This window comes from Sinohyriopsis cumingii, chromosome 17, assembly GCF_028554795.1.
Source record: "Sinohyriopsis cumingii isolate HCF-2022 chromosome 17, ASM2855479v2, whole genome shotgun sequence".
Lineage (NCBI taxonomy): Eukaryota > Metazoa > Mollusca > Bivalvia > Unionida > Unionidae > Sinohyriopsis > Sinohyriopsis cumingii.
In genome coordinates, this window is record NC_142977.1 from 94,516,661 (window position 1) to 94,660,839 (window position 144,179).

Consider the following 144,179-nt stretch of genomic DNA (forward strand, 5'->3'; position numbering starts at 1 on the left):
AGGCGGACGCTCTAACCACTAGGCCACCGTAGCGCTACAGAGAGAGAGAGAGAGAGAGAAGAAGAAGAAGAGGAAAGAACAAGTATTTTGCATAAATGTTTATATCTTATGTACATTTTGTTATATTTAATACGAACATATAGGTACGGAGACTGTTCTAGCAAAGTAAATTGTCTCTTTACTGTATATGTGCTGTACTGTGCAATTTAAGGAACGCAATAATAAGAATGTAAACGTTTTAAAACAAATAACGGACTTTTACAGAATTTTTTTAAATAGATCGGTACGTTCATTGTTTACTTTTATCAGGCCACATTTTGCCCAGCACCACAATCGCCTAGTAATACTGGTTTGTACATCTCGCGCGAGGTCATCCTTTAGTATAAAGGTGCATTTGCATCTCTCATAGGGGACCACTATATTGAATAATGAAATATGGTATACGACTGAAGCCGCCTTACAAAAGTAACAGCCTTATAACGAGATTCATTATGATGAGGTGTAACTAACTTGTAGATACAAGCACATAAATCTTGTTGCTGTGTTATATTTTGCCTATTATTGAATCCCGTCGCACCCTACCCACAGGTGCTCGTTACCTAGAAAATTAGCAGTATCAATGAATCGAGGGCTGAAAATTCAACGATTGTTCGCCTATTTTAACGCATTCAGATACTCTTGTATTTCACCACTGACCGAAAGGTAAGATCCGATCAACCTCTAATCTAAACTTCTTGCGGTCAGTGGTGGAATCCAAGACTATCCGAATCCGAACAGCATTGCCGCCCCAGTTCTTGTACAGACGTACAAATCGGCAAACAATTTCTTAAATTTCTCCAATATGTCACTAACGGACCTGCCTGTGTCGAGCTATTTCGAAAATTGAACTATTCTAGATTACGTCTGGCTTAAATTGGAAATTAGCAGACGAAATTAGGACAAACTAGTTGGAACTACCGATGGGTGCAGACTCGTGTCTTCCCTTGTGTTATATTTGTTCAGGTTGGACCCCTCAGCCATCGATTCATGGGCAGATACTCTTAATTTTCTTTGTAACGAGAACCCGTGCCCTACATGGAGATGTCCTCTATAGTCTATAGCATGCAAATATTGGACTCTTGAGTAACTAATACCATCGTTTCGACAATGCAAAATATGTAAACTGCACCGTGGAAAGTTAGTACAGATAATAGTCTCACGTATAAATTACTTCATATTCCATACGCTCTTGTTTTTCGTGCGCCGGATACTAACGACATTGACGGGATATATTCAGTGGACACACTGATAAGCTTCATTTTCCTAGCTGTCAATCATTAGATTTATTTGTTTTGCCTGCAAACCGCAGGCGAGACCTAGGGATGGATTTCTGGCTGTGCAATTTTTGTGTTGTTTTCATAGGAGTCAACATTTAGTTTATTAATTTAGCTCAGCTGGGTTCTAACACCTTTGTATGTACAGTCATGAAACCTGCTGAGTGTATTAATCTTGGTTGGTACTATTAACCTCTGTCAAAAAATGTGTTCTGGTGACCTCCTTTTCACATTCACGTGACTTCATTAATTTTTTGCATTTTTTAAGTTTTTTTCTGCATTACTGAGGGTGTTCCTCTTAGAGAGTGCAACTCACCTTGGTAAAATTAGGTCACACTGACATACTTTTCAACTATCTAAGATCATGTTAATATTTTGCATGTAGCTTTATTCGTTGGTGTGTGTACTGGCATCAGATTCGATTGGTGTATGATTCGCTTTATGGAAAAGATGATAAGCTCATGCATATTATGATACGCTTATGGGTAACTTGACACGCTTATGAATAAGATGATACACTTTATGAGTAAAATGATACGCTCTATGGATAAGATAATACGCTTATGGGTAAGATGATATCCTGTATGGGTAAGATAATATGTTTATATGTATGATGATACGTTTATGGGTACGATGATACGCTTTGGTAAGATGATACCCTTTATGGGTAAGACAATACGCTTATGGATATGATGATACGCTTTATTTGTGGGATGATACACGCATACTTATGATGATACGCCTGTGTTTATACTGATACGCTTTATGGGTAATATGATACTGAATCTTACAGTTCTGTGTTATTTCTGACAAATGTATATTGTCGCTACCTGATCCTTTAAAATTATTAGCACGTGAAAAATCTGGTTTACTTGGATACCTCCAAGGAATTGGTTACCAAATGTGCTGGATACATATATGCCTATATATAGATAAAATATGAAACACGCACCACTTTTAAATAGATGCAACAATTTAATTTTAGTAAGTTGCATTGAAAATTACAAGGAGGGTCCTTTCTATTAGATTTTGCTCACTCGTCTACCACACATCCATTCCTGGCCCATAACAATAGTGGGAGTGGACTTGATCTGCCACTGGCAGAGCTTTAAAACTTACATAAACAATGTCACCTGACATCCAGTATAGTTGTATCTTGTGACCACATCACATCTCCTGGAAACGTGTTAATAGTTAGGGTCCACGATGAAACATCTTCTGACCACTAGATAGTATCAAGTAGCCACATCATATTATTTAGTGGCCACAACATAACATCTCCTAGACACGAGATATTATCTAGTGGCAACATCATACCATCTCCTAGACACTAGATAGTATCTAGTGGCAACATCATAGTATTTAGTGGCCACAACATAACATCTCCTAGACACGAGATATTATCTAGTGGCAACATCATAACATCTCCTAGACACTAGATAGTATCTAGTGGCAACATCATAGTATTTAGTGGCCACAACATAACATCTCCTAGACACGAGATATTATCTAGTGGCAATATCATAACATCTCCTGGCCACGAAAAAATGTCTAGTGGCCATATCATAACATCTAGACACGAGATACTTAGTGGCCACAACATAGCATCTCCTGGCCACGAGATAATATCTAGTGGCCATAGCGTATATCTAGGCCACGAAACAATATCTAGTGGCAACAACATATATATTGGCCACGAGACAATAATAACTAGCGGCCACATCATAACATTTCCTGGCCACGTGGAAAACAAGATTGTCGCCACGAGATAATTCTATCTTACCGATCCTTACTCCCATGCTTCCGTGTAGTCATCATTGATGACCATAGGAAACAAAACCACAAATTTTCTTTTAAACAAAAGGATAATAAACCGGATACGTTAACAAATTCAGCCTTTGTAACAGCAGAGGAGGCCACGTCTGTCCGAGATCTACATATCGCTGACATCTACCTATAAGCTTAATGAAAAAACAGTGGGCTAGTAAATTTCAATGCATAAAATTCTTTTTGACATGTAAATTTTCTTGTATCTTTTTTATAATTGCAGCCATTTTTGGAATTAAATCATTTGTTCAGTCATCAAATGCCTTCTCTCAGGATGATTTATGTGGTATTCATTAAATTTTTATCATCGGCTTTTGAGAACGAGTCTTGTATTTTATGCAACAACTGGCATATCTGAATATTGAATCAGCATCACTTGTGCAAACTCGTAAGACCTTCAAGCCAGGACGAGTTTTATCATATTGGTGATCTTGAAGAAAATTCTGTTTAATAGTTTTTGAGAAGAATTATTGTAAAAAAGGCCGTTAACAGCTTTTAATATTTCTAGTAAGTCGACCGTATTTAATAGCATCTACAAGTGTAAAATCCTTGAAGCTATGGTGTTTTTCGCGATTTTTGAGAAAATGATGTACCAACTTGAAAAGTCATGTAAAGTCTTTTAAATATAAATTTATGTTTTATAATCTCGGTCATATATGACGATCTATCAATATCATTTGCATAAATTCAAAACGCTTTAAGACATATTGTTATAAATCTGTTATTTATGAAGTTAATTTGTGTTTTTTTTTTCTTCTTCGTTTCTGTAATGGAGACCATATGCGATTGCAGGTGGGCCACAGCTGGACAAAATTTAGAAGACCTTAATGCGATGATGAAGTTTTACCAAAATTAGTCCAATTATATTCTACGATACTGAGAAATCATTTAAGATTAGTTTCCATTATAGTAACAACGGCCAGACTTCATTATGAATATTCATCACTTGTACAGAACTGAAAGTGTTTTCTTTTAATATCAAAACGTACAGACTTCATTATGAATATTCATCACTTGTACAGAACTGAAAGTGTTTTCTTTTAATATCAAAACGTACAGACTTCATTATGAATATTCACCATTTGTACAGAACTGAAAGTGTTTTCTTTTAATATCAAAACGTACAGACTTCATTATGAATATTCGTCATTTGTATAGAACTGAAAGTGTTTTCTTTTAATATCAAAACTCTTTCAAATTTAGTCAAATTCCATTGAACTGTCTCTGAATTGACATCATATCATTTTTATTAATTTGATGGCAGGTCGGCATCATTTGTGCAAATGTGAGGTTTTTTATTTAAGGTTGCTTTCTATCAAGTTTGGTTAAATTATATTACTCGTTTCTGGAGAAAAAGTCATGCAATGTTAGCTTAAAAGCGGGGGTGGGGGTAATTATAGCGATGGCCGCCATATTTGTTCATGAATCCATGCAAATTTGAAAGATTGTTACTTTTTTTTGTGAAAAATTTCAAACAAATTTGTGTGTTATGTCGATTGCACCTTTCTCACAAAAAGGTGCATCAACATCCATGGGCACTTTTCCCCCGGAAAAAACCCCATTACAATCTTCAAGAAATGTTACACATTTTCACCAGAACGTACCTTTACATATGCAAGTCTTTAACAAAAGAGAAAATGATTGATTAATTTTTCATGTAGATTGAGGATTGATCTAAATAAATATTTTTCGTGAAACAAAGGCTCACATTTGATATATTCCTCTAGGTTATACATTTTTACGTGAAAAATTTATCATTTTCTTGTGAAGATTTCAACAGCGTTGGTTTCACAAATTATCTCCTAATACGTTTTTAGTTCTACCAACCAACAATTTTAATTAACCAATTTTATTACACAAAACAAATATTAACAATTCTTAATGTTATTAAACAAATTAACATTTTGTGTTATTAAACAAAAATTATTAAATATTATTAAAGAATATTACACAATATTATTAAACAAAATTAACTTTAATAAACCAATAAAACTTTAAACATTCACTTTCCTCAAATTTTTTTGGTGGTGAAATCTTTCAGTATATCTTGGAAGTCTTTTTGCAAGACGTCTTATTCAGTGGCCATAATGGCACGTGCGTTCAGTCGTTCTTGTGTCATTGAAGATCAATGACAACTTTTTAGCAGTTTTAACTTCGAAAAGGTTCGTTCACCAGTAGCGTTCGTGATCATGAGACACCTATAAATTCTTAACGATGTCATAACATTTGGGAACGTTAATTGCACCCACAGAAGTCTGACGTTTTATCAATAAAGTACGGCGAAATCTCTGACAACATGAAATCACCTTATCAGTAATATAAATGAACACAAGGAGTGCAACGGTAACCACAAACCTCCGCTCGATCTGACTTTTATCACGCGTCTTTTATCGCTTCAGAATCGCAAGGAGACTGAAAAACTACACATATACATTCAAAAGACAGTGATGGACCAACGTATAACTCTCGGACGACCATGTCATTAATCCAGTCCTGCGAAATTAACAATTATTTTCACCACTGCGGTCACAATCATGGTGTTTGCATAGGTTTACTATGGGAACTGAATTAGTACTTGAGTCCTACTCTGCCTATTTGGTAATTCGGCACGCTCTTGTGTTGGATTTAATTTCATCCAGTAAAAATCATGTCTGTGCTGTTACCAGTGATATTAAACGTACATTCTAATCGTAGGTTTTGAAACCAATTTCATTGGACTGTACACTTAATTATCTTTGCTGGTATCGTTTCTTTTTTCTTTCTTTCTTTCTTCTGCAGGTTTTGGGTTTTCTGGATCGTTTATTTTCATGGTGAATTGTATCACTATATTCGAGAGTAACATGTACAAAGATTATAAATCACAGTCCGTCCAAAGTTCCTTCAAAGCAAATCAAAATTTTGCCGAAACATTGTACAAACGTGTATTACCTGTATAGTCACAGATGCTCGACGCGAGCTTGATGCTGAGAATTTTTTTCGCGAAAATCGCACGTTTCGGAGCCCGTAACTTCAGTTTGGTACAACGCAGAACAGTAAATAATGGCTTGATGAATATAAAAATATCTCTGGAGTAAAACAAGCCATATAGTATGGTCGTGTTCCTTTAAAAACGGAAATAGCAGAAGGAAATTGGGGGTCGTGGGTGGAACGAAGCATTTGGAAGTTCCGTACCTTCTCTCTTATATATTATGATAGAGAGGGTCCTATGTCAGAACGGATCATGGGGGTAATCTAAAGTATTTTTGTCACTCTGTATGATTTTATTCCTTCAGATTATTGTGTATTTTTTTTCTTCTCAACATCAAGCTCGCGTCGAGCACCTATGTGTATAGTTGGGTTCTTTTAAAATATGTACACTATTTTGGGATGGGTTTAACTCTGAAACTCTCAAAACTATTTGGCTTTCATTTGCTCCTACCGGACCTCGCGTCAACTAATTAAGCCAAGAGGTTTTAGCTCAGCTATTTTTATCATCTTCAAAATGACGTCAGCTTCAGAAGCGATTTTTTTGAAGGGGGCTAAAATGGGGAATTTTCCTTCAAATGGGGTCAAGTGGTGTTCAACTCCATCATCGTTATAATGTCCCACAAGACTAAACTTCAAACGTGATTACTCCAAAAGAGAAAGAGTCAAACGTGATTACACCAACAGAGTAAGAAAGAAAAGCAGGATTATCTATTTTGTATCTGGAAATATGAAACAAGCGTTGCAGTACCCCACCGTTTGCCCCCTTTCCCTCCATTTTACATCGAAAGGAAATAATATACACTCTCAAGACGTGCTGTAAGTTAATATCGCTCTTAACCTCTCGCACAACAGCAGCCACAGAGCGGAAACATACGAGGCTTTGTTTTGGGAATAATGGTCCAGGAAGCCTGCTTCGTTTTGGTAGCCGTAGTACGTCAGAGTCCTCTCTCTCTCTCACTCTCTCTCTCTCTCATCTGTTGATATTGATACTCTGGTCTTTCTTATTAGGTCTTTCTTATTATATTTAAGTCATCCTTTCTTAAGTCGAATCCCCATGAGTAAATTTCTTCTTAAAATCTAATATCCTGTGCGCCACTCATTACAAAGTATTTATAAGTTTTCTCTCAGTTAATCTTCAGTTATATCAAAAGGTACTAAAGATGTGTTTTTATTTTATTTTATCTGCTGTTTCTTTCTTCTCGATCCATGGTAACTGAGGCGTGTCTTCTTTTATTAAAAACTTCTGTGCACTGGCATATATTTAAATTCAAGCTATGTATTTGAAACGTAATGGACTTCGAAAAGATCGAAGATTAGAGGTATGCAAAGTTGTAGAAGCCTAATCCGAAACGCGTCCAACAAATCGCATACACGTAGTAAGTATTCACCGTCAAATCCAATAAGTATATGTGAATGGAGGTCAAAAGATGGTTACGTACATTTAATCAAGCGGCCATTTGAGAAAGAAAAAAAAAAAAAAAAGAGCGTGAGGGCCATGCCATTCAGACTTAACCTTAGTTCAAAGGGAGATTTCTCCATTTCTATGTGAACTGCAGGATCAAGCGAAATACATATATTACACATGTCAAGCTGAACGATATTTCATGACTAATGTATGTTCACTTGATTCAGGTACACAATCGGTATCATGGCGGCTGAGCTTGCTTGTTAGTGTTATGCAGAGGCCAGAGGGGCTGATATGGGGGATCTGGGCCCGCTAGGCGTAAGTTAGTACTATTTTAACCCATCTATAGGGGGTGGGGAGGGAAAGGGAGGCACCTGGACTGACAGGATATGGATAGTCAGATTCTTGTGGTTCTTTTTAAAAAGTAGTCCAAGCCTTCAACTTAATCAAAATTCTCATTCATCTAGATAGTAATTAAACCATGTTACAGCTAAAAACACAAAAATCCGCATTCTTTACCGTAACGACAAAAAAAAAAAAAAATGCAAAACTTCTTTCTATAAACGGTTTGAAATCATGTTTGACATTTTGCACAATTTACGTACACAACCAAGCTGATCAGAAAGTGTTCAATTCTATGAGTAAGAAGTTGAAATTTATTTGTATTTTACAGCTATATATATATATATATATATATATATATATATATATATATATATATATATATATATATATATAGTATTGGGTTACCAAACTGAGCTTACAAAAAAAAAAAAATGACCAAATTTTGTGTCAGGACTGTTTGCTACTGTGTATGGGGACTTCCTTTGCATATGTCATATTGGATTGGGCTAGATTTCTGACGATGAAGTTTACAGAAATATGTACACAAACCTTATATCAATCGAACTCATCCAAATGACATTTTAGATATAGCACGCCACAATCAGCCCGTATCGATTATCATAAATATTTATTGTACGTTGATAATTATCGCTCATATCGCCCGTGGTTGCACATGATTTCGGGACAAATCTGTTCAGGAATTTATACTGAAGGAAAGCCATATAAATTTAAAATCATTCTGTTCTCGCTTATCAGATTCATTAAAATTTGCAGGATCAACCCGATACCGGATAAATAACCATTATCAATTTCGGACAACACGAAACTGGAGATATTTATCTCCTACAGTTACTGTAACACTGCTAAATATACGTCAAGCTCATTTTTTTTTCTGGTCATACTTTATCCATTTGGATTATCTTCGGCTATTACGCATTTATAAACACACTTAGCCCATTCCAATAACTGGTCGTGATATTTGCATGCAAGTGCAAGTAAATAACCCCGTTACATTTTCAGTAGTAAATTATCGGATACGCCTTAGTTTTGTCTTTTTAAAAAAATGACATAGTGTAAGGACAGAGTATCTTTCATCTACGAATTTCCTCTCATTTAAATTGCTGGTAAACATTACCACCCACCCACCCCAAAAAATGTACACAGGGTAGAAAATCCATCCCCAAACTTAAGATTTCCTGCAAAATTTTCAATTTGGGCAAAGTCATGCAGAAAATAAGAATTGTGTGCATTTTCTATCGTGAAGTATGCACAGTTTCTTTTTATAAAAATAATTTAATGTAAAAATTCGGGTTGTCACTCAGCATATATGTTGTCCTAGTGTATGAAATACGTCACGTACTTCCTGTGTGTCATATATTCAATTCTGATTGGATACTTTTATTTTTTTTAAAACCGGCTAGAACACATGCTTGATACCGAGACTAGCTTGGCGGGACAAAACCAGATAAAACTCAGACACATTTTCATTATTTTATGAGCAATACTTTTTAATAGCTGGCAGAGTGTAAATTTTTGCGTCAATCAGCGCATAACAGTGAAGAAACAAAATTCTCAAGCTTATCACATATCAGACGATGGTAATGATAATTTTGCTTAAAGATGGCGGAGCTGAAACGGAGGATCTGTCTAACTACGGTGATTCGTTTTCTAAAATATATATATATATATATATATATATATATATATATATATATATATATATATATATATATATATATATATATATATATATATATATATATAGAACATCTTGAAACTTTTGGCAATATGCTGAAAAAGCTTCGGGTGTGAATAATACCCGACTGCTCCATTAGTGTCCCGTCAACGAAGTATGGGTACTGATATTAATACTAAACGTGTATCCAACGTCAAGAAAAGAGGAGAAAAAAAACCCAATATTCATTTAATTCTGACTTGATAAACATGTATTTCGTGTTATGCTGAAATATACAGAATACACGATATGTATTTCGTGTTATACAGAACACACGATATGTACTTCGTGTTATGCTGAAATATAGAGAACACATGATGTGTTTTTACTGCTATTCTGTAACATCCATAACACATTAATTTATATGTATTACGTGTTACGGTACTCTTTAATATACAGTACACATGATATGCATTTCATACACTTATTGTAATTGTTTCTTATTGTTCTGTTTGCAACTTTTGAATTTTTTAAACCTCACCGGAAGGCCTCTCTGACCACTTCGTTGCCCCCCGCCCCTTTTTTTTCAGATTCATTTTTGGCAAGTGACTATATTTACCAAATCCACTCTGCACCATAGTCTCTAAATAAGTGACTGCTGTCTGGCGATTTACTATGCAATGTTGGATCTTATCCCTGCCCCGACCAACCCTGAGGTCACATATCTATGTTAAGAGCAACAAGTTAGTTCCAAACACGTGGTCCCATTACTTTTTTTTATTTATTTCATGACTTACTGAAGTCAGTCTAACACATTTCTATGAAATAATTGTAAAGTAATCACAATTCTTTTAAAAGGTGTGTTAATATGTTTTTGTAAAATTTTTCAATTTTGGAGTTAAGTAAATCTTGCTTGTAGTTCGCAATCCTAAAATGCCAAAATACAAGTGATCGATTGAAAAAAAACGGCGCTTACGAAGTTTGTTAACAAATCATAAATGCTACCTGCAGTGCTGTGTAGAACGTATGACGGGACGATTTAACCGTGTTAAATGACACGCTAAGTATTTGATTAATCAGATGGCCAGTTTGTGAAATCTCCGATTGGTCTCGGGAGAACATGGAGAGAGCCATCTTGGTGATATCCTTGTGGTAAATATATTTCGACCAATATCTTGATTACCTGGTTAATAAAAATGTTGCAGTTGCTACAGGTGCTTCGAAATTAATGAGAATTAGTATTGTGATTACAAGATTGAAGGCCAGATTTTTTTCTCCTTTAAATATATATTTTGTCATACAGTGGATTACAAAATGATCGAAAGCAAGTTCGTTCAACTTAACACGTCTTCTCTAATATACTGTTATAATTAATGGCAAAATGTATGCATTTAGAACATACTATAAAATGCATAGAAGATAGTGAACTAGAAAGTAGAGAGACGGAGGTAATGCAGATGGTCATTCACGCAGGTAATACACACTTTAGCGAATTAAAATCGGTTGTAACGGTAGACATTATTGAAAAACCGGCTGTATTTTTTATGTTAAACTAAACCATATATAGAGGTATTTGTATAGCCATGAAACTTTCTTTTCTTCCCCTTTGTTTTGTATTTGGAAGCCATCTGATTTTCACTTATTTCTGCAGGAATATCTGTTAAAAGTGTCAATTCGAATGCATTACTTTATGTGTTAAAAGTGTCGAATTCGAATGCATTACTTTGTGTTAAAAGTGTCGATTTCGAATGAATTACTCTATGTTCTCCGCAGCCATAAGAGAGCGACAACAAGAACTTAAACTGAACAAGAGTTACTTTCCTTAGACCGTAAAGTTTTTTTTAGCCTTTTTTATTTTTTTTAGACTCTTATGTTTACAATTTTTACTTCCTAAACTTGCTGAATTCTGTACAATCATTTTCTCCCTAATTAATTTTTTCCCCACGATCACAGCCAATCAGTAAAGAGAATAATGCACAATAATGTCATGGGCTTATTTGGACCAATCAGAATCACATAAAGTGATATCAAAAATATGAATCTGCAGACTGTATATGCAAAGTATACCGACTATGTGATAACTATTAATTATTTTCAGTTTTCAATTTATTTATTCATTTATTGTTCCTTATGATGTTTGTGGATAATCACTAACCCCAGTAGGGTTCTTGATTAGAAGTAAAATTGTTAACTGTTGAATCTTGTCTATTTATATTCCGAGCAACGATTCAGTGAATAAGAAAACAACAAAACCAATACAAATATTAGGAAGTAACAGCAACAACAAAAAGTAAAAAAGCCGTTGCCGTCATGAAGATGGCCATTAATAACCATAGCTTGACAGAGTTAATTTGGTGGATTTCAAACAAGGATATAGTTTATTATACATACGTAATCATACCCACACTTGGCAGAGGTATTTACATTTCCTCTCTGCTCGTGTTTACGGCAAGTTTGAAAGGTTATAAAAGAGATTACATTTAACAAAAATATAGCTAACAAAACATATGAAAACGTGGAGGTAACGTAAACTCCCCACAACTGAATTAATTAAATAACTGATTGGCAAAGAAAAGAAAACGAAAGACATAATATTCGCTATAACATGGGGCGTATTTTCATCAGTGTCTGAAAGATAAGGTACTCGCGTAAATATTCATTTGTTCAAAATATATATACGAATAGCTTGTTAAAAATGCATAATGAAATTTGGGTGTAAACAACGCATAGGTTTTGGAATGGTTTTGGTGTTTTACACTGGAGCAATAAAATAGGTTATTTAATGCCGAGGCAACTGGAATACAGTAACTAGCCGAAGGACACACTAAGATAGTCGACCAGCGATACTAGGATTCGAACCGGTACCCTTCCGGTCGTGAGTTTTATACGCATTAACAACTGAACTACCGTACTAATGTACAAGTAAGCCTTACATTAATTTCTATTAAGAAAACCCCAGTTAAAATGACATGCATATGTCTTCTGTAACATAATGCATCTAGAGATCTGATGAAAAGATGTTTAATTATTTAGTAACACAGATACACAATAATCTTCAACATTTCTACCTCTTTAATCTTAGTCAATTTTCATATTTTATGTTTAATTCATTAAAAATATACTATAAAATATTGCGATCACGTAAGTAGATATTTGTGGCAAATGTTGAGATTTAAGTGCTAGGAGGTGCGAAGGTTTTGAATTGTACCCTGTAACAATGCCGTCCACCACCGCTAAAGTCAACATACTCCACTTATCGTTAATAACAGAAGGCCCTTCACAGTCAATTCTTCCCACTGGGAACGATTCTAATAGGATATACGGTAGTCGTCTTGATCGATTATATTTTCCATTTCTCTTACGCACCAATTTGTGTATTTGATCGATTTTTTTCGCCGCATCCCTAACCTCTAACTTGTCAAGTATACTCGTAAAAGTACTACGTTCGACAAAATGATTTTAACCATTAAAAAAAAAAATCTTTTCGCAAGGTCGTCTGAAAGTTGTCCGCAGAGTTTGCAGACCATTGAACTCTAGCTTGGCAATTCTTATTATATAAGCCAATCCCCATTGTATGTATGTATGTATGTATGTATGTATGTATGTATGTATGTATGTATGTATGTACGCATGCATGTATGTGCACGTCCGTCCGTACATTCGTGCATACTGCACTCTATAATATTGGACACTCCTTCTATTTCTTCTAATATTTTCTGGCAATAGTTTTTTTAAGATGTTCTACAGACAAAAACAAAACTCAGTGAGATTGTTTAAGACGACTGTCGCCAATTTGTCATTCAGACCCCAACTTGATATAAGTTATATCAAGGACGCTGATTAGATACAGTTTGCAAATGTTGACCATTTCACAGAGGTGTAAGCTTGTGCAGGTGTGTGTGTGTGTGTGTGTGTGTGATTTGGATTTTTAACGTAGTTGTAATAAATTTTCAGTCATATCGCTACGATGTCTGCAATGTTGCAGTTGATAGTGATGTCTAGTACTGTGGCATCATACAGCAGACATGCAGCGTCATGTCCCACCCAGTCACATTATCCTGACACCAGTCCTAACATTAACCTCATAATACTGAGCGCGAATCGAGGCAGCGGTTAGTACCATTTTTATAACTCTTTGATATGACTCGGCCGGGGTTCGAATCCGCGACTTCCCGGTTCCGAGGCGGATGCTCTAACCACTAAGCCACCGGAGCGGTCGAGGTGCAATCTTTGTTTATTAAAATGACTGAGCAAATGAATACATGCCTCTATCAGTCTCTCCGTTTGAGTATCATAATGTCAGTATGTTTACATATCTGAATTATTTTTGTGTTTCAGATCGGCTCTGTGTTGGCCAGAGGCCCTTGCTTCAGATTCTACGGCAATGGTTCCCTAGTGTTTGAAGATAATCTTGACATTGCGAGTAGGTATGTTCTCGTTTGAATGAAGGCTATCTCACATGTGTATTGAACATACTACGAATAGTTTTGTTCTCGTTTGAGTGAAGCCTGTGTCACACATATATTGCGTCATTTTTTGAAACTTTCCATCGCTGTCTCTGCATTTTTTAAACGTACATTCGCTTGTAAAGGTTTTTTTTTTTGCATCTATTCCGTTCCACATCGACCCGTGGCATACGTATCTAGCTGAAACGGTATCTACAGCTCTAACATATAATTGGATGCAGCTGAAAAAAAACTAATCCAATCAGATCCATTGTTACATTTACCTTGAGACATAGCTAGGAATAACTACAGTGGTCTCAGCGGGTAACGACACATTTTACATGAAAGTTTCTCAAATTGAAATATTTCTCAAAGGTTTTTATTTCAGTTAGTACATCATGGACATCTTAGTGGATACCTAACAGATCACGTAACGAGCTCTCTCATTGGTCAGTTGATTTCGCTTGCTACAGTCAGTAGCTCTTATTCGCAAGAGGGCTCTTGTTCAAAAAACTGTTTCCGCTAACTGCTAGTGCCAAGAGAGATAAGAAATGGAGTGGATTTACAACATTTGGCTAGCGAAGAGGCATTTAGGGAGGAATGTCTTCATAAAATAATTTTGTTAACAATCTCGTGACAGATATGTCATCTCGTGACAGATATTTATGAAATATTTACATGGAATATATTCGGACAATCGTCGTCATTTTCCAAAACATTATGTACTTGTTGCAGGCATACTTCGCTAAATAGGATGAAAGTGACGAAAATAGTTTCAAACTTTTGCAAAATAACAAATAATTATGCCAATATGATTAACGCAAAATGCAAGCCTTTAGGCAATTAAAAGATCTGAGAGATACAGGTGATCATCACTCATTCTTTCGCAACTTTATTCCAGGGCCTCATTTGAATTTGAGTTTGAAACTATGAACGATGGAGGACTAATTTACTATGCGGAAGGATTGTACCAGAAGGAAATCGCATATGACTTTGAGGGGGTATTCTTAAGCGATGGAATACTGCACTACTTCCTGTTCAATCCCACGGAATATGGAGTGGGTTCAACTTTCGGATTTCATGGCAGAAGCCACGAAAAGCTGAATGATGGAAAATGGCACAAGGTACGTGATGGACGATAATGAGAATATGTTGAAACTTGAGCACATGTAGCTGGATGACTAATTCAAAGTTACCCGATGGATTGGATTTGCAACCTAATCAACAACAAGAATAGAAAGATACTAATCACTAGATTTACAAGCACGATATAAACCACCCTATTTATTAAGTTATATCAACTAAAACAAGAATCATTCTCAAGTCTAAGCAATTTTGATATACTTTTACTTACTGCAAACGTAACTTGCATTTTAGCATTTAAACAAATGCAACTTTAGAAAGACAAATAGCCAACTTATTCAGAATTTCTTCATCATCTGTGATAGTTGGCTTTATCATACGGTCTTTAAAGTTGTCTTTGCAGGCGAACTTTGACTGGTCAGCGGAAGTTTAAATAAGTACTAAATTGCGGAAACACAGTCTAATATACTGAAATTTGATTTCCAGTATTGTCGCCACCGCAACTATATTGAAAATCTTCTTATCATTACTGCTCCTACACGTATGGTCGTATCTGCATAGGGTTCCCGCTAAAAGACTTCCTATGATATCTGGATGATCCTAACTGAAAACGGTACTGATCTGAAGTCCAATATGGCCGCCGTCTTGCAAATCTTGTTATGGCCGCTAACATCATAGAGTTTTCACTAAAAGACTTCTTATGATATCTAGCTCGTTCTAGAAAACAGAGCCGCTATGACATCAATGTGGAAGCCATCTTAAATTTCTTGTCATCACAACTCAACTTCTCGAGAAAGTCATTTTGACGTGGGGGTTTTATCAAAAGACTTCTTATACCGTTAAGTTGATTTTAAATGAAAATGGTGCTGATCTGACCTCCAGTAAGGCCCCCATGTCAGTCATATTGAAAGTTTTGTTATTGCTTCTCCTCTTGAAAGGAAAGTCATATCTTTAAAATAATTTATCTCGACTCCTCTCCAAATGATTTATTTTAGCAATAGACTTATTATGATACGTAGTTGGCCCTAATTGAAAATGGTGCTAGGCGAATATTAACTATGGTTGCTATGACGACTGTCTTAAAAGTCGTGTTGTTACCACTCTCCCAGAATGGATAGTCATGATGACATATGGTTTTCATAAAAATATTTCTAATGATATCCACTTTCTGCAAATGAAAATGGTGCCAAGCTGACATCCATTATATTTACCACAGCAGCTAATTTTTAAATTCTTGTTATTACTGAAGAATATCAAAGGTGATTTCAGTACTTTACAGATAAAAGGAAGAAATGGTCTAATCTTCAATTCCCGGAAATTTTGTTCGCCCAAGAGAGTGTCGATCCCTTCGAGGGACTCTTGTTCTAATTGTTATTCGGGCTGCTCATGGATCACAACTTCGTCTTAATTGAATTAAATATATATTTAGACTCTCTCCCAGCTATTATTGGGGTTGGGGTACGGACGAACGGACACACACACACACACACACACACACACACGCACACACACACTTGGTTTTACATCCATTCGGAACATATTATATCTTTAATATTTAACAGAACTTTTAGTTCAACACAAATTCGTATTTTTCGCCTGCTCACATGCTTGTGTAAAATGATATAAAAAGTGACAGTGTTGTCTTTAATAATGAAAATTATATTTATGAATTATTTTGCAAGGTAAAATACATTTTCAGTGGCATGGTATTGTGTGATCGGAATGAAAAAAGAAATGTTTCAGTCACTCCTTCATCAGAGCAGAAGAGGGAATTTCAGCCGGTTGTACATTTTGTGGGGAGGGGTTGTGTCTTCATTTGTCAAAATACAATTAAGTAAGGAAATATTTATCAGAAAACTCTGTTGATACAAGGCAAATGAAGAAAAGGCAATAAAGGTCATAATTTGCTAATATCTGTCCGTTGTTAATTTTAATTTTTGAGAAACATTTAATATGAAAAAAAAAAAGATCCTGAATGCGAAGTTGTAGATTTGCAGAGCTAGATCTTATTATGTGATACAGGCAGGAATAAAATGCATTAACAAGAAAGAATTGTTTGTTTCCAAAAAAGAAAATTATCACTACTTTCTCCCACAGTTTTTGGTCCTGGATGTTTTTGTGTTGTACATAATTAGTCTGTTTCTTCTTTTGAATATAATTTTAATTAGATGGCGTATGTCAAGTCCAGTTCATCTGTCCGTTTCGATTTGATGCTAAATAACAACGCTACCATGTCAACATTTTCACCATGGCGTAAAATGTAAGGGAAGATAACTTGCATTTCGTAAATTATGTTCCATTACCGTATTTCGCTGTGGAGTTTTTCGAAAAGGTCTTAACATATCACTTTTCTCAGTTTAATTTAATTAAATCTTCTGGTCGTTATCTCAAAACAAAATTACAGATATTATAATATCCCTGTTACGTGCATTTTTACTAAAGTCCAAAATCTGCGGGAAGAAAATAGGAGGTGGGGATATGCTTTTCATGTCTGTAAATATAACAAATTTTGTTTGGCTGCTTTTCACTGATCTTTTCCCATAGAAACGTTTCCATGCAGAGTTTTAGGAAAATCGCACTTACATATGAACAGTGTAATTTGTTCTTAAGAGAATGTCTTTATTCCTTGCAGGTGAGATTTTTCCGGAATATCGAAATGGAGGAAGACGTGCATGGAAAGAAAACTACAGTACCTGTGACCGGACTAGCGGTTGATGACGTCATCGTTGCCAAGGATGCACGTGAGAGGCGCTTGCTTGATCTTGGGAATACTCTGTGGATTGGTGGCAATAGTCAGCTGCAGGAACGGATGGTAAGAATGAGTGTTTGAAGTTACTAAATGGTAAAGCAATAGGAACTTATTACGGTAGACCAAGATGAGACGCATTTTTGGAAAATATATTTGAAGCCTTTGGTCTCCTTATCTGAGTATATGAGGTTACAACCTTGACAAGAGAAGGGTCGAAAGTGCATAGCGAAACAAAGTAGTAAATCGTTGACCGCTTACAGTGCCGGATTAGCGCCTTCCAGTGCGCTAAGCACTGAAAATATTATGGTTCCCCCCTGCTATAAAATGTGAAACTTAAAAGCTAAAAAGGTGGGAAAATATTAGTTTTGCCATCATTCCAAATCAAAATACTCGTACAGACAGATCGAAATAATCATATATAATTTATTCACTTTTATCATCAACAATTAATTTTATTTTTGTCTGTTGCACCTCTTGGTCAGGTGCCCTAAGCACGTGCTTACTTTGCTTTATGGGTAATCTGGCACTGACCGCTTGAGTAAGACTAGGAATTACCGTATTTAATTGATCAAAAACCGGTACAAGGTCCTTCTATAATTTGAGGCTATGCAGGCCAACATTAGATCAATTTTTATTTTATGCCTTCTTTATTAAAAAGGCGGATTTAAAAATATTTAGATTAAAGTTTGAATTGCAAATAAAATATAAATGCTTAAGTATAGCGTGTTAAGCATTATCACAACTTAGAGTTAAACGATTTCATATCGGACAACGAAAACTATCTGCATTTTAATTTTGTCTCAACATATTTGACATCATTCTAAATAATTCAAAATTTTTATTTTCTCAGAAATCGGAATTTTATATTTGTTATATATTGCATATGGATCTTTTCTACTGTATTAAATCAGTTAGAACTGCAATTATTTTTTTACTTTGATGTAAAAGCAATCTTAACTTTAACAATCATCTAAATTTTTCTCAAGAGTTGTTCCTTAATTATATATCTTGCTTGGATAGCGAAGCTGTAATGTGCGCTCTTCGTGCTCCTGCCGTCCCAGTTGCGTCACAGTGATGTCCCATCAAAGACCGGTAGTTTTTACTCGATATTCTCTGTTCTGTAATGAACAACGTATTACACTAAGCCTAAATCTTAGCTGTGGAGTTCGCTTTTTAAGGCGAAGTCTTAGGTATGAAAAGCGCGTCGTAAACGTTGTAAAAATATGTGTCGTCATGCAAGCGTGATCTTAGCCGTGCAGAGCGGGTCGTATACGTTGCTAGACAGTGCTGTTTTGTACTTGATTCAGTGTGTATATGTTTGTTGTGTATATGTGTGATTACATTTATAAACAAAAAGAAAAACACTTATAAATAATATTTCATTTTTTAGGGAAATGGAATCGGTGGATTCAAAGGGAAGATAAGGAACTTCATTGAGACAAGACTGAATCACGTGTTCGAAACAAGCAGCAGAAATATAGACGTGAAGCGGTGTACCGACTGATCTAAAATAGTGACAAACTATATTTTTATTTACATATATACATTTGTAACTGTAAATGCTGGTTGATTTATGGCCTGTTCTTTTTAAAAAACCAGAAATGCCCATTTATATAAAGTGAAGTAAATATATGTAGTGTAGTGACCTCAGCTATTACTTAGCTAAAAGTAGGAACTGGCTCTGCGTGTGTGTGTGTGATTTGGATTTTTTAGCATAGCTTAATTTTTCAGTCATATCGCTACGATGTCTAGAGCTAGGGCATCGTGCCGCAGACATGTAGCATCATGTCCCACCCAGTCACTTTATCCTGACACCAGGTCGACCAGTCCAAACACTAACCTCAAGACGCTGAGCGCCTAGTGAGTCAGCTGTTAGTACTATTTTTAATAGTCTCTGGTATGACTCGGCCGGGGTTCGAGGCTGACGCTCTAACCACTAGGCCACCAGAGCGGTCAGGAACTGTCTAATTAGAACGATTATTCATACACAGGCAAAGTCAGTTTTGAGACATCAAGTCACGTGTGAGGATACCATGATCCAGTCAGATACCGAAAGACTGCCGCGAATATTAAAAAGTGGCGCCATGTTTTTTCCAATAGTACCAAAAGTTAATCATGCATATATATATATATATATATATATATATATATATATATATATATATATATATATATATATATATATATATATATATATATATATATATGTGTGTGTGTGTGTGTGTGTGTGTGTGTGTGTGTGTGTGGTTTGGATTTTTAACGTAGCTTCTAACAATTTTTCAGTCATATCGCTACGATGTCTGCAGTGTGACAGTTTAAAGTGATGCCTAGCACTGCGGCATCATGCCGCAGACATGTAGCATGATGTCCCACCCAGTCACATTATCCTGACACCAGTCCGACCAGTCCTAACACTAACCTCTTAATGCTGAGTGCCAACCGAGGCAGCTGTTAGCACAATTTTTGTAAATCTTTGGTATGACTCATTCGGGGATCTAACCCACGACCTCCCGCTTCCGAGGCGGACACTCTAACCACTAGGCCACTGGAGTGGTGTGTGCGTGCGTGCATACGTGCGTGTATGTGTGTGTGTTCAGCCTGAATCGCTAAGGATTGATTTCAGTTATTATTTACAGAGACTGCACATTGAGAACCAGACGTGGATCCCCTTTACTAATTACTGTGTAGACAATGTGTACATTATTATGTAAATGTGTTATATTGCATGTTCATCAGTATTTTAATCACACATTGTTCTGTCAAACATAACTGTGTATTTGAAATCCAAACAAAACAGTCATTCATTGTACGTAATGATAGTATTTGTGTCTTGGTTATTTTTTACTTGCCTGATGGCATTTTTAGCTTCTTTACATATAGATAATACCATATAAACCAATCCATCTTATTCAAGAGTAAAACGTCATAAATATGTGTGTGTGTGGTTTTCGGAAAGATTATTTACAGTGAAGATGTTAAAATACAACTAACATGACTTGTTACACAAGCTGACCCTAGATATGATTCATTGTACAATATGGCTCTAGATGTGATTCATATTACAATATCACACTAGATGTGATTCATATTACAATATGACCCTAGATGTGATTCATATTACAATATCACACTAGATGTGATTCATATTACAATATCACACTAGATGTGATTCATATTACAATATGACCCTAGATGTGATTCATATTACAATATCACACTAGATGTGATTCATATTACAATATCACACTAGATGTGATTCATATTACAATATGACCCTAGAGATTAGATTCATCTTACAATATGACCCTAGATGTGATTCATATTACAATATGACCCTAGAGATTAGATTCATCTTACAATATGACCCTAGATGTGATTCATATTACAATATGACCCAAGTTTGCATTCATTTGATATTATGACTCTAGAGGTGATTCATTTTACAATATGACCCCATTGTTTTTACATTATGACTCAAGATGTGAGTTGCATTACAATATGACCTTAGATGTGATTAATATTACAGTATGACCCTAACTTTCATTCATTTTACATTATGACTCTAGATGTGATTTGCATTACTATATGACCCTAGATGTGATTTGCATTACAGTATGACCTTAGATGTGATTAATATTACAATATGACATTAGATATGATTCATATTATAATATGACATTAGATCTGATTCATATTAAATTATGACCCTAGATGTGATTCATATTACAGTATGACCCTAACTTTCATTCATTTTGCATTATGACTCTAGATGTGAATTGCATTACTATATGACCCTAGATGCGATTCATATTACGATATGACCTTTAATGTGATTCATTTTACAATATGACCATTGTGGGGGCTGGTTGTGTTGGTGAGGTTGATTGGCGGATTGTACCTTCTTACAAGGTGTCCAGTTTTTTTAATTATCGTTATCTAGACGGTGATCGCCCTCGGAGTTGTTGCCCGGATTGAGTAAATATTAATATGAAGTGTGAAATTATAGATGGAATAAATAGAGATCTGAGCAGATATATCGAACAGAATGACACGAGACCCCGTACGTGAAATACAACAATTTAACCAATTACATAAACAACTGTGATAATACGTTACATCAGGAAGATAAACGTCTCTTTTGAAATAAATAATTTCAAACACAAATATGCTTATATAAATAGCCGATCTGTCTTAAATGATAGAATTGGTTAATAATACAATCGAGTGGACAATAGAAGTCATTGCCTTGTTCAACTTCGTAACCTGGTTTTTTTTTTCCCGGTCCACTCCAGTTCACTGTGGCTGTTTTTCTTCGTCTTTTCGCTATTGTCTTCTCCAAACTCTCTATTGTCTCGCCTATTTTGGCCCTCAAACCTTGTGTAGGTAGGTGGCTAAGATTGACGCAAATACCTTGTGCTTTCAAGCTTTGCTCACTTCTACCGCCAGAATTGTGTCCGTGACTTTCCAGACATCCGGTCCTTCGGATAAATATTTGACGGGAGAATTTCTTATAAATTCAATCTCAGGGTGCCCTAGACTGATTAAATTTTTGCGATGGTGCATATTAAAACCAAGACATTTCGTGTGGGGAAACACGCCCCTTATTTAGCGTAACCAGGATTAAATAAATCTACCGCCTTTTATAACTTGACGCCAAAATTGTGGCGAGCTTGACTTCTAGATTTCCAAATATGTATGACCCTAGATGTGATTTATATTGCAACATGACCCTAGTTGTGAATTATATTGCAATATTTGCAATGTGGCCATAGATGTGATTAATATTCCCATGTGGTACTAGATGCGATTTATTTTGCAATGTGGCTATACATGGAATTTATATAAAACCATGACCTTTGATGTGATTTATATTACAATGTGGCTATATATGTGATTTATATTGCAATATGGCCATGGATATGAATTATATAGCAATATGACTCTAGATGTATTATAATTATTTTCATATTCTATATTAACAACATACAGGGTATGAATAACAACATGCAGGGTATGAATAACAACATGCATGGTATGAATAACAACATGCAGGGTATGAATAACAACATGCTGGGTATGAATAACAACATAATAATATGAATAACAACATGCAGGGTATGAATAACAACATGCAGGGTATGAATAACAACATGCAGGGTATGAATAACAACATACAGAATATGAATAACAACATGTAGGGTATGAATAACAACATGCAGGGAATGAATAACAACATACAGGGTATGAATAACAACATACAGAATATGAATAACAACATGCAGGGTATGAATAACAACATACAGGGTGTGAATAACAACATACAGGGTATGAATAACAACATACAGGGTGTGAATAACAACATGCAGGGTATGAATAACAACATACAGGGTGTGAATAACAACATGCAGGGTATAAATAACAACATACAGAATATGAATAACAACATGCAGGGTATGAATAACAACATACAGGGTGTGAATAAGAACATGCAGGGTATGAATAACAACATACAGGGTGTGAATAACAACATGCAGGGTATGAATAAGAACATACAGAATATGAATAACAACATGCAGGGTATAAATAACAACATGCAGACTGTGAATAACAACATGCAGGGTATGAATAACATGCAGAATATGAATAACAACATGCAGGGTATGAATAACAACATGCAGTGTATGAATAACAACATACAGAATATGAATAACAGCATACAGAATATGAATAACAACATGCATGGTATGAATAACAACATGCATTGTATAAATAACAATATACAGGGTTGAATAACATTATCCTGACACCAAGCCGATAATAAGTTCTTAATGCTGAGAACCTTGCGAGGCAGTTGTTAATACCATTTTTAGACGTTTTTGGTATGACTCGGCCGGCGTTCGAACACACGACCTCTCGCAACAGGGTATGAATAACGACATACAGGATATGTATAACGCCATGCAGGATATGAAAATGCCATGCAGAGCATGAATAACAACATAAAGGGTATGAATAATAACATACAGGGTGTGAATAACGACATAAAGGGTATGAATAATAACATACAGGGTGTGAATAACGACATAAAGGGTATGAATAATAACATACAGGGTGTGAATAACGACATACAGGGATACACTGAGTAGGAACAATGTTGTATACTGGAATTTTTATTTGATAAAGTTGCATAATACACATAAAGATCGGCATAATTTTTAATGAGGCAACAAAAGTTTTAGCAGCAAAATATGTATATAATTAAGTCTTGCATGCATACAACATGGATACATCGAACATATGAGATGTCTCTTATGTAGAAAATATTATTTTAGCATACGTTGAAACAATAGATCGGTCATTATGTTATCACAGAGTACATGTAAAACGTAATTAAAAATATACATGATGAAAATGTAAAAGAAAACCATAGCACATATACTGCTATAGAGAATGTCACTACTGTAAATAGTATTGACACTAATAGTGCTTCTACTGCAACTAATACTATTACTACAACTACTAAAATAATAATACTATACAACCACATGTATCATCCAACTGGATAATAATCAATAATACTAAGAACAAAAATCACTAATAATTTAATCAACAGCAGCAACAAATGTACATTTATTTAAAGCTCCCATCCAGAAAAACGAAAGGATGTTGATATTATACTGATTCATGCTGAAGCATTCCGAATAGGCGTCTACTGGCATACAACTGTTATAAAACGTTCATAAATGTATTTAGTATCTAACGGGCATGTATTGGTTTTCTAAGAAATGCTCCAATATAAAAAGAATAGATAAACGTGCATATAACAAAGGGATATATATATATATATATATATATATATATATATATATATATATATATATATATATATATATATATATATATATATATATATATATATATATATATATATATATATGTGTGTGTGTGTGTGTGTGTATTGTACATAAGACATGTACAAGTGCTTCTTTGTAATCATCACTGAAGTTAGATAAATTAGCTTAATTGGTTCAACAGCAAGCTAGACTTCATTTATGTGTATTTTCAAAGACACGAGCATACACTGCGACCTTTATTAATGTGTATTTTCGAAGACACGTGTAAAGACTGCAGTGTTTATTAAAGTGCATTTTACAAGACACAATCTAAGGTTGCGGCTGCAAGGCAGCAGATTACACAGATATCAAGAATCATTTTGCATCTGTTAGGTGATGGTTTATAACGTGCGGAGAGAAGATCCGTGTCTACATGCCTCAAAATGGACGAAGGGGATAATTATCCCTATTTTGTTTATCGGTCAATTGAAACTAACCTAGCATGGGAACCACTTGTGACCAAAGGAAGACTAAAAAGTGGTACAGCTAGTGATAACTTTACACAAATTTTACACTAATTGTATCACATAAATGTTGGAATTTTAACATAGAACAGTCGGATGTGACAAAAAATTATCTACCTTCATCGTAATACAAGTCAGCACAAAGTCGATGGGAAGGATAATTATCATCGCATGTTACATGTAGATCGATATTATCTTTAAACTAAATGTCATCAGGTCGAGGTGTAAATAGTAAGATATTGTTCCTCTTCAAAGAATATAATTTATGCGAATAGAGTTTTAAAAGGAATGCTATTAACTGGCCTACTATTGGTACTAGTGTACTCTCTGTACTAGTGAGAGTGTTCGCAAATAATATTGCATCAGAATTTATTTAGCTCTGCTGAGAAATCTCTCGGTTTTCATTGCTTCAATTGTTAGGTAAAGAATCCCAAGGCATAGTTTAACGCTGCATTTTTATTAGGTCTGTTTGTGTATTATTAACCAATGAATACACATCTTTTTTAACACTTTGAACTACAAAAATAATACATTTATCACAGATATGCTTCATAATTTACTGCAAAAATCATGACATGCTTTCACAAAACAGAAAAAATAAATAATATGTTTTGTTTTTAGACAATGCTCAGGCACCAAATTTAGTTAGCTGGACATCCATCGACAGGCAAACTCTACATGGAATAAGTCCAACTGCCAATGCTATCACTGTAGCCAACCACAACTGACAAGTCCATTTTCATTTGCCAAATACAACTACAATTCATCATATGCCCAACACTTCACTCTTCTGTGAAGAAGATACACGATGAAGCCGTCTCAGTTTTATTTTGCTACTGATCACGTGTGCGATCTTTATTTGATGTGCGTTTTCGTCGGGAAAAAATAGGTTTCAATGCAGTTTTCATGAATTATGTCAAGTTTCCAGAAACGGACCAATATTTATCTTATATATATATATATATATATATATATATATATATATATATATATATATATATATATATATATATATATATATATATAGTTACAGATATTTTGCCTCAAACTGACGTCTCTTCAATTAATGAACTGGTTTGATCCAAGCATTTTAAAATGGTGGTTCTTTATTTCACTGTTTGCTGGTAATCTTTACGTCCTTTGATTTCTTTTCTATAACGATTATTAGGTGATAATATATTTCATAAAGTTGTTAGTGCATCCATTTCAGTGTGTGCAGTTTCCACAACACAGGTTTCGTGTCGTTCCTTAGGATCTTGTAACTCCTGCTCTATCGTGCTGTCCTTACTGTGTTTACCTTTGATTACGCTTTCACTAATTTATATTTCCACATTTTTTTTTAGCAAGCTTGATGATATTTTATAGGTTCACTCAATATACTTCTGTCCTCATCATTGGGATCACTCTCCTTCACCATTATCTGGGAAATTACAGACGACCCAGAGTTTATTTGATCTTCTGATTGGAATCCTATCTTGAAATGATCTTTCTCCATCTCATCCTGTGTTGTCGAATGTTCAATTCCTTCAGCTTTCGATTTCTTCGTAGAGATGGAGACAGTGTGATCAAAGTTCAAAGATTCGGGTTTCACATGTGACTCTTTATCATTCTGTCTCCACTCAGGGATTTCATTGTCAGATCTACTGTCTCTTCCCATTTCACTTTCGATGACTTCTGGAGATTCTTCTGTTATCTTTACCGCCAAGATATTTTCTTCACCAAGAAGCTTTTGAGTTTGATTATCCTCTCCAGTGTCTTTTACTGCCGTCCTTTCGTGTTCCTTTGATACTGAGGGTTCCTTTATTCCTTTTGACTTTTCGTACTGTCCTTCATTTGTGTCGGGATCTTGGACTGTGCTTTCTGGAGTACCAATTCTTCTTTCAGCACCAATATTTGAAATATTTGTAGAATCCATGGGTTTTGTCTCAGCGTCAGTTTCCGAATATGTACTCAGAGTCAACACCGACTCCTGATTCAAGTTAATAGTCTCTTTTTCCTTTCTTAAAGGTTCGTCAGTTTCATTTTGCAAGTTCAGTTTTGCTTGAGTCTCGCTATAAACCGTGTCTTTACCGGAAACATTTCCACTCTCAGATCCCAGGGAGCGTTCTTCAGCTATTTCCTCTACTAATTCTTCTGACTTTTCCTCTTGCCATTCTGTCTTCTCCAGCTTATTAATATTCACGATATCTGCATCTTGTAATATTCCAACGTTTACACCAGTTCCAGTTTCTTTCGGAAGTTCCATTTGTGTAGTTTGCTCTTCAGTTTCAGGTCTTTTGCGAGTTTCTGAATCTTTAATTGAATGCGGTTTTGTCTCAATGTCAGTTTCTTTACTCGCAGTCAACACCGACTCCTGATTCAACTTAATGGTCTTCTTTTCCTTTCTTAAAGGTTCGCCAGTTTCATCTTGCAAGTTCATGCTCGCTTGGGTATCGCTATCAGAAACATTTCCATTTTCAAGTCCCAGGGAGTGTTCTTCAGCTATTTCCTCTACAAATTCTTCTAACTTTTCCTCTTGCCATTCTTGCTTCTCCAGCTTTTTAACATTCATGATATTTGACTCCTCGTCTGCATCTTGTAATACACCAACCGTTGCATCAGTTGTAGTTTCTTTTGGAAGTTCCCCATCGGCAGTTTGATCTTCAGTTTCAGGACTTTTTTGAGTTTCTGAATCTTTAATTGAATGCGATTCGAGTTCGGTTTTCTGCTCTAGTGGTAGCTCTTTCTCGCATTTCTCCGGAATTTTATGGTTGAACTGAACACTTTCAACTTCATTATGGTGTTCCGTCTCCATGGTAATGTCTCTGTCATTTGTATCATCTACTAATATTTCAGGTTCATGCATAATGTCATTCATCTGTTTATTAGGTATGTCGTCAACATTGGGCTTTACATGCTCGTTTTCTGGTTGTATACTTGTAACATTTTCTACGTTATTTGTGCGCGGTTCTTCAACCGGTGTGTTGTTGTCAAGCTTTCCACCACGAGGTTTTCCAATATTCTCTGTCTGTCCTCCATTCTCATCCGATACATTTCCTTCTGATGCATCGTCTTCACTAGAACTCATCTCACTGTATACGTCCTCACTTGAATCAATTACAGAGGAAGTAACAGTAGTAAGAACTTTTACTTGTTCTGTCTCAGAAGACGGCCTGTTATTCACTTCTGTAGCTGTTAAATCTGTTTTGTTGGTGTCATCGTTTGACAGCGCCAAACTGTGCAGTTTAGGATCAGCTAAACTTGATAACGAATCTTGTCTTAATCCAGATGAAATATGTTGTTCTGTGACTGTTTCATTTCGTTCAGTGTCTGAAATACTGATCTCATGTTTTAAAGTCCGGCTCCAATTAGATGTCTCATTTGCATAATGTTTAGAAGGGATACTGTCTTCTGCTTCCAGTAATTCGACTTCATGATTTTCGACCTCAGTTAATTTCTCCGACATATTATCTTGAGAATGTTTCGGATAGTTATATTCCTCTTTGATGCTTTTTTCACCATCCTTTCCATTGTTCTTTTCAATTGTTACATCAGTTTCTTGTTTAGCTTCTTTAATTTCATCAACATCCCGTATCACACTTCCTTCCAATGATATATTTTCTTGTTGCTGCTCCTTTACGTCACTAAAACTGTTCCAGTGTTCATCTTCATATTTATTCATTGGATTCTTTTCTTTTTCTATGGTATTATTTAGACTAATTTCAGCAAAACCATCAGAGTTTGATTTTGTTTCTCTTTGTTCCTCTCCGGTCGCGTCAACCTTTGTTGAAGCTACAACATCCGATTTCTCGTTCTTAATGAGTCTTTTATCCGTACAAGCTGTGTTCCTTTGAGAAATTTCAGCATATCTCAGAGTTTTTGGTGGTTTAATAATTTCCTGCATTTCGTCTGTCTTTTGTGAGTTCTCTTGGTGGATAGAGGTTGTTTCTTCTACGTTTTGATTTGCATCCTTCATGTCGGTAATCTCACCTTCTTGTTCATTTCCTTCTTGTTTTGTGCCTCCGTGTGTCACGTTATTTTCAACTTCTGTGAGGGAGACAAAATCCAGTTTCTTCGTCTCAGCATCGTAAAATGTCGTACGCACATTTCCAGTTTTGTCAGCAAAATAATCATTTCGGCTGATTGGAGTTGAAGTTCTCTCATCTTTGGGTGCTTCTGACACCGTAATTTGTCTGATATTCGAATGCTTTTCTTCCTTTAGAATATTTGCCGATGTTGATGATTCCAGCAAACAGTTGGACAGTTCAGGACCAGTGTTGGCATTTACATTAAAGTTACTGTGTTCATTATAGTCTCTGGGCATCTTGTTTTCTTGGTCGTGCTTATCGTCGACCCGTTTAGGATATAGTCTCTCTTTTTCCCGCAATACGCACTTCCTTGATTTAATTTTTCCATTTATGCTTTGCATGTCTAATTTTGTAACATTCTTTTGGTAACCATTTAAGTCATTTGATAAAGATATGTCTATTTCTTTCATTTCTCGCTTGTCTTTGCATGAGTTAAATCTCTTTTGAGCCGGCGAGAGAGGTCTTGATGGTACATGATCGCTTCTGCCACTACTGGAAAACTCGGATATGGTGGTGGAGTCCAGAGACCGTTTGGAGGGAGGTGATTTATTGTGTGATGGTAATTCCCTGCTCATCCTTGTCTTTGTCCTTCAAATCAAAGAGGAAATATATCATATAATCCATTCTTTGAGATACTGTTTAACTACCCTTTAAATCGATTTTTCGTTGGAAAAATGCTTTGAATTTCATTAGAACGCTTGATTTTATATTTTCTTTTAAAACCAAGAATCAGTCTTTAAGATCAGGAAGGTGATATTCTAAATAACGACACTTTGCATATTGCATACTTTTATAATTAAAAAAAAAACGTGTAAGTATACATGACTTCCCCCTCCCCCACGCCATAAAACGAGAAAAAACAAACACACCAAATGAAACTCACACAAAACAAGATCAAATAACTATATCGATCTCTAAGGCAATGGAACGAGGAAGTTCACGCATACCAGACATCTGAACTAGGAAGTTTTCAGCAACAATAACGTGACCCATACGTCTATTGTCGCGACAATTTCATTCCCAAACACTGCCATACGCAGTATTGTATACGAATGCTTGTTCATAATCTTGTGTAAAAGACTGTCTAAACATAAAATGAGGTTGATGAAAATATCAATGCTCTTTAGGGTTGTTAGTCACCTGCGTCCTGTGTGGTCTGCTTGGAATAAGTACACGGCACAAATCTAGTTACTGTTTTATTTTTTGAAATCGAGGAGTCCTGCAATATTGAACAAATTTATAGGAACAGTTAATATTCTTTCAAGATATAAGCTGTACAAGATGACCAGACAAATTCGTCCATCAACAAAATGGTAAGGATTATATGCCTATTTATCCTTAGAGCGTACTGACCTGTCATATCAGAAAGGATTCTATACGTTCTTATCCTCAGAGTATACAGACCTGTCAGTTCATAGAGGATTCTATTCTTTCTTATCCATATACCACAATGACCTGTCAGTTCAGAGCGGATTCTATGCGTTCTTATCCTTATAGCATAATGACCTGTCAATTCAAGGATGATTCAATACTTTTTTTATCCCCTGAGCGTACTGACTGTCAGTTCAGAGAGAATTCTATGCTAACTTATCCTTAGAGCATAATGACCTGTCAGTTCAGGGAGGATTCTATACTTTTTTATCCCTGGAGCGTACTGACTGTCATTTCAGAGAGGATTCTATGCTTTCTTATCCTTATACCACAATGACCTGTCAGTTTGTAGAGGATTATATGCTTTCTTATTCTTATACCATAATGACCTGTCAGTTCAGTGAGGATTCCATGCTTACTTATGCTTGGAGCATACTTACCTGTCAGTTCAGGGAGGATTCTATAGTTTCTTGTCCTCAGAGTATACGGACCTGTCAGTTCATATAGGATTCTATGCTTTCTTATCCTTATACCACAATGACCTGTCAGTTCAGAGAGGATTCTATGCTTTTTTATCCTTAGAGCGTACTGACCTGTCAGTTCAGAGAGGATTCTATGATTACTTATCCTTAGAGCATACTGACTTGTCACTTCAGAGATATTTTCACTTTGAAGAACATGATTATCTGGCACTTACAGTCTGGGCCAAATAAATATGTATTGGTTTTGAAGGAACATTGTGTGATGTTAAAATATACCAGGTCGTCAAAATAGGATTTAATCAGAAATGAAACAATAAATGGTTTAGAGTATTAGTAAACCCATATTATTATCATTTCTTTAACAAATAGATAAAGTACATTACGGTATATGTTACCCTATTTGAAGAGTTAAACAAACCTTCCTTTTATTTTAAAATACAGAAGATTAGAATTCACCACGAATAAATGTTACAGTCAAGGTGGAAGCAAACTCAGATTATTTACATACAAGGGTTATTTATATTTAATCAAATTAAAGACTGCATCGTAGTATGTCAAATTAAAAATAAAGGTATGGTGAACAATTCACTGTCATAAAGTTACCACCTCCTCCTCCTCCGCATGCTATATATACCTCCCTCCTCAAAGGATGGAGATGAGGCTATAATACAGATTCAATTGAAAAAACAGCAATTACAAAAGGCAATCAGGTTTACAACAGTCATAAACGCACATTGATTGGTTAGTAAGCATATATTACCGTGATGATCATGTAATAAGTAACAGGAATATCTACCACTAACTGAACGACTACTATGAGTTGACACGATTCTGTTATATATTGCACCCAACTGTATATAAAGTACAAGAAAAATCCCTCCATTGGTCAACATACGCAACTGTTGACGGTGACTAACAAGTGCAGAACATAACACTCACGACACTGAAATCTGCAATTACTAGCACAAAGAATGTCATTCACTACACCCAGTTGTAATTATAAAAATAAGAATAATTCTTACAAAAATTGCGATAGAACAGCGATTTGTTAATATGCATATCTTCAAACGACTATTTTTATTACCATGGTTACCGCGATTTATCAAAAAGTGCAAGGCAATTTGAATTCACAAGATTTTGTCATATATTCCATTAAGCTTCAAGACAGTAAGGGCAATAACTCTAACACAAAGTCTGGAGGCGCATTAGTTTATAGATTTGCGCATTTTTAACATGATGGACCAAACCGTGCATTAAAGTTTATCGGGGATCCAGGCTAGCCGAGAGGTCAAAGGCTCTCGTCTTTACAGATCACTCCACCATCACACCTCTGTCAGCGTGAATTTGAGTCTCGGCTTGACCAAAATGGGTATGTGAGAAATCATGCCAGTAGATTCCTGTTTTGTGGATGGTTCTTTCCAGTATTTCCCAGGTTCTTACTCCACGAATACACTGGCGGCCATGTACAGAATTTCATGTGCTAAAAATGGCATTAAAACCTACATAACTAAACCAGTGGCCATCCACCGAAAACTGAGACGGTTGTGTTCACGAGATTTTGTCATTCGCTACAGCTATTTCCGAGTTAAAGAAGTAAATAAATCTAAACAAGTTTCATGAAGAACATTCTCAAAAATTGAAAAGCAGAGACAGAGGTTGGATGATGTGAAAGTGGTACAGTCCATCAAATGAAAGACAGAAACGTACACTGGATAGGTAATATGCACGGAAAAATAAAATGGAAGTGTAACCTTTCTTTGTGTTCTGAATTTTTCTATTTGAAAATTACATCGAATCATAGACAAACTACTTCAAAGAAAGAGTACAATCTCTTATATAAAAATGCATGTTCCTGGCAAGTTACTAAGGAGAACTTTATTTAGGCAGGTACCTGTTGTGTTTTCGTTTTCTGCTCTAAATTTTGTGTGTATATATATATATATATATATATATATATATATATATATATATATATATATATATATATATATCAGAAGTCAACGTGGTAAAGCGGATAAATAGTTTCCCTACATTGTGACCTAAAGCAAGATTTCCCTGTGGGTAGCAAGCCAATTAAATAACACATACAGACACATTTCTAGCAAATCGGGTTATATAGTGCGCCATCTGTAGCTGTGCATTATTTTGTATCCTTGGGTTGGAAAACATTAAAATAACACACACACGTGCACATTTCTAGTAGATCGGGTTACACAGGGCGCCATCTGCAGCTTTTTTTTTCTTTGGGTAGCAAAGCAATATAATAACACACCCATGCACATTGCTAGATAATAAAGTTATATAGAGCGCCATCTGTAGCTGTGTATTATTTATATCTTTGTGAAGCAAAATAATAAAATACACACGTACACAAACACACGGCGACATTTTTAGAACAATCAATATATACATTTTGGCACATAGAAGCAATGTCATCCAGCATAATGAAGAGGTCTAACCTAAAGATAATAACACAATAGCAGAAAAAGAACTATATGTATAAAATGGGACACATATTGAACAAAGGCGAGCAATTCTGGATCGAGCTTGCTAGCTGCACAATAGCGCTATAGTGCTTGGTATAACCTAGTTATCTACGCCATTTTTAGCAGATCGAGTTACTTAGAGCGCCATCTGAAGATGCGTATTAATCTTAGTTTTCAACTTAAGATCTCGGATATAATTTTGTTTACGAGGAAAAGAAAATATATTAATGCATTTATTATTTATATTACAAGGAAAGATACTGTTACTACAACTACCACCACTACTACTACTACTACTACTACTAATAATAATAATAATAAATGCATTATTTTGCCAAGCCTATCATATAGTATGAATATCTTCGAATACAAACAAAGCCACTTTAACATACTCAAAGTTTTTAAAGCAGAAACAGTGGTTGGATTAAATATCCACGGAAAAGTAAAATTGAAGTGTATCCTACATTTTTATTTCGAAAATTTCTGTATAAAAGACAAATTCGATCATTGACAAAATACTTCAAGAAACGAGTGCCATTTCTTACATGAAAGTACACCTTTCTGGCAAATTTCTAATGAGAGCTTTACTTAACCAGGGACCGCTGTGTTTCCATTATCTGTTCAAATTCTAAAATTTATATTCAGTTGCTTCCAGTTATAAATTCAGATAACTTTTTCATTCAACATTAAATGGACATTAGAAAATATTAGCTGAGTTTTGGTTCAGAGGTGCTCAATTCTTATTTATTTTAATTTTACTGCAAGTATTCGAAATATCAAAACGTGCAAAGAACACTATTTTATTTATTCGCATGTTTTATAAATTATGTAAAAAAAAAATACAAAAATCCTGAACAGGCATGACTGAAGCCATAGCGAAGCAAGTAAGAATGAGAGAAATGTGCCAATTAATACGCATCTGAGAAGCTGACGTTAAAAGCTTTTTCACCAAAATTGTGCTGTAACCAAACCATCATAACTAGCATAACCTGATCGCAGCCTCTGTTTTCATTAAGAAAAAATGTGTCAAAACCAACAAAGTCGTTCAAACCTAAAGCATAAAAATACAACACTGTCTTTTCCAGTCAAACTGAATTTTTTTTTATTAACAGATGAAACATCGACCTCATAAAAGGTAATCTTATAAGGAGAAAAAGGTATTTAGATTGCCCTATGCTCAGCCCATGCTGATTTCGCAAAGACGAGAATTTATGCTGTAAAAATACCATAGGGACCACACAATGTATAACAGATAACTCAAACAACTCTTGAATCTTGTCTTCATATAAAAAAATTAGGTTTAAGAGTCTGATTCTTCAATTATAATATTTTAAAAACCAACAGTCATTTAATTTTCCAATATAGATACTGTAGTTGGAAGGATACAGATTTAACCAGTAGTCTATAGACAGATAGAAAATAGTTTCTCCTAATGCTTTTGCACAATCGCAACATTACAATTAATTCTTAGGAATTTTCCGATCCAAGCCCTTGATCGTGTCTCATATATATATATATATATATATGCTTAGGATTTAAGTAAATAAAATTACAACATTTTCCTTTCCATACCATTCTCTGACTCAAAGTATCAAGGCTTATTCCAAATAATAAAAGAGGTCAACAGATCATATTAGGCCCGGCTGTAGAGTGATGTGACGTTGCGTTTGTGCTCGAATCGTTGCTCTGAAAACGTATGGAGAGAACCAGTAGTACTGAGCATGCTACAGCATACAAGACATAGGATATTTAGGAACTGGTTAGCACGATAGGACAGAAAAGCTGCGAGGACATCATAATCGACCTTGACCACTCACCGATATAATCCCAGCTCAAAACCAGTATGTCTGGGTATAGCAATGTCTGTTTTAGATCGCTCCATTTTCTCCCTTGGCGAGGCGGTAATGCAACGAAATTTCTAAATGAAGTGCAAATTTCAACAGTTTGAGGATATGTATCAACTAGCAAATATCAAAATAATTTCAGTGAATTTCTATAGCACTGTTATTGTTCTGTAGTTACGGGTCCATTTAATCGGTACAGTGTAAAATTATTCCTTATTAAGGTTGAAATTTCTACATTAACAACACTTGTATTATACGTTTCCGAAATTAAGCTTGATATCTCTTCTTTGAATTCTTGCAACATGTTCGCCCGTGGTTATTCGTTAACGAATAAATCTCAGCTCTTCTCTGCGCCAAAAACGTGCAGATGGCTGTAGTCATGAACAGGGGCTAACAGCCTAACTTATTCTCATTAAAGGCATCGATGTTCCTGCTTCTAAAATTGGGACAGTCATCAAATGCTCGGCTGTAATGTGGAATCGTGCATGCCTTGTCAATTACAATACAATGTTTCTTAAACAATTCTTTTAAAGGAGACTAGAAATCAAAATTTTCCTTTTACGTATGTAATTCTCTACAGATTTTAATTCGACTGCAATGTTTATAAATTAAATATCGTAAGCGGGTAGTGATTATATTGCGTGGAAGATACCACGATTCCGTAAATTGCCGAGTTTTTCCGAGTTTTGATGAGACGACAGATCACGTGGTACCGTGACGCTATACTAGCTAGTCCTGGAATACAAACATAAACATTGGCGAGCGAGGCACACAGGAGACCACATTTGGGTTGCACATTCAACAGTTGAATCTGAAATCTGATATAATAGTTTATGTACTGTACTTATAAGTGCTAAAAGAAATGTGTTAGGCACAGGCCCCGGGCTGGTGACTTAAATAAACTAAAGTCCTGAATGAAATTCCACAAGCCCGGAAAGTTCATACCTGTCAACTCTCAAGCCGGGAGAAAAACCTCCCGATTTGGGGGGTATTTCCTCTTCTACCTCCCGATCTCGTCATATCTCTCAATTTTGCGCAGCGAAGTCCCGATTATTACATTATGTCTGTCAATTTTCATTTGTCAGAAGAAAAGAAACCAACCCGAAACCATTTTTAAATATAACGTATGCAATCCATAGTCTAAACTGCCACACTGCAGACATCGTAGCGATATGACTGAAAAATTGTTTAAGCTACGTTAAAAATTCGAATCACAAGCACACACGTCTAAACCGGCACTGGACGAAATAATTAATATCATACAACAGTTTTTTCTTCTTTTTTTTCTTCTTCAGTAAATAGAACGTGAAGATTAAACATTATTCAAGTAAATTTCAGATTTTTTTAAACAACTACAACAGTACTATAGTATTAAAAAATATTAAAAGAATAAAATTGTCACCAATTAGCTTAAATGAATGATCACTTCGAAATTTTCTCTGCAAACAAAATCGCATCTCCATTTCCGCCAAAGAAACTCGGCCAGTTAACACCTGACATTCCTCTACCGTATATGAAAAGTTTAATTATCATGATTAAATTACAAGAAATAAAACAAAATATACCATGCAGTATATGTGGCCATAAAGAACTAATTCTGAATAAATATTTTATTCAGCAAACAGTGTTACATGCATTAAGACTTATACCTAAGGAAATAAGATGGGGCATAAAACGTGAGAAAAACAGTTGCCACAAGTACGGTAACTTGTGACTGCAGATTTGAACTGTTAAAATTAAGTCCATGGCATCGTAAGTAACAACAAAACAGGCATCGTTTATTTGGTAATCAAGTGCTGGTGCTTACGCACACACACACACTGTCGAACATGGTTTCTTTGAAGTATGTCCGAAGGGCAATCTTTTTCACAAAATCAATGCAAGGATAAGGATTATGTTCATTAGTCACACCGGCTTTATCGTTTGCGTACTTAAATCAAAACTTTAGCTATTTTGCAATTTAGCCAGAACTGACCAGAATATGCAAAAGGGGCTTGTCATGGGGGAATAATAAGGCGTATCACAGGGAGAAAAGGCACGTCAAATGGGCGGTCGCACACTGGGGCAAGGGGGGGGGTGTGTAATAGCCCCCCCCCCCGTTCTATTGTCAGACAGTTAATGTGAAACTTTGACCTCTTTTTTTTTAATCGCTGCTTTTTAAACTGCCCAAGGAATAGTTTTATATCAGTTCCAATTATTACAGATTACCGTTTATACATACTACATGTATACAATGCATTTTTTTAAATTTTTTTTATAAGATTACTGAAAATTGTGTTTTCTCGAAACACGACAGGTTTAGAATCTTATTTTTAGAAAAGTTTCCATTTGATTAAAATCAAATCTAAATATCACCAAGGACAGTTGTGATTTGATTTAGATTGTGTCGTGTTAAGGCATGTATGTCAGCATCTTGAAAATACATTTACTCATTTCACCAGCGCAACGGGCACCTCACTTTGAATACAGGATGGGCCGGAACTAAAACCAGAAAGGGCCCAGGGTGTCGAGCTATCAGATTTGTTTTTAGCACTGCTGTTTTTAGATAAAAGATGTGTGGATTGATTGTTGCATTTTATGGTCACTTACTCGTCCTTCTGCCTGTTTTCGTAACTCACACATTTAACACTTTTCCCAGGATTTAAAATGTCCAAAGGTATGTCTGGAACAGCGCCAACTTTTAGTCTAGGCCTAGCATTTGCGTATCTTTCAGCTGCTATTTTTTCATGATCCCTCTCATAACATTCCTTTGAGAAATGTAACAAGCACATAGTGCTGTATGGTGTTGCCTTGAAATCGACTCGTTTGTAATAATGTACCCATTCTTTCATTATGCCTTTATCTTTCGGAAAAGATTTTTTTTTATGTCAACAGGCTTTTCTTAATGTTCTATTACACCCGTAAGCAACGCAAAACGGTATTGTCTTTTACTCTGGCAACTCCCACTTGGGCTGCTGGAGTCGCTACTATGACGTCACATCCCGAAAGTAACCGAATAGGCGCGGAAATTTTGCATACGAGGTCACGGAAATTCAGCTCCTAGAAGATAGGCCAATATTTAAATATTGGCATTACGGTCGCAGATGATACTTCAGAATAAGGTTTTCTGCTATAGTACTTTTATTATTATTCTATATTTCCATTGGTTTCTGGTCTCCTTTAAAGTGATATTCAGAAATAATTCCAGATTGCCAGTTGTATTTCAGAATTACAAACCCAAACGGTTATGGTAAGTGTAAAGGCTGCGACATAAAACTGCAAAACGACGAATGAGTTGAAGTAGGCACGAACACTCGTACCATGGGTGATCCCATGGAAATTGTGTCAATCTTATTGCAAAATACGTCAAGGAATGTTTAACTGTACTATAATGTGAGAACGTTTTAGTCGCATTCGTCATCAGTTCACTTTGGTGGTATTTTACAATGGTAGATATTTCCTATGAATTTGATTTTCTAAGTGGAATGTGTGTTTCCTTGAAACTTTCTTAGGGAAAATGTACCATAAAAATCAAACGTAAGTGTCGTGATAATATAGTCTGTCTTGTAGAAGGATGTTTTTCCTCTATCAGTACATCGTTGGATGAAATAAATCTTGAGTTGACGAGCTTGTACAATGAATGGTAAAAAACGTATGATGAGATGCTATCACAGGATCACTAATGTGCAGGTTATATGTTATTAATGAAACTCAGCAATTAAATTAGTAAATGTAAGTATAATCAGTGCAATAAGCTGCCCAACAGCAAAGTGACTCAGTGTATTTTTAATTCATTGTAAATACAGCATGACATAAGCAGATCAACTAAGTATGATTGGGGGCTGATGTAAACATTTGAGACAAATAAGTAATCTCAATCATTAACTCTGTGTAAATTAGCGGTTAGTACAAAAAATGTAAAATTTCAAAAGCTAGCTAAAACATTGCAAAACTGGATTCAAGATTTTTTTCTTCACATGAATATACATTACCTTAGATTCTTTAAAGTCTTTCCTTTTCGACATCCCTACGTGTAATCCTGCAAAGAAATACATGGACCAATACATAATGATGCTTAAACGTTATTTCTGTGTAGCATTTGAACTAGAAGGCCAAGTAGTAGAACACAGGCTTGATACGGCAAATTGTAAGAATCTTTTCTTTGAACCTTATGCAGGATAACCGTTTGCACCATATGAAGGATAAATCCTTTGTATCAAACGCAGGATAACTCTTTTGTACCATACGTAGGATAAATCCTTTGTACCATATAAAGCATAACTCTTTTGTACCATACGTAGGATAAATCCTTTGTACCAAATGTAGAATACATCTTTTGTACCATATGAAGAATAAATCATTTGAATCAAACGCAGGATAACACTTTCGTACCATACGAAGGATAAATCCTTTGTACCAAATGCATGATAATTTCCCTTAATGATATAGACAGTATGACTATCCTTTGTGCAAGGGATATTTTAAAAGTTCTAAATATTTTTGTTATAACTTGCTTGTTTATTTTAACCTGTGAATACATTTAACGTCGATTGGTCAACAAATAATGTTTACCAACAAATTGATCTGCCAACCGCAGATATGTGCAGCATGCCCGACACCTGCAGATATATACGTGTGACGTGACAAAAGCAAATGACAGTACCATTCCAATGTCGGAGAAGGAGAATAATTTTGTTACTGTGAAAGGGCATTCTGTAAACTTGGGGCGCTATTTTAAGGTATACCCTCCGACTGATATCAAGATCGATTAAGATAAAGATTACGGTTTTAATTCTCTGTGATACTGAGCAACTTTGAGGTAGTTGCTCCATTTTAAAGATGCTTGCCAAGCCATCTAATATGACCTACAGTCATTGATTCGTCAGCTGTTTTGAGTATACTGAAGGGTCATTTGAAGCTCAGTAAGGTTTCTGTAAGATGTGTCACACATCCGTTGACGGTTCATCAAAAGCAGACTCGCGTTGAAATCGCCAAAAGCTACTCACCAACAATGAAAAGAGCGACCAGAGACTTTGAATGAGATTGTCATAAGTGAACTTGATTCAATAGAAAATAAAGTTTAATCGGATAAACAAGTCGAGATCACAAGTAGCTTAAAAAATGTCGGGAGGTCAAGAGAGTTTAATAGGCATTCTTTTTCGATGTAAAAGGTCCAGTCGTCCAGGTACATGTGTGACTGTTCATTTTTGTGGCTCCAAAGTGTAGACAAAAACTGTGAAACATCAATGAACCACATGCACCACAGGTATCCACCTACTCCATGACAAGACACTGATGCTTTGATCTATCGTCATGACAGACCTCCTGAAGGAGGACAGCGTCAAAACTTTGCCTCATCCTCCACACAGTCCTGATATAGCTCCATATGATTTTGTATGTATCCCGTTATCAAAGATTTGCTAAGGGGTACTTAATTTGAAAGCCGTTGTGAGGTTGGATGTATAATTTTCCATTGCATGAAGAAAAGTATACCAAATATAAATATTGCTGTAGTTGTTGTTCTAGTGTTTAACGCCATTTTCAGCACAATATAGGCTATACATGGCGACCAGTATAACTGGTGGAGGAAGAACCCTGGAAAACCCAGGGAAGAACCACCGACCCACGAGAAGCTACTGACAGGCTTTCCCACGTACCCACGCTAGCCGATCCTTGGACTCGAGCCCACGCAGACAGAGGTGAGATGGCAGTGATCCGGAACGGTGAGCGCTTTAGACCACTCGGCCACTCGGGGCCCCAAATATGAATATAAAATTACACTTAATAATTAAATAGCCAGACTGAGAATGTGCGTAGAGGTGCATGGCAAGTACCTTGATGGGATGCACTAATGTACTGTTCACTAATTAAAAAGTCTTTGTTGTACAGCGTAACAATATTCAGAACTTTCTTCAAATACCCCTCGTACAATCTGCAGGATGACGTTCGAGAAAATAGTTTATTGCTAATATTCCTTTCCTTGTCGAAAGCGACACTAATTACTGCGGCCGCAGTTGAAATACTATTTGAGAATTAAACTGAGTGAATGTTCCATAGCAGATGTCTTACAAAGTATCAACTACCTGAATGATCCATTTACCTATACTACTTAATCTCCCGAGTTAAGTTTTTGTGTTGCTGTTTATCCTTGTCGTAGGCAGTGATGATAATCGCTTTTCTCGTTACATTTGTTTATATTAAACCATATCATCTTTAAAACCTTAGTGTTTCAAAAAAAATCAATTTAAGTATTCCAATGGACGCAAGCATTCATGTAAATATTTACCACATCACTTGGAGCATTGCTTATACTATTCTGTCTTTGCTCTTAACGAAAATGATGTCCATACATATATACCCAACAGAACTGGAGGACGCCACCTTGTGTCATGAGCCAAATAAAGCATGTACAATGTAATATTCCTACTTTAGCTGCATCAAAGGCACCCAATTTTAAGTCTACTATTAACAATACTTAGTTCGACAGTAGCTCATAAAAAAATAAGTGAATCTGTATTCTAACCTTCCTTGACATAATAATCCACGAATTTATCGGAGTGGAGAACTGCACCCACGTGCCTACTGTAGCCCTGACATTTGCCGAACTCTGGTTTGTCCGGAATCGTGTGGCTATACGCTGGTCTGTGACGGTGAATAAGCTGTAACTTCTGTAGGGGTAGATCTTCCTGTCAATATACGGCAACCATGAAGTACAATTCCAAGAGCTATTAACAGATAAACTGAAGGTTTACAGAATTATTTATGTTGTTTTCCATTATTAGTCAGTCTGACATTTATCGTTGGTTAACTCCTGTATTTATTTGCTATGATATCTTTTCACTTGTTGAATATTTAAACTAACTTGCAAGCGATTCCAACTGACGCAATTTGAAGGGGAAAAAACACGCACCACCCACCACTACTCTAAATTAATCCTCACAAATGTTTGTACAGAGATATACTGGACTGAGATTTATAACAGTTACTAACAAACTAGTTCATCTGAAATGTGTTCATACTGTTAGTGAATTATTTTAATAAACGCAAATTTAAAACTGCTATATACTTTTACTTGTAGAGTGATGACTTGGGTTTCGAGTTTTGTTTTCAAGAACTGTGAGTATATTAACTGTAGGCAGCTGCTAGTACCATTTTTATAAGTCTTTGGAATGACCTGGCTGGGGTTCGAACACGCGACATCCTGCATAGGAGGCGGACACTCTAGCTACTTAGGCCACTGGAGCCTGAATAAAAGAAAAGGTTTCCCTACTACTGACTACAGCTTTCCAGAAAAAGAAAACGTTTCCGATATACTGACTACAACTTTCCGGACCCCCCCCCCCATAAATTTGTAAGCATGAAGATCAGTGAAGCAGTGCATATTTACAATCTATAATCTGCTCTCTTGGCGATTTCCTAATTCTGACTTGCCGATGCCTATTTTAAACGCAAATTGAAAAGTCGAAAAATCTCTTGGCTGAATGTAACTAATTCATTTGTCAATTGATAATACAAGAACAACGACAATAACGTTTACATGTACCTCAGGAAATGTTTGAACTTAACAAACTTTTTAAGATCCGTATAATCTCACAAGGGAGCGAGATAGCAAGAAGCAGACACCAGGTCTCTTTAAAGTTCATGTCAAACCATGTATGCCGCCAATGAGAGGATGTTGTATTCTTTCCTAATTTTTCCAAATATTTGACTTCTTAAGGAGATATGTGATGGCGTACATGTAGAACACGTTCTTGACATGTGACTCCCTTCTAAAACCTTTTGCTGGCGTATATGAAGAAATATTATCCTGATATATAGCTCCTGAAAAAACTTTGTACATTTAGATAATGTTTCCCGAAAAGCTATTCCCTTACGAAAACTTTGTTCGCGTAGTTTGCGAGTCTCTCGGCCTCTCTATGGAGAACCACGCTTCGTGACGTTTGCTCTAGCTGTGGCTTAATACGGTATGCGGGTTTTTTGGTAGTGCTATCTTCGTCCTCTCCAGTGCTCTTCGTATTACTTGAATCTTCCTCGAATTTGCTGAAGAAATACAAGTTTAATTTGTTATTTCATCAATAAACTTTTAAGTACGTCGATAGCAGAGTCAGAGTTAGCTACAAGCGAAAAAATAGCTAATCATTTTTCATTATTCTTTAGGAAAGCGGTTTTATAAGAATCACGTTGATAGAATCCCGTACAAATGTTTATGTGATATTGTACAGTAAAATATAATTTTAGAGCAAAAATGCAAACAATATTATATATTTTGTCTGATTTAATATTAGGAACGTGTTCATAATTTGATGTTTTAATAATTGTCTGGCCAATTACTGACCTACCTTTCAGAATTATGTCAGAATTCAGAAATATCTGAAACAGTAATGAACAGCTACGTCACTTTATTAAGAATATTCTATGCCTGATCGTCTTTGCATATTTTATAATTAACATGCATATAAACTTAATGGGTTCATCTATTAAAAATATTCATGTGTGCTTTTTATACAATAAACAAGATAAATCTAAAATAAAAATGAACTTGTGAGAATTTTTATGTCGACAAAAACTTAGCATGTATATGTGAACATAATTAGGTAGACATAATTTATAAAACTAGAGAAATAATAACCTGGGATATATACCAATGCAGCGTAATATACAGAAAGTTGTCTATTTTAAAATGTGAAAGTGTGTTTAATTGTTTTGTTTTTTTCTTCTTCAAACTTTGATGACACAATGTGTTTGTAATTCGTCAAACTCCCCATACTTAAAATATCGATTGATTCTGATACGGACATTGTTGTCTGTTTCGTCCCCCCCCCCCTTTGAATTTTAAGTAATTGTCCTCACCTGCAAGGATTCCATAATTATGCAAGTGTAGTTGCAGACATAACGTGTTAGCTGCAACTCCATCTAAATTTGCATTTAAGTAAGAAGAAACGTGATAAAGATTTAGTAACAACGAACAAGCCCTAAATATCATACCTGTTTAAAAGATATGTGTGTGTCCAACTAAGCAGGAGAGCTAAGTATGATAGAGAAATAAGTTTTTCATTCAAGAAAAGCTAAAGAAAACTACGTCCGATTACACTGGTCAACAATGTTTTAGAAGTCGTCTGCTTCAGAGATATAATGTGCTATGTATTATGGATTTTTGGTGTGCTGAATTTAAATATGACAATTAAAACAACTGATTGACTACTGTTTCCAAGATATTTGAAGTTTTACATTTTACGTCTATGTATATTGTTTAGATAGTAGAGTTTTAATCATAAATTGTAAATCTAGGTTTTTTCATGTGTTTATGGTTGCTTTACATGATAATATTTCACCTGTCCTGTTTATGTAACACTTTTATAACAGCAAAAGGGTTATATAAATAAAATTTAGAAAGGCAGAAAACTATTATGTATATATAAATACATAGTTTAGTCCTTATTCAGTGTCTACTCGGCGTTTTTTGGCTTGTCTCTTGTATTCATTAAATGGAGCATCTCTTGTCACTGTCCAGCAATAGTCTAAAAGCGTTGATGGGCTCCATTTGCCCTGATAACGTTTCTCCATTGTTGCAATGTCTGAGTGAAATCGCTCGCCGTGTTTGTCGCTCACTGCTTCGCAGTTCGGTGGGAAACAAATCTAGATGAGAGTGCAAAAGAAAATGTATCTTTAGTGACATGTTGCATCCAAGGGTTTTGTATGCCTTGAGGAGGTTTTCCACCAACTCAATATAGTAGTCTGCCTTGTTGTTTCCCAGAAAATGTGTTGCCACTTACCGGAAGGCTTTCCATGCCTCTTTTATTTGTAACGCAGTGCACGGTCAAATGCATCATCTCGAAGAAGTTCAAGAATTTGAAGACCAACAATGACACCTTCCTTTATCCTAGCTTCACCTAACCCTGGACATTTTCCACGGAGGTACTTGAAAGCTGCTTGTGTTTTGTCCGTGGCCTTGACAACGTTCTTTATCAGAGACAGCTTGCTGTGCAAGGGTGGTAACAAAATCTTCCTTGATTCAACAAGTGATGGATGCTGAACACTTTTTACTCCCAGGCTTCAATGACTGTCGGAGTGGCCAATTTCTCTTGATGTAATGAGAACCTCTAGCACGACCATCCCATTCGCAGAGAAAATAGTAGTGCTTTGTGTATCCAGTCTGCAGACCAAGCAAGACCTTCAAATCGCCAAAAGCTACCACTGATGTTGGTCATAGTTTATGCACCTCAAAAGTTGTTTCATGTTTCCTTCATATGGGCTGCAAGACCAACTGGAATTGATAGTAAAACATTGTCATTATGCAGCAAAACAGATTTTAGACTCGTCTTCGATGAATCAGTGAACACTCTCCACTCAGCTGGATCATGAAAGATGTTAAAGGCTGCCATCACACCACCAATGTTGTTGCAGGATGCAAGATCACCTTCCATGAAAAAGAATGGGAATAAGATCCTTGTGACGGTCAAGGAGCATGGAAACCCTAAATACACCTGTCAGGAGACTCCATTGCGGTAATATGCAGCCCAACAGCTCTGCCTTACTCCTGGATAGTTCTAAATCCACGACAAAGTCATTCAGTTCAATGTGTGTTATGATGTGTGGTTCAGAGCAGGAGAATGGGAGACAATATAGATCATCTGACATTGATGGCTCAGGACTAAACATTTCATCCTCTTCCTGGTCTGACTCGAGTGAGAATGATTCTGGACCATCAGGAACCGGCAGTCCTTCCCCGTGGGGTACAAGACGTATAGCTGATTGAAAGCTTGGATAATGCAAAGTCCATTTTTTGTTCTTCTTTGACACACCTTTCCCAACTGGAGGCAACGTGCAGAAGTAACAATTGCTGATATGACCTGCTGAATCTCTCTAAATCAATGGTACTGCAAATGGCATAGATTTCCTTTTCCTGGTCAACCACTGGCGAAGTTTTGTTGCACAAGTGTTGCAGCATATGTGAGGAGCCAACCTCTTGTCCTGATCTCCAATTTTGCAGCCAAAATAAAGGTGATAGGCTTTCTTAGCTATAATGGTTATACTGCGCTTTTGGGATGCAAAAGTCACTACACTACAAACATAGCAGAAGTTATATGCATTGCTCACACAAGTACGATGCATCTCTGCTCACTTTGGCTAAACAGAAATGTGTCTCTTTTCAAAATCAATCACTGACAAATAAGAGACCACATCACTATGATTTCTAGAGCTGATATAGGTCAATTTGTTCAGCACTGTGATGTCAGCTTAGTTATGATTGCATCATCCATGACTTCTAGGAATAGCATGATGCAATTCATATCATGTATGACGCAATACCAGCTTCAAATTGCATTATTCATTGTTTTGCCTAAAATGCAAGTACTGTCCAAACCCAGTCATATATGTATTCATAGATCCAGTCAAAGATGTATTTTAGTCATTTCTGGTTTAAATGGAGATCCCTTCCCTTTATAACTCACTTATTTTCCGCCATTCCCAAGTTTAGGATCGTACATACTGACCCAATATCATATCTTGAAAACTAGAGCCAATCAACAATTTTGAAGCATCATTTTCTTTCTCAGTGACCCAAAATTAGTAAAGTTTGACTACATTTATTTCGGAAGAATTTTGACTGGTGACCATCGTTATTTGAGAGGAGGGAAAAATCTAACTGGTCATTGAACATGTAGTGATGATAACTGTACTAATGTTATGTTGTGCTGTGTTACAAAGTTTCATACAGTTTTAAGTAAGATGGCTTCGGATTGGACGAATATGAACCAATCAATATCCTCTGTCTGCTTATCGACTTCTCCGTCATGTTTGTCAGGGAAGGTATGGAGACGTAACGTGAAAATGCACGAATCTTGAAAGTCTTGGGATTCTCTGGACTCCACAAAGAATAATCTAATTTTTCACAACTGCACAAAATATATTTTTATAATTGAAACTTCTCTTAGTCATAACATTCTATCAAATTACTGAGAATCCATGACGTCAGTATGACGTCATCAATGGCATTCAGCTAATACGAAACCGTTATCAAATCATTGTAATAGGTACTTTGCTCGCTTTTCATCATTTACACTTTGAATTCTGGCAATGTAAGAAATTCATCTAACCTTCAATTTTTGTTTTATAACTAAATATTTATTGACAAAAAAGTCCAAAAAATCATACTCGTTAGGTTGTCAATGATTAATTTTGAGAATTTCTGTGTAACGGAATTTTAGAATTTTAAAACAAGATGACAGACAAGACCTGGGTCAACCAAGTGCATCGTCAACCAGGAAAATATTTCTAACCCGGTGTAACCAATATGTTAAAATTATGGATTAAAGTGTTCAGAGTCTTTAAATGTATCAACTTTTTTATCCTTAAGTTTTTTCATGACAAGATATGAACAAACTTTGCATGGCACTGTGGCATGCGGTGTATTGAAATCTGTCCAACTTTTACCTTCCATGTATAATTTGCCTCTTCCTCTCCTCCGTATCGGATGTCTGTCTCGGTGTTGAGTGTGTCTCTGATATACTACTGGATGTTCCGTCGCTATTTCGCGCAGATGGGAGCTGGTCGAGGACAACTTTGTCAAGAACCCTGTACATGAAGTCGAATTTATGCTGCAAAGTACCCAAAAAATTGTTTCCTTATATATGTACTTGTTTCAGTGAGTATCACAATAATACAGAGAGTATACTCCTCACGAATATGGGTGAACGGATCGGCAGAAAGACTGACATCCACACAGGTATTTTGCAATACTTTGGAAACCAAATTTATATGCTGTCTAATTCGTTTAGTACAAATAAATATATATAAATAATAGAGAGATAACAAATCTATAAATCTATATAATAAATAGAGAGAGAGAGAGAGAGAGAGAGAAAGCAATGGCGCCCCGTCCATAAGGGTACCAGGTTTTATGGGGCGTCTGATTTGAGGAGAAATTAACATGGGTGGGGGCACCGATGGCATGGTTCGCCTAGGGTGTGCAGCTATTCTAGGGCCGCCCTGGGATAAAGACAGACAGAGAGGCATGTGTATATATATATATATATATATATATATATATATATATATATATATATATATATATATATATATATATATATATATATATATATATATATATATATATATATATATAATATACCATTACTTAGTAGAGCTAGTATTTTGAACAGATCAATTCTATCCCACTGATAGGTACTTTAAAACAGCTTTGTTTGTTACTTTTATTCACTTTCAGTGGTCTGTATAAGACATAAATTTTGAATGGAAACTAAACAGCGTTTTACTCTCTCTCACAGACCTATTCTTTTCCCTCGCGTTAAGTGTACCAAAATGGTCACAATGTACCAAAAAATTCACTGTGAATTGTAAATTGCTTTTAGTGACCATACTAAATGTTTCCACGTCGCTCTTTAAATATATATTTTTATCTCCTCCAAAAATATATTTGTTATTATATATTTGAAGACAAAACACGTCGAGTTGCATGAATTTTGCATATTCTGTCTTAGAATTGGTACTAATGACTAGCGAACAGAAATATGCCTTGGTAAGAGTACAGTCAATGCCAATTCGCATGATTATACCATTCATGTGGAAAATTATTTGTTAAATAGGATAATATTTGTTTTCTACTTATTTTATCTTGAAGATTGTTTTGAGGCATTTTTTGTCTTATTTTTGTTAATTTTTCGTTAATTCATAATACAATAAGAAAAGAAAAGAGTAGGCACGTTCTATTTATCATATGTTCATAATATGGAGAAAGAAAGAACTAATTAAATATGGTAAACCTATATATTTCCTGTATGATAAATGTACGTAGATCAAGATGAACTGCATCGATACCAGTTTTATCGATCGCCAGAACGGCCTTTTGTTTTTTCTCACACGGATAAGCTTCAACATCTCGTTATCAAATATATAATTAATCAAAGCACATCAATACTTTCCAAATATTTTTCAGTGCTTTAACAAACATTTAAATGCTTTATTCCTTTAGTATAAATTCCGCCAGTTCTTGTTGAGGCAATAAATACAATAAATTTAACCGACTGCATGCATTCTTTATCAAGCTACCATTTTAGGAGTCGTTCTGAAGGGTCCAGTGGGATCAAATCTGTTTTCTCTTCTTTCCAGATTCATATACATTTCCCTGAAACAAAATGAAACCAGATATCAGAACATTTCCGAACATACTTGGATATCTCTCAAATGCATGTACAAAGACCCGTATGGTTGTATAACTTTCGAGAGAAAATTTGTATTTTCAAAACAAGGCAACGTGTATTGCTCAGAACAAGGCAGTGTGTTAAATGAAACCATCAGTGTGCATTAGATCATCTCAGACAAATTAATGCCTGAGATATAATCTGAAAAAGAACCAATAACCTTGACATTGCTCTGGACCAATAAAAAGAAATATATCAGCAAAAAAGTTGACTTAGCTTGCGCCCAATGGTCTGCCGGCTATTTTTTGTTTTAGAGACAATGGCTTTAAAAGCAGTTTATGGGTCATATATGCCACCGGTCCATAATGCGAATGATAATATCACATTAAATGAAGTACATCAACTGGTGTCAAAACCAATTTCGAAACACTAAATGGGACATCAATCGGTTGGTTTCAGTTTGTGGTTCGATTTCTTTACTGGACAAGCCATTCAGTACATGTAACAATACCGTATTTTAAAATGTCTATCACGTGCTTCAAATGGGAAAGATTATGTCTTGAATAAAATAGGCTAAAAAATATCTTGGGAACCAATGAATGAAAACTTGATCTGTTTAATCACAGACCATACCATACTGCAGTAGTATGGTCTGTCACCTTATTTTTCTGATACGATAAGTAAACAATGTCGGCTTTAAACGATCTATGATATGGTAACCCGTCCAACATTCCATATAATTTATCAACTGATGAAACCGTCGCTTTCTTCCCAAAGAGAAAACCATCAATATATCTGCCGCCAATAAGAGAAAAGTGGAATGAAATGGTGAAAGCTAGATCGTACCGGATGGAGTTCGTAGTATACATCAAGAGTTCTCGACCGTATATAAATTTAATACAAGAAGTTTGATCCCGATTTTAACCCCGTTTTTCCACCTTTTCTTACTGGTCAATATATGTCGTAACGTGTTAAGTCCACAATAACTTCTATGCAAAATCACAAGAAACTGAAATGTTTTAATATATTACCCATAATGCTTTTTTCTTTGTCATCCATAAAAAATTGTCACGTGGGATGAATACACTTGTTTAGACAGCCACGATTAACCTCATGCAAGCTTACACACATAGTGGTGTTTCCTGTTCTGCACCCGGAACCGACCTGTATTATACAATTATAGACAAACCACACGACTATTGGATAGGTCATACAGTACAAACAGTACCCCGTTTGTGGCAAAGGCCAAAAGACCTCTAGCAGAAAGGTCAGACTTTGCTGTTCAAAGAAAATTTAATTTACGCAGACAAAGGGCGCAATTTGCTTATATAAATAGAGATCACAAAGAAGAAAACTTGAAAAATAACTTTGAAAAAATTAAATTGTATGTGCCAATTAAGTATGCCAATAGCAATCTAGACTCTTATGGTTTGCTTAAAGCCAGTAGAGTTTGATCGAACTTGAACAAAACTGTTTTTATAAAAACACGAATTGACAATACAAAGTTTTGCTGAGATTCGCCAACGTGAAATGAATAAATGAACACATCGAGAGATTCTAATAGGACAGGTTGCGAATTCGCCTTGTTGCTATAAACAAAATTTGCCTACGTGCACTGCCGTATTGCTTATGGACAAAGAGAACAAAACTGGAGTGTACATACACATTGTGATGCTTATGCTGAACTATATCTTACACACGGTATGAGCTATACCTTACACACGGTATGAACTATACCTTATACACGGTATGAACTATACCTTACACACGGTATGAACTATACCTTACACACGGTATGAACTATACCTTACACACGGTATGAACTATACCTTACACACGGTGAATCCTGTTTCTCTGCTCAAATGACTGTACAAAAAGAGAAAATCGTCTTCAGTTCGATCTACTTTTTTGACACTTAGCAAACATTGTACAAATGTTTGCCTGTAGGGTTTAAGAACTGCCCATGAAAATCTAGTTTTAATCATGAGGTCGCTGCGCGTGGCGTAACATCCGCCTAATTCGTAACCTGACCTATTACAGTATTCCAATCATATTCAATACTGAAAATTACTGGACCAGCTAGACTTGAGAGTATTATTTCACAAATAAAAAAAGTACTAGATACTACACTAGGGTATAATTTAAAAAAATATAAAACTATATCGGGTCACTCATTTTTGTATATATTGCCATATCGGCAAAGTATACAATAACTTTAAAACAATTACCATTAAAAATGACCCGATAACTAACATTTTGGGGTTTCGCTATTTCGAAAATAATTAAGAGAACATTAAAGTCAATATCAAACAAACCAAATATTTAAATGCTAGACTATTATTTTACAAATAAAAGCTACTAGACCAGTTAAGTTCGATAGTATTCTTTTAACAAATTATAACTACCAGACCTCTTAAACTTAAGGAAGTTATTTTGCACATTACTATGACTAGACCAGCCGACTTAAGATTCGACAATCTGGATCTGTGAAAGACCAGAACACAAAATTTGCATGCATTTCAATGCTTTTCGGAACATGATGCACAAGAAGATATAAGTTATCTATTAAAATTTGGCAAACTTGCAAATTGTCTCTGGAAGCACTATTGCAACAAACATCTGACACAATTGAAACTTTATAGTTGGTAAAATGCAGAATGAATTAAAATACAATGCAGATTTTTGTGCAAGATACTGAATATATTATAGTGATATGCTGAATGAGTATTTATTAAATATTGTCTAATGATAAGTGGTAGCGGTTCTTTGTTCTCTTGTACGTTGAAAGCACAATGTCTGCAATATTTTTAGGATGTAAATAACTGTTGCTAGGTTGTTCCCTTGCTTTGCTTTGCAAAGTCTCTTAGACTTTCTCCAGAGATTCTGTCGTTTTATGTTTGTGCTGTATAGTTGGTTCAGGCACTAGCTCCATTTTATAAAAGTAAATATAAATGTGTTGCAGTTTTGATGAATTACCAAGAATTTCGTAAATAATATTGCCATGACCTTTAGATGCGTGCATAGATAAATCACTTTACTCCCAAAATCTTGATGGCGTTATTCTTTTTTGTAGCTTAATGCATTGTTATAATCTCGTTAGCGCAACTAGTCCAACCGTATTTGAAGAATTGCCATGAAACCTGGGAAATATGATGGACATCACCCGAAGATGTTCAAAATATACAAGACAACTTGTTCCCAGAATTTATATTAGAGTTATTGCACTTTTTACATTCTAGCTTCAAGCGGTGTTAACACAATCGCGTTAGAGCAACTAGTCATGCAGGTTTTGATGGCATGCGACTAAACCTGGGAAATATTATGTTCATCCCCTGAATATGCGCATATCGACAAATCGCTTGATTACAGACTCTTCTCCAGTTTGGGGTAGCGGTGGAATGCAAAAGAGTCGAGAGCATATTTACGTGCGCAAGTTGCTCGCCTTTCTTCTACATGTTTTAGGCTGATTTGGTCAAACTTTCTCTACATGTTTCTCCGTTCCAGGTGTTGTATCTCGTCTTTTTGAATCTTTTCGCTGCTGGTGGTGTTGATCCGCGGCAAGTCTCTGAAGATTTGCCTGCTGCTTTGAGCTTGTTGAATTCATCTATTTCAATATGTTGTTTGTATATGCTGTGTCAACTCCGCGTGTCCGTTGTGGAGTGAGGACAACAGAGACACTGTCTAGGCATAATAAGCGACTATTTAGACAGTGAAAAACTGTTACTAACTGATTGTCACTATATGTCTCTAGCCGTCACAGAATGTTACAAATTGTTATAGAAAGCAACTAAATGTCACTAAGTTGGGTAGGAAAAACGAGAAACCAACTGCACAACCTATCTGTGTCTAGACGTTTCCAGTAGAAAGCTCTTTAATATTTAACCCACAATCGCCACTACTTGTCACTATACGCGTCCAAAATTAAGGCGCTTATTACAATTACTGATGACGTATTACCAGGCCGAACAAAGACTAAACCAAAATGGCTAGACCCAGAAACTTTTATATTTCTTTATTACTATGTACCAACTTTACTTCTGCTTCGAATTTTTACTCTCAAACACAAAAGTAAACAGTTACATCATAAATAAAAAACAAAAGAAGGCCTTTCATAGTGACACTTTCGTTGATTAACTTTCATTGTCCGTATTCCTGAAGGAAAAAGCTGTTATCGTGCAGGAAAACGTATCAGTTAACCAGCTGTACCTTTAAATGAAATTGCAACTTATTAAACGGAGACTTTCAAACTTAAGCTGAGAAGTTACGAAATTTGACAAAATTATCTGTCAGAAAACGAGACCGAAACGCACAAGTCATCGATAAATCACCTACTTCAGACACTTTATATTTCCAATATTTACATCTTTGATATATCGTCACAAATAAAAAACAAATGTATATGTTTTTTTAGGCATCATGATCCCCCACCCACTTCCATCTTGAAAAATACGCTTACTAGAATACAGTATTTTCAAAAAAATCTTGGAAATATTGGTTTGAATTGGCTATTTTGTCATGGAAAAATAATTTTTGTCTTCAATGTCTTTTTTGATAAGTAAATATAGCGCTTTACGTTTGCTAAATGAATACACGAGAACACTAATCAATAAACGATTAGGCTAATAAAAACGAGAGAAAAGATGGATCATATGCATGTTGGGGTCAGAAGTGTTCGCATCGTCTGCACTTCTTTTTCCCGCCAAATTAATTTGTAACAAATACTGCCTTATACAATAAACGGCATAGTTTATTTTGAAAATATAGAAGTACGGTATACTGAACTTCAGACATGATGGGGGCAACTATATTTATTTATTTATTTATTTATTTATTTATTTATTTATTTATTTGTTTGTTTGTTTGTTTGTTTGTTTGTTTATATATTTATTTAAATAAGTTTTTAAAAAGTTAACATATTTTAATTCTCTAGTTCATTTAAAACTTACCTATATCAGTATACTGAGCATAATTTTATTAACTGACAGATATGATTGCTATCTGTAATTATGAATGCATTGCTTATTCAGTTTATCAATTTGTATATTATATATTCATTTTTGTACCTACTTATATAATATTTTCACAAAATCATTAAAGAATTAGTGAACTAAAGTGTAGGTACGAAACTTATAACCTTTTCTAGTTGGCACGATTAATAAGGCACAAATCTTTTATCCGAAAATTCTTTTGTAAACAATGTAAGGATAATAATTAATTCGCAATTATAACCATAATATAATTAATTCGCAATTTAGAACCATAATATAATTAATTCACAATTTAGAACCATAATATAATTAATTCGCAATTTAGAACCATGATATAATTAATTCGCAATTTAGAACTATGATATAATTAATTCGCAATTTAGAACCATGATAAAAATAACCAAGAAAAGGAAATTGCATCCTGTGAAATAAAAAACGAATTAATTGAAAGAAACAACGCTGGAATATGCGCAAATTTAGAAACAAAATCATTTAAGCATTTAAACATTAGATTCAAAACATCACTAAATATTGCTTCACAGCGACGCACGCTTGACCTCAAACACTTGGGTAAATAGAAATATTGCTTAACACAATGCATACTTGATTTAAAAAACTTCGATAAATAGAAATATTGCTTCACAGCGATGAAATCTTGACTTCATATAATTGGGTTAATAGAAATATTTTCAGTAACAGTTTCTACAATACTGATCGTTAGTCGAAATAAGTACCGTGATGGTTGAATGTTACGTGATACGGATATTCTTTAGAATATGAACTTATGATGTTGTTGTCAGTGTGTGTGTTAGCGGCAGTGCACAGTAAGTAATACGGCCTGGGCGTTGATCCGGAAGTGAAATCTGTGTTAAATTGCACATTGCTTTGTTTACAGTCCAACCTCTCAAAGAAATGCAGGCGAAGCTATGACAAGAACTCCACCGTGAAGTCATCTTTGAATGTATTTTAGATTAACATGTAATATGTATTGATTGACACACAGTGGAAAGTTCCGTACTGATAAAGAACTGTAGAGACGATATAGTAAGCCCTGTTCAGTACAGTGCTGATTAAAGTTTTAATTGGTATCCGATATTTGATATTTGTGATAGACACATGAAACTTGAATATGTTGAGTATACTGGCTTAAAAATAGAATAATAAAATTGAAAATTAAAAATTAGAATTTTATTTTTAAAATAAAACAATTGTTTAAAGAATTAATTGTTTTCTCCCAAAAATGGTCATAGATAATATTTGTTGGGAATGATATTAAATATTATCAGCATGTATGTATTCCTAAAACATACACAAGCTGGAATGATGGACATTTGTCAAATTTTGTCAGAAAAAATATCTTTGAATGTAAAAACGAGACCTTTATTTAAAATATATGAAGTCAGTTTTCTATATGAAATTGTAGTTTAGGTCATTCAAACTATAAAGTATGGGTCCACGTAGTTAATTTATGTGTTTATGGTGGGGTGTATTATGTTACGTGTTTAGGCTCGAATAAACAGTAACACAAGAAAGAGTGAAAACAACAAGCTTTGAACAATTTAGAAAATTATTTATTTCCCTGGAAAATACTGTAAAAATGAAAGAAAAAAATAAGAACTTACGGTTTTAAGAATCAAATCCAAAAATAATCCAAGAATAATCCACAAATAAAATTTTAGACGTCTTAATATTGAAATGTTCTAATGATTTCAAGTTCGAATGCCGACGAATAATCCAAGATGGAAGGCGATGACGTATGCTGTTCAATGTTGTTGTCTACAGTTCCTTATATAAACACAAGAAATAATCCTCCGGTTTTGGAAGTCCAAATAAAATTTTCAAGAAATGTCTTTGTTCAAAAGTTCCGTATGAGCACTCAAAATATTTCCAGCGAAAAGAATTAATCCTTTTGAATCCAAATAATTTGAATAAACATTAAAATGTAATTCCCAAACTGACAAAACAAAAGAAACACCTTTACGTCCCAGTGTTCAGAAGCCCAACTGAAAGATTTCTCTCTAAGCAATGGTTTAAAACTTGCATATCGCGCAAAACAGACGCTCGAATAAGGGTCACGTGATCAGGTTTACATCACGTACTTCCAGCATGACCCTGACAAGAACCAAACATTTTACTCAAAGAATAAAAGAAAAGAAAAGTTGTTTACTTCACTCAAAACTATTTACAAGTCGAGAGTCACGTAACCCAGTCTCGATGTCAGCCTTATTATTCCCACAATAAAAATAAATTTAAAAAAAAAATACTTGTTGACGTGACTGTTACTAATTTTGTATTAAGGTTGGGAACCTGGTCAGCCTTAACTTTTTACAAAATGAACAGTCATGGTCAAACTATTTTATTTTCTGGAAAAGTATCGAGTTCCTCATAAACAAAAACTACATTATTTTGACATATATGGAAAATAAATAATATAAATATTTTAAAACTTACAAACAATTAAATCAGATATAAATTAAATAAAATATACATGGTATGATATCTGCTAGCATACATGTCAGTAATTATTTATAACCATAGTCATATGGTACTTAATGAGATGAAAACTTTATAGTAGAACCTACTTAAGTTGTGTACTAAATTATAACCTACTTAAGTTGTGTACTAAATTAGAACCTACTTAAGTTGTGTACTAAATTAGAACCTGCTCAAGTTGTGTACTAAATTAGAGCCTACTCAAGTTGTGTACTAAATTATTTAAAACTGCCAGAGAATGAAATACAGGTCAAAGGAATAAAATACACTTTCACCAGGTATATGTACCTTTGGATTAAGAAAATAGAGAAATGAAGTAAGTTGAACACAAACTGCATTCCATTTTAATGTTAATTTTGGTTATGACATTAATTGATGTAGTGCGGTATTGTGGCATAAGCTGATATTATGGGAATTCTAATGAACCATCTTATTTTATTCATTATTAATTACTAATAATAATTGTAAACTGACACTCTAAAGATTACACCAGAAATCATAAATATTCAATAAGATTATTTGTATTTAACTTTGTGCAACCGATCCTAACGTGGTTACATATCCCACATGAGCAAATATCCATATATTTTAGACTGTTTGGGATCAGAAATGTTCAAGCAGATCATTTGAATTATGTTTGTACATTCAGTCTTAATAAGTACAAGATACACCACATAGCCTTCAACTTTATGATACCTAATGTACCTAATTAGTTATTTAGTCTGTAAATGACTAAATATACTTCTAGAAAACTGATATATTTTTTAGATGAATTTATCACTTTAATACATATCCATTGCTTCACATTTCTTAGTGCCACTCTGTCAAGTTTAATATTTTTCCCATGCTTGCATCCTTAATGTCATTCTGAAATCTCCATATCTAACACATTTTAACTTCATCTAACTAACCTTACTGTTTTCTAGAATTAAGTGACACATGTTCAGATATTGAATGGTATCTTGAACAAGATGGAAGAGCTGAATTGGCCTGGAAGCTCTCTAATAGTCAGGTGGTGATAGTAATGTTTCGTAAGGATATAGACAATGTACGTGCCCTAAGTGACCAAGATTAGTTCATATTAACACACATATATTTAACATCTCAAAGATATGGCGTCGGTCTTCATGAGAGAAGTCAGCACCAGTATTCAATATAGTGGAGCCTTCTTTGAACTGCGTTTTACTATTAAATTGTAGCCTGTTTTATCGACAATGAAATGGAACGCATTTTTGCTCTAAAACATGGTACTGTTCCCTTCAAAACTTGAAATTTGAGTGCATTATTATTAAACTAACAACTGCCTGAGTACCTGACACAATAAATGTTGAACATAGCACCTGTCATTGTTTATTTAGTGTACACATATATGCACATAGACAGGCTTATTGCAACTTGCTGCAAAAATCAATGTGAGCTATCAGTCTTCACTACCCTTGGTACAAATGTTATCAGTTCTACAGACCCAAACTACGATTTGTTTTAAATATCATTTTTAATCTGCCAAACATATCCCATAGCTGCATCCGGTACGGTCATGCGTATTTGAGGTAGGGCAACTCGAGTGACCTACACGTCTTACATAAATAGAAAATTTGTCATTTTAGATCACCGCAGACAGTAGTAATCTGTGATATGACAGCCTACGAGTATATAAGTTAAACAGTACGTTTTCCTCAAATAATTTTTAACAATAAATGGGTATCTTTAACTTAATGTTACGGCATATAGACCCTCAACTTAACTCCGGACCCACCCACCCCCACTCCCAGACTTCCGGACTGTAAGGTGATGAAACCCGATAATAAACTTGGTCTGACTAGCAGGAAACAATGAACATCAAAAGAGAGATAGATAGATATATCAATCCTTTGAAGTGCACTGAATGCAGCAAGGGATCACGTGTGTCAGGGATTGATTAAGATAAATGCAATAAACTGACAACGAACTGAGCGAAACTAGTATCTAGCTAGCCTGAGCGCTTTCGACTCTTTAATGATTCTTTTTCAAAGGCAAATAAAAACATAAAGGCAAACAAATAAAACAGAAAAACGGTTATGTTTGCGAAACTTTACATGTTTAGCTAGATATTAGTTTCGCACTGTTCGTTGTCAGTTCATTGCATATATGTACATATATATACATATTGTCACGTTTGCTTAGCCCAAGTTTGTAATTCGTGTTTAAGCTAACGTATTATTACAAGCCATAGTGATGCCTAAACATTGCCGCAGGCTAGAGTTAATCTCTTACGAAAGGTCACCGTGATCAGAGTAAAAAACCTGACATCTTGAATCGGCACGGGAGTTAGATTGCGTGACATCCCATCTATGTGGTGTTACAGCTTAGTCCTAAGATGAGAGGAACCAGAGAGGGGCCGGGGCATGTTCTAAATCCGTCCCCACGTTGACAGCGAAAAGATCATTGTCCGCTAAGTTTGATTAGATCGGGTCAAAACTATACCCAATCGGAATTGTGACAACAATTTCGATCAGAATTATAACTTCTAACAAGCAAGCGAAAATTTAGTCTCACCTAGGAAGATTGCTAAGCAATATAGGGTTACTCTGAGGAAGCCACTCGTAATTTAGCGGTAAAACTTAGAGAGAAGGTTCTAAGGAAGGACAAAGCTTCGTAAAGGTCAGTAAGTTATTTGCTCGGTTTTTGCAGAATAGTACGGCATTGTAATTGTAATTACGTTTAGTATGCATACTTAATTAATATGATTGTTTAGTACGCATAATTACCTTTGTAGTGTTTAATTTACATGAGTATTTGAGAAATGCGCTTGAGTATTTTGTAGAGAATTATGTAGGTTGTTAACTTGTGGTCAGAATTAATTTTGTAATTCGCTATTGGGTTACTTCGTAGTAAACGAGTGCATTTATTCATGTGAGATGTTAGATTTTACACATGCTTGAATTGCGAATTTGGAACATGGTTGAAGTGTGTAAGATTAGCTAATATGGATGTATGGATATATCAGAGCATGGATATTTGAATATTTGTGTACTTTGCATGAGTTGTAATGTAAAGAAATGCGTCTGATTGCTGTGATATTGTTTATTATAATTGGCCTCTGAATATTTACTGATGTGACGCAATTTATTGATGTATGTATGAGAAGTAATTGATACCGTGCTTTTATTACGACGTTGTGTTACCATACAAGAACGAATAAGTATTTCAATGTGAATGAATGCTTGACCGACGAAATTTAATAGCCGTTATCTGATGATAGACTGGGTGTAGTGTGAGATGAGTGGGCTAAGGAAAATACTGTACCGTCCTTGTGTTTTCACAGGAAGCCTTTGGGAGGACAAAACTTCCGGTTCAGTCAAGTCCCGAGTCTCTAAGAGGGGGAGACGGAAGTGAGACTAGCAGAGCAGTCGGAGTCTACAAGTCTAGTCGGTGGAGAGAGACGAGGAGGAGGAGGAGGAAAAGGTGTCGAGGAGAAGAAAGTGGAGAAGGAGGAGGTGTATACAGAAGCCGAGGAGGAGAAGGAATTCGGAGAAAGTCGTGAGGAAGAGGAGAAGGAATTGAAGGAATAGGAGAGAAAAATACACAGATGAGAAGAATACAAGGACAGACAGAAAGCTGTCTCACACTACTAATCAAATGATGCAATAGGCTATCACAGGGTCGAGCGGAAGGAGAGTACTTGGGAAATTTGAAGCACTTGACTATTTAATTGTTATAAATTGTTATTCGTGAATTCCACATTTTTGTTTATTCAATCATGTAACCGTCGGCATTGCTGACTGGGGGCTCGGAGCTTTACATTTATCTTTCACTAATTTAACTTCCAACCAAATCAAGCCTGGGTGGGACTTCTATAATAATTTAAATAAAATATTGGGAGTACCCCACCCCAACCATAAGACACCTACCACAACAGCATAACAAGCCGGCACGTCACACCACCCCCCATATATATATATATATATATATATATATATATATATATATATATATATATATATATATATATATATATATATATATATATATATATATATATATATATATATATATATATATATACACATATATATATGGTTTTATTTTGCTAACTGGTTGAATAAACATGGATAATAATGATGGGTTAACTCATCCTAAAACACAGGTACAATGGCCAGTTACTATGGTACCATCAGCTGAGTAACTCGTGTGGCTTCCAAGATTATTCTTAAATTGGTCCAAATTGTTTTTCTGGCCAAAGGTAACATCAACTACCACCACCCTCTCTTTTCAGAAATGGATCATCCAGCTTTTAAGTCCTATCCAGTACCGCGGACAGGGTAGGACAAATCGGGGGGGGGGGAGGCAACCATCAGGGGATCCATCGCTGTTTCATTGTGTAATTCATAGGTGTCTACTGAATTATTGTTCTTGGGTCCACAAATCCTGTTCGCTGCCCTGGTCCTATCTGATGTAATTTGTACTCATATCTGCTCTTCTGTTTTAGGCAGGTTACTGAAATATTCACTCATGATTTGCAAACACACTATTTCTGTACGCGGTATTCAGATATCAAACGTTTAGAAAATTTGTCTGAAACCTTTTTCACGAACATACTGTTAATGACGATCCAGATAGCTTCATTCGGTTTTAACAGATAAAACTAGTTTTAAATAGTTATTAATAGTTCTCCATTCCTAAACACTAGAATTAGTTGTATCCGATTTAACAGGAAGTCCACTATTGTAACTGTACTTGTAAAGAACTACATTATCAGGTCAGTTTGCAACATATAGCAAAGCAAGAATGTCTGTTATATATTGTGCGATAAGAAACAACATCATGACATTTCTTTTGAAAGTCTAAAACTAAATCCTTGATAAACAAATTAAACAAAATAGGGCTAAGTACACGACCCTTTCTGGTGCCAATTTTACATACGGAAAAATGTTAATTGCCCTTTCATATTCATACAAGAGTGTAATTTTGAATATATTGACAACAGAACTTTGAACAGCTTGCCACTTATCATTTTGTTAGAAAAACGTGTTCGTGAGGGTCTGCAATTACAAAGTAACACAAATGTGTGCATGTACGCATTTTAGCAAGAAGATGCATGCTCTTTATTCACCATAATTGCACAAACTGCATATGAAAAGACTTTTTCAAGTAATTGAATTGAAATGCACAATTACAAAAAATTAGCTACTTTACATTGCAAATGTGTCAAATCGAGTCACTCATGTACAAATTGTAGTTACTTTGCATAAAATCTGTTGAATTGAATCACACGTACAAATTGTAGTTACTTTGCATTTTAATATGTCGAATTGAATCATATACAAATTTTAGGTACTTTTTTACATTGTAAATATGTCGAATTGAAAGGCACATGCACACATTTGAGCAACTTTGCATTGTAAATGTTTCGAATTTAATCACACATGTAATTTAGTTACTTTACATTGTACATCTGTCGAATTGAATCACACATGGAAAAAATTGTACAAGTACAAATTTCAGTAACTTTGCATTGTAAATCTGTCGATTTGAAAGGCACATGTGCAAATATTTTAGTTACATTGCATCGTAAATATTTCGACTGCTAACGTCCATCGTATAAAGAAGCAATCTATAAAGTGGAAAAACTCAAATAAAATACCAACATACAGTATAAACCATTATCTGTCTTAATTAAGTATATCTGAGCCACTGTCTGTAGAGAAAATATATTATTACCAATTGTAGAAACCCAATTACGGAATCTCGCCTTAGCCTCGTCAAGGTTTTAATTAATTTCATACCAACTAATAAGACATTTATTTAAGGGCTATTGTTCGTGCGTAATTCAGTACAAGTGGGTATGGGATGGTTGTTTTTTTTTTCTTCTTCTTTTCTAACAGTGATGTTTTATTCCATTCAATAAAGTATCCCGTAACAATCAGCAGTTAATCTGTGAAAAAATGACTTCAATAAAAATAACATATATACTTTTTTGTCAACTTACTTAAATGCGATGTAGAGCAATATCGAGCTTCTCTACGTTGAAAATGAAGGATAAACGACACGTATCGATCATCCTTTAAGTGCCATGGAGAAATGGTTAATAAACCTTTAATTAATTGAACATAGGGTGATTTTCTGAACATACTCTATAAATATACGAAATGTTATACAGTCATGGAAACCTGGTTCATAATAATAGGTATGGAGACCATAAAAAGCATTCATTGAAAAACACATCAACACAACTGTACATTTTTTTTGGGGGGGGGGGAGAATAATACCAATGAGAATAACCTAAATGCCAAATATTATAATAGTCCACATGCTTCCCAATTTGGAATATTGGGACATGCTATGTATCCCTATCCTTCTGTTCATGCTGGAAGTCTTTCTTTATATTGTAACACACAAGGGGCTGCATTAACAAGCAAACCAAACAACATCTGCATGGTGGTGACTTGAGATGAAGTTCACCCAAACGCGATGATAGCACACGTAATGTTTTTCTACTCAACTAACGACAACACATTCACAAAACGTTAATATTTCAATTGCGTGATTTTTCTTGATGTTCATGTGTATGATTTATCAGTAAGCTTTTCTAAGCCGTCGATAGATATTTAATGCCAGGTACAATAAAACGTGAAACAAATACCCAACATTAGTACTATCTCAAATGAGTAAACACTTATATACGAGAATTGTCCGAGATTTCTTTGTCTTAATGTTAGGGAGGATCCACTTTACGCAACTAATCCATGCTACCGTAATATCTCCGATTCCTGGCTCCGGTCTGAGTGAGGATAAATGGTCAGCAATCTATGGTCTGTGGTTTAGTGCTAGTTCTTAAGTTTGGTTCCACTGAAATGACAACATTATTACAACGGCGAATGTATTTGATATAAGCAGGAGACGAGAATTCCCAAGGCCCAGCTAGTTTGGACAAGTACAAACCATCGTTGCGGAAGCGAAATACCAAATATTTAGCCCAATTTCGAAAAAAGAAGTCACAAACTTTTAATTTTTGGACCAATTTCCCGCACCATCTTTGCCCAGTTAGTAGGTCAAAATACCAAAAATATATACTAACAGTAAATTTCAAGATATTCTCTACGCTCGACCTAACTAGCACACTGTAAAATCCATGGTAGAAAACATAGGACGTATACGTGTTATTATCGCCTTCACCGACCATGCTACGCTACACTTAAGAGTTTTCGATTCATGATTAGTGACGACTGTATACTCTGACAAAGCGGAAGGAGACATTCTTCTAAAGTATGCAAATGCTGGTGTTTATTACACGATCAAGCTGTACATTTCACAAATATATGAGGACTTGCTTCTCTTGAACTACACTTTTGTCTCGCGGGAAGTGCCTTTTCACACAGTAGTGGAAATAGTTCACATCGTTAAAAGCTACTTGAACCATTTAAGAGTAAATTTCGTATATCTTTGTTATTTCAAGTTGTTTTTATTATCTTTGAAATGTTAGTATCAAATGAAAGAACAAAAAGAAACAAATCCAATTAGAAGGGTTAATATTAAAAGGATTACATGCGATGAAACAAATGTGGAAAACAAATGGAATGCAGGCAATGGAATAACTCATTTGATATTGTGTATTTAACAAATGTTACGCACTTCTATTTGTCATAGATAGTAGAGATCACAAATGAATTTTCTGTGTAGTAAGTTTGATGGTGATCTTGAGAAAGGTCTGTGTGTAATGTGACTTTAATTTATGATTCGTATTGACTAGTAAAAAGGTCGGAATTGACAAGGAACAAGACCAAGGTAGCAGCCTCTGTTAGATGGCTCTTGGATGCTTCCACACACGGTGAACGTCAACTCCATGTATATGACAAACTTAACACGCACTGCATCTGGTCTATTCATTATGTACTATAATAATTACAATATCATCGCCCAATCATATTTGTATGATGCAACCTAGTAATGTCATCGCCCTATCATATTCTATGGCGTGACCTAATAATTTCATCGCCCAACCATATTTCTATGCTGTGACCTAGTAATATCGTCGCCCGATCTTATTTCTATTTTGTGGCCTAATAATGTCATCAATTAATAATATTTCTATTTTTGTGACCTAGTCATGTCATCGCCCAGTCATATTTCTATGCTGTGGCCTAACAATGTATTCGCCAACCGTATTTCTAAGCTGTGACCTAGTAATGTCATCACCCAATCATATTACTATGCTGTGACTTATTATAAAATGCACAACATCATAATTCCCCTTTTAGCACTTAAAAATGACTCTTTTTCCCAAAGAAACATGTTGTGCCGGACATTCCAATCAAATTTGTATGATTCAAAGAGAAGCACGTTACTGTGTTCAGCACGTGATATTTTGCTATACCATACCCACCCACGCCTGTTATCATGAACAACAGCCCTTAAAATATTGTGAACATTTTTATTTTTACTGGTGACCTTTATGAATGAATAAAATATCTGTTTTAGGATCACCAAAATATATGTATTTATGAGGTTCCCATAAAGATGTTTTGTGTGTAATGGGTGGATAATGACTTCGCTCCATAAATATATTGAATAATCGAATTCTAAAAGAGCAAATATGTGTAATTGTATATCTAGTCATTTCAGTTATGATAATATCTGATCAACCTGATTTTCTTTACATAAGATTTCGAATGTTTCTTTTTAATTCCGTTTCAATATTATTCATTGTGCTACCACTAGTGAGAGTTAAATCACCAACAACATTAGCGTGTAATCTAGTTTGACCAGGTCGAAGATGTGCACCTTGTTTAAGAACGTTTTTTCTCTAACCAGAACCAAGCTTCGTTTCGATATCTGCCCTTATGAGGATAAAAACTGATGCCAATAAAAGCCTGCACGTACAGTGGCGTCACTGGGGGATGGGGAGGGGGGCGGGGGTGCGGACCGACCCGGGTGACACAAACAGAGGGGGTGATGATATTATCAAGATGTCACTAAATGAATTTACAATAATTGTAAAATAGTGATTTTGCCCAAAAGCCAAATAACACTTTGTAATTCCAATGAATAATTTAAATAAATAAATCCTCTCAAACTAAAACTGAACACAATTAAAAGGTTGATTTTATTACATAGATTTTAAAGGTGCAATGAGAAAAACTAACATAAACAAACTTATTGTAAAACCCTAAGACACAATAAGAGGTCAAGGATGAGGGTCAAAAGTTCATTTTCAGAAACCTCTAAATTGTCAATAAGATCATGTATATTACTTCAAGTTTAGTAAGTTACATGCAAATATCAGGTAGATCTTGTTTTGTTTTCGAAAGGAATACCAATGTCCTGAACTCAAACCCAAGTAAACATATTTTCCTACAATAATAATTATCTTATTACATAATCTACATTCAGAGACAAAAATTAGCTACGCAGTATGTTCCTTACAAAAACAAAAAGAACGTTAGTTAGGTAGGCCCAGATCCGACCTCAATTAAGGACAAAGATCAATCACAATTCAAATTAGAAACACATGACACTGAGCATGCATACTAAGCTTAAAATTGTCCATCTATTGTAACTAAAAATGATATACATCAAATGCACGTTTGAAAAATACAAATACGCCAGCAGACTATGTCTGTGTGTGTGTGTGTGTGCGTGTGTGTGTGTGGATATTTGACTAATTAAACATAATTCCAGTAAAAAATAAGATACATATATCACTGAGATCTGCTTGTCATTAAGTTGATCTGACGGATACCGATATGAGGTCATGTTCTGTTGACCTTTTTATACACCAATTAAATTACAACTTTCATACAGCCGAAGTTGCTAAAAAGGACATTTGGGACATATCTTTACTGACGCTAACTCACCTGAACACGAAGCGCAAAGTTTTATTTGATACACTACTTAAAATATAAGTGGGCCGGGAGTTCCAAAGGTATCCAGAACGTTGTCTGTTATAGGTGCCTGTCAGATCTCGATTTTTATCAGATTTAGTCAGTGGTGGTACGAAAAAAAAAAAAACGTATTCCAGAGATAATGTCAATAAATGGATTACAGTAGATATTAATTTGCCTAGATCGTAAATATGCATGGCTAGAACCTGTCGCCTTAAGCTTGATTTGTAGAACTTATTCCACGATAAAAAAAATACGTATATTTGCTTTGGTAGTAAGGTTACGCTATGGAAACCACCGTGTGTATACGAACAATATAATTACTAATGGTGGTTTAATATCGATGTAATAATACACGATCTACTGTCTGCGAACTTTGGCCGGTGCAGAAGGGAAGAGTTTGTGTCCTTTGGAACAGATTTTTGTCTTAACACAGTAAAACATGAAATATCTTTATTTTTTAAATAATCATTAGGGTCGAAAGTTATATACTAAAATGCGCACAAAAATGAGTTCGAAAACTTTAGTTGCACGTGATATTTCCAAGTTTCACTATAGCTGACGTCACAACCGCATGCACGATAAACCGGCCGGAACTATGTATGTATGTATGTACGTACATATGTATGTATGTATGTATGTATGTGTTTACTTTCTATAATCTTTAGTTGTACTTTCTGATTCTGTTTGATGTGCCATGTCACACTGTATTACCCGTTATTTAATACCTTCATAGTGATAACTGTTTGATGTGCCATCTCTTATTGTATTACCCGTTATTTGATACCTTTATAGTGATAATTGCGGCTCAAAACATTCGATCCTTGGCCTAAAAACTAGCTGCATTGAGTCTCGTTCTTTTCTCACTAAGCTATTAATGTTGATGTATTGTGAAATATGAAGTTAAAATCTCTTTAACAGGCATCGTCAACAATGTGTTTAAAACATGATACTTTAAACCGAAATTGAAATAAAAACGGAATAATTCACTGTATAATTTTGTCGATGTCTTTAAGTTCGAGATCCATTAAAAAGATTGATTGCTCACAAGGCTATTTAGTATATTGTAAAATTTGTACATTAGTCTCTAGGTAAACTGCACCGATTGCACGACACTGCTTGATTTGTTCTCCATACCCCTCATTTTCATGTGCATACTTGGTGAATATAGACAAAGTTCAGTTGTATATTTTATCTACCATACTTTAATTTACATCATACACTGGATTCAAATTAACATTTTTGTTAAGTTTTACATTAGAATAAAAACTAGCAGCAAGACTTTTCTGAGATTGCATGTGCAGTATCTATTCAAGGAATCTAGTAAGTTGTAATTTGGGAAAAAGGGGGAAAATGAAAAATAATTGATGTACATTCCACTCTACGTGGACTCGCATTTAATTTCAGCTGCATAGTACATGTATGATGGAATTCAATGGCTTGCTTAAAAGGAATGTTTCTTATTTTGTATATATCCCTCTTTTGGCAAGGTTTCTCAGATAGGTTTGGTGAAAATATTTTTTTCGGATGGACATGTAAATAATACAGCTTGCCAAAATACATTCTTCTATATATTCTTCGCTTCGTAACTCGAACACCTTTAACAATTGCTGTTTGATTTTGGAATAGTCAATCTGAGTAACGTTGATAGTTCCAGATTTTAGAACTGGGCGTGATATACCTGACAATTTATCATGGTTGCAAAGATAAAAAGGAGAAAAAAGCAAGACAGTAAAGCAATTTCAGTGTACAAGTCCTTGTCAAATATTGATCGATAAGCCAAGAGACCGACACAAGTGGGCGAAAAGATAGGTTGGACAATATTGTAAACATTATATGAAATTAACTGTGAAAAGAGAAACTTGTTATTCGGTAAAAAAGTGTTTACATTTTTATTGATACGACTAAATTTGACTTATTTTTCTTTTATTTCTAACGTCAATTTACCAGAATTTCTAGGAACCAATAACAAGTGTCTTAACGAATGAAATGGTGGATTTAAAGCACTCTTAACGGAACCGGACAACCTTCAAGAAACCACTGACCATGGATCGGCGGACAACTACTATTGCATTTGTCAGTTCTGGGGATCGAACCCGAACAACATCAAAGCAAAGCGCTTTTTAACAATGCACTGCCGAGCTGGCTTGCGTTTACTTCGATCCTCGATTACACAAAAATACAGTAGGGTTGAAGTCACTATTCTCGCCAGGATGCTAGACTGTGCTTGCTGGTCAACCCTTGATTGTTCTTAATGGTCCAGGGTGGGGAGTAATTGACGCTCCCGTAGAAAACTCTTATCTCCTCCTGCTATATTATTTATATTTATCTTTTATGTCTTAAAATGTGTTGATGAAAATTTTAAGTATGATAGTGCAGATGACATTACGTTTAATCTGCAATTTCATAAAAATTGGCCTTTATGTTTTTGAGACCTAATTTTTGTTTAGATGTTGTAATGTTCAAAGTTACAATATAATTCATCAAACAGAAAGACTGCTTTGTCTATGTGTCAAAGGTGGGTGTAGTTAATTAGATCTTATTTGCAATCACTGCTGACATGTGATTGGTCAGTTTTTATGTGTAGCATACGTCAATGTGGAAGTGAGGTCGAGTCCATAGATGAGTTTAACAACCGCTAATAACGCTACACCTCTTTAAATAGGAAGCGACCCTTTTTGGGTAGACGACATGCCCGGCTATCATAAACAATGGTGAATTCTCACGAACATCCTATTTAGATCTATTGTTGCACATACATTGTTTCAAATTCAGAGAAAATTTTTAAATAAATAAATACAAAACTCAAAAAGTGTCACGGGATGCATACGTTCTAATAACGAGATACGGTGCTCTTGATCTTATTCTGGAGGTCAAAAAGTTTCAGTAAAGTGCTACATGTATCGCTGAAACAAACACGCTATGCCAGCTGCACTCTTTTTTAAATAAAAAAAATCACCTATAATTACCTATAATAACTATAATTACTTTTATTTCACAGAATAGGCCTATAATTACACAATCACATTTCTTTAATGCAATTTTCAGTGGCATTTTGAATATTTTGTTATGTGATGAGAGAAACGTCAACTGTATCATTTCTTTAATGCAATTTTCAGTGACATTTTGAATATTTTGTTACGTGATGAGAGAAACGTCAACTGTATCATTTCTTTAATGCAATTTTCAGTGACATTTTGAATATTTTGTTATGTGATGAGAGAAACGTCAACTGTATCATTTCTTTAATGCAATTTTCAGTGACATTTTGAATATTTTGTTATGTGATGAGAGAAACGTCAACTGTATCATTTCTTTAATGCAATTTTCAGTGACATTTTGAATATTTTGTTATGTGATGAGAGAAACGTCAACTGTATCATTTCTTGAAGACGGATAACATAAATCAGTATGGAATGCAAGACGAGATTTCAGAAGACCACGTAAAATCTGCAAACTTTACAAAATATATCTTTACTTTATCCGCACATAATAAATTAGTACCCCATAAAATTAAACCACTAATGAACTATATAAAAATAGCTATAAAATCGAAGCATCGATCACTTATGGCATTTTCTGTAATTCAATCCACCCGTTTGGAATGCAAGGTAAGATTTCAGGAGACCACGTAAAATGTGAAAATTTTACAAAAAATCTTTACTTTTATCCGCACATAATGAATAAGTTCCCTATAAAATTAAACCACAAGTGAAATATGTAAAGGTAGCAATAAAATCGATGCATCGATCACTTTCATGTCATTTTCTGTAATTCATCCCACCAGCTTGCAAATATCTTCAAACACCAGGGACATTTTGAAAAGACAATTAGGCGGTAGATACAGGAGTTGGAAGGAGATATATGGATTTGAATTTTAACCATAAACAAATCAATACATTTTGCATTATCCATTCGTAAATGACGATAAATCATTTAAATGCGAAAAAAAAAACCCACACGTATGTTCAGCTTGGCCTTTTGATAACACAAGTTTGCTAAAGAAAATTATTAGCGTCATAAAGTAGTTTGATTACAGCGCCTACGTCTTTGATGCAACTGGCAACATTTTGTGTAGGTAGGAAGAATGGACGCACCCTGCCCTTGTTGTTATGTGAATATACGGTATGGAAACACCCCTCGTTGTATGGACACGTGGTGTGGACGCACCCTCCCTCTGATGTTGTGAGAACACAGGCGTAGGCTTTCTTTACCCTTCATTGTTAACACAGGTGCGGATGATCTCTTCCATTTGCTCTTGTTTGGACACGGGGTATGAATTCACCCTCCCCACGCTGTTGTGAGCGCATGGGATGTGGACGCACCCTACCCCTTGCTGTCCAGCAGACATGTGGTGTAGACTCATCCTCCCTTTATGTTATTTGGACCTAGTGTGTGGACCCATACTCCCCATATTCTTGTGTAGACATAGGTTGTGGACCCATACTCCCCATATTGTTGTGTGGACATGGGTTGTGGACCCATACTCCCCAAATTGTTCTGTAGACATGGGGTGTGAGTCAATTGTCCCGTTGCTGTTGTCAACAGTTCTGATATACTTAATACTGAGTGAAGTAAAATATAGGTATGCGTATATACCCTCAGTATGAATCAAATGTCACTAAAAATGATAGCACACAATGACATTTATTAAAATATACAAAACGAAATAAAACTGACTTCCTGAATTAATCAGATGATTATTTCAATTCCATACAGTGGGGCCCCGAGTGGTCTAAAGCGCTCTCCGTTACGGATCACTGCCATCTCACCTCTGTCTGCGTGGGTTCGAGTCTCTGATTCAGCCAATGTGGGTATGGGAGAAAGCTTGCCAGTAGCTTCTCGTGGGTCAGTGGTTCTTTCCGGGGGTTTTCCGAGGTTCTTCCTCCATCATTAATACTGGCCACCATGTATAGCCTATCGTGTGCTGAAAAAATGGCGTTAAACCCTACAACAACAACAATTCAATAAATCAACTGTATGAGAACAACCTATAGTCTGTCACTATATTCATCTGCATTACATTGGTGCCAGGCAGTAGCATTGCACCTTTAAGAGTCACAGTACCAGTCTGGATATGTTTGAAGATAAAATAAGGTGTGCAGGGATTTGGGTGGCCGTGATTGATTGAAAATAAAAAGTAAGAAGTAAAACGAATCTTTTAAGAGCTTATCCTATTTGCTACTGATAACACAGACTGTTTAATTGATGGAATTTGAGTCCTTTAACCGACTTGACTTTCGAAAAACCATTAGTCAAATTTGTATCTGATGCTTGAGGTGCGGAATTGAAAACACGTTTCAAACATGTGGATTTTTAATAAAAAAATGCCATGATTCGTATGCTTTTCTCTACATATACTCTTGCATACAGATAAATATAGGAGCATTAGAACATTAAAGCTGTTGAATGGCATTTTCATAGATTTACTAGCGGAAATGAATTAGTGTGCGATGTGTGATTTGGATTTTTAACGTATCTTGAACAATTGTTCAGTCATATCGCTACAATGTCTGCAGTGTGGCAGTTCATAGCAATGACTAGCACTGGGGCATCATCCTGCAGACATATAGCATGATGTCCCACCCAATCACATTATCCTGACAACAGGCCGACCAATCCTAAACACTAATCTCTTAATGCTGAGCGCTTAGCGAGGCAGCTGTTAGTACCATTTTTGTAAGTCTTTGGTGGGGCTCCGCCCGGATTCCGCGACTTCCCGCATCCGAGGCGGACGCTCTAACCACTAGACCATCGGAGCGGTCGAAGGACACACGGTACTAATTATACGGAAGAACTGTGAACCAGTCTAGAAATAATAGAGTATTTACGGGTTTGGTGGTCCATAATTGGTTAATAATGAAAATTAAAATTTTAGTAAAAAATATCTTTTGAGAGCTTATCCTATATGTAATTTTAAAAAAATATAGACAAATTTCTACTAATGCAATTTTAGCATTCTTACAGGCTTGACTCAGGAGTACTCAATAATGAAAGTAGCACCTGATTCATTTGGTGCAGAATCAATAATATGTGTTTCATGCACATGTATGTAAACAAAATGCCGCGGGTCATATGGTGTTCTCCACACATAAGCTTGCACCAAGGTTAGATGTGCATGGAGAATTATAGGTCTCATCATCAGCACACAGAAATTTTAAGTTATTGAATTTTGAATATGATGGTGTTTCCATATGTTTACTATTGGAGTTGAATTAGTACCGTGTGTCCCGAAATGAATACAGTAACTCGAGTCATTTAACCTTCTTCAAGTGACAGGAGATAGTTTCGTAAATTGACCCCTGTCAAATTTCTTAACTTGTGACTTTGCTGCGACTTTCTCAGCTTTTATTGTTTGCTAATTAAAGATATGGATATATTTGTGAAATATGAGTTTGGGGCTTGTGTTATTCTTGAAACTGATGTTTGGCATGTACACCTCCCATTTTACCTTTACAGTATGGAGACAGTAAAGTACCAATAGTCGGCTCGGAAGAAGAGCTAGCCACCCATAGCAGTAAACGTGGGCTTCGGCCAAGTTGGTTATCTCAAAAACGGCTTGGATGGCAACTATTTTGAATTGCATCAACCTGTGTAGTATAAAATGTTTTGCAGAATTATCACATAGGAAAAGGGCTTGTGTTTGCACTGTGAGCAACGAAGGAAGTGACAAATGTAGGTATACAGTTGGGGTTAGGGTGCATAAACTTCTTTTGATATGAACTGCCATTGACTTCTCAGGTGAAACGTGAATAATAGCCTTATTCTTTGTTTTAATACAGCTATCCAAAAAGTGGATCTTTTTGACCTCACTAGTGTATTTTATTTGTAATAATTTCTTATACTATGCAGGTGAATGTGGCATTAAATTTGTGCATCAAAACTGTCCCTTGGACCAACACGAGTTACTGTCAGCGAGGGGGACAACTCTTACATAGCCAGTACCTTCTTGCAGCAAACAATCGATCACGATAAAAGCCTGGACTTGGAGTCGGTAGGGACCGTTAGTGGAGTTTCAAGGTGAAAGGGGATTCATGCAACTAATTCGAATCCATAATTCCCTTCGAGTAGCTTCTTCCTTCAAAACTGATTTTGTCTACATTGCATGTATAAGGGTCTTGAGTTTCTGTCGTAGTCGTAAGCAAGATTCATATAGTGCATATAGTGATCGATTTTCGTATATTCTCAAATTTAGCCCCATTACCGGGCCTCCGTTCATTTTCGTACAGGTCTGTTTAATGTGTTCTTGTTTTTCTTCTCTGAAGATCCAATTAGCAGTTGCAATTAGGTCTTCTTTCACGTTATTCTTTCTGTACAACTAAGGTATGCACCAGCTAAATCACTGGGCTGCATCGACCGTTTCAGTGAAAGAGAATCAATCCCCTCACGGGTAATACTAGAACTACATTTACATCGTCTGCAATGATAGTGTCTGATAATAAACTCCGATACACAGGTGTACATGAAAATATTGATTAACAGTCTTATGTACGAATGCATCCTTGATTGATTTACTCTCTTCTTATCGATTAATCGATCATCAATTGATCGACTTTCCGTTTTTAATACCGTCAGAAAAATTATATAGCGATTATAACCTTGTTCAAACCACTCCGGTGGCCTAGTGGTTAGAGCGTCCGCCTCGGATGCGGGAGGCCACGATTCGAACCCCAGCCGAGTCATACTAATGACTTATAAAATAGGTACTAACAGCTGCCTCGCTTGGCGCTCAACATTAAGCGGTGAGTGTTTAGGACTGGTCAGCCTGGTGTCAGGATAATGTAGCTGGATGGGACATCATGCTGCATGTCTGCGGCATCATGCCCCAATGCTATACATCACTATAAACTGCCACACTGCATACATCGTAGTGAAATGACTGAAAAAATTTGTTAATGCTACGTTAAAAATCCAAGAAGTCAGATATAAAATATTTCCGAAGTTACCGTCTCTAATTTTACCATGCACCTCACATCCAAGTACGAACGTGCCTAGAGAGTGCATCCCGAACCATATTTATTTTCTAATACCCAATCATAACCAAACAATCAGTCGCTAAATCAGTGACTCTGCTATCTGGTGATTTGCTATCCAATTTTGTATATTATCCCTACGCCGACCAACTCCGAGGTCGCGTCTGTATGTTAAGAGCAACAAATTAGTTCCAAATACGTGGCTCCATTACTTTGTTAATTTTCATGACTTTCTGAAGTCAGTCTAGCACACTGCTTTGAGCTAATTCAAACTAAGCACAGTTCTTTCAAAAACGTGTTTTAATATTTGTTTTTGTGAAGCATAAAATTGCCGATGCTTATTGGAGCATTTCCGTTGAAAATCTTCATTTTTGGACGTGTACATGGTAAACTCTTCAACAGTGGAGGTAAGTAAATCTTACTTGTAGTTTGCAATCCCAAAATGTCTAAATAGAAGTGATCGGCTTTGAGAAAACAACGGAACTTGTGAAGTTTGGGAATATGGTTTGCGCAAATCAATAATTTGTTTTTGCAATTTTTTTTTTAGCGATTTGGAATACTCTGGTATATATCATAACCGTCGTATTTATTCTCTGAATTTGACTTTAGAATGAATTGATGGCTCAGCTTAAATCTGATACTCTAGAGAAAGAATAAAACCATAAAATATTATTTGTATTTGAGCTGGAATAAAGCTGGGGTTAAAATGTCTACTATATGGACAGACGTTATGAAGAATGCTGTAATATAAAACTAACCTTTTATGCCTGTTTCAATTCAAACTGGCATGATCAATTTATTTTACAATTTGTAATACTACTTATTGTTTGAAAGGTTTGAAAAAGAATTTCGTGTCCTCCTGCGGTAACACGATAATACTGAAATGGAACTTCGTGTCCTCGCGTGGAAACACGATAATATTCTGTAAACATATTTATATAAGAGTCATGTGTGGTGTATTGTTTGTAAACGTATGATGAAGAACAAAGAAAGAGCCCAATGGTTTGATAGTCTTACCAAGTACCCTGGTACACGCAACAAATCTGTCTGATTAGTATTCTCGTATGATTAATTAATAAATACGTAAATTATATAACAAATACCTACGAAAAAACACACAAACAGCATATATATGAGTACGTCTGACGTCCAGAAATTGTTTGTGTGCAACCAGGGATCAGAATTACAGAGGGACATACCTCTCCTTCTCCGCTTCACCAAATATCTCTGTCATGGCAACAGAGCTTCGAGCCACTTAACACGTTGTCGTACAGTAAGTATCTGGTCTGTACACCATTCTATTTAAATGGATTATGCAAGTATTTTTTTTACATCTGTAAATAATATATAAATCTACTGATGCATTTTATTATTTCTTTTGTTTTCTAGTTATCATAAACATCTGAGACATTTAAAACCACTGTACTGATTGGAAGTTTTTCTCACTAATAAATAGCATTCTTTTTCAAACCACTTATTCCTTTGATATATATAGCATAGGAATGAAACTTACACTGTTATTTTCTACACGCATTAGAATGTAATGATGTCACTTATATTTGATTAGTTTTTTTCACTTCATCCACCCCACCTCACCCCAATAAACAAAGGCAACAACATAGAGTTTGGGATAATTTCAGCAACATTTGATTTCAGGTTGTAGAACTTTGTCAAAGACAAATTGTTAACAAAGGAAACTATACCAAGATATACTGAAAGGATCCGAATGTCTATTGACACAATTTAGAGTGATTTTCTACATTTTACTTCGGACCAAGAATGAGACAATAACCTATATCAAAATACCATATTTAACCGTCGAAAAATCTCTTCCGAGTGGCAATCGTAAGTGATTCCAGGACTATGTTGTAGGTAGGGCGGACAGTGGCGTCACTAGCGGGGTGCACGGGTTCGGACCTCACCGGGTGACACCATCAGAGGGGGTGACACCAAAATGACTGTCTATCAAATTTTTGAATTTTTGTGCAGGAAGGGGGTCCATGGGTTGACAAATTGAGTACTCGGTGACACCCCCCCCCCCCCAATGATGGCACTGATTGGGGGTGGGGGCTTACACAAATAGTCAAGGGATCTGAAGGCTGGAAAGCCTGGATGGAGACCCAGGGAACCAAGTCCACTGAAACTCCTGAATTTTACGCGTTTCTAAGCCATGATTTTAACTATGTAACTATTAGTCGTTTGATCTCAGTAATCCGAACATTTTCGGCCTTTTCCGTCAAGTCAACAAAGAAAACTCGGGTGTTATTCGTGGCCATTGAGAGTTATATTCTGAACTACTTTTGTTCACATCGAAAAATATGGCAACACAAAAAACAGTCACAATCGAAACATGCTCGTCCTTCGCTGTTGTACCATGTGTGATGTATTCCCATGTAATTTCACGACCTGGCGATTTCCGCCGAGCGATGTTCAGATCATAGTTTGAAGTGTTTAAACAATGGCTGGGGGCCTAATTTGCATATCAGTTTTCAAAGTGGGCTCAGTTACATGTCTCTGTGGACCTCTAGTCACATGTTAAACCAGTAAAAACAGCTATTGCGTAAGAATATTGGCATACGCAGAGTTCCATTCAGCGGTGTAGCGAGGGTTCGAGATGCCTGGGGGCAATGTTCTTTAGCGCGCTTCTACTTTCCTACAGAAAACAGTCTTTATGTCAGTTGTCGATATCCATCCCTCCTAATGAATATAAGTTTTGTGAAGAATTAACCCCGTTAGAGTACAATGAGGGTAAATTACTATAAAAATGTCAGCTACAAAAAATAAAACAAAAAACAAAACCGAAAAAAAAAAACAAAATAAAACAAAAACCGAAAGAACGGCACCCACTTCGCCTGACGGCCGGGAGAAAATGCCTCTCTCAACCCTTCCCTCGTGCAGCCATGGTGTGTGTGTGTGTTTGCGCGCGCGCACGTGTGTGTGTGATTTGGATTTTTGAAGTTGTTTTAACAGTTTTTCAGTCATATCGCTACGATGTCTGCAGTGTGACAGTTTATAGTGAGGTCTTGCACTTGGGCATTATGCCGCAGACACGTAGCATAATGTCCCACCCCAGTCACATCATCCTGACACCAGGCCGACCAGTCCTAACACTAACCTCTTAATGCTGAGCGCCTAGCGAGGCATCTTTAAGTACCATTGTTGTATCTTTGGTATGACTCGGCCGGGGTTCGAACCCGCAACCTCATGTATTCGAGTCGGACGCTCTAACCATGAGGCCACCGGAGCGGTTCCGATGTCATGGTTCTAGTCAGCGAGAGTTTAGCAGTTTTGGCAATTTGTCGGGGTCTCTGTTAAACGGATACAAAATATATGGAGGAAAATGAAACTGAAGATCAGACATTTGCCTAATCGAAATGATGAAAGATGACTATCGTTAGAGGTGTTGCATGTAACAACCGGCTGTTATGATTTATACGACATCTTAAAAAGCAAATCTACTCGTGTATTTCCGACTAAGAATTTGAACTTCAAAGCGAAGGCCTAAATAAAGATTATTCGATTCAATATTATTGTGCCGAGGTTTGTTCAAAATTAGACAAGCCGCATTAAATGAACCATTCATCGTTGAACTCGATGGCCACACTCATACCCCTTGACCTGTAGAATGCATCTTTGGATTATATTACAACCCATTAAAACGAACCTTATCGGTAATCCGGTCTTACTACCTAATTCATTCCCAATATAAGGCGAAGACTTAGTAATGAATGGACAAATACATTATGCTACCGACCAGCCAAAAGCATATTGCCTTTCGTTATCTTGGTATCCCTCGCCCACTTCCACTCCCCTGCCCGAAAGTCTTGTCGAATTGACGTTTATACACGAGGACAGGGCTGCATTTCCTATTAGGAATCATTCATTTAGACGGCCAGATTGTCGACAACGGCACTGCAAGTGACCGGATGCATATATAGCTGGTATAAAAATCATGATTTGATTTGACGGGCGTCTAAAAGTAAGATAGAAAAAGAGTCCAAAGTATGAGGCGCCGTAACGGACAAAAGCTGGTTCATGTGAAAGCTGCAGTTGAAATTTCAATGTCGTATGTCGAGTAGTCCAATATCACGTGTTGGATCAAACTGCATGTCCTTAAAGTTCCATTATCTAGGTCGAGATTTTAGATTGTATCTGTTGAATTAAACAGTGGTGGTTGAAATTTATCTTTTCTATGTGGAGGTTTTAGATTTTGTCGTTTGAAGTACGGTGGTTGAAATTTCAATGGTATATATTGAGAATTCCCAATTCACGTATTGGTTCAAAGAATTTATGTTGAAAGTTCCATTTCATATGTTGAGTATTTAGATTTCATCTGCTGAATTACACAGCGCTAGTTGAAAATTCGTTGTCCAGTGTCGCGTTTTAAGATTGTATCTTCTGAATTACACGGCGGTTGTTGAAATTTTGATGTCATATTTCGAGAGTTTCAATTTAACATGTTGAATCATATTGATTGTGTTGAAAGTTCCATTTCGTATGTTGAGTTTTTAGATTGTATCTGTTGAATTACACAACGGTGGCTGGACATTTTATTGTGCTTTGTCAGAACTGCTGTTTTTATAAGGTGAAATGATGGGTTGGTGTTAAAAGTAACGTTACACAATGTCCACTTTAACAATTCAAAATAATATCGAGTATTAAGACACATCATTCGTATATTCAATTATGAGGCGCCATTACATTTCATGCATTTACAGTTTGAAAGTCACCATTCACAGGTCGAGAATTACTATGAATTTCTTCGCTAGAGGTCGCTCTCGTGAATGGACCGCGTTATTTTTAAACAAGGATGCTGCTTCTCGTTGCTGTAAAATTCAACAGATCAAATCTAAATACTCGCCATATGAAATGGAACTTTCATCACAAACAGTTACATTCAACGTGTGAATCAGGGATTCTCGACATATGATTTGAAATTTCAACCACCGCTGTGTAATTCAAAATATACACTGTAAAACGTCGACATAGGAGATAGATCATTAAACCACTACTGTATAATTAAACATATAAAATCTAAACTCTCGATCGAGAAAATGGAACTTTAAGGACATGCAATTTGATCCAACACGTGATATTGGATTTCTCGACATACGACGTTGAAATTTCAACTTCAACTTTTTCAATGGACCAGCTTTGTCCGCTACGGTGCCTCATACCAAAGGGCGCTAGACTGACCAAACGACTGTGTTTGATTGTCTCTAAGGCTACTGCTCAGTCTTGATGGGTATGTAAACTTCAAACCATAAATTGAATTTAAAAATTAATTTAAATTATCAGCCAGATGAAAACGACATTTCAAAAGTAACGTAATTTGTGATTGCTTGAAACAAAATCCCAAGCCTAAACTCGAGTTTTAAGATGTCCATGCCTGGTACGTTTTTTTTTTTTAATACGTTTCGCATGTTGTAACACTGTACAATTTCATACCATAACACGGTACGTTTTAATGACGTAATACTAGGTTTTACATGATTTGCATGCTGTAACACTGTAAACCAGTTTGGAAGAAAGTTTTCTGCCTCGTGAAAGTGAATGAATATTTTCGGCTTCCCTTAGTGCACACTACATGAAGACTCAGTTGATATGGTCGGCTTTATAACAATTCCATGTTCTCGACAACTTTTATCGCATAGTTCACAAACTACTGCACTTTACTCATCATTTGGGAGAAATCCTTAAATTTAAAAATAGAAAATCTACAACTGGAACAACATCAATGAGTTGTTTATGATAATCCCACGTTTTTCACATATTACATATTTTGAAACAGCATCATATTTTAAGACCAGACATACGTACCTGTTAGAACTGACGTGTCATGTCCGCTCAGTCGTTTTAGCGCATACGATACAAAACTACGACTCGTACCACATACCATTCCAAAGAGTCTGGTGTGCCATTGTTGGCACGTGTGCTATAGGTTGTTGACACCTGTTCTAGACGTTCTGCTTAACTCATATGCTCGCCACCCCCACCCAGAAACCAAAACACAATGCGTTACACGTAGTATTAGTACATAATTAGTATATAAGTTTGGTCCAAAACACTAAAAAATGTAAATGAAATTGAAACTTTAGTTGAATTCATCTTTCGAACCAGTCTTTAGGCTAATTCTCATACCTCACTGGCACAGTGTTACTATAAGTCACACACCCCCGGCACATAATTACCATATTTCACACCCCACTGGCACATAGTTACCAAATGTCACATCTAATTGGAACATAGTTATCATGCGTCACACTCAGCTTGTCCATATTTACTATATGCTAGACACCAATGGCAAATAGCTACCATATGGTCAAGTACTCTACCCAGTTTCCATACAGGAAAGATACTGTTGAATCGACAGACAGATAAGTGAACGTACAGTTTCTTATGCTTCAGAGAAAAAAGAGTAACGATAAAACATTAAATTAGTTCATAACATGTAACTAGAAGTGCCGCGTATGGAGAGAAAAAAATCACTATTATATTAGTGACACAATATTTTCATCGTTAGAATATTTTAATTAATATCTTTTTAATTTTTAGAACGGAAAGGAAGAAAAATTGCTTAAAAATTGCCTGATACGTGTTTGATTTTGTCGTGAAGACGGTGTGATATACATTCAATACTAATAATACTGGATTCTCCTTTAATTTTCTACATTTCACACCAGTGCTTGCTCATTTTACCTGCCACTTGATCAAGAAATTATTTTAAAAAATGAATGTTACAATAATATATACTTGGTTATTAACTTGCATTTTGTCCAATAACCGCACAATGATGTAAAATGATGAAGTCGACTTTCTTAATCAACTGTCATTGTACACAGTAGACACATATACCTCTATATACTTTCTTAAGTACATATTACAAGGAAAGTATATACTAGTATGTACAGATTTAAATTAGTTTGAAACTTAAAAATATACATTGAACAACTTTTAAAATCGTCCATATTTGTAAAAGTGATTGCGGCACGATTCAAATAGTCGCTTTTGTACAATCGTCAAAAGTAGGTCATACGACGGCTTTTTTAAAACTATATATTTACGTATTTCACCCTGCATATGAACATATAGTCACGAGTTTAAACTTGGTTTATTATTTATGCTTAGAATTTACCCCTCCCTTAGAATATCTGTGAAGCATTCCATTTTAATTGTCCTTTGCGGAGGACCACGTATCTCCTACAAGAACTATTGGCAGATTGCCTGATGCGATTAACGGGAATGGTCAGCACGTAGCATTACCTCCTTAAGAAATATTTCTACTTACAGTTTCTTCGTGACTAGGCGAGAAACATCTTTTACGTCTCTATGTCTGACGGTCATGGCTGTCTTTTCCTCAGCTCGATACAGGAGAAAGTCTTTCTTTCAAAACTCGCCAAATCAGTAGAGGTGTACGCAATCCAACAGGTACACAGAATAACAGGCAGGTACATCCGACGTATGTTGCAGTTCGGGGATTTATAGATGGGTAGTAAAGTTGATAGGTAGGCTCTGTAGGCATAAATTAGTCGGCATTGTGTATTCAGTAATCAGATCGATCGATAAAATCATACACAGGTAACCCGTCTCACAATACACATAACGAGCCTCGACTCGATAACTCGTTGTTATCTGTCGTTAAGAACAGTTATTTACAAAGCTACTCAGGGTTAAAATGAAATAAATTTGAAAATGATATTACTCATTGGTCTGAATGGGTTTAAAGCGCAGTCATGTAGGGGCGTGTTATTATCGATACACAAATGTATGTATGTATATATATATATATATATATATATATATATATATATATATATATATATATATATATATATATATATATATATATATATATATATATATATATATATTACTATCATAAAGGTTAGAGAATCTCCGTAGAGTACGAATTAAAAATTCTCTAGCCTGTATGATAGTAGTATTTGTTTTAAAAAATTAATTCTGCTTAATTTAATCAAGCATTCTTCCATAGAATCCAGGGATAGCACTTTCCATTCTGTCGGGTGTATATTTATAATTCAATATAATTAATTCTATATACCTTGATTTCTTTCATAGGAATCCGGAATGACTGTGTAGATACAAGAGAATTATTTACTGGGTCGTCATGCGAGTGTGTCTGCTACACAAAAGTGCATATAACACCGATTTAGTAACATCATTGTTTGGTGATGTGTGCTTAGTCGTGTGAGAATATGGGCTCGTGTGTGCAGGCAAGGCGATGGGTGCCGTTTACCCATGGACCTGGGTTTGAATCTCCGTAGAGAACGAATTAAAAATCCTCTAACCTGTATGATAGCATTATTTGTATTAAAATATGTATTCTGCCTACTATTATCAACCGTTGTTCTATAGAATCCAGGGATAGCACTTTCCTTTCTGTCTGGTGTATACTGAGAGAGAGAGAGAGAGAGAGAGAGATCCATCTGAGAAAATGTTGCTTCATGACATTTGATGTGATCTTGAAGAATATCTTCAATAAGGGGCTTATTAGTGACAGAAAGTTCAGATATGGGAGGTCACGGGTTCGAACCCCGGCAGAGTCATACCAAAGACTTATAAAAATGGTACTAACAGCTGTCTCGGTAGGCGTTCAGCATTGAGAGGTTAGTGTTAGGACTTGTTGGCCTGGTGTCAGGATAACGTAACTGGGTGGGACATCATGCTACATGTCTGCGGCATGATGCCCTAGTGCTAGACATCACAATGAAATGCCACACTAAAGAAATCGAATCGACATGACTGAAATTTTTTAAAAAGCTACGTTAAAATCCATATCACACATTTTTCAAGTCAGCTGAAGTCTGTAAAGCTGATTCGAATGGGGTGGGGTATCGCGATTAGGTTATGAAGCACTACTGCAACAGGTCCAAAAAATTGGACCTTAGTAACCAACTAATTAAAGCGTAAACTTTTAATGCGCATCTTTTGAGGCTCGTGTCCTAAGTATTTAAAACAATAATGAATTCCTTCTCCATGCTAACTGCAAGGAGATAATAAAAAATATCAGTTATCTTTTGGTAAGTATTGATTATGTACACACAGAGCTATAGGTAAAAACAACACACTCCACTGAAAACGGTTGTTCAGACAAGGCCAGGCGTACGAACTTGAGAGATCTATTCAAAAACGAGCTGGCTAACAACGTGCTTCTGGTGTATTGCTCTGCAAACGTTCTATATAATACGGTTTTACAGTCTATACAGTACGGTTTTATACTTTATACAATACGGTTTTACACTCTGTACAATAAGGTTTTACACTCAGTTTTGTAAGCATACACAAAAAAGAGGTAAAGTCATAATCAAAGTTGTGTAGAGTTTGTATCGTAACGATTTGCTTCGTTTGTGTTATGGTTTACGTGCGATGGTACAGACTTCTAGGATACAGGCGGTTTTGCGGTTATTAAAATTGCTTCTAAAAGGATTAAAGTAAAATTGCATTTCGAATCTGCATCATAAATTTAAGTATTATTATTGATTTTTTGGTTTAGAAATATGTAATCACTGCCTTTTGACGAAATTGAACAATTTCAAGACCAGTTTTAAACGTTACTATAGTACCACACTCGAGAAGAACAATCATTTATGGACCAAAACAAGTATCGCTCGTTCGGAAGAGGTACAAGCCGCGAAAAAATTGAAATTAAAAGGAAATTTTAGTTTTGGACAGCAAAAACTATAGTACTTGAAAGATTATGTCATACGTTTTTCCGCCCCTGATTTCATGCTACATGAAATCAATACTAAAGCTGTAACATTTACCAAAATGTGAATCTTGTACACAAACTAACATAATCAAAACGATGCCGTTTAATCGAACCGATTTGAGAATCAACCCCTCCCCTAATCATTGTGTAAGGCCAACGGCTGACCGTCTGTTCGACTAACGGCTGACAGGAATTTATATGTTAGCCACTGAATATGCAATTTTGATAGCCTTATACAGCGTAGAACGGCGTGAGTATTATAGTGGGGGCACCCTAGCGACAATGGAAAACACAGTCAAAAAGGTCGTGGGCACGTCTGGCGACAAGGTTTTTACGGACTCCCTGGGCACATCTAGCGACAAGGGGAATTTAGCATGGGGAAAATTGCGCCTGTATAACGACAAGGGAAAGTGGAGTTGTTGTGTAGTGACAATAGGAATGGAACAGGTGAGGTGATAAAGAGGCCGACCTTAATCGGACCAAACCCAGGGGAAAAAACCTAGAACGCTTGGCGGGACATATACATATATAACACATACAACATACAGAAAAAGATTGATCCACATCAAACACATATATGGCAAAGAGAATACATATATTTATGAGGCATATGAGTGACCCTGAAAAGGGCCTTCGGGTTTCTTCTTCGTCTAGTTTCTTCTTTTCCTCCACTATCTTCTGATTTTTGTTATCGCTGTTGGTTTCTTTTTTTTCTTTCTTTTTCCTCCTCCTGTATCTCCTCCTCATCTTTCTTCCTCTTCTCATTCTCCTCTTCCTTTTCTATTTTTCATTCTATTCTTTCATTTGTTTCTGTCCTCTTCATCCTCCTTCTTCTCCTTTTCTTCTTTAAGGAGGTCTCTTATCATTGACTTTCTTAAGGTGTTTATTTCCATCTTCACACGATGGGGTTATAAGAATAAAAATCGTCATCCAGGTTAACAAACATCTCCTTTATCATCCCCAAATTGTTGAAGACGTCTTGAGCTTATTCGTCTTGTCAAGGCGGTTGAACCATCTTGGTTTATTCAATGTTGAATGGCGCAAATGACGAACGCTTGACTTTATATGTCAAGCACGAATGTGAAGGAAAACATCCCCTACACTCACTTCACATATTTTCGACTATCCAAACAAACGTATGTTAACGCATACAAACACACACTCTACACACACGGGAAGAAGAAAAAACAATAACAAATATACTATCCACACAGGGAAGAAGAAATAACTGTTATATACTATCCACAAACCCCAAAATATACCATCCACACACGGGAAGAGGAAAAAGAAGTCCGCAATATCTACTATCCACACAAACTTACGCGAACGCATACAAACGCACATTCTACTATCCACACACGGGAAAAAAAACAAAACAATAATAAATATACTATCCATACACGGGAAGAAGAAAATAAAAACAATCACAAATATATTATCCACACACGGGCAGAAGAAATAACTATTATATAATATCCACATACCCCAAATATACGATCCACGCACTCAAACACACTCTACTATCCACACACGGTAAGAGGGGTAAAAACACAATAGCTACTATCCACACAAATTTATGCGAACGTATACAAACACACACTGTACTATCCACACACGGGAAGAAGAAAAAACAAATCACAAATATATTGTCCACACACGGGAAGAAGAAATAACTATTATATACTATCCACGAACCCCAAAAATACAATCCACAAACAGGAAGAGGAAAAAAAACTAATATCCACACAAACGTACGTACACTCATACAAACACGATATCTGCTATCTACACAAACGTACGCGCACGCATACAAACACAATATCTACTATCCACACAAACGTACGCGAACACACACACACACACACATACACAATTACATCAGCAAAGCAGTCAGTGTTTATAATCACACAGCTCCACATATACACCAACTGGCAATTTGAATAATCTCTTTTCTAGAGATCTAGGTAACCCTGAGAAGGCTGGTTTTTTTAAACTTCAGATGCACCAGCTTAATGGTGACACCTCCAAGGCTGAGCACCATAGACGCAGCGCCGACTCCAATCGATTGTTGTGGTTGGAAGCGCAGATTGGAGTTGGGTGGCTTCACTATCCCAGTCCTCCGTTTGAGGGACAGTGAAGAGGGTGAGGCTCCCACTCTTGTCTTTGCCTTTCCAATTCCGCGTCCCGATTTTAAATCTAAGGAACCACGGGTCTTGGTGGTGGTAGTGGCCGTGGTTCTTGTCGATGGGGCGGTGTCCTCACCATAGGCTAGACTTCGCTGGTCTGCCTCAGGATGAGTTGTAGTAAGATAGGTCTTTTCTTTTCCTCCTCTTTTTTCTTTTTTCTCTTCTCCTCTTCTATTTTTGCACTTTGTTCTATGGCCTCCATGGCCGGCTCATCCAACAGGCGCCGGGTGTACTCCAGGTACATCTTAAGTTCCAGAAGCTTGGTGAGTCTGCTCATCTTCTTAAAATTTATGAATCAACGATGGTCAGCCAGGCGGACTAGCGCTTTACTTTATATTTGTGAAGCGCGGACGTGAAAAAAAACATCCCCGTCACCAAAATTGACATTACCTATATCATCACCCAAACATGGAACGCGCTGAGCTAAAAGAAACACTCACTCACTTTTTTCATTTTTTAACTACAAACACTAACTAGAAACAAAAACGCACAGACTATATTTTGACAAGCTACGGAAACAAATTGCTTTTAGACACCCTTAATCTTTTTACATAAAACAAAGAAACGAAGTGCTTATAGACATGCTTCTATTTTTGTAACTTACTAACATACAATTGACAATTGAACTAGTATGTCATTTCTAGAGTATTGGGGTAGCCCTGAAAAGAGCTGGGTTTTTTTGTGGCCGGGCAGTTATGGCAATCTTTCATCATCTAAGATTTCGTCCCCGTCTGGCGACAGGCTTTAGCACAGGATAGGGCCGGCTTCTTCGGAAAGAGAAGGAGAAGTTCACGGCAGTCGACAAATCCTCTGTCTGGTTCCTGCTGTTGCTGCTGATGCTGTTGCTGCTGCTCTCTGCTCTCTCTCTCTCTCTCTCTCTCTCTCTCTCTCTCTCTGCTTCCGAAGTCTGTACTTCTCCGTCCATTCTTCTTTCTCTTTCTTGATTTCCTCTCTGAAGAGCTCTTCTAACAGGTCTTCGGTCACATTCAACATCCTTTCATTCTTAGAATGTATAGTTTTTCGCATTGTGTAGGGGACCTGAAGGCTGGAGTTTAGCCACATTATAAGTCTAATTCTTGGGGTCCTATATCTAAATGACTTATTTTTTAAACAATTTGCCACACTGTGCGGCAGGGCCTAGTGGCTTCGGGGATTTTAGCCACCTTATAAGGTTAATTTGGGGTCTTATGCTATACTTAATGATTTAGTGTGGTATGACGGGTTGTTATGCCGCCACTGTGGTACGTATTATGGTTGGGGTGGGGTGCTCCTAATATTATATTTAAATTATTACAGGAGTCCCACCTAGGCTCGATTTTGGTTTGAAGATAAATTAGTGAAAGATAGATGTAAAGCTCCGAGCTCCTAGTCAGCAATACCGACGGTTAAATGATTAAATATACAAAAATGTGAAATTCAACTAATAACAATTTAATGACAATTCAATAATCAAATGATTAAAGTTTTCCCAAGTACTCTTTTTCTGCTCGAACCTGTGATAACCTATTCCATCATTTGATTAGTAGTGTGAGGTAGCTTTCCACCTGTCCTTGTATTCTACTCATCTGTGTATTCTTCTCTCATACTCCTCCAATTCTTTCTCCTCTTCCTCCCGACTTTCTCCAAATTCGTTCTTCTCTTCGACTTCTCTATACTCCTCCTCCTTCTCCACTTTCTCCTCCTCGACTCCTTTCCTCATCCTCCTCGACTCTCTCCACCGACTAGAATTGTCGACTCCGACTGCTCTGCTAGTATCACTTCCGTCCCCCTATTAGAGACTCTGGACTCAACTGAACCGGTAGTTCTGTCCCACAAAAGCTTCCTGTGAAAACACAAGGACACTACAATATTTTCCTTAGCCCATTCATCTCACATTACACCGAGCCTATCATCAGATAACGGCTATTAAATTTCTTCGGTCAAGCATTCATTTACATCGAAATACTCATTACGTTCTTGTATGGTAACACAACGTCGCAATTAAAGCACGGTATCAAATACTTCTCATACATACATCAATACATTGCGTCACATCATTAAATATTCCTAAGCCAATTATAATAAACAATATCACAGCAATCAGACACATTTCTTTACATTACAACGCATACAAAATGCACAAATATTTAAATACCCTTGCTCTGATATATCGATACATCCATATTAACTAATCTTACTCACTTCAAAAATTGTCCAAATTCACAATTCAAGCATGTGTACAATCTAACATCAATCAATCAATCAATCCTCTCTGCACCGTCTGGTGCTTGAGGCGACAGCAAGGGAGCACCATTTTGGTCTGTTGGCTGCTGTTATGGGGGCAGTCTGCAGGGTGAGGCCTCTGGTCTTGAGTTGTCGCTCCAAGGTTCGGCGCCAGGTCTCTTTGGGTCTGACACGGTTCCTTTTCCCTGTGGATTCCATCTCAGTGCCACCCTTGGTAGTGAGTCAGGGGGCATTCTGCAGATGTGGCCGAGCCATCTCCATCGACGAGTTGCAATGGTCTCAGCGATGGTGCTTGCGCCCGCTCTGTGCCGGCGTTCCTCGTTCGAGATCATGTTTGCCAGAAGATCCTCATGATCCGTCGCAGGCACTTGGTCTGGAAGACTTCGAGCTTGCTGTCTATGTTAACAGTGGTCTTCCAACACTCTGACCCGTACAAAAGGACGCTCAGCACGTTGCTCTTGAAGATACGGATCTTCGTGTGGGTGCTGAAGTTTGTTGTCCTCCAGATGGGCTTCAGCATTGCGAAGGCCTGGTTGACCTTGCTGATTCTTGTGGTGACTTCCCTTGTGCAATCTCCATCAGTGGCGACCTTGCTGCCCAGGTACGTGAATTCGTCTACTTCTTGCAGAGGCTGGTCGTTGATGGTGATTGGGTCGCCCACTCTAGTGTTCTTCCTCAAGACTTTTGTCTTCCCTATATTGACTCGAAGATCTATGGTGCTTGCTGTCTGTACCAACGGTTGTGTCTTCTGTTGGATATCCTGGTGTCTGCTTGCCAGCAACCCGATGTCGTCGGCATAATCCATGTCATCCAGCATTGGGGTCAGTGTCCACTGTATTCCTTGCCTCCTGCCCTCTGTGGTGCGGCGCATGATCCAGTCAATGGTCAGTGAGAAGAGGATTGGCGAGAGAATGCATCCTTGCTTCACTCCAGTTTCCACCTTGAAAGGTTCAGTGAGTAGGTTGTTGTAGATGACTCTGCACTCAAAGTTCTCGTACAGGGACCTGATGTCGTAGCTGTGTCTTTCCTTAGAATCTCCTCTTTATGTTTCACCGCAAAATTACGTGTGGCTTCCTCGGAGTACCCTATATTGCTCAGCAATCTTCCTAGGCGAGACTAAATTTTCGCTTGCTAGTTAGAAGTTATAATTCGGATCAAAAATGGTATCACAATTCCGATAGGGTGTCTTTTTTACCCGACCCAATAAAACATAGCGGACAATATTCTTCTCGCTGTCTGTCCATGTGGGAACGGATTTAGAACACGACCCGTTTCCTCTATGGCTCCTCTGATCTTAGGACTATGATGTAACACATAGGTGGGAAGTCGCTCGATCTAACACCTGTGCCTATCCAAGATGCCGGGTCTTCTCTCTGGTCACGGTAACCTTGCGTAAGAGATTAACTCTAGCCTGCGGCAATGTTTAGACATCAAAACATGGCTTGTAATACCCTTAGTTTATACACGACTTACTGACTATGGCTGAGGAAACGTCACAGTTAGTGCAATCGTTGCCGTATTGTGCAACTGGTCCTGGTGGCTGCGGTTTAAGCCACCTTATAGTAATTAATTTGTAACGGCTAATTTGATTACTTTATATTTTAATGATCCACTATGCCCTACGATGGAGAAGAAAGAATGAACAATTTGTTGGTATTTGTATTTGGGAGGAATTGTGATGGTATGGCCGTCAGCCACTCCTATATACCTGTAGTTGTTCTGCAATGCTTAGCGAGTCACACTTCCAACGCCGCCTGCCCTGAAGTGATGGGTGATGGCTGAAGGTGTAGCACTGGCCCGCGCACTGGCTGGTATCAACCTCTTTTTGGGCGATAAACCGTATGCCATCCCCGCACCCACTTCCCATCCTAGACAGAAATCATAAAGGCTTCTAGTAAGATTCTAACCTTCTGTATGATATCGGCGTCGGTGATGCGACCCGCTTTAAGTGGGGTTTTTGCTTCAATATAATAGTTGTTAATGGAATGATCAGGAAGGGCTCGGGGTTGTTATGGGTGGAAAAAGGGCAAATAGCATATATTAATTTTATAGGAATGAGACCAATAGATACATTGCATTGCTAAGTTACTTATTTCTTATTGCTTATTGAATTCCTCATTGTAATGCCCTTCTAAATGAATTGCTGATTTTTAATACTAAGGTTTTCCTACCGCTGTATTGCATTGCTTAACGAATCACATTTTCATCGCTGCCTGCGTTGTCTAAGTGGGTAATGGGCGCAGGTCTGTCATCGGGCCGCGCACAGGTTGGTGCATACCCCTACTTGGGTGGTAAACCGAATGCCACCTCCGCACCCACTTCCCCACTCTGGCAGAATTCATTAAGGCGTATATTAAATTTGTAGTCATCTGCATGGGGCGGCATCAGTCATATAATTCGTTTTGACTGAGTTTTACAGTTTGATATGTCTTTCAGAGATAGATTAGATTTTACCTGTTTTGTCTACTTTGAGGAAGATTAGTATGGCTTTGTTGCTTAGCTTGGGGTTGTGGTTGTTCTGATATAATAGCACAGGATAGTTATAAGGAGAGCCAATGTTCTTAAGAGAACTGATTAGTTTTTCCCTTGGTATTTTGTATCTAGGGCAAATATTGAATACGTGCTGAAGATCCCCAATGGTAGAGCAATAGGGACAATTTGCTTGTCTTGCTTTATTGATTTGTATTTTATTTCCCCGTAGTTCCTGGAAGCAGAGTGTTGACAGTTTCGATCCTATTTATGATTCGTTGGTTATGCTTGTTGGTTGTTATTGGGGCTTTGATTTTGCGACTGTTTTTTGTATCGAGTACAGCGTACGACCTTTGGGGCCTGAGTCCCACTTTGCTTGCCATTTTAATGTAATTTGTTTGGATATCACGCTGTATAATTATGTGATGCTATACTCAGTATGGGCAGTGTTTGTGTCGTTGAGTTTGGGTTTTGCCGCCAAGTCGGCTTTGCCATTGCCGGGTATGTTAATATGGGATGGCACCCACATGAAATCCCCAATTTGATATTGTTTCATCATGTTTCGAAGTATTAGTTTTGTTTCCTTTGGGAGGTTCTCTGGCCCTTTTGAATGCCCGGTTTCTAAGGATTTTAAAACACTGAGTCGCTGATTATTAGCCCTTTATGAAGTTTTTGGTTGTTTATCAATTTTAGTGCTTCAAATATAGCCCAGAACTCTGCTGTGTATATATAACAATTATCCGGGAGTCTACTTCCTAATTCCTTGTATAATTCCGGGATAGTAAGGATTTTGGATCTTATTTCCAGTGGTTGGTCTTGTTTGGAGCCAAAGGTTGTTGCTAGAAAGTTTATATTTGGCTTTTTGCATGTCCGTGGTATGGGATCCGGGTGTTGGATGGGCTTTGCTAGTAAGTTGTCAATTTTGTGTTCATTCCTTAATGACCGGAGCATTTTTCCTGATGGTGGGAAGGGAACGAGTGTCGGGTTAATGGGATGCTGCCTCTGCTGATTATGTTTCTTGTTGGGTGGCTGGGGTCATGTACTGAGATTCTGGCTGCGTATATTAGGGTCAGTTCTTTTCTTCTCAGTGTTAGTGATGTTTCGCCTTTGAGAATCTGTAGTTCTTCTTTGGAAGTGTTGTTGAGGGAACCTGTACATATAGGCAACGCTTTGGCTTGGACTATATCCAGCCGTTTAAGGAGGGAGGGTTTGGCTGAGGCGTAGATCTGTCATTTATAGTCCAGTTTTGACCTAATTAGGGCTCTATACAGCGTTACGAGTGTGCCTTGGTCGGCTCCCCACTTTAAATCTTTGATGTTTTTGAGGAGATTTAGATCACCATTACATTTGGACATTAATTACGTAATGTGGTGTTTCCATGTGAGATGTTGATCGAAATACATACCCAAACATTTGGCTACTTTCTCGAATATGATGGATTCGCCTTGTATGTGCAGGGTGGGTGGTTCTATCTTGCATCTGGTATTAGGAGAGAATAAGATTCCAGTTGTTTTACCTCTTGATAGCTTGAACACCCATTGGTCAACCCATTTTTCAATGTTTGTTAGATTAGTTTGCAGATCAGCGGTTAATTGTTGGCTATATGGGTTACCCGCTTTCCATATGCCACTGTCGTCGGCAAATTGCAATAGATCGATTATTTTAAGGTCGACAGCGCGTTCTAGGTCGTTGATCATAATATTAAAATGGGTCGGGCTTAACACACCTCCTTGAGATGTACCGTTTTCTGATTTGTGATTTTCTGAATATTGGTCTCCTATTGTGGTTCTGATTTGTCTTCCTTTTAGGAAGTTTTGAATGCATTTGTGCATGTGTCCATTGATCCCATAGTGGTTCAGCTTAGAGATAAGACCATCGGTCCAAACTAGATCAAAGGCTCTCGTAATGTCAAGACAAAATGCTATGAGATGTCGATCGCATTTTTGCTTAGCCTTCAATGCTACTTTGATACGCGACTCGAGCCTTAACAGTTGGTCCAGAGTGGATCTTTTGTTACGGAAGCCACTTTGGTTCTTTGAGATGTGGTTGTTACTTTCGAGGTGATGTTTAAGCCTGTTGTTGATCATTGTCTCCATCACCTTGCATATAGTATCAGTGAGTGAGATCGGTCTGTAGGATGATAATTCGGTTTGATCTTTACCAGCTTTTGGTACTGAGATAACTATAGCTTGTTTCCATTTTTTGGGTATTCGTCATGTCTTCCAAGATTTATTTATCATGTCTAGCAGGATATCTTCGATATTGGGTGGAACATTTTTTTCTTATAGATTTCATATCCTAGGTTATCTTCTCCTGGCGAGGTGGATTTCTTGTTTCTGATAGCTATTTTCCATTCTTCAGTGTTAAAAACAGCATTTATGGGGTAAATTTTTGGGGTCCATGTCAATGAAAAGATGATGATACTTACTCTCTACTTTTGCTCGATGTGCCTAAAATTGTGCATTATGGTTGTTGTTGCTGCTCATGCCGGCAACTCTTTTTACCGGTTGATCAGCTTTATCTTTGTTAGTTGCCACACCTTTGATACTTGGAATAATGTTACTATTGTTGCTACTCATGGTTTCTATTTGTCCCCAAACCTGTTTGGAATTGCATTGCTTAATCTCAAGGGTGGAGCAATATGTTTGCCATGATGTTTCATTTGCTCTTCGGATGACAGGCTTTGTGTTTTTCCTTGTTTTTATACTCCAGATAGTCTGATGATTGTCCTGTGTGACAGAATTTGTTAAGGGCTTTCTTCGTCTCCTTAATTATATTTTTGCAGTAATCATTCAACCATGTGATGGATGGTTTTGCAGTTGCGTTGATACCTGTTCCTGTTTTGGGAATGCTTTTTGCGGCTGCTGCATTTATCATTTCTAGGACGTTGTTATTATATGTGTCAATATCCTCGTCTTGTAGGTTTGCTATAGTTATGCCAGAAAGTAAAGAAATGAAAGTGTACCAATCGGCTTTGTCCAGTCTTCAGCTGGGTAGCTTTGATGAGGTGTTTATTGGGTTTGTGAGATTTATGGCAATATGTATTGGGAAATGGTTGCTACTTAGTGTTGTTTCTCTATCCAATTCCCAATTAGTCATAGCTGTTAAATTGGGAGCGCAGATTGTCAGGTCTAGTGCTGATAATGAACCGTCCTCTGGGCTAATCCTAGTTTTTGTCCCGTCATTTAGTATGACTAGATTATTGTTGTATACCCATTCTTCACTCATTGAGCCTCTCTTGTTCAGGTTATTTCCTCCCCATCGCTTTCTATGTGCAATGAAATCGCCACAAATTATGTACTCATTTGAGGAGCTTGTTAATCGGGTATAGTTCAGTGGGGAAACAGTATATGGTTTACCAGGGTCATATATATGGAAAATATCAATTATTAGTTGATCAACGTGGACGAGTATCGACTCATACTCCAGGGTTTTCTGGTTTTCTGGGTCAGCTTGAGAATCTGAGTGTTGACCAAAAAATATATATTTAGGAGTAGTAGGTCGCTGACCTCCCCCTTTATTTTCGTTATCTCTCGTAATGAATTTACTGATAAAATAACCGGGGATGTTTGTTAAGTATTTTGAGTTTTGGTGAACTGAAGTTTCTTGGATGCATATGATATCTGGTTTTTGGTTGGTCTTATTAAGTTTGATCATTAATTCATGTTTATTTGTGTTAAGCCCCCGTATTCCATTGCCAAATTATAAGTTCTTATTCCTAGTTATATATATATATATATATATATATATATATATATATATATATATATATATATATATATATATATATATATATATATATATATATATATATATATATATATATATATATATATATATATATATATATATATATATATATATATATATATATATATATATATATATATATGTGTGTGTGTGTGTGTGTGTGTGTGTGTGTGTGTATGTATATACATATATATATTGTTTGGTTTGTCTTTTGTACTTGTATCCTCATCCTTCTTCTTGGTAACGTCTTGTTGTTGCTTGATTTTAGTACGTTATGTCTGCTTACGTTTATTTTGGTTGGACTGACTTGCTGGATTTCCATGTATTTTGCCACCTGCCTAAGGGTACTGGATTTTACTATAGCATAATTGGTTTTTGGTCTGATTATTGGAAGGCGGCTGGGTGACTTTTCGTCAGGGTCGATGCATGCTTTTCCTGCTGAGGTTGATGGTTTTGGAGTTACCACAGGTGATAAAGAGGGTATGTTTTTTGCTGTGGTGTGTTCTCTTGCTCTGGGATTGCTTAAGGTTGGTCGAGTTGTTCTTTTCCATATTTTGGTTCTTTCCCTCTTTAGTAGGATTAGTTTCATGATGTTTCTGTGTTAAAGGTTCCTGAGCGGGCGCTTGCATCTTTGGTTTGTCTTCTTGGTTTCTTCTGTTTTCGTCTTTTCGCCTTTTGGTCTTCCATTGATTGAAGTTTTCCTTTTTTATTCATATGCTTTCTGGACCGGTAATTTTTTTTTTCTTGGGGGTGATAGGGCATGTATGAAAAAGCTGACTTGTTCTTCATCTGTTTCTAGTAGTCCTAATAGTTCTTCTGTATCTGTTTCCTTTGAGGGTCATATAGTTTAACTGGAATGTCTTGGGTTTAGTTTTGTCTTTGTTCTTGCTCTTTGTCTTGGTGTTGTCTTCCATTTTATTAGGATTTTTTGTTTGTGGCCTTGGTGGCTTTGGTTGTATGGGAGATACTTGATTTTCTTCGCTATTTCTGCCACGGTCAATGTCAATAACGGATAGACTTTGACCGTCTGTCACGTTATTTACTTGCTGATTTTGGAAAATTGGAAGTGGAGGGATTGTAGGTGAAGACGGTAAATGAGATAAGCATTAGGGTGGGTATACTATTGGAGATTTAATTGGATATGATGGTGAGTTAGGGTTAGATGTTGGATAATGGTGGGTGTTTCAGCTAAATGGGGTAGAGGGGATGGTACGGTTTAGTTTTCAGGTAATTTCGAGAGTGTTTTATCCTCTCCCATAGTGGTTGAGAGCCCAAAATCTGTGAAAGTTGGAGTGGAAGGTGCTGAGACATTCACCTCCATGGTTGCCAGTCTATTGTATTTGAAAGCAATTTGGATGAGATTTATCGTATTCGGGGATACATTTAGTGTTTCCAGGCCACTTAAAGTGACATGGATGCTTGGGATGTGGCAGTTGTTTGGAGTACTTAGATTTGTTTCTAGAGTGCTTTGTATGGGAGAGGGCGTTTGAAGAGTTTTGTAAATCCAAAAAATTTCCCCTGGCTTGAAAATGAAAATAAAGGTCATCGTGTGGTATGTGTGAGACCACGTCCAAAGGGCATTGAACGAGAACACACGAAGTGGGGCTAGATGAAAAATACTCCATTAAGGTATGGAAGATGAGGGTCTGTCAGATTTGTCGTTCGGTAGGGCTTGGTTACTACTGTCATTGCTTGAAGCATTTTCATTAGAGTGGTATGCGGCATTTGGGCTACCAGGGGAGTTGTTCATGGAGTTATTGAGTTTGTTGGTCAAACTGAGGAAATTGTTTGCTTTCCTAACGTTGTGTCTGACAGTGTTCATCGTAACTTGGGACCTAGCCACTCGTAACATTTTTTAAATAAAGGCTCCAAAATTTGAATAATAGAAAATAGGTCAGGGGGTTATAATTCTCTGATTGCTAACAACTGATCCTCAGAATTAATGTGGATATGAACCAACGATTCGTGATCGTATATATATATTAATAGGTATTGTGGGCTTAAGTAGTTGGATTGGGGGTGGGATCATGATATTAGTGTACAAAGGATAGAGTGAATGAGAGAAGGTGAATGTTTTCCATACAGCAGAAATAGATACCCGTAGGTTTACTGTCAATTGAATAAATTGTGCTCTTTAGTTTTCCTCCCTAAACGACTTTTGTCTTGAAGAGGTGTTAGCGTACTTTGGATTGCGGCTGGGTGGGTTGCTGGGCCTCGTCTGCAGGTCTGACAGCTTCGTGGGCTGCTAAACTGGCTGCTTATCCACGTCTCAGGTCGAACTGCTTGGCGGGCTGCTAGTCCGCGTCTAAAGGTCGATCAGCTGAGCGGGCTGCAACTTCAGTTGTTGTTGTTGTTGTTGTTGATTCGGCAGTTATGTGTATGGTCAGACAGGAGACTGCCTCGTTTTATATGGTTCAAGCGCGGACGCGATAGAAAACATCCATACAATGTTTAGAGTCGGAACTCTCTGATTGTTGATTTTAAGGAGAGGGATAGAGACAAATCAAAGAACATGTATCATGATAAAAATTTAAAACAAACGACAGACACATTTTTTCAAAACACAACATTTTTTATTTAAATAATTAAAACAAACATTTTTCTAATAACCAACTATTTTTGACAAGGTTGACAACGTTGTGAAGTTAAGCCTGACTTCCACTGATGGAATTCATTGGGTCATTGATATACACTACGTTTCCTAGCTAAAGACAAAAGAGAACCACAATGGTCACAAAAGCATCGATCTACTTTGTCGTCGTTTCTAGAAGAGTCATGATCAAAATAAGTCACTAAATGTTCTAAAGAATATCCAAGACTGCGTTGATGAAGAAAATACATACAGTATCGTCCACAAACCATGGAATATGTGCCTTGTAATTTCACATTATTGAATCGTGTCGTCTGGACATTTCTTCTCTTAAAGTCGAGGACGTCGTCTTCCAAAGGTGTCAATAACATAGGAATCAAAATACTCTCGCACAAAAAAAACCTTCTTTAGGAAAGTAGACGGCTACGCAGTGGGTTCCTGGGAGATGACTGTCGTCCGTGTTGATGACATAAGCTTGATGGTCTTGAGCTTTGCGATGAGGAAGTTCATCTTTACCACACACGACAGGATTCCAAGAAGTGTTCGAATTGTGGTTCAAAAGGTAATAAAGTTCCCAGGTATCCATTTTTGTGTTGTTTTGTTTTTCTGGGTTTTTTTCACAGGTAATGATAAATCATCAATTCAATCCGAACTTTTTGCTTAAAAATCTCTGACAAGTAACCGTTTCTTCGTTTCGTTTCTGGGCCATGAGAGGTTCAATTGTGATTGATCTCTAGAGCAATCAATGGAGGAGAGGAATAATCACGCATGTCTTTATACCACTGATGCAACACTGCTTCTTCCGAGATGAGACTCCAAGCTTCGTCCATATACTCGTCCAATGTTTCTTCTTGACTCAGCATCAGATATTTATAGTGTTGAATTTGACTGGGATGATCGTTTTGACATCCATAGCAATCTGTCTTGATCGATTCCGTAATTTTTTCTGCCAGGTGTTTGGAAAAACAGGAGACTAAATGTTGTTCTTGTTCTGGCCATCTTGACTTCATCATTTTGTCCTCTTCTTCTTTGTCTTTGGATTCTACTTTCACGGTATCCTCCCATTCCATTTCCATATATTATCCACCATTCAGAGAGCTATTACAGTCTTCCATAGCTTCTAATAGACTAGAATGACTTCTCTCAAACTGTTGATTTCAATCGTATTATCAAATTCAGCATACATGATGACGTTCACCGTTACATCAGGATCTAGGTTTGCAAACTGAAGTCCCACACGAATCTGGCCGGACTGTATAGGGTGGAAACGTCCCTCGTTGCTGCCTTGGTCTGGTGTGAAATCAAAAGCCCACAAAGCAGCGCATCCTGCATAATGATCGTACGCAATACCGTGACTAGTGTTGGTCCCTAACTGTCCAGTGGCTTTGTATAGGGACAAGTGTGGTCTCAAGTAATTCTTCTCTTTAAAGTCAGGTTCAAAGGGTCTGGTACACAAGGTCTTGCCATCGCGACTGAAGTCGATCTGGGACACGCCAAAGTGTTCAAAGTTTAAAGGATTGTTTAGTTTGGTTCCATTGATGGCTTCGTTCTCGACGATACCAATGATTAAACGTTTGGGTAACTGTCCTTGGAACAGATGATCTTCGATCATGGATTTCTGTCCCCTAGGAATGGTGAACGTTTTCACTTTCACGTATCGTATCGGATACATGGCGGTCGTTCTGCTCAAAGTGTGACTGATGTCGTTTCCCACTTTAGGTAACACTTCCACGCGTCGCACGTAGAGTCGGGCTTCTTCGATTTTAGTTTTGAAAATGGCATAAGTTGTTTCCATCAAATGGAAAGCGACACTGCTCCGATTCAGTCTCAGGTGGACATCCATGCCGTTCAGCAAATACTTCTCTTGCAACCACATGTCCGAATGCATACGATCCGTCAGTTCTAAGCAACGTCCATCCTTGATTTTGTTTCGTCGGCCTTCAATTCCATCATTCTTTTTCGATAATGTGTCGAACTTGTTCGCGTCATCAAGTTCCCATAGCACGCAGACATATAGATGGGTGTTCTTGGCGTCTATTCCGTACGTCATGAGATTTTCCAGGTAGGCACGGTACGGGTAAGTATCCATGCTGCTGCTGACTAGTTTGTTATTCAGGTACAAGTCCACTCCGCTGAACAAGGAATGCATAACGTAGCTACTTTCTCATCGCCGTCTACAACACCTCCATCCTTATGTAGAACTTTGACTTTCAGGTACAAGTAACTGCTGTTCAGATCGATGTAATCTTCGGGCTGTCTTTTGATTTCAAACTCGATGGGAGCTGAATCCGTCAAAGAGGAGACGGGGTGAAATTCGACACATTGGGATTCTTGCATCGTCATTATAGTGGGTTACATGGCAAACAGATCCAGTTCCGACTTGAAACAGGCGCAAGACTCTCGGTCCATCATTTTATTTCTCTCTGTGATTTTTTTAATAATAGGAAACGTCTAAGTCTCGGATGGTTCTTTTTTTCTTAGTCTTTCCAGCCTTATGAGTATGAAGACCTTTGGAAGGGTGTCTTCGTCGCCTCTTTCTGCCTTGTCCTTGTTGTGGTGTCAGGGAACCAGGAATGCCTGACTCGGCAGCGTCAAGGATATTTATATTAGTTTCTCGTCGGTCCAAAATGTCTTTGCTTGTTTGAAGCAAGACATTTTTGCCTGTTCTCAAGAAAACTTCCTTAGGTTTTTTTTTTGTCGATGATGACATTTAGGAAAAATTCTTTGCTGTGCGTCATTGTGACATCTTTCAAAGCGTGCAATCCTCGTGTCACCTCGGTTTCAAAACGGGAGCCACCGAACGAAAGGCCGATTTCAGCATATCTCGAAACCACGTCCTCGCTGTCGAGCGACGCCTTGATACACAGGATACATGACTTATAACTCGTTAGAGAATCGTTTTCGAAAATGGAGTTTCACCGTGACTTTCCATTTGGAGAATGGGATATTTGTGCAAGTTCCCTTTTATAGCAATGTTGACAGTGTCAAAATACGACTTACTGATGGGCAAATAGTGAAGAGATGTACAAATTCGCGGTAAACGTGATAGGTTTTTCCACCTTCCTGGTCATTGGTCGTGACAGAATCAGCTTTGAAAGGAATGACACGCAGTAACGGCACGGAGGTGTGTCCCACCACGTTGTACTCCACCACATCGGAGTACACAAAGATCAAATTCAGTAATTGGTTCAGTTCTACAGGGGATTTAAAATACTTATAAAATCAGTCTTTGTTGGTAATGTATATGGGATTGGGGGCCCATATGAGGTCTCCACCCAAAATTTCAAACAATGCAGGACAAAATGTAATGGACAACGTTTTGGCATCCTCAAATTTCACCAGCAGGCGACGAGCTACTTTATGGTACTCAATCGTGACAGGTTTGTTTAGTTTGGTCTTGACTTTGCCAAACTGAGCTTTGAAAATATCGGCAATTGTGTCCATCAAATATTGACCGCTAAAATAATAGCCTACCGGAATTTCCATTTTATAGATACTTAAGTTAGCTTTGGCTAGTGATGGCTTAATTTTTTTTGTCTCCGGCAATCAACTCTTGTTGCACTTGATCATTCAGGATTTCGACGTGAAAAGTGTTTTGATTTTTAGTGATGCTTTGGATTTGTGTCGGGTGAATCATTTCCACCAAAGCCACTTCCCAACGGGCTTCCTGATCTAATGGATGACCTGAGATTATTTGGCCGTGTAACAGCATAAAGTGTTGTTGGGAAACACCTCCATGGAACTGTCACTCGGTAACGTTAAGTAAAATTTGTTATTGTTGTTCATAATTCCAGAGTCATACTGCTGTCCGAGGGGTCACACAAAGTTAGAGGAGTGTCCAAAAGAGGATTATTGTGATTGTTGTTGGGATGGTGACTGGCGTTGGGCACAAGACTCCCGTTGTTCCCGTTCGATGAGTATTTCAGGGAAGGATTGGGAAGAATGTAACCGATACAACTGCTCAGTAAAATGGTCCACAATTGTTTGTCTCCTTGTTGCAAACTCATATTGGCAATGGCCGCACCGATATCACAATACACCACAAAGATTTGGCAGAAAAAGACGATTTGAGTTTTAGGCAGACGTTCTTTGCACCACACAAATAAGTGGTCCAGTTCGGTAACTAACCTTTGTCGAAAGCGCGTTTGGTTTTGCTAATGTGCATCCAACCTTCTGCTGCCAACACTCTACTTTCTTGGGGACTTTCAACGTCGGGGACGTACCAAACAGGCGCACAGAAACTTCGTTGTCGGGAGTCACTTCTGGGGGGGGGCATGTCCGATGTCCAAATGGTAGTTTGGAAACGGCTTTACGTGTCCGATGTGCCATGGGAGAAAAAGTGGAGGGTAGTGGTGGTGGTGGGGGTGGTAATCGGATGGCTTTGGTCTTCTTTTCTTTTTTGACTTCTGGTTTCCCTTCTTTCTTTTTGACTTCTGTCGAAGGTGGAGTGGACATCATCTTTTTAACCAAAGCGTTAAGTTCTTTTCGTTGGGGAGTACGGAAGGAGGTCAACAAGGACGCTGCAATCTCATTAGGAAAGGGAGTTGCTGATGGTGTTTGAAAGACTTCTCGTGCCTCTTCTTCCTCAGGCAATAGTGGGGCTACATCTGACTTGACCTCTCGAGGTGGCGATGGTGTTTGTGATAGTGATTGACTTTCATCAGGGTCTTAAAAATCTTTCAGAGTTGGCAGAGCTGTTTCGTCTAAAACTTTCTGGTGAAAGGGTTGCAGTCGTTGGAGTTGTCGACCGTACTTTTGCGATTGTTCTGTTTCGTATAGTAACTGATACATCTCGGTCAAAGGAGGATTGGGAGATAAATGCGGGGTCCGTTGTTCTTGCCAATGATATAATTCCATCCATCATATGTAAGGCACTGAAGTCATGTTTCGTCCTTCCAACAGATTTCAATGGTTACGTATGAGGTATTTGGACCTTTATGTTCTTGTTCTTTTTACCTTGCCCCCATGAGTCCTCCCAGCATTGTTCCCTATACTCCTCTCAGCAAGGGTCCTAACGACATGGGCTAAATTCCTCCGTGTTGTACCAACATCTTCTTGTTTTGACGGATGGGTATTTTATTCTTGACCATGTGGCAAAGAACGTGTCGATGCTTGGCTAAGCATTCTTTCCGATGTGGAGACAAAGGTATCGTGCCTTTAAAGACGTTCAGGCAACATTCACACATGGTATCGACGACGTCTTTGGAGGATGTTTGAATGAGTTATTTTCACATGGGTGGAGGGGCTTTGGACAGGACGGGCAACACGTCCCCATGTTTGACTAAACGATAATGCGAACATTTCCTTTTCTTTCCTTTGGGGTTAGAAGTGGGATAGTTTCTGCGGGTGACATCTTTGTTTGTTCCGGAGCACAAAAATACTGATTTTGTTTTTTACAGCAGGTCGTTTGTATACTAGAATGCGTCGCCACAGATTGTCTTTACATCGTATCAACTTCATGACAGGCATCACACGTCGTGGAGGGGTTCGCAACGGACTAAATCGGGACAGTTCTTGCCTGGACAAATCCAGTAAACTCTGTAACATGCCCGGTCTCTCTTGGGTTTTGATTTGGGGGCAGGTATTTTGTGAGCAGCTGGTACTGCAGCTAAAGAGGAGGAGGGTGTTACCGCTGGAGGAGAAGTTCTTGGAGACGCGGGTTTCCATTGTTTCATCAAATGAGGAAGAATGGGTGTCAACTTGGGTTTCGTAGGCATCACCAACAACGGAGACGTGAAAAAACCTAAGGCTACTGGTGACGCGTTCACTGTCGCTGATGGTCGTGGTTTGCGAATGTAAGTTTTCGTCCTGGCTGAAGTGTCCCTCTTGCGGGTAAAAGCTGTTTATATGGGCTTTTCTTTCTCTGGGGACTTTTCTTTTTATTTGTCTGTGGGCTTTTTTTCTGCGGCTGTGACCTGGTCTTGACACCGTTACTCTTTTTCTTCTTTTGGGTTCGTTTGGCTATTTTGGGAGTGACTTTTTTCTTGGGGAGGACTTTGGGGGCATTAGGATCCCATTTTAAAAGGGAGCGAGTAATGACATCTCCTGGAGAACCACTACCTCCAGGGTTCAAAATGATTTGCTGTTTGGCTTGAGTGTCGATGCGACGATCAGCCAGTTGCGTGAAGGCTACTTTGTTTCTGTCAAAAAAGCGTTTGTTTTGATGAGGAATGTGAATGATGCCTATCAGTAATTGAATTGCTGTCACCGTAAACCATCGGAAGACTTCTTTGAGACTGGCTTCTAAGAAACGACCCCTATTTGTGGATTTTGTTCGCGACTGATGCCGTACAAGGCACGAATAAATTTGACGGAAGGTGAGACTCAAGGGACATCATGTTGACTCTGTGTGAGACAGACCAAACGTGTCCGAGGTGTTTATAGATTTTTTGTTAAGTCGACGACGGGGATTTGTAAACGATAGGCCCTCCGTCTTGGCACCAGTGGTGAAACAGGTGGATACGAAATCGCAAATAATCAGGGGTGGCGGGTTTAAATCCATGAGTAAATAGGCGTGAGGAATTTGAGTGGCATTGTCGCACGCACGAGTCAGCCGAAGCGTTCCTAACTGTTTGGCTATGACTTGCACTTGCGATTTATCTCTAGGATTTATAAACAAGACCACGTAATGAGCATTGAGACACATGGTGAGATGGGCTTTACTTTGTTGAAACAAATTTTAGGTGATGTAAATGATACTGGCATTACGATGACGCCCTTTGCGCGTAAACCAAAGTTTAATTTCTTCTTCGTCTTCTCCTAACATGTCGTCGAAAATGACGAGATGGGTTTGACTGGGGTCAGACACGATCCCGTTTTCTTCGCCAGGAATGCCTTCCACAAACACGATGGAATCGCCTTGACTTTCTCGCGAGAGACTGTACCCCGATTGCCACTCTTTGCAACACCAAACGATCCGTTGAGGTGGACGATCGATCAAATGATGTTTATGTTCGATCAAATGTTTGACAAATTCAGTTTTGCCTGAACCGCTAGGTCCGGCAATTAACATGTTAAAGGGATGGCGAAGATACAAGACCTCCCAACTAGCATGATCTAAGTGTTCGTCGATGACTTTGAAAGTGGAGGAAGAGGGAGCAGAGATAGTAGAGGTACCCATAGTGCAGGGAATATCACTGTTGACACGAAGACAAACAAAACACGAGTTTTGATACTTTTTTCAGGACCCGTTTATTTTTTTTAAAGTGAACAACACGAATGACAGAAATACATAAAAGCCAAATGATTAAGTACAACGATAAAATGCACATCAAAATGATCAAAGTGGAATATAAACAAGTCTCTATACGTGTTTTGGTATAAAAAAAGGTGTCCTAAGAACAGTGTGTAATGTTCTTACAGTCTCTACATTGGGTACAGTCATGCAGGTGTCCTCTCGTAATGATCTGTCGGGAATGTACATGACAGTCATGTCCTGAAGGAAGTGGTTGTCCTCGATGTCGGATACTATTTCTTCTGACACTGTCACTAACACAGGTTTAAAAATTGCTTTTTCCACTGGACGTTTGAATTGAGGATCACAACTCTTGGGGAATAATTGGCCACTTCTTTGGTCCAAGCCTCAAAACCCCAACTTTTCCACTCACGTACATCTTTCCAGTGAGGGTGCAAGTCTCAAGCTACACACACATCGTCGTACACATCTAAAAGTTGACGAATCTTTATTTCCTGTTGAGATCGAGAAGTATCCACATGAAAACGCAAGGCTTTTAACAGGATGAGTCTCTCGTGTATATCTGAAGGGACCACTTTTATGTTTTATTTGGTAGTAGCCACTGTTCGTAAAGAGTCCACAATGAATCGGCTGGTAAACGAAATCCCAGAAAGGAAGTCACTAAGACGTCGATCCCAATTCAGTGGAGACAGTTCTCGTAATAAGTGTTGGGAATCCTCCACAGTTTGAATACTCTCATTGATTTCCTTCCACTGATAAATGTCTTGGCATGGTAGGTCGTTTTTTATGCCTCTTTGTGTCGGAGACAGTAAGTGTACTTTCTGAACAGAGATGGTCGTACTCGGGTGGCGAACCTAAATGGTTTAGCCACTAACTTGCACATCACAACACACCGTTCAGAAGTTTCCTCTTGAACTAAGTTTACGTTTTGTTAAAGATTTTGGCAACCCTCTAACTCTTCCACTGGAATTCGTTGCAGTAAGTCTACCTTGTAGTAAAAAGAATGAGTCCCAGCAAACCAATCCTTTTCGCCCACGTCCAGTTTAACAATGTCTGACCACTGGAACACTTTCATCTGAATCAGTGCTCTTATAGCATTTAGGTACCAGTAGTGTAAACATCGGTGACGTGACAGATGCAATTGTTCTTTGCGTTTCACTTGTATTTTGACCAGCTCTCGGTAAATACGTTCTCTCAACTCCACAGGCAAACCACGAATGTTCTCTTGTAAAGTATCCATGATCATGTCAGTCAGGATTTATATCCACGTCAGGGGGTCACTTCTAATTGTCCTTACTTTATTTAAATTCTCCTAGAGCGAAAGTAATGTACATAGTACTTTCTGACCACCTCCATTCAGGGTAACGGTCAAGAATGTCAATAAAATCTTCTAATGTAAATGGTCTAAAGCGAAAAAACTCTAAAGAATGCAGCCTTAATCCAGTAAAATCTGACGAGTTTGTTAACTTTTTTCACTTTCCTCGTGTGAATTTCTCGATACAAAAGTTCTACAATCGCCAATTGAGATTCTGCTCTGGCATGTCTCAGCCAAACATCCTTGTAGATCTTCTCTTGTAGTTCGTTTGGTAATCCCTGAATATAACTTTTCGAATGGGGTTTAAATACTTGTCTCTGTGTTGTCCAACGTTTCACTCCTAATCAAGCTGGTTTCTTAAACGACATGGTATTCCACTTCAATGACTAGGGTCCCACTAAAGGTAGGTAGTGACAATGCGGAGACCATCGAGCATGTTCTAGGTAATCCGAATCCTTCTGCTCCCACTCGTGAAGTGACACGTTGCAACTGAAGCACCTGTCTTTATCCCCTTTGCCCAAGTAGATAAATCCGGCTCTGGGTAAATCTTCGGGGGTAGGTCCTCCCAGATATTTAGGCAATTTTCGTTGGAACTTTTGAAATCGACTTTCAAAGTCGCAGTATTCAGGCAAACGTACGGGAAACGAATATTCTTCTTTCAAAGGCTCATTTCGATGAGGGTACGATGAAATCCGCAGGAGTTTACTTAGGTTTGCATGACATCCGTAGGGTGGTAGCTGCATGGTTTTACGTGGAGGATGATATTGACAATGAAAACCAGTAAAGAGTCTACGATAACGAGTGGCATGGCGTTCGCATCCGTCAGGTTTAACACGCACAGCATCACTTTCCATGGTAGGTGTAGCTGCAGTAATAGTCATATCAAAGTTCCCATGATGTGGTACTGAATCGCTGAGGTCACATCGTACGGCATCGCTCTCATCGTAAGGAACAGCATCGCACTCCACTTGAGAATCACCAAACTTAAATGATGTATGTTTGAAAGCATTCGTCTTTCTCGCTTGGTCTTCGTAGTTATTATGACCTATCAATCTTGGACGTTGTCCCTATTTATATGCTGACCAATATCGACGTGTTCGTAATACAAAGTGATGAGGTTGGGAAGCCGCACTCGCTTCTGGTACATGATTTGATACCCTTTTTCCGAAGGTCGACTGACGATTTGGTGTGTGGGTAAACGTACAATCTTTTGCGTTTCGTAGGTGGTAACTTTAAAGTTTACATCTGTCCAGATTGCAAAGCTTCTTTCAGCACGCCAAAGTTCACCACTCGACTAGTGCGATAATTGAGATTAAATCCTTTCACTTTACTCTCTGTGTGCACTTCTCCTTGTTTGTACCGGTATTCGTAGCCGTAATTTTTGGGACCGCCACTAGCAAAACTTAGAATCTTGTCGTCCGGGTACTCCTCCGTCCAGGCTACTAAACCTTCGATTTTAGGGCAACAGTGACCCAGGCGATCGATGTAGATGCAACTGACCGTGTCAAAGTATAGGACGCGATCTCCTAACAGTTCTGAAACTTCGGATAATTGTAAGCGAGCATGGGCTGTCACGTAAGCCGCAATGATGACATTTCCAAATTCGTCGGCTTCTACAGTTTTTCTTTGTAATGACCAGGATCAAATCCTCACGAACGACGTCCACGTGTTTCATGTATTTGGTTTTGTCGTGAATCATCTGGAAGTAGCAGGAAGGTTCTGTCAAATCCTCCGACGGTGGCTGTGCCGTTTTGCCCCACAAGCAATTTAACATCACTTTGGCAAACGATTGCCTTCCTTCGTTTCTATCCACGTGGTCTAAAGTGAAGCCTTCCTGCTCCCAGTATTTCTCTTTGAATTTCTTTTGGTCTTCGGGAGTGTGGCACCAGGAAGGATAGCCACTGGCTTCTTGTTTCAGTTTCACAAAGGCAACAACGTAGTCTGCGAGTTTGGTCACCCTTGTGACCAAATTTTCTGTCTTGGGAAAGTGGTAAATTTCGTACACTTCTAACAGTTGCTATCCCAGGTCCAGAGCTGTAAATAATTCCATGCTGACCTACGTTCCCGTCAAGGCGCGTTCTTCCTGTGTGTGCTGACAACGTCGATCTTGATTGCACGTTTTGGCAAAAGTACGTCACAAAGGAAACATCAGTTTTCCTTGGCAATAGTGAGGTAAATCTAGGTGGTACAAGTCCGTGGTAGGCAAGACTTTACATTTAATTAATCCTTTGTATTCTCGAATGTTGTCCACGTCGATGTATTCCGTCATCAATTGTGGGTCCCTGTGGAAAAGTGACGATATTTGCACACGTAAGGATGCAGCGAACACGCGTCCAAGTATTTGATTTCTTCTCCTTTCTCTTCGTTGACGTGGTACAGCAAACAGGTGGCATTTGTCCGTCCTCCGTACAAACGGTCCCTCGGGTTCAGTGGGTCCACCAGCTTGCTGCTTCCACGATGAGTTTATACTCGGGATCGGCTTTCAAACGGTGATCGTACTCGCGTTCCCACATTTCCACCACTTCGTATCCTTGCTGTTATAACTTCAAGCGCCACTGACAAGTGGCCTGGTACAAATCTTCCATGGTCCGTTGTAAAAACTGATTTGTAGTGTCACGTTGAGAATAGCAGAGGGCACATCCGTGACATAAGCATAAGCTAAACTCGTACATGATCTTGGGGTTTTCTAAGTCCCAGCCATCCACCGAATACCTTCCGATGGTCTTTTCGTCTCCTCCGATGCGGGCGTGTTGAATTCATTTGTCTTGCTTTTCGCACAAGTAATGAAGCCAGCGTAGGGCTTTGACCGAATACTGACGTTTGACAAAGTTCGTCGTTTGAGGGCTTATGACAGCCATGTTGTTTCCGGGCATGAATCGTTAGCGGTACACTAAGGAACGCGCTTTGGCAATGGTGCAGGCTTCTTTCAAAAGAACGATCCCTCGGTGTTCAACGAATAATACTCGAAATTTTCCACATTAACGCCGTAAAATGTCCAGGTCAGAACGACAATACTTTAACATTTCTTCCTGAAAGTCGCAGGGATCTGAGGCGTGAGTCTGGTACCAAGCGTAGAAAGCTTCTAATTGTTCGGTATGCATGTTGTCGGGGTTGTAGTAGTGCCTCAGGCAAATGGAGTAGAACGGCTTGTTGATTGGCTTCGTTATTGGAAAGTGCTGAGTTCCAAACGTTTTAGGGATCTGACTCAAAGGCATGGCCAAATAGATCAGTGAATCTTTAAACTTCACTTGTCCCACTTGCATGGAAATGATTTTGGATCCGTTCAAAGTCACTTTCGGACGTTAGGTACTTTATTCCGTATAGTATCTGAGAAGAAATTGCCCATCGTATCACGAGAAATTGTGAGCCATCACAGTGGCATGGCGACGACAATCTCTGTAATGTCCGATGTCCTCTTGGCTCCACGTCTCGTCGATGGGGTCTAAGATCCATTGGGCGAAATCAGCTAGCGTGTTCGGTCCCCGAAAGATTTTTTCACGTCCTTCCAGGAATCTTGCTGAAGTGAGGGAAATGACTAAAGATAGGCTCTTGGATGCACTTCTCACACGCTCGATGAGCCACACAGAAATTAGGAATGTGAATGCCGGTCTCTTGCATGCATTCGAATTCGAAAAAGATGAAATTGACTTTCGTCTGGTTATCGTCTTCCTCTTGAAGTTTGGATTGGTAGTTTTGAATGTAGCATTCGTGTTCCAAGTCTAAGATTTGGTGACAAATGTAACATCGTTTCTTTCCTGAACATGCATGTGCCTTGGCATTGTTCGTACGTATGCCTTGTCTACAAGTAGAGCATAATCTCTGCAGTTGACAGTCACTTTTCTTCTGTGAACCATGCAGTCACAAGATGAAGCCGGGTTGGGACTGGATTAGGGAAGACACCCAAAGCAACTGCATTAATAAGATATTTATTTATAAACGCAAATTAAATAGCAACAAAATCTGACACCATTATGAACAAAAAGATAAAGGAAATTATAAGGTTCCTAACTTGGAACTATCAACAACAAGTAACTCAAACATGAATTTAACAAATGGAATTTCAAACAAACGTGAATTAAGTCCTATCACTGATCAACAAAATAAAAGTATATGATCTACACCCCAATATAAACAAAGTCTTGAATGTATCGTTCATATAACGATATTGAAATGCATGTGAATTTGAATGTATCGTTCATATAACGATATTGAAATGCATGTAAATTTGATCAGATAGCAATAGTGAAAATAACATGGAACACATAATATATATAACTATCGTGGCGCCCATTTGACGTCCAAGATGTAACTCCGGTTCCACTAGCTCTAGTCAATGGTCAGAGAAGCGCCCACGCATGGTCCGCCCATATCAGTCTGTTGAAGGATCCCTCGAGAGCCCTCACATTTAACACAGACCCGATGGTCGCGAAGCCCTGGTCCATCGCATCGAGAAAACCAGTACACCCTTCCGAACCAACGTTACCAGACACAGCGTATACGTCACGAGAAACCCAACAGAGTTCTGTGACTCCATATCAAACCATGTATAAGGCAGCTAAAATTATAACAACTAAACCGTGTAGTACATATGACACGGTTAATTACTTCTACATTGATAAATGTTGCGCATGCGCGCACATGAATTCGTTACCCATTGCATTAATCGTTCAATGCATGCAGCGTTTAATTAAATTCAATTTGTCTGTTCAGTTGCAACAAATAGCTAACTCGAACCAGACTATAGTATTTCTAATATGGCGTTGTATAACCTAGGCATTGACTCTCTGTAGAATTTAGAATAAATTCTAAAACATCTAAAGTATGAAATAATTCTGTCATATAAAACGAATAATAATAAAGAATACTTAAATTTCATTACCTCTACAGCTGGAGATTTGCTCCCGTAAAGGGGTAAGTTTTCTGACAAGACTCGTCGTAATGGAATTCGATTATAGAGAATTTGCTCTATATGTATACTAGCTGTGACAGATATGCGCAGCTAGGTACTTAGGTTTTTCTGCTGCAGGCAATTTGCACATGCAGCATGGATTGAGTTTCGCTCAGTATTTCGAAATAACTAGAGCCGAAAAAATATACCACCCTCGGGTGACGCTGTACGCGGCAACGAAACCCGAGTACATTTTTGACAACATATACATATTGATATAACTCATACACATTTCCGTGACACATGCGTCTTTAGATGTTGTTGGCAACAGGCAGGGTTGACAAGAGTGCGCTGATAATCTGGGCAATGCACCCGTTCTTGTCCTTCGTCCAGACAGGGATGAGAGGCCAAACATCCCTCTCATTTCGATCCACAATGTTTCTGTTGCTCTCGATTGTTATTAAAATAGTCACATTTATCACAGTAATAACTTCATCCCACGAATGCGGTGATATTGGTAATGGCATCGAAGTGTTCATTGTGATGATAGACGTGAATGTATTTTCCGTCTTTGAAATATTTGCCTCGAAACAAAGGTCCGTGCACTTCTTGAGGGTGCGCTTTCACGGTGTACCCTGAAGCCATCTGGTCTTGAGATTTGTTAATTTGGACAAGGCTTGTTTGGTGCTACGAAGGTCGTCCACCAATAACACCTTTTTGGGTCCTGTCCCTTGGGGAAGAGACACGTGGGTCATAAACAGTGTCGCTTTTTCATCGGTGATGTGAAACTTGTTGTTGGATTGTTGCACGTGTTCACAAGATAACCGGGTGGGATTTCCGGATTCACAACAGAACACGTTTGGCGATGATATAAATACAATGTTTAATAATTAATTATTTGAATGAGCAATTAATTGTGAATATGTGCGTGTATATATAATCCGAATATTGGATTTAATTAACATAAGAACGCACAGACTTAATAATGAAAAATAAAAATAAAGTACTTTACCAAATACAAAGACAAGGGGTGAATGGTTCACAACGATTTGACAATGAAAAGATGGACATAGTTTACTCAGCTAGTAAACAATGTAGAATTTTAGTAAAATGAATTCACTCAGGTAGTAAAATTATGGTGATAAAAAGGGACAGATATACAACTTATCTTCACAGTCCCGAAAGATACAATGGGTTTTACGAACCCCAAAATTAGCCAACGGCTAATTGATTATATATAAGGAGATACACTCCGTCACTCCGTGTATCGTTGTACACAAAAAACGAAACCCAAGTACATGTATTTAATAAATAAAAGAATTTATACAATTCCGTGACAATCTTGTCTATGACTTTGGAAGGTACCAGTTCTGCCGGGCTGCTAAACTCGATCCAAACAGGGGACTTCAAACTGCCATGATGAATGGAAAGTCTCAAGCGATCGTCTTCTTTGACTTCACATTGCCGTTTCAGTGTGGTTAACAAAGAATCCCACACCTCAGTGATGAACCCGTCTGCTTTCTCCAACTGTTATTCGGACTTGAAATCTTTAAACTTCACCGTATACGTGTAAGCCGTGGTTCTAAATTTTCTAGAGGAGCGCTTTTCCGTCTCCCAAATGTGGTAGTACTTTTGAGAAGTTAATGGTAGACTTTGATTGGGTGTAGACTATCTGGGTCTGGATTCTGGCTCACTCATGTCATCTTCAAAATCGCTGCCATGAATTTAAGCCAAGATTTCAGCTACTGTGCGAGGCGATAAATCACGTTTCTGCCTCTTACTTTCTTCTCCTTTCTCCACAAAATGATGCGATCGTTTCATCTTGACTGCAATAAGTCAAATGACTACATTTTAAACGCCATGGGTCCCTATGTCCATGTCAAACCAGGGTCTTTCCTATATAAAGGGTCAGTGTCTTCCCTCTTAGTAATCATTTCACTCTCAAACCGACTAGAACGATAGAAGAGCTCACACAGAGCTTTGCGATGTGTCATACGAAAGTTTTCTTCAGACAAACCGACAGACTACACCCCCTCCTATCGAGATAAAAGTCAAGATACTTGTTATATCTATAAGAAGAAAGGGCATTGGGCTACAGATGTCCAGACCGTCAAAAAAGCAAGACAGATGTCAGAAGAGACAAAAATCAAGATACATGTTATCACTGCCAAGAGAACGGACATTGGTCTTCAGAATGCTTTAAAAAGCAACATGAGCAAGAGGAAGAGATGGGTTCGGAACAGGAAGATGTATCCTCCCAAAAGGAAGAACCCAGACACGTCCAGAAAGAGAAAAACAAAAGAAGACGAGAAAGTGCGGAAGAAGAGGAGGAAAATCTGTGAAAGTGAAGAAAATATAAACAAAACAGAGAGAGTGAACAAGGACAAAGAAGAAGTCTATGAACATTTTAAAGTGTTGTGTTGTGAATTGGATTGTAAAATTTGTACCAGAGGAGACCAGACAGAAAACGTAAGTGTCTCTTGGTTTTGATTGTTTAGAACATGGATCTACACTCACGCATTCACACAAGTACATCATGGGCCAAAAAATAGATTTTGAGTTTTAATTGATTTTGACAAAATGAATGCAATCTCATTTTGAGAGAAGTGGGTGGCTCTGAAAAGGACCTTTGGGTGTATGTTTTAAAAAAAAAAACTCAGGAACGGTACGTAATCAGCTTTAACTGCCTTAAGCCTTTGCCACGGCCAAGGCCTACTTCTGAACTTGCTCCTGTCAATAATTTGGTAGAAATCACTAGTGGTGATATCTCAGGTGTAGCAAAAGGGTTGGGGTGGTTGGCTCGGGAAGGTCTTTTTCTTTTGGGTCGTAATAAAGAAGTTTGATACATTTGTTTCAGACTCCTTAACTCTGCCAAAATATCTAAGAGTACCGTCACCGTTTGACTTTCACTGTCCTCCTTCTCTCTTAGGCCTTGTTCTTCTCTGCAGCTTCTTCCTGCCGTTTCCTTCTTGCCTCTTCTTCTTCTCGTTGTTCCCGTTGAAGGAGAAACGCTTCTTCTGCTTCTTTCTGCTGTTGTAAAAAATTCTCCAATTCTTCTTTCTGTCTCTGTTTAAAATCCTCGACGTGTGGCAAAGAAGATGAAGGTGGGGAAGGTACTGGTACCGGAACAAATTCTTGCGAAGAAGAAAGAAAATCCACTAAATCTCAATTAAAATCGGTCACTTCTGGAAGTAAGACTGTGTTGACTTTTGGTAGCCGCTGCTATACACCATCGCCTCTCGTCTCCACTGCCGGTGCACCCCAGTTCATCGTCTTCTTAGTTTCCGTTATGTTTGAAAACTTTGTCGCATTGATTCACTGCGCACAGACGCTAGTGTATCTATATAGGGAATGTGATGTCACAGTCAGCTCTCTTCGGATTGGGAGACAGACTCCACACTGTGACTGAATTTTGTAACGCGTCAGGATTGGTGAAAAACTCAATCCGTTTCGATCTGCTCTTCCACTATAAATAACCGCAGTTCATTTCGGTCCCTTCACCTGTTCTCGTCACAAGATGTGGACTGATGTTGAATCATTTACTCTGGTATCGTCGATGCTGTTCCGTACGGACTTACCCATGTATCTGAAATCATCATGGACAATCATCCAGATCACCGATACGAGCGTTTGGGAAAAAAAAGAATTTATGTGGAGAGACAAAGCTGTTTGAAGTGAGTCCTCATCTACGGTTCAGAAGTCAGAAGAAGTTTGAGGAAAAGAAGAAGACCTATGCGATGGCCTCTGTGTTAACAGTCTGATGTTAACATAAAACCAAAGGCCGTTTTCAGGGCCACTTATTTGCCTCGAAAAGATTTGCTTAGTTGCCTAAAAAAGTTTTTAGTCAATTTTATAGTGAACATATCATAGAGTAATGTTGATCAATCTATGTCTGTTTGTCTGTCTGTCTGTCTGTATGTATGTATGTATGTATGTATGCATGTATGTATATGTATATGTCTATATCTCTCCTGTATTTGTCTCTCCCTAAAGTAGCGGGTATTCAGGTCAGCCCCTTGTTAATTGTTACCAATCTTAAATACCGTGACGTCACCTCACCTGTTCCATTCCTGTTGTGCCAATACAACAACTCCAGTTTCCCTTGTGGCTATACAGGCACAGTATTCCCCATGTTAAATTGCCCTTGTCGCTAGACCTGCCCAAAAGTCAGTAAAAGCTTTGTCGCCAGACGTGTCCACGACCTTTTTGACTGGTATTTTCCATTGTCGCTTGGGTACCCCACTATACTACAAGGCAACGATGATGTCACAAAGGTCCAGAATAAGAAGCCCGAAGAGGCGAAGCTGAGGGAAAATATTTTGGGAGGGTCATTAGCTTGGGGGTTGAGGAGTGCTCTGAAATCCCAGAGCGAGGTCCAGGGTGGAGCCGTGGCCGCCACCGATTTTCCTACGATTTAATACCATTTGTTGGCTTTTCCTGGTATCTATATTGAAATTCACACAAGACAATCAAACATCATTTTATGCATGTTTGTCATTTCCACATTACGCCCATTAATTTCACCTCAGACATATTACTATTCGAAAATAGACAACTGTTTTAACTGATCAGTGCTCAGGCGATAGTATCGATCGATGTCTGGATCCCTCTCACTCGCTGTGATGCTAAATAGGATTAGCGGGGTGTTGGGGGCGCCAATGGATAGAGTAGCAGTTTTGTTCATGAAGCACACGTTGGCAGCAGAAATGAGTTTGCAAATTCTTGTTATACGGATGAATTATGTAATTTACTGAAAGTTTGGGATTCAAGAGTAACAAATTTACAATCCCAGAGTTTTGTTCATTTTCGAAAAAAAATATCAGCTGTTTTTGGGCCCAGTCCCCTCACCCCCCCCCCACCCCCACCCATTGGTACGCTACTGGCTTAGGCTATTTAGTGCACTGTCATCAATAAGAAATCATCAGTGGCATGAAAAGTCCACATATACTCTGCCACATTGATTTTGACCGTCTGGTATCCGAGGATTTTTCTCTCATTCTTAGACAGAAGAAAGATTTCTAAATGGTAGGGGGACTCTATACTTCATAAGTAAAAATTAATTCGTGGCAGAAACTTTTCAAACCATCCTGTCAACAATACATAATTTAAATCTAGAGTGCAAATTAAGTCAATTTCTCTGTGCATCGAATAAATTTATCACGAGACACGACAGGGGATCGGTAAGCTGTTATGGCTATCTGTTGAAATGTATGTGTCTTTGATGTAGTACATGTCGATTGAGACGTTTTGGCATGCAAAACGTTTAAAATTTAGATGTTTTGCGAGTACTTCCCCGACTGTATGAGAGAGCTCAAGTTGCCACACATTACTTATAATCTTTTTGTTCTTTCCATCTCTGCACTCAACAACAGAAACGTATTCCCACACTTCAGAACGTCTTGAGGTATTTCTCACAGTTGTCGGACATTAAGTGCCAATATCGCATCGCATCCATCGCATGTATATACAGTGTTTATGCATCACTGAGCACCTGCATGTTGCTTTCACGGTTATCAATCTTGTAAACGTTTACAGGCATTAAAGGGAAATAATACGCTTGTAACTGTAAACCTTACAGCCGTACTATTTTACTCACTGAACAGTAGTCGTGTGTGAAAGTTTTCGCCGTAAGTATTGCACGGGTAATATATACATGAAAGAGTTAGCTTGGTTTACACCTCATAGCCTCATCCCAACATATATAGTTGGTTAAGACTTAGAAGTGGCACTCTGTTTTTTTTTCAAAAGTGTTTTGTGCTATGGGTTTCCCTGTTCAACCACTAATGTGTTATAAGTGTTATGTGTCTCCAAAGTTAATAAATAAAATCATAATTAAGTCAGGGTTGATCTATATTTTGTTCATCATATCATAGAGTTTTAATTATCCCATAAAAGTTTGGGTGGATATACTCCCATCCCCGTGCCTGGGCTGGCAGAGGGCCTGGTTTCTAATACGTAATATAGTTATTCTATATGCCTTAGCATATTGTTATCCGATTACTTGTATATTGCTGTATTAAAGAGGATGGAAAACGTTGTTGTTGTGGGGTTTAACGCCATTTTTCAGCACATGATAGGCTATGCATGGCGGCCAGTATTAATGATGGAGAAAGAACCCGGGAAAACCACGGGAAGAACCACCGACCCACGAGAAGCTTTCTCACATACCTACATTACCCAAATCCTAGACTCGAACCCACGCAGACAGAGGTGAGATGGCAGTGATCCGTAACGGAGAGCGCTTTAGACCACTCGGCCATTCGGGGTGGAAAACATGGTTTTGTGCTTACTGTAATGACATAAATTAATTTTTTTAATCTCTCTCTGACAGCTCCTCTTCTGGGTGGCATAGCTAACAAGAGATTTGTTTTAGTTTTATTATTTATAGTTAAAAATAGCTGTGGTGTGTATGTTGCGTATATTTACTTTCATTGTTAAATTGAATAATCTTGGCACTTCAGACGAATTGAAATCTTCCATCACACCGGCTTGTTGTGACAGAAGAAGCTTGAATTATTTTACATGGAAGGGGTTAGCTTGATCATGAATGCCCACGCATCAATGCAAATCAACATACAGCCAGAGCCAAGGAAGCAATGAAACTTACAAGCTCGTGCTATGATCGACGGACGCCCCTACGGCGGATGGAGTAGACCACTTGTGGCTGCGATGCACTAACATTTCGTCAGTGGCAGTCATTCGGTGTACGTGCAATATTCAAACAATCGTGCAGATTTTAGAATTTCTTACGAAAAGATTTAACAAAAGCAATTTGTTAATTGCAGCTGAAATTTAATTAGAAGAAATGTGTGTAGTATTCTAATGCATGAAAAAAGGGAAGCAAAATATCAATTAACTGGACCCGTGTACAAACTAAAGACCTGCAGCTAAGCACCACAAAAACAGTGACAGGCAAGTACCCGATACAAAGATGAAATAGGAAAGTTGTTTTATATCATTGCAGCGTGCGATCATGGGCAAAACTGTGCAGAAATCTTCGCTTATAAATCGACAAGTTGAAATTCGAGTCTAAATATGAAGTAGAAACCAATCTATATTTTCGTGTCGTATCGCTTCCAAATGTTAAGTCATTGCAGGGTTAAACGAGTAATCTTTTGAAAAATCACATTTGCAGTTAAGCATTTCAATGTGTATTATAAAATAGAATGAATAAACTGTGTACAAGGACAATTAGACGAAGTTTGGTTGAAATAGATTCTGATTAATTTAGTAATTTAGTGATGCAGAATGAGGACGTATGGGGTTTCAGTATGGGACTCTCCTGTAAACTTAACAGCCGGACAGAGATTTCAAATAGCCTGATTTACTCTGTGTGTGTGTGTGTGTGTGTGTGTGGTGAGGGGGGGGACAGACAGAGTATGTTTTGTGTTTTTGTTTTAAAAAAATAAATTTTCAGTAATATCGATACGATTTCTGCAGTGTGGCAATTTATATTGATGTCTAGCGCTGGGGCATCATGCCGCAGACATGTAGCATCATGTCCCTCCCAGTCATATTATCCAGATACCAAGAGGACCAGACCTGACAATAACCACTCAATGACAAGTGCCAAGCGAGTCAACTTTTAGTATCATTTTATAAGTCTTTGATATGATTCAAACCCGCGATCGAGGCGGTCACTCTAACCATTTAGGCCACTTGAGCGGTAAAGAGAGAGAGAGAGAGAGAGAGAGAGAGAGAGAGAGAGAGAGAGAGAGAATCATGGACGTAAAAAGGGCTACTAAGACAAACTTGATAATTTTCATAAAGCTATCAGACAGATTTTGAGATAATATCCTTATTTTTATCGTATTTAAGGGATAAAATTGACGTTTGTGTGTGCAGTCATAAATTGTGATGGGCGTGTTTATATTCAATGTTTAGGAGACAAACTAAAGAAACAATGAATGATTCGTTTCGGTTGGCGAAATAATAATGTTTAAACTAGAAACAAATTGTGAAAGCAAGAATATTTTCAAGACAAAACATGGAATTCTCTTAAAGTTCATCTTCATTTATTAATCGATAAGTAACAAAAATAATATCTCTCTTTGGCTTTGAGTACTCTCTTGTGTAATTCTGTGTCTACGTTTGAGCCCATAATAGGACGTAGTTTTGACAAATGTGGCATGATGGCTAAACTGATGGAATTTTATTGTCTGTTTTCCTGGGTCCTGCACAGCAGAGCTAAAAGAAAAAAGAAAAGAATTGTTTTAACTAACATGAATATTTGGCATAATAAAAGAAAGAAATAAACAAATAAATAAACAAGTTTCAAGATTGTAATAGTTTATGTAATTCAGCGTGATTTTTAGCTGTTTGAGCTGTTAGGGTGAACGAAGCGGTGGAAACGGAGCGGGGGTGGGGGGGAATGGGGTACAATTCAGTTTTATAGTCATAAATTGTTCGAACTGACGATCAGGCTACACCGATTCATCGTACAACATGTGGTTGAGAAGTTAAAAGGAGACAAGCCACATTTTCTGCAAAATCCAACATTGCTTGATTTAAAGTCGTGCCGCCTCTCCCTCATTCGTATTCGTATATTTATGCTGGTTTCATAACTATGGATAACAATAACGCATATGCTGATTACGATGTAAATTAAAGTCTCATATCCAATCTTCGTAATTTTAACGTTATAAACCTTTATTATTTTCAGTAGTTCCCTATTGTTTGGTCAAGGACAGCTCAGACAACATTTGTATTTATCGGCACATATAAAAGAGATGCTCTACAAAATCTCACAGAAAATTTAGAGCGTTTATCAATTTTAGGAAATAGTACTTGTGTTTACATCCATCAATCAATGCTTCAAAGATGCACGCCGGGCTCGCGCTCAGAAAATCGAACCAAAAATTACATGCTCTACTAGTCCAAGTTTAATTGTAAGAATTACACCAATTAGTATATTTTAATTGTTATGCGCCTTGGAAAACATTATACAGAAAGACAGTGTATTATACGATTGGATGCTATCAGAGCTTATTTTTTTAAGCCTTATTCATAGCACACCTTCTCTGGCTGTTTTATGAAATGAACATAGTTCATAAAAATATTCCCTATTAAAATACTATGTCTTTCCGTTCAAATTATTTTGTTAAAGTGAAGAAATACATTATGAGCAATTTTATATGAGATGAGATTAAGAGAATTTATGTTAGGGTTTGCACCTAGACAAGGAAATCCCAGTCTGTCTACGGGTTACGTTATTTGTCTCCCCACGACAATTATTTGTCTCTCTATTTCCTTGTTTTAGTATAAACACTATTATTTTTCGCACCCAATTTTTCTCCATTTACCGGTGAATTAAAATCACTTTGCACTTTTGCAATATAGTAAGCAGATATCACAGTATTCATCGTAAGCAGATATCACAGTATTCATCGGGTACTTTGACTCATCACTAAAGGTCATCAGGTTTTGCACTCTTTTATGAAAATCGGAATAATTATCTAAGTAGATTCTAACTAGACATTCCGTTCTTAGAAATGAACAAAATTAATGATGGAAAAGAACCCAAGTTATAACTTTTTTATGCGCATTATTATGAATATGTTGATGAGGGCAATGGGGTGCCCTGTACGCAAATCCTAAGCATGAGAAAATAGAAACAAAAAACCATTTGATATTATTGCTGTTCTGTCACTTTTAATGATTCTATGTCAAATGAAAATAACAATAATTAATATAATTTATAATGTTAACTTCCAGATTTCATCAGTTCAAAGTCGGAAAACGTTCTTTAGTACGATACGGTGCATTACACAGCTCTAACGAAGTATGGAATGACTTAGGACATTTCTAATATGATATTTTTCGAAATGTATATATTCTGTACTGGAAATATGTTCCTATTACTGGTACAGATTCGCTACATGGAAATATTGCGGAATATCGTGTGGACTGATGAATGAACCACTCTGATTGGTAAATGCATGAATTTTCATTTGGTTACAATGTTTGATTCAACTGGATCAGGATGGGGGTGTTTGACAAAGTTTAAAGAACGCAGGCCTGACATAACACATTTCTGTGTTTTGCGGATGCTCTTGGGACTTTGGATATTTGTAGTCTGTGATGTGTATTGCCTATATGTATGGAACAGTGTTTTCTGTTATATTTCGTTTTACACAGCATCGCGAATCTTATCCTATCTGTAGCTCAGTAAATTTTCAAGTCAACGTCATTAAATTTTGCTAAAAGTATTTAATTTCTTTCATACGAAATATTTAAAACTAATTAGATACTTTTAGCTACATTTAATGACGCTGACCTGAAAATTTACTAAGCTCCAGATAGGGTAAATTCGCCATGATATGTGTTGTTTCTAGCATAATACCAATGTGATGTTTGATTTTATAAAAACTCCGTCATGCACAGCAGCGGACAACATGATACATGGAGAATAAATTACCTTTGACAATAGGTCCGATGCTGTCTTGTGTTGGCAATAATTCCTGGCCGATGTGATCAAAATTTCCGTAAATCCTCGTGAAATCCCGCGCTGCACCATCTCCATGCATGCTTCCTCCAAGTCTTTGAATTCAAACTGAACAGCTCCACACATAATACCTGGAAACCACAAATAGTAAAGTCTTAGGAGACTGACCCTAGCGCGATACAAAGAGTGTTTGTCTCAGCAATAGTTTTGATATCATTGATGAAGACTTTTATTAATTACACACTAGAATTAAAAACGTCATTTAAAGAGAATAAAAATAATGAACTCGGTGTTGTTATTTTGACCCCGTAGAAAAACATTAAGTATTGGTAGGATTTATTGCCCTTTGTAGTGAACCAAATTGAAAAGATTAAAACTGAGACATCACCGACCGAAAAAGAAAAAAAGAAAACCAGGAGCCTGAGAGATCAGGAACAGGGTCGCAATATCTCTACCCAGATACTTTCACTGATCTCTCCTGAAAATTTGGAAAGGATATGTTTTTTCCTCCGAAAAGGGAATATTTCGTCAGCGGAAGACCGTATCCTTTGTTGTATAAAGAGCTTTTACACCATCTCTTGATGGGTAAATTACTATCCCTTCGCGTTTAGTAGAAATAGTACAAGTCCGATTACACTCGCAGTTCCAAACAAGGACATTAGTCTGATTATAAGAAAAGACTTGTGTACAGCCAGTTGTGACCCGATTTTGCTGCAATGGAAACAGCTCATATAACACGGTAATTTGATTAATGATCGAAATTGCTGCCGTTTCTTATTTGGTGGTATTGTACTACAATAGCAGTATATTCTGTGTTTAAAGACGTTTATAAATTATTAGATGCAACATATGTAGTTTTTGCTTAAAAGATATATATATAGATACACTTACCGACGACGGTTTCCATAGTGATATTGACAGACCCTGAGTGGACGAACTGGAGAAGACGACGGAAAACACCCGGGTCGTACCGTCGTACGGGGATCTCTAAATGCTGGAACATCTTCGGATATCTGTTATTCTTATGCGGTGTTGACTTGTTGTTCTCCTCTGTAATCTTCATATGCTTCAGTATCAAACTGAAGAAGGATCTGAAATAGGAAGACGGACATTTTGTATTCACCTCATAACGGTGATACCATGTGACGTCTTTTCTGGCGAGGTTTCAGTAATACCTAATGGCAGACGTGAAATTTGCCGGAGCGTGAAGATTCTGTACAATTAAAACGGGTTTTTTGTGTGCAGTTCACTGTGTTGATGTTGTTTTGGGTTTAACATAATTCCTGAGCGCAAGATAGGCTATACACAACTGCCAGTATAAATGGTGGAGGAAAATCCCGGTAAAACCCAGGTAAGAACCACTGACCAACGAAAAGGTATTGGCAAGCTTCAGAGGCGTAGCTGGGGGGGGGGGGGGGGCAGGGGGGTACATATGTCCCCGGACGCCAAGGTACAGGGGCGCCAAAATGAGGCCTACAACGTTACATTATAATAAGTAAACAAGGGTAATATTCAAAAATGTGATTAAACGGGGAAGGGGCTGGGGCGCCAATTTTATAGTTCGTCCCCGGGCGCAAAATATCATAACTACGCCTCTGGCAAGCTTTCTGACATAAACATGTTGGTCAAGCCCGAGATTCAAACCCATGTGGACAGAGGTGAGCAGTTTATTGTGTAAAATCAACGTAATATCAATCACCAGAACTATACAGCTATGTCTCCTGGATAAATATTTATAAAATTATAAATGACGCGCACTAGGTTACATATTATAATCAATGGTCTTGGTATTTTATTGACACTTTAATCACTTAATTTACATTATAAGAATATGCAACATTTCCAAGCAGCTGTCAAATCAGGTAACAGTATCTACATATGATACATATTAATTTTCATAAAGGGACAAATTATGTTTAATATAGTTAAAGGCTTATGGTCTCCTAAAATGCCTGAACTGGAACGATGACGCCCATGATAATGATTATGCTGATCAGTGATTTTGAAAAAGAGTCACTGTAAGCCAACATACGCATTTTCCCTGGTGTGCTTGTGTTTCAGCACTGGATATAATTTGATAAATGTCTGACTAATTGAACAGTTTTGAAAAACTCTTCCCGTCGTGCAAAATTTTCTTCATTATTAAATTAACTTCTGAAAATAGCAAATGTCTGTAAAGCATGTAATTCCAATACTCAAAAGAGGCTGTAGAATTTTATGTACCTGCTTCTTGTTCCCATAATGGCCTTGACACCATAGACTGGCACCTCGTTCTCTCCAACCAGAAATTTGACGTCACATAGCTCAGGAACTTCTGTAATGAAACTCAGGCTGTGGCCTAGCGAATGCAAGCTCCGGAAGGTCATTATTTCCGGTTCATCTTCGTAAACTTCTCTGGTTTCACATGATTTGATGGATTCTGTATCCGACACGTCTGTGGACTCGTAACCGGATGACCCTGAAATATGTCATTTTTATATCAGATGTATATCAATTGAAAGTGAAAATGGTAGGTGTTTCTTTCTTTAAAAAGGGGGAGGAGGTCGCTGACCTATTGAGTGTCTTCCTACCGTTGAAAACCATAAACTTTCCAAACAAATGAAGCTCTGTCCTTTGAGTATGTTACATACCGTTCTGTTTCAATATTCGAAATCCCACCACATCCTACCCCATCTCATTCAATTACTTAATATTTTTTTATATGTTTTTAGAACGAGTTTCAACCAGCTGATAGGTATGTTGAATTCGTGACATTTGCCACAAGAAACCATACATAATTAACGGCGTCGTTAAAAAATCCTTCCGCTCATCTAAATACATAATCTTTTTTTATTTTGCAACATACATTAATAGTTGTTTAAATGTTGAAGCAAATTTCCTATTAAAAATAAATGTGTTCCCTCCCCCGAAAAAAATATAATGTTCAAAATATTAAAGAGAGAAAAAGGTAAATTTGTATCACGTTCGCTGCCACTCATCTCTATCATTCATATATTGTAATTCATTTTCCGATATTGTTTTAAGCTACGATTATTTTTTCATTTAAATTCATGTGAACAGCCTGGGTAAAAACATTAAAAACGATATGGATCTTACTCGAAATTGGTATGTGATTAGTGAGGAGTATGCTATGGTTCCTTTCTTAGTTCAAAACTGGTACGTCATTAGTGAGGGATAGCCTTTGATCCGCCCTAAATTCCAAACTGGTAAGTCATTAGTGAAGGATAGCCTATTGATCCGCCCTAAATTCCAAACTGGTACGTCATTAGTGAGGGGTAGCCTATTGATCCGCCCTAAATTCGAAATTGGTAAGTCATTAGTGAAGGATAGCCTATTGATCCGTCCTAAATTCCAAACTGGTACGTCATTAGTGAGGGGTAGCCTATTGATCCGCCCTAAATTCCAAACTGGTAAGTCATTAGTGAAGGATAGCCTATTGATCCGTCCTAAATTCCAAACTGGTACGTCATTAGTGATGGGTAGCCTATTGATCCGCCCTAAATTCCAAACTGGTAAGTCATTAGTGAGGGGTAGCCTATTGATCCGCCCTAAATTCCAAACTGGTACGTCATTAGTGAGGGATAGCCTATTGATCCGCCCTAAATTCCAAACTGGTACGTCATTAGTGAGGGGTAGCCTATTGATCCGCCCTAAATTCCAAACTGGTACGTCATTAGTGAGGAATAGGCTATGACCAGTTCCAAACTGGTACGTCATAAGTGAGGAGTAGTCTAGCGGTCCATCCAAAGCTCCAAAACTGGCATGTCATTAGTGAGAAGTACGCAATCGGTCCGCCCTAAGATCCAAACTGGTATATTAGTGAGGAGTAGTCTAACGGTCCGCCCTAAGTTCCAAACTGGTATGTCGTTAGTGAGAAGTATGCAATCGATCCGCCCTAGGGTCCATATTGGTTTGTCAATAGGTAGCATATGCTACGTATTTGTTGGGTAGGTGGAACTTCATAAAAATTTAGCCGTAGCAATCAAGTGTAATAAAACTCGTTCTATACTAAATAGTATACTAAATTGCTTCCATTTGCAGCCAGTTAATATTGGTTATGTTTTGAACTTCAATTGTCGGTCACCGTGTTTGGGATTTTCCAAAGTCTAACAGCAAGTTATATAACAATTAGGAGTAAAATTCTTTTAACTACAGTGGAGTTAAAACTCAAAGTCAGCGGCCTTTTACTACAGCCGAGGTAAAACGCAAAGACAGCGTCTTTGAATACAGACGAGTTAAAAGACAAGTGACTTTTGACTAAAGAAAAATTAAAACTCAAAAGTCAGCGGCTTTTCACTACAGTCAAATTAAAGTATAACAGCGGGTTTTGATTACAGTCAAGACAGAAGCAACCCTCTCACTATTATTACATAGTGGGACATTGGCCTTTAATGATGTAATTCACACAGTAGTTTATTAAAAAGATCTTTAAGCATGGGTGTTTTTTGAAATTCAATAATCCTCTAAAATCTATCTTTACCAACACTCGAATTTCTTTTGATTCAATTTTTCACTACCTACATTATACAGATGATGGGGACATCTTTGGGATATTGTCTGCGACAGCCTAGAATTAATGGCGGATACCAGTTACAAGATAAAACTGTATTGAGAATAAATCTCTGCATTTGATACAATTGCTTGAATCTTATTTACAAACATTGAAAATGGCAATAACAACTGACCTAAAACTATATAAAAGATTAAAAAGTTAAAAGCTGTATACTGTCCAGTGGTGATATACGGTAGTGCGTAGTATCAAAGTTTCAATATATTAAAGATAATTTACACATATAACACAATCTAAATTGTTTCATTATTCTTCAATAAATTCAAAGCATGATTTAGGGCATTTTATTATGCGGGTAAATTAATGTTCAAACTCGTAAATAACATTTAGAAGACTATACCATTAATGTTTTATTTTAAATAATATGAAAAGACTTGGTGCCATTAAATCTAGATGTCATTATGTAGTTTAAGCTGGTCAAGCTACATTTTGCCTGTATAAGTAGGAAGAAAACAAATTAAAAAATTACTAGTCTAAAAATGACAGGTATAAGTCTAGAGACTTCATGAGATAGAACGCTTAGACCGAATGCAGAGACTTCGTTGTGACAACAGTCTTCTTCTTCAATGTAGAATGGACGTAATGCGATTAGACCATTGTTTAAAATATAATTACGTCATAAACAAGCTGATTTATTTAGTTATAATCTATTATTATATGCTCATTTTTTCTCCGTTAACTTTACATTGTCAGAATCGTGCAATATTACCTGATACTGAACACGCGTGCAAATACACATATTACATTCAAGTGCATAATGGAACTACTTTCTATTGTCCGTGGACTGCCACATACCAGCTGCTTTCGCACATTGTGCGTTAAATTTTTTTGATACAATGTTTCGGATTTAGGCTAGCTATATAACAGACGCAAGAAAGGGTCATTACAAAAAACATACAAGTGACAAGGCATATACTGTCTTCTTTAGCTGTTGCTACAAATGGCAAAAAGATATAATTACAGTTTTCATCCTGAATTTCCTCAAAATGTACTTTCTTAGTTCTGAATCCGAATTACATGAGCCATGTCATAGGTTCTCAATCTTGATTACACATTTCGAAATTGTACTGTAATTTCGAATATAAGTGCAATTATATCCTCCTTACTGCACTCAAAATGAAATAAGCATTATATTCCATAGCGTCTTTTTGATAATTGCAATTGAAAAACTTCATATTTTCCCCACATTGTGATTTCAAACGTTCAATGACAGAAACAGAAACACATTTGCAGATGTCAACACGCTTCTTCCTCGCTTCTTCAATCCGATATATTTCATGTGGAATTGTCACATATAAATCCAGTCCATAATCAGGAAATTTCGTAGAATCGAAGGAAAAAAAACCCAATATATATTCATTCCAGATCAAATGGAAAAGTTGTTGCAATGTGCATTCATTCACAATATGACTCCAAATTTCAATTTTAACTAGACACGCCATTTTCTTTCGAAACTTATAGCGAGTGCGCGACTAAGTTCAAATTTATCTGGGCGGAGTTATGTGCGCAGTAATAATGTTATTGTTGTGCAATGATGAATCTGCGCTTGTGTATTTAGTTTGAAATACGGCATACATTCAGTTACTTTATTTCTTGTAGTGAATTTTGTTGATATAACTAAGCATTAGGTAGAATAAAAAAATGAGCATATAATAAAATGGTTACTGCATTTGTATGGGGAAAAATATGAACACGTTTTGTCTGATGGATATACTGCACTCCCAAAGTCGTGCAGTATTTCCATTCGAAAAACTCGTTCATATTTTCCCTTACAAATGCAGTAACCTATAATTACAGAGAAATTTAAGCAATCAACGATTGGTCATATACGATTATAAAAAAATACACTAATATACATATACAAATATACATATACAATTATAAATATATACATGAATAGTCATGCACAAGTATAAATATATGCATGAATATTCATATATAAATATAAATATATGCACAAATAGTCATGTACAAATATAAAAATATACATGAAGAGTCATGTACAAATATAAATATATACATGAATATTCATATACAACTATAAATATATACACGAATATTGATATAAAAAAATCGATTAATAAAGAATCATGTAAAATTATAAATATATACGTGAATATTCATATACAAATATCAATATATACATTATAATTTCTAGCATATATAATTATTTCACAGATCATGTAATAGTAAGAATACATGGAATACGTGTGCGTTGTTGTGATCTGTGCATTAATTTGATAAACGCTTTGATAAGTGTTTAAAGGTTTGAACTGCCGTAAATATTTGCGTATTAATTCCCTCATTCTACATTGGATTGCCGGATAATAATGACATTAGTGTAAGTTAATACGGTAATGTTCAGAGCTGTATACTGTTTATAGTTTAAGAGAATGCGTTCACCTGTTACACCTGTCTGCGTGTAAAGTACATATTGTTAAAAACATCGCTTAGGGATAAATCGTTTTATAAGCTATCGCATTTGGTTCTCAGCCACGTATACTGAACTTGATTCACACGATCAATAAGGTCATAATACAAAATAAATGTATGTTTATTCCGATTCAGTTTTAAGACTTTGAATGGGTGGGTTATTATTATTATTTCAAACTCTACATTTTAGTTATTTTATTTATAATCAATAATCCTTCTTTGTGTACATATAGCATAACGAGAAACATTATTTATCATGGTTTAAATTCTAACTTTTAAAAAAGTTTAGTCCGTTCTGTATATCATGATTGCCAGATTTAGTTTCAGTTGTACCTGTTTCTAATTTAATTCTCTTCTAAATTGGTGCTCACTTGTGAAATAGCAAGAGTTTAAAGTAAAATCAACGTCAGGGTGATAATCAATCACTTTAAGGTTGTGATGAAAAATGAACATTCATGTAGCATCAATTTCAATGGACTAGCACTATGCCAAATGAGAACAATTCATTACATGGTCGATGTGGCTGAAAAATGTTCAAACCTAAATATAGTAAGATAATACCATTATTCAAATATTACCAACATTAAAATATTATAAATATTAAAATGACAACTGCTAGTGATACCACTATAAATACTGCATAATGTAAATATATTTACCATCAGATACACAGGCACGCATCTCCATGTGGTCAGCCTCTAAAAGAGCTTCTCTAGCATCGCATTTCTCCATCGTTAGACTTGAATCACTGGTCTGGTTGGAACAAAAGTACACCTGTATCGGCTTTAGGTCGATGCAAAAGGTGAAATCTTGTGCTTTGGGTCCGATTTTATAATAGCGTACATGACATGTTTTGCTATTACAGGAAATCACTCTGTGAGAAGGCTTGCTTGGTAATTAGACATTTATGACAGCAGGTGACGTTGTTTTAAAAAAAAACGGTGCCAAGGGACCAATGAAGTATGACAATGTCACGGGTGGTGAACATAGTTCTCAACTTCTGTCAGACGTCTGATTAGGTGTTGGAAAGATTATGCCACGTGCATCACGTTAATTAATACTTGTTAAGGTCATTCCGATAGTGACACTGTTCAAAGGTAATTATATGTGCACTCATGCTTTTCTTTGATTTGAGCGATATGATTCGTAATTTCCGTTATTTTCTGCAGTCAACATTTTTCTTATTATTACCAGTTTTGTTGCCGCGAGCATGACCGATAATTTTGTTTCCTTAATAAAAGGTTTAATCCCTTTTAATCTATACTGTATTATTCCTCTGATGTAAATTCAGTTGTCAGGATACACTTATTTCATTTCAAAAAGCAATAATATTAGAAAACGATTTCCTATTTCAAACTGTCTTATTCTGTGCTCTGTATCTCTCACTTAAAATCTTATATTGATCTTTATCGTCGTTAGAAACCAAGCATGTACAAACTGCTACTATTAATGAAAAACTGTAAAATTCTTAAGTAAATATGTGTACTATGGATTCTCTCTCTCTCTCTCTCTCTCTCTCTCTCTCTCCGAAAGAATATTTATCTGCACACGGGTACCTATCGCCATTATTCATTCATTTATGCAACAGCGCATAGGATGGGAAATGAACTGTGTATTGTACTACTCTGTAGTTTTGTTTACAATTCATTTTTCATTTTATTTAGTTGTTCTTTGTTTGTTTGTTTTGTTTTGTTTTGGATTTTTTTGGTTGGGGGTTGGGGGCTGTTCTGTTCTCGTGTCATAACAATATCATAAAAATCTAAAAGTCAGTTTTGGGTTATCAAGCCATAACCTTCATAGTTAAACTATCAACTCCTTTTTTTCCCTTGTATTTTGGTTCAGTCCATTATGTGATCCGAACAAGATATAAGCACTTGGTAATAAAATCAAAGATTTAACTATCAAATCAACCAGTTCCTGAACGGCTGCATTTCCTTGAAAGGTGAATGATCATTCATACAAAAAAACTTTCTATGAGACCTCTATTTTGATGGTCAGGACATTTCACACAGTTATTCCACTCGAGTGTTAATAAAATGAGTCCTTTTGGACTCTAGTAAAGTGGAGTGTTAATAAAACGAGTCATGTTATACTCGAGTAAACTGGAGTGTAAATAAAACGAGTCCTGTTATACTCTAGTAAACTGGAGTGTAAATAAAACGAGTCCTGTTATACTCGGGTAAACTGGAGTGTTAATAAAACGAGTCCTGTTATACTCGAGTATGAATGAAACGAGTCTTTTTCTAATATTATTTGCTGCTAGGAAAGAAGTATTATTATCTTTATTTTCTTAAACAGTCCGTGTATGATGAAACTTATTAAATTGCTTAATTGCACGAAATCTACCCTGGTTAGAATTCGGGAATATTATATTCAAAGAGCACAAATTGAACGTAATAGTATGGTCACTGGTGTTTAAAATTAAAAAAATTACATGCTGTAATTAGTGTATTATTATTATTATTATTATTATTATTATTAATGTTATTATTGTTATTATTATTATTATTAATATTGTTGTTGTTACTATTATTATTATTATTATTATTATTAATATTGTTGTTGTTGTTACTATTATTATTATTTTCTTTAGTTCACCGTTACTTTAATCTCATCTGTATTTCATCGTTTAATACATGCATTGATGCATGTCATATTCATGAATGAAACTTTTATGCTACATCCGAGAAAAGCATTGAATACTGCTAATATAGTGATGACACTTTAAATATCGTGGTGAATTTTACAGGTCACACCTTTAACGTTTGAATAATAATAATAATAATAATAATAATAATAATAATAATAATCATCATCTTTATTTAACGAGGATAACATATTTGGTCATGAAAGACCCATCTGCCATGTTGTCCTCAATTTTTGTAGCAGGTTATATTATAATTTTTATAAAATCATTCAGACACGTTCAAATGTCCCCACACACTACTCTCACATATAAAATGACCTAATATGAGTAACTATAGTGGTCAACGGATAATTATATGAACAAGATACTATTCACAGGTATACACATTTCAGCATGTCAGAAGTCATATATACATACATCAAATAAAACCATGTTATTTCTGGACACAATAACACAGTAAAGTCTGTATTAGAAGGCTTTAATTTACCAATCAGGCTGGTCAAGAAAGAATTTCTTTAATATGGTCTTAAACGAAGCAAGATAATTGAAATTACGTATCCTTAGGTGTTAAAGAATTCCAGGGGGTATGTACTGATACAGTATAATATATTTTGACAAGTTTGGTTTTTGACCACGGAATATGGAGATCCAGGTTTGTTGTTGATCTGAGATTATGCACAGTACGCAGTGATTGTAGTTCAGTTAGTTTATATATATATATATATATATATATATATATATATATATATATATATATATATATATATATATATATATATATATATATATATATATGTAATCTGGAGAAAGATCGTTTAAAGACGTATATACCATGGTTCCTTTCAAATAAAGAATTTTTTTTTTTTGGAGGGGAGGTGCTTTCGTTTTGTTCGGGTTTTTTGTGTGCATAGATAGCCATTGTAAACGTGAAAACAAAACATTCGAGGGAATCGTAATAAGGAGTTTCAGAATCATTCGGACGGCCCTGTTCTGGGTGTGTTTCCCTGTATGGTACAGCCGTAGTCTGTCAGTGGTTATAAATGTACTGAAAAAAAATTCAACAACAATTGCACACAAGTTATCGATATGTACATTCCAGCTGAAGTGTTGATAAATGTAGATACCAGAAGTTATTTTGTTTTTAATTATTTGCACTAGACACGTGTAAGCCATTTTGAGTTAAAATTAAATTCAAGCTGGTAGACAGGTACTGCCTCGTTCCGATTGTCATACATTTCCTTTTAGAGGCATTAGTATGTATTATGTTTAGTTTACACAAACTGAAATATTGTTGATGTTGATTTTATTTTTATTTTTAGTGGAGTCAAGAGATTTACCAGATGAATTAAATATGGATTCGTCAGCAATATACTCTTGACATGGTTATTGATATCACTGAACTTGCAATCATTATAAAGAAAACAACAATTATATCTTTTGCTTAATGAGGACCAAACGGTCAACCAAAAATAATGGGGTTTTCTTTTCTTTTTTCCTTCTTTTTATTAAATCAGTGAAGATTGCGCCTGCAAGTTCTCCTGATTCCATCGGTAGTAACCACTGGACTATTAAGATCCGTCAACGCAGTTTTAATACGATTGCTTCTGTCGGAAACCTGATTGTTATTTATGGAGGAGTTGGTACTTGTTAAGGAATCCGAAAAGATGCTTGCTGATACGTTTGCAAATGTTATAAAGTACACATAGAACAGATATGGGTCGAAAGTTGGACGATCATTATTTTTATTTACCTTATGAATTACGGATACTTTAGCTAATTTCATTGACTGAAAACTTACAGGAAGTGATACTACATTTAATTGCTTCATTCAGTGGCTAAGAATCTGACAAAGCCAAATTTTTCAGATTATAAGCTTTTCAACTGACTAAAACGTCACAAATATACTAGCCTATTTTGGACATAGGGATAGAGTAATAACAAAAGATGAAGAATTGTGACATAATTTTATACCTTACGTTTAATTTAATTTTCATCTTTATCCAGTAAAAATATGATTTAGCCTTAAAATGCGTACACTGTACGGAAAAAAATGACTTATCATCAATATAACACACATATAATTTATTTATGGAATTTCGTGTTTATCCAGTAAAATTATTGCTTAGCTTTAACTTCTGACAAAGCAAAGGCGGGTGCGATTAATTTTTAGATGAAAACGACCATTGGACATCTAAATCTCCTTGCCGGTTAACTCATTAACCCTTGGCGACACATTTACGCGGCATGTGATAGTAGTCTACTGTCGAGCTTTGTAGCGTCAAGGTCATTCTTGTTGAGACACAGTGCCGCCAATGCAGGGGGGTGGGGTGTCAAATGCCCAATGCCGCCTAAGCAAGCAAGTGGGAGCAAGGGTGCCAGGAAAGCGATAACACGTACAAAGCAAACCGGCTCGTAGGAGCGCATAAGTGTCAAACTTGTCAAAATTAGAAGTAGAATCATGGAAATAGAACTATAAAATTATAACAAAATACAAAATTCGGAAGAATATACAAGGAGTGAACAAATTTCAGACGACGAGAAAAGCAAGAAACATGGCGGCCGCTCATAACGCTATACGAAATCTGGAGAAATAGTTTAAGACAAAGCGAATAGAAACAGACGATGGATCATTTCTAGAATGTAACTGTTAAGATGGAACCCAATATTTAGATATGAGTAGTATACCGAGAGAAAGGGTGCCAAGTACTTCAACGGTAATACTAGCTCTAAGATCGTGAACCCGGATATAGTACAACAAATCCAGTCGGGACATAGAAAGGGATACGAGGGCTACATACTAACACCGCTAGGGAACAGACTGGTCTTACCGTATAAAGGAGAAGTGGTAGCAGTGAAAAATCCGGAACCAATACGAAAGAAGATCAAGAAACAGACAGGAGAACTCCGCCTGTCTGACATTCCAATGGAGATACCCCTAGCGGACACTGTTGAGTGTTTCGAAAAGAAATTTGGAATCAAAGTAGAAAACTCAAGTTTGGCAAAAGTCCCAGGATTTTCCATCTATAATGGATCAGAATATTTGAAATCGAAAAGACCAAGATGAAGGGAATCAAAAGGGCCTTTTCTTTACACAGATTTCTGGTTAAAACATGGTATAAGGGCTGCATCTGCCATAGAATATTAACAGATGCGGAGAGACGGAGCATACTCCGTACAAATGCCCAAAAAATTAACAGCAGCAACAACAAAACCTGCCAGGAAAAATACTACAACAACAAAAACAAGAGACAGTAAGACAGAAAGTGCAACAAAATGAGGGCAAACAGAACCTTGAACAAAACAATAAAGAACAGCACAAGCAATAGATTAGACAAAAACAACAACAGCAGATAGAAAAAGAGAAACAAGGGATATAGCAACAAAAACTACAAGAAACAAATAAAGGGAATCAATACCTAAAACACCAACAAGGACATCAACAACAACACCAAGCCCAACAACAACAACAAAAGAATTTGCCGAAACAACGAAAACAGAAAGTTGGGAAACACACAACAAGGGAAACAGATACAGGGGAAAAGAAACGAAACAGAAGAAAAGCAGCGAAGCAAAGAGAAAGCAAAAATTACATCAGAAACAAAAAAAAACTGGAACACCAAAATTAAAAACACAACCAGCCCAAAGGACAGACGACCAGATCAATAAGTACTTAGAAGATTACGACGACTGCCCAGAATTCACGATGTCAACTACAACGACAATACCAGAGACAATAACAATCGAACCTAAAATTAATTATAATTATGAAAGGCATAACTAATAAAAACAATAGCATTCAAAAATATAGCACATACACAATTACAAGTAGGGCAGGAGGGCCTTCCCAAATGGTCTGAAAAGATCAACCGGGGAGAGCACCCTCCAAAAACAAAAAAAAAGGTAATGTATGATACACTAAAGTGAGTGGTATTTTAGAAAGGTAGACAGATGTAGCTCTACAATGATAACAAATAATCTGGACTTTCTAGTTGCACTATAAAATACAGAGGGAAAAACCTAATCTTTTGGGACCCGATTTCTTCCCACCCAAAATTCGCCCGTGGTCGGAATCCAATTTTGTGTCTGGATTTCAGACTTTTTGCCCTCAGATCTAAGGCAGATCGGTCTCAACTGCACACAGACAGGTGAACCTTTGCAAAAGTAGCATAAGATGGGCATTTGGGATAAAGAGTGGTCTCGATACAAAAATGATAAGTCCGTTAAGAAAGAAAGAAAAAACTCCAGCTTTTACCCTTCTGCTCATGCGCGAGCAAAATAGCCAATGAAAAACTATGTTTCTAACAAAACTAGGCATTAGATTAATGGGAAATCTCTTGGAAGTCGATGTATTAGGATGTATTCAGAAATAGCCCCAAAATTGTGTTTCCTACTCGCATTTCAGGCAAAAATGACAAAAACCTCCAGGGATTTAATGAGTTAAGCTCTAAGATCTAACCCTTACAGTATACGTCTTTTATGTATCTATTCAAGGGAACCCGACACTAAACTTCAAAGGGCTTAAACGAACACACAAAAATGTAAATTGCATTTGCTTAAAAGAGCTTAACTTAGATTAGTGAAGGCAAAGGCCGGATCGAAAGGTGGTGGTGGTGGTGGTGGGGGGGCGTGATTTCAGGATTCCAACCAAGGGTTAAAAAGAACGTCTTACATACACACGCACGCAAGCACACAAATGTACAGTCACTTGACACTTGAAATTTGACCATCGTTGTATGCATTATTCTTGCGCACGCTTATAGGGTATTAATGATTCCAATGTAACGTTCCTAATAGAAATAGCGCAGTCAGGTATATTACAATTTAGACGCGTTTCGCCTAGTCCAATTACTACAAAGTTGGTTTTGTTTTGCATTGTAAGTTTTAGTTCATCGATGGTAAGATGTCTTCCACTGAGGTTGAGAAGTAGCAAAACTTTCTTCTGCGAGCTAAAAAGATTTAATCTGCACATTGTTCCCAGTCTGGGTAGAATCGAGGACAGATTAATTTCGGGTTTGTTTTCGAACTAGAGGAAGAGACATTAAAACCCTGGCATGTAAAGTACAGATTAATACTTTGGACCATAAAACACGGAGAACAAATGTCACCTTGAACTTGACACATTTTGTTTTTTTACATAGGTACCTCTGGGGCTGTTCTGTTGTCTATGTTGGTATATTGTGAAGTTGGGTAATGCTAAGTTACTAGAGAGTAGAGACTATAAAATACATAAATGCTACATTGTCGTAAAGGCAATAAAATACTGCATGGTCGCAAAGACAATAAAATACAACATGGTCGCAAAGGCACACAAAAAATACAACAGGGTCGCAAAGGCTATAAAACACAATATTATTGCAAAGGCTATAAATATACGATGTGTTTGCAAAGGCTAAAAAATACGATATGGTCGCAAAGGCTTTAACATAAAATTTAGGTTATGAATGTAACATTTCTGTTTAAAACCAACAAGCGTTTATCTGGTTCATTATCATTAATATCTCAGATTTTAAAGTAAGTAATATTAATTTACATTTTAAAAAAAATAATTATTTGATTAAAACTCGTTTAAAAGAAAATAATGTACGTTTTCAAATTACACTATAAGGGATCTACAAATCAACTTGCCATTCTCCCGGAACAACCTAACATTTGGCCTGGACCAGCTCAAGTTTCCAAGTAACTTGCCCAGGGGCAAGTCAAAAAAACTGAGTTGGGGTTTGTTGGGGTTCCATTACTAACTGAAGCCAATTTTGACAAATAATAAAAAACATATTGCTCTTTATATGTGGGCCCCTCTCACGTTCCCAGCTTATCAGTTACATTTTAATCCTAATATTGTACGTATGCAGGATCAGCCGACGTACAGATCCTTATCATATCCTATATCAGTTTAGTAGCTGGCCGAGTATAAGGATTATTTTCATGCCTGTTGCCGTCTTTAGGTTAGTATGGTGTTAATTGTTAATAATATAACTTGTGCGATTTCATTGGTAGGTGTGTTTGGAAATATAAGGCACTCGTCACTAACGATTAACCACCTGGATTTCATTCAAAGCATGACCGCTGAACCGAAAATGTAAAACCCACACGCGGTATTTGTGATCTGTTGTTTATGTGGTAATTAACAAGAGACCGATAAGTAAATACTGTTTGGCAAACAATTAAATGAATCAAAAAAGTGTTCTCAGTCTTAATAGACGCCGTGTCAAACATTGTAATGCATGTCTATGATTTCAGAGTATTTCATAGTAACAAGATGATAATTGGCAATGGAAGCAGACATGTGTCTTATATATATATATATATATATATATATATATATATATATATATATATATATATATATATATATATATATATATATATATATATATATATATATATATATATATATATGCATATGTGTGTGTGTGTAAGAGGGGTAGTTAATTGGGTTTGGCTGGCGTTATTCAGAGGATGACCTCCCTCGATATTATAGCCCGGCGGAAGTGAAAGAAGAATGGAATTTCAACAGAGAACTGAGCGAGAATACTGAGAAGAAACAAACAATACGAGCCCCATTTTTACAAGAAAATAACAAATTTAATCAGAACAAATTAATAACGGCAATTCCAATTCAAGTTAGATTATACAAGTAGAATTTAACAGGTGTGTCCAATCTGGATTTATTACATCATCATAATGAGAGGTGAAAAGAGCGCAATGTCCACGATCGATTGCATCACCTTCATTCACGTTGACCGTATATCAACGTCTCCTAGTTCATCCTTTCTAAACTCTAGGTTCTACCCCTTCATGGACTTCCTGGTCCTTTATTCTGATCTCGTCCTTCTTTCTTTCTTTTCCCGTTATTCCTGTCTTCGGACTGTCTCGTCTTCCTCTCAGAAAGTTGTTCCTTAAAGGACAAATGTATCCGCATAATTCTGTATACCCCACTATTTAGAGGTACACACAATTCACTTAACGTTATTCAGAGCATGTTGCTATTCGCACACCGGGTAAATTCTGACTTGGTACGGTAGGACATTGACCTCGCTTTCCAGCGGCAGGTCCTAAATTACCACGTGAACGTTTACCAAATATTACATATGCTGCTACATGTTCGATTACTATTGCATGAAATTCAAAAGAAATGTAACTCACGGCATTCCTTAACTACAAGATTATCCAAGAATTACAAAATCAGATATAATTAAGAAATTATCGTTAACTCACGACGATCTGTATCTTCCTAACAACAAAGGAAGTTATTTCATATAACCATATGAAATCCTATACATATGAACATTTGGATCGCATGCAATCAATTCTACCAATGAACTAATAACTGTATAATTAAGAAGGTAAATTGCATAACAATTCTATCATCAACACTTTCCATGAAATTGAATAAAATCAATTGCATAATAACTCTAGCATCAACACTTTCCATGAAATTAAATAAAATAAACTGCATAACATCTCTAGCATCAACACATTTCCATGAACTGAATAAACGATACATAATATGGAAACCTAGTCATAGCAAACACATTTGCATAAGACAAACAATCAAATAATAGAATATTACGTGAAACTAAAATTGCGTACCTAATCTATGTATTTTTCTTCTTCAGGACTTGTGCGTCCAAGCACTAAACATGCCTTTCTTTTCACATGACGATCACCTGGTCCAATCCTTGTTTCACGAGGAAAACACTAACCGCTTCTAGGCTTCATCGCAGTCGACTAAGTTTCCTTTTCTAGGAAATTTTCAGATTAAAGCATTTCTACTAGGGTCGTCACTTTAAAGTCAGATTGCTTTAAAGTGTACGCCATAATTTATTCTACCCAATCGTAGGCGGTGGTCCCTAATCTTTCCCAAAGAAATAATTCCTTTCATCAGGTTTAGACAGCTCAGAATCTGTGTACGATAGTGCGTGAAAATTTCCCTTTGAAAATATGATAAGTGGACATAGGTTCCTACCAAGCGGTTAGGGTTGGTAGCTCAAATGTTTACTTTCTAAGAACCGTGTTAAGATATCCCGGTCGATTTCACTGGGTCGGAATGCTGTCCCTTTGAAGTTTATATTGACATGGGGGTAGATGAACGAAGAAAGGTCGAAGTGACCCTTCACAAAGACTTTTCTGACTTAAATGCGATACGACTTTAATGCATTCAACTTTAAAATTTCCTGTAATTCAAAATTCGACACTTCACTCTATATATATATATATATATATATATATATATATATATATATATATATATATATATATATATATATATATATATATATATATATATATATATATATATATATATATATATATATATATATATATATATATATATATGTGTGTGTGTGTGTGTGTGTGTGTGTGTGTGTGTGTGTGTGTGTGTGTGTAAGTGTGTGTGTGTTCCTTCCGCTCGACACTGTGATAGCCTATTGCATCATTTGATTGGTAGTGTGAGATAACTTTCCACCTGTCCTTGTATTCTACTCATCTGTGCATTCTTCTGTCCTATTCCTCCAATTCCTTCTCGCCTTCCTCCCGACTTCCTCCAAATTCCTTCTCCTTCTCGACTTCTCTATACACCTCCTCCTTCTCCACCTTCTCCTCCTCGACTCCTTTTCCTCCTCCTCCTCGACACTCCACCGACTAGACTTTTCGACTCCGACCGCTCTGCTAGTCTCACTTCTGTCTCCCCTCTTAGAGACTCCGGACTAAACTGAACCGGAAGTTTTGTCCCCCTAACGCTTCATGTAAAAACACATGGACGGTACAATATTTTCCTTAGCTCCATCATCTCATACTACACCCAACCTATCATCAGATAACGACTATTAAATTTCTTCGGTCACATATTCATTCAATCGAAATACTCATACGTTCTTGATGGTAAAACAAAGTCGTAATAAAACTACGATATCAATTACTTCACATACATACCTCAATCAGTTGCATTACATCAGTACATAATCCTAATCCCATTATACTAAACAATACCACACCAATCAGACGCATTTCTTTACATTACAATTCATACAAAGTACAAAAATATTCAAATATAAATGCATCCATATTAACCAATCTTACACAGTTCAACCATTTTCTAAATTCACAATTCAAACATGTGTAAATTCTAACATATCACATGCATAAATGCACTAGTTTACAAAGTAAGGAAGCTAATAGCGAATTACAAAATTAATTCTGGCCACAAGCTAATACTCTACATAATACTCAAGCTCATTTCTCAAATACGCATGTAAATTAAACACTACAAAGGTAATTCTACGTACTAAACGATCCTAGTAATTAACTATCCATACTAAACATCATTACATTGCCGTAATATTCTGCAAAATCGAGATAATAACTTACTGACCTTAGGCTTCGTCTTTCCTTAGAATCTCCTCTCTAAGTTTCACTGCCAAGTTACGAGTGGCTTCCTCGGAGTAAAACTATATCGCCCAGCAATCTTCCTAGGCGAGACTAAATTTACGTTTGCTAGTTAGAAGTTAAAATTCGGATCGAAAATGGGATCACACCCTCCATCTCAATTCTGATTGAGTGTCACTGTGACCAGATCGAATCAAACTTAGAGGACAATGTCCTTTTTGCTGTCTGTCCACGTGGCGACGGATATAGAATGCGCTCCGTTTCCATCGCGGGTTCCTCTGATCTTAGGACTAAGCTGTAACACCTAGGTGGGAAGTCGCTCGATCTAACGCCTGTGTCGATCCAAGATGTCGGTCTTCTCTCTGGTCACGGTAACCTTGCGTAAGCGATTAAATCTAGCCTGTGGCAATGTTTAGACATCAAACCATGGCTTATAATAATACCTTAGTTCATACACGACTTACTATCTGGGGCTGAGCAAACGTAGCACCCCCACGCTTGAGAATAAAATCGGGATTGTATTCCCCCCAAATTCTCCAAATGCAAATGTGCGTTACTTCACGCAATAAAAGAAACAAAATCATAACGACGCTACACGCTGAGTATGGACACTAATATACACACAATATATGGTTATCTACAGGGCGATCTATGCAATTTCAGCACTCCTGCCATTGAAATCGGCGCCTACGATATCGGTTCTTCACATATTGTACTGCTGTAAGAACAGCGACCATCGCATCAAGCGTTCATTTGACAATTTAGCCTGCGCGAGATAGGCGACGGGTTGTTGGCAGGTCTCAAATGTGAACTTCCGCCCGTATAAGTATCGCTCGAACCGTGATATCCCGAACACGATTCCAAAGCATTCCCTCTACGATACGGAGTAGTTCTTCTCGGCAGCAGACAGTCACGCGACACGACAACCTCCGCATAGTGTGCTGCGTATTCTACGACCGTTGAAATATACGATTTCTTTTTGCCGACGCCGGTTTTATCGGTCCGATAAAATCCTTTGCGACCCGTCGAAATGGTTCATCGATAATGGGTGTACTCCACAAAGGGATGGGTCGATGATCGGTTTTCGGTGCCATTCTCTGACACTTGTCACACGAAAGACAGAATCGCTTAACATCTCCTTGGACCCCCGGCCTGTAGAATTCTTTGACAAGACAATCGCGCGTCGTGGCAATTTCCATGTGTCCTCCCATGAGACTCTCGTGCGCGAGTTTCAACACTTCACCTCGCTTCTCCTTTGGCACGACGACGTGCTTGAAGTGTTCGTTTCCTTTCCTGGCGTGGCGACACAAGATCTCTTTCTTCTATACTAACCTCGCCGCGCCATTCGTAGTTTCTTTCTCCGTTCCTTCTGCAGAATATTTATGCAACTGCGCCAGAGTTGCGTTTGTCTGCTAAAGCTTCCTATATTAGTCCGGAAGTATGTTACTGACCGGTGTCGACGTAACTTCCATCGGCGTCGGTTTCGTCTGTCGACTCTTGGACCTGGTTTACACAGCACTTACAGGCGTCAGTGTGCAGGTTTCTTGGTTTGGTTGTGGCAACACATAACAACATCTCAATATGACGTTATGTGTAGTCCATCAAAGCATGCATGTTCATTTTTCCCCTTCACGTACGGTAAATCGAGGTCAATGAGAGCCACTGGCAACGAGTCACGCGCGCTGTTCGCATGCTGCAACTCAATTACCTGCCCTGTGCAGTCCTCAGGCTACACATACGTCTTGTCGACAAGGGCGGGAATGCTACACCCAGTGTCGTACAAGAGGGTGACACCTTCTCCGTTGACAGTTGCGGATCCGAGGTTTGCTGGTTTACAGCTTGCCTTCGGCTCGCACACCTTCATAGCAACCACATTCACCTGGGTCTGCCTGCCCTTGGGACAGTCCCTTGAAAAAGTCCCTGGGAGCTTGCAGTTGTAGCATGTCGGCGGCCCTCGCCGTCCTGCAAGGATAGCTTCTGTGGGTGAGGCCTGTTCTGGTCTATGGGTGGCATCCTTACCTGTAGATCCCCCTCCAACCTTTCCGTCGCCCTGACGGTTACGGACAGCCATATCTTCCTCAACCACACGGTGCGACTCAGTGGGTCGAGGTCGGTCCCTACCCCCGGAATCTCCACTCTTCGAGTCTGCCTGCTCGTGTCTCTCCGTGATGATAGCGATCTCTTCGTGAGTCCGGTGCTCTATCTCCGCTAAGAATTCTGTCAACTTGCGACGGTAAGTACTCAGGACATTCTCTGTGAGTATGACCTCGCGTAGCCCGTCGTACGATCGCTCGACTTCAGCCACCTTTATCCACTTCTCAAATAACCCTCAAACACGTATGTGGAATTGAAGTGGGTTTCAGTTGCCTTTTTTGTCGAGTCCCGAAAAAGTTTACGGTTCTTTTCGGCGGTCAGCCAATAATGGCAAAAAAGGCCTTCTTCAGCGTGTTGTAGTCGTCAGCGTCTTCTGCAGCTGTTATGGTAAACCTCGTCAGCTGAACCTTGCAAAAGGCTGAAACGTTATCGCCCAATTTTGCTCGGGAATTTTATGAACGAAAGCGAGTTTCTCAAATTGCACGAGGAAATCGTCAATGGACCCAGCATCAAATAACGGATATTAAATTCCTTCTGTCACGCATTCATTCAGTCGAAATACTCATACGTTCTTGTATGGTAAAACAACGTCGACATAAAAGCACGGTATCAATTACTTCTCATATGTACATCAATAAATTGCGTCACATCAGCACATATTACTAATCCCATTATACTAAACAATATCACACCAATCAGACGCATTTCCTTACATTGCTACGCAGTAACCTAATAGCGAATTATAAATTAATTCTGACCACAAGCTAACATTATACATAATTCTCTACATAATACTCAATTTCCTTTCTCCAATACGCATGTTTTGCAGGACCCATGAAAGCAAACAATAAAATTCCATCTGCTTAGCCATCATGCCACATTTACCTAAACTACGTCCTAAGAGAACTTCATGTTTTGTCTTGAAAATGGTCTTTCACAATTTGTTTCTATTTCAAACATTTCTATTTCGCCAACCGTAACGAATCATTCACCGTTTCTTTAGTTTGTCTCCAAAACATTGAATATAAACACACACATCACACTTTATGACTGCACACACAAATGCACATTTTATTAATTAAATACGATAAAAATAAAATATTTTCTCAAAATCTTTCCTGTAGTTTTATGAAAATTATCAAGTTTCTCTTAGTTGCCTTTTTACCTCTCTCTCTCTCTGTCTCTCTCTCTGTCTCTCTCTCTCTCTCTCTCTCTCTCTCTCTCTCTCTCTCTCACTTTTGGTCGGTTTGACTTAACTTCTACTATCATTCGTAGGTCCAGAAATATCGTTATGACACTAGCGAAAACTCTATACGCTCGTTTTTCATGGATTTTTGCCTGCATCGAGAGAGAGAGAGAGAGAGAGAGAGAGAGCGAGAGAGAGAAA

The 144,179-nt window shown here is 37.1% G+C and overlaps 3 protein-coding genes across 4 annotated transcripts; 1 reads left to right on the forward strand and 2 right to left on the reverse strand.

The window, feature by feature from the left end:
* Positions 1–6,873: 6,873 nt before the first annotated feature.
* On the forward strand, positions 6,874–20,741 carry LOC149779456 (uncharacterized). The gene is made up of 5 exons (XM_089940137.1): positions 6,874–7,037; positions 13,871–13,959; positions 14,879–15,101; positions 17,693–17,872; positions 19,200–20,741. Exons 1-5 carry the CDS (start codon positions 7,002–7,004, stop codon positions 19,311–19,313), a joined length of 642 nt encoding a protein of 213 aa, XP_089796263.1. The 5' UTR covers positions 6,874–7,001; the 3' UTR covers positions 19,314–20,741.
* A 4,968-nt stretch (positions 20,742–25,709) lies between these two features.
* LOC149779457 (uncharacterized) lies at positions 25,710–82,391 on the reverse strand. 2 transcript variants are annotated; one of them, XM_089940135.1, is made up of 8 exons: positions 82,160–82,391; positions 49,466–49,541; positions 47,831–47,994; positions 43,270–43,435; positions 41,919–42,081; positions 39,388–39,434; positions 35,390–35,490; positions 25,710–29,821 (listed from the first exon to the last, which is right to left on the reverse strand). In XM_089940135.1, exons 1-8 carry the CDS (start codon positions 82,213–82,215, stop codon positions 26,506–26,508), a joined length of 4,089 nt encoding a protein of 1,362 aa, XP_089796261.1. In that variant the 5' UTR covers positions 82,216–82,391; the 3' UTR covers positions 25,710–26,505. The 2 variants fall into 2 exon arrangements, with proteins under 2 accessions (XP_089796261.1, XP_089796262.1); XM_089940136.1 differs by lacking the exons at positions 35,390–35,490; positions 43,270–43,435; positions 47,831–47,994; positions 49,466–49,541; positions 82,160–82,391 and having other exon boundaries at positions 41,919–42,009.
* A 36,825-nt stretch (positions 82,392–119,216) lies between these two features.
* Positions 119,217–129,755, reverse strand: LOC149779458 (serine-enriched protein-like). The gene is made up of 5 exons (XM_089938625.1): positions 129,324–129,755; positions 123,885–124,119; positions 122,553–122,752; positions 121,635–121,792; positions 119,217–119,404 (listed from the first exon to the last, which is right to left on the reverse strand). The coding sequence occupies exons 1-5, from the start codon at positions 129,394–129,396 to the stop codon at positions 119,354–119,356; spliced, it is 717 nt and encodes a 238-aa protein (XP_089794751.1). The 5' UTR covers positions 129,397–129,755; the 3' UTR covers positions 119,217–119,353.
* Between the last annotated feature and the right edge of the window lie 14,424 nt (positions 129,756–144,179).

Excerpts from the sequence above, each read along its gene's own strand:
- LOC149779457 (XM_089940135.1), bottom strand. The coding sequence starts at position 82,215 with ATGACCGTCAGACATAGAGACGTAAAAGATGTTTCTCGCCTAGTCACG. Across the intron at positions 39,435-41,918 it reads GGATTATTATGTCAAGGAAG|GATTACACGTAGGGATGTCG; the intron begins GTTAGAATACAG and ends ATTTCTTTGCAG. Across the intron at positions 35,491-39,387 it reads AAGACTTTAAAGAATCTAAG|AAATTTCGTTGCATTACCGC; the intron begins GTAATGTATATT and ends CACTTCATTTAG.
- LOC149779456 (XM_089940137.1), top strand. The coding sequence starts at position 7,002 with ATGGTCCAGGAAGCCTGCTTCGTTTTGGTAGCCGTA. Across the intron at positions 7,038-13,870 it reads GCTTCGTTTTGGTAGCCGTA|ATCGGCTCTGTGTTGGCCAG; the intron begins GTACGTCAGAGT and ends TTTGTGTTTCAG. Across the intron at positions 13,960-14,878 it reads AATCTTGACATTGCGAGTAG|GGCCTCATTTGAATTTGAGT; the intron begins GTATGTTCTCGT and ends ACTTTATTCCAG.
- LOC149779458 (XM_089938625.1), bottom strand. The coding sequence starts at position 129,396 with ATGGAGAAATGCGATGCTAGAGAAGCTCTTTTAGAGGCTGACCACATG. Across the intron at positions 124,120-129,323 it reads GCGTGCCTGTGTATCTGATG|GGTCATCCGGTTACGAGTCC; the intron begins GTAAATATATTT and ends GACATATTTCAG. Across the intron at positions 122,753-123,884 it reads ATTATGGGAACAAGAAGCAG|ATCCTTCTTCAGTTTGATAC; the intron begins GTACATAAAATT and ends TTCCTATTTCAG.